The sequence below is a fragment of the Corylus avellana genome, chromosome 1 (assembly GCF_965113065.1).
Source record: "Corylus avellana chromosome 1, dhCorAvel1.hap1.2, whole genome shotgun sequence".
In the NCBI taxonomy this organism is placed as follows: Eukaryota; Viridiplantae; Streptophyta; class Magnoliopsida; order Fagales; family Betulaceae; genus Corylus; species Corylus avellana.
In genome coordinates this window covers 3614152-3730232 of record NC_142490.1, presented here as the reverse complement: position 1 = coordinate 3730232, position 116081 = coordinate 3614152, and the positions used below count along the sequence as shown (strand labels likewise).

Here is a 116081-nt window from a genome sequence, read left to right as displayed (position 1 = left end):
CTTCTAAATGCATCATTGTGCTTGTGATCGATCATTATTAAATTTTGATCAAATAGTGATTTTAAATGCCACCTCATTTGACATTCATGGAGTGATACAAGAGTGACTTCTAGAATTACCCTCGAATAAGTGGCTCAATAGCCAAAATTTATTTAGGCAACTGGGTCTCATATATATAGGCTCTTTCACAATTGTTGTCCACATTACTAGCAATTTGAACAAAAATTGCTAGAGATCCTATTTTTGTTTGATTGGCGGCCCTTACAAATAGGAAGCGACATGTCGTTGTGGTCGATAGTTGTTTTATGTGTAAGAGGAAAAGGGTATCTCTGGACCATCTTCTTCTCTATTGTGAGGTTTCTTGTCCCTTATGAAATGTATTCTTCAATTGCTTTGGCTATATTGGGTTATACCTAGAGGTGTAGTCGACTTGTTTTCTTGATGGTGGTCTATTGGTATCTCTCAAAGTACTGTTGTATGGAAGATGGTGCCCTATTGTCTCTTGTGGTGCCTTTGGAGGGAAAGAAACGAGAGACGTTTTGAGGCCTGAGAGGAAGTTGAAGGGGATTAAGTTTTTTTTATTTAATACTCTTTATCTTTGGGCATATGTAGTTGTATTTTCTTTGGTGCTTAGTTACCATGATTTTCGTGTTCTTTTTTCTTCTTCTAGGTAGGTGTTTTTCTTGTATACTCTATGGGTATCTAGGTGCGTTTTACACTTTTAATGATATTTCAATCACTTATTAAAAAAAAAATTAATTGGGTGTTGCTAAAGGGTTTAGTCGGATTCTATTCAAGCATGTTTTGTACTCCAATGAAGACAACTTTTGAAGAATAATTAAAATTTGATGATGGGGAACGAGTTATCAGTATTTTATTTTTTAAGAGTCAATGGTATTAAGTATTGCCCTAGATTATTTAGAGAAATTCGATAATGGGCATTTCCATGCGAGGTAAGTCAATAAAATTATGTCAATTAGATCAATAAAACCGCGAGGCAAGTTAATAAATGACCGTTGCCCTAGGGTTTAGTCGGAGTCGAGATAAGCATATTTGTACTCCAATGAAGACAGACTTTGATGAATTAAAATTATGAGAAAGTGATTTTCTCTCTCCTCTTTCTCTTCTCCCCTCTTCTCTTACTTCTCTTCTCTCTTTCCCAACTTGTATCTTTCTCTTTTCTCTCTCTTCTTAGCTTCTTTCTCCTCTTTGCCCTAATTTCAATATACTGTCCCGCATCAGGTATGTTAGTCAGATTTTCCCTTGTTTGATAACCTTCATGAATGTTTGATTTGGAGGGAAAAAAGACCAGCAGCAGTAAAATAGGAGAACAGAAGAAATAGACCCATTAATATGATCACATAACAGACGGATCCTATAAAATGGAAATACCAAAATCAACCAAATATCTGCTTTTGCAAGGTTTTCAAGATACCGTGAAAAGTGTAAACATGTGGTTACACACTATCAAGTTCTTGACATTAATGTGACAAACATAGCAATGAGATATTATATGTATATACTGCCCAAGTGTGAATACAGGCAATAGTGCTGCCCATTTAGGTTCCACGTTATCAGTCAAATCAACAGGAAAAACCATTTCTTTAACGAATAAATGGTACCAAAAGCTTGAGCTCAATATTAGACTCTCCACTATTCATGTGATTTTTTCAACATATTTTATAACTCTTAGAAGACCTTTAAGTGCAACCGTGGAAGTCAATGAAAAGAAAAACAATACCAGAGCGATAATCCAAGGTTTCTTTACAGAGACTATTCAGCTGTGATTCAATGCCACTCAAGAATATGGTCGCTTCATCGAACGGCTTGGATAGCTCCTCCTTGAATCGATGTAGAGCCTCACAATATGATTCCTTGAAAAACAACGGTGAACAGTTGTAGAAGATAAAAAAAAATATCTTGAGAAACAGTAACCAGATCCGAAGTTTTCTTTTCCTACTAGAACATTATTAAATACTAAAGAAACAAAATAAATAATTTTTTTAAAAAAAAAAGTGAATGGCTTGCTTTAAAAATGAAGTATACTACCATGAATTCATCAAGTTCCGGATTAGCTTCCATCTTACTGCAAGTGCTTAATACGTGGTTTTCTCTGCCGATTTCTTCAAGAAGAGAAGCCATTTCTGGGGGAGCTCCAACCTTTTAAACCCACAAAATTCAATCAAAAACATCACTTTGAGATCACTTATTCTCTTGTCTCTTTGACCAATAATAAAAGTAAGTTAAATACTTGAAAAAAAAAAAAAAAGAAAGAACCCCATATTATGGAATGAAAAAAGGTTACCTTTTGGCATTGTATGTGAGCAGAAACCAAATTAGGAAAAAGAGGGTGATTAGCAATCTGGGTCTTGATCAGATCCGTGATCTCAGCAGCTTGGAATTGGAGCATGTTATCCATAGGGGCATGATGATGAAACCCAGCTGAAGTAGTAGCACAAATGTTGTTATCTGAGCAAGATATTACAGGATTCAGCCTGTAAAACTCTTCCATATCAATGGAATTCAACTCCCAAAGAGCATTGTGGTTTTAAGAGAGAGAGAGTTTGAAGATCACTTTCTTACACTTTCTTTTCCAACAACAACCAAAAAAAAAACAGCCCAATAAAGAGAAAACAGAGACAGTTACAGAGAAAGAAAGTGAGCTAGAAGAGAGAGAGAGAGAGGGAGACTTTGGAAAGAGTGTAATTAGACTGAAACAGTAAGAGGGGTTTGACGAGGTGGGGGGCGGGGGGAGGAGGAGCCCGTATTTATAGAGATGATCTATCTGTTTAAGTCTGACATGACCTTCTGCTAGCTTTCGAGCAGTCATTGGTTGGGGTGCAGAAACTGTGGGTCCCAGAAAACAATATGGGTGGAGACCCACCTCCATCCTAGCTCTAGCTCCACCTTATCCTGTCTTTTTCACTCTCCCTAAGAAACCTCTTGGCTTCCTTTTGAGTTTTCAGTTCTCTCCTTTATTTCTGTCTCTCTCAATATGCCATGTTTCTGGAAGATAAAGCAGAGAGACACAGAGAGAGAGAGAGAGAGAGAGAGAATCTCAAGGAAATCTACCATGTTAGATTTTTAACGACAAACCAGGACCATGCACTGTAGTAAATACTTACGTTAACGATCATGCCTCCATTTATTATTATTTTTTAAAATATATATATATATATATATATATATATATATATTGTTAGGTTTTATATTGTTTGACAAATTTATTAGTGATTAAACTTGTTGCGTTATAAGTTTGAAAAAGCAAAAATAAAAGGGCAAAATAGTCTTTTCAATTAAAAAGATCATTTTGCCCTCTTATTTTAGCCTAACCGGTTCTTGTAGGTTTAGGACTTAAGAGTTTGGTTTGGTCTTAAAGCATTTTTAGTTAGGGTTTTTATTTTAACTACTTAAAATGTATATATATATATATATTTTTTCATTTTAACTACTAATTTTTCACTGCACATTTTAACAAAACATCTATTCTAACTATATATTCTAATTAAATATTATTTTTTATCATTTCCTTTTCTCCCCCCATAAAAAGAGAATGAGAAAGGAAAGATTAAAAAACATAGAAAGAAAGAAAGAAAGAAAAAGTATAATAAAATATTACTTAAAACGAGAAAAAATTATTGAAAGTTGATATGAAAGTTTGTTGTAGTAATTATTGGGAAAAATTATATTTTGCAGGGACTGTTGTTGGAGATGCTCTTAAGACGAGATTCAAAACTTCGTTCAAATTGAACAAGAACATGAAAGGCACTTCAAGACAAAGTTTCAAGACATTTACTTCAAGTTGTTCAAACCAAGACTTCAAGACATTAATTTTGAAGTTTTAGAAAGGTTGGATCGCAAGTAATATTGCATTAAGTTCGGACGAAGTTAGATTACAAGACTCACATAAAGCTCAAATCGCAATCATTGCATAATTTTCGATCGAGATTATCATTAAGTTAAATTTGAGACACTCATTGTATCCTGTTTGAACATTGCTATCTTACGTTCAAACAAGATTAAGTGTCGTTCGAACCAAAATGTGACAGATTGTTTTAAATCTTAGCTGATTTGGCAAAAAAAAATATGTTAACAGTCATAACGACCTAATATCTTTTTGGATTACAAACTTGTGATACTAATTGTAAATGCTATTCTTTTGTTGTATTAGCTCCGAGCCTCCAACACTAGTTGTTAATAATTAATAATAATTTTAAATCATCACACCCCCACGGTTGTCTCTTACTCTAGACTCTGTGTAGCATTCTGGGCCCTGGCTGTTGCTGGATGGCAACAGAAATACTCAGAGGGCTGATGGAAATATGGAAAATAGTGTCATTGTAATTAAGAGATTTTTATAGAAATTGGCAACATCAAACGACACATAAAGCATACTCTTTTTTTTTTTTTTTTGTCCGGAGTGACACATAAAACACACTTATATAATTCGTTCTCTAGCTCAGCTGTGTGAAATTACTCGAATAATGGTGGCTATTTCCCATTGATATGAAGAAAAAAAATGGTCACATTATTTGCGAATCTTCTTTAAAAACTCAAAAACCATCATAACACAATAAGAGACTTTAGGGCTTTGTTAATGCATGTGTATTATATATATATATATATATATGTGGAATTTTTATTTTTTTTCTAATAAAAAAATATTTAAAATTTAATCTGTGTTTTAAATTACTAGTCAAGTATTTACTTTTAAAAATAAAAAATAAAATAAAAAAGCTGATGATTAATATTAATTACTTGCAGAAAATTCAATGAAATTTCTGTTAATTTGTATATATTGTATAAAATTCCCCAAGCAACTAAGCCAGGTGGTGATGAAACCCAGGCATTGAATGAAGGTGCAAATTAAGGAAAGCAAGTTCCGTGTGAGACAATATTACCCCTTGACCTTTTCTGCCTTTTTCACTCCCAAGTCTCAATCGCATACAGTTGGCGCCATAATGGTGTAAATGCATGCATGAACCTCATTTCCAATTTTTAAATTATTTTTAAATTTAAACCTATATCATAGAGTATAAGAGTGAAAATGTGTGTAGTATTACTCGTATCCAACTGTTAGATGTATTAGTGGGAGAACGTAGATATTTATAAGCTACCATATATCATTCTTATTCTTGCCTAATATGATTAAACTAACGCTACGCATACTCACCTCTCAATACCTAATTCTCTACACTTATATATATCTTTTAAAATTATCATTAAATTAAAATTTAATAAAAATTCATTACAAATTCAATGGTAGCTTTAAAAGCATCTATGGGTGTGGAGAAGTAAAAGTATACATAGCATTACTCATATAATTAAACACTTATAAGTTTATCGACCTGCTATAGATCTATAGATCTAGATAATTTTAATGTACAATAGACAATTTAATGATTAGAGAAATTTAAATCCTTGACTGACTTATTTACATTTGTTGTACATGCACTTGTAAAGTTTGTGTCACACATTAAGAAGGTATAAATAAAAATACTACTTAATATGTATATAAGTGCACTCAAGCCCATTAGTTTAGGCTTTTAGGTTAGAAGTAATGCCCTAATATATAATATTTATATTAATTTACTCTTATTTGACTAGTTTGGTGTTTCTCTCCCCCAACAATATTAAAAAGAGAGTACATCTGATAAATTTTTTTTTTTTTTTTTTCGTGATTTTAAGAGTGTTTTATAATATTTTTATTTTAGGAAGAGAAAATAGATGACAGAAATATATATATATATATATATTACCTTCTTCTTTTTTTCTTTCGTCTTTAAAATTGTGGAACCCTAAAGTCAACCCAAGAAAAAGAAAGTGAATCAGAAAGGAAAGGGTTACAAGGCATGTGTATCATAATGATGAATTAGAAGGCATATTAGGGTGTAAATGTCATAATTAATTGATAAACAAATTGCATCTGGTCCTCCACAATCACCTCATTATTACTTGTTGACCATTAAAACTCCTGAAGTTACGGAGAAAGCAAATAAAACAGTATATATAGAATGCTTTAACTTTGTCTCCTACATGGGGCAATATTTCTCTATTTATTTCCCTCACAAATAATTTTTTTTTTTTTTCTTTTCTTTTTCATCAAGTGTTGTCTTTTAATAACAATATGAAATCTTTGGTAATTGATTTTATTTTTTGCTAATTTATGATTGACTTGATGTTGCTTCCTACCCACCTACCCAAATGAGAACTTTTTATCTCATTTTACACGCAACTCGTCTCTAATCATCTCCCTAGCTAGCTAGGTTGCCTTCAACTAATAACCAATATAGCTCAGTAAAAAGTTGTGATGTTTCACAATCAACTATAAGATATGCGTATTTCTTGCAGGACTTCGCGGGTTTTATTCTCCTTGCACTTTTTTTGGTGTAATCTTGTTATCCTCTTTGATGACTTGTTTAGCTCGGATACTTTAAGTGCTGTACTTTTACCGGCATCCATTACTTGCTATTTTTTTTTTTTTTTAATTGAATAAAATAGGGGTTACAGGAAATAATCATTTTCACTATTGATCCGAAAGGAATAAGGAGGGGACAATCTAAAAACAAAAAAGAGGTGGGCTCCCCAACAATAGACCCAAAACAAACTAAAGACAAAAACGACAGAGAAATCATAGTAACAGTTGAGAATGAGTCAAATAAATGACTCGGCCCATTAAGTGAACTGAAACAGCCAAAAAAGGCTGTAATAAACGGCAAAATTCTGTAAATGAAACAACACCCCAAAGGGTAGCCGACACGAACATCAGTGGTCGGAAAAGAACAACACAGCCGACCATCAGTAGTCGGAAAGGAGAGGAAGATCTCTGTCAAAAATACAAACAAAGGCCAGATTAAGGATCTAGCCCAGAAAATGAACACAGTGAACAGAAAAATACAAGGAGACAACAACATACAAGCAAATAAAAGTAGAATAAAATCTCCTAAACCAAAAATCAACAACTCCAGCGGTGGAGATGGTTGAGACACGACGGAGGGAGGAGATGAAGCCGGAGACAATGGTGGATGGGCGTGATAGGTGGCGGGGCTACCATGGGAAACGAGATCGGACTTCAAAGAAACCAAATCGTAGACCCACGACAAAACCAAACAAAAAGGCTGTAGCCGCGGCTCAAAGGAGGCGGAGGAGCGTCAGAGGAGGGGCTGGTGTTGAGATTTCAGGTGGAAATGGGATAAATCGCACAAGGCGATGGATAAAACCGAAGAAAATAAATCACCGGTGAGAGGCATAATAGAGAGAGAGAGGAAGAGGGATAGAAGATGGGAGGAGGGGGTGGGAATTAATGTATGTTTGGGAAGGGTTTTTCCTCCTCGAATTCCATAGCTTTACTTTAGTAACTCTTTTGTGCGACCCTTTTGAAACAATCAAGTCATTTATGTCCTATTTCTTACTTTTAATTGTATTTTTTGCACTACTTTTTTTTTTTTTAAAAAAAAAAAAAAAAGGTGTTCTTTTTAACGGACAGGTTGATTTGCTTTAATTGGATGATAAATTTTTGTGTGATATATATTGCAGTTGTTGATTGATGAAAAAGGAGCAAAGGGACATGGACACTGATGATTGTTTTAATGATAGTTTAATGCTGGTGAAAGTAGATTGTTGCATAAAGAAATATGGATGGGGAGTGATATTGATGATTAGTTTTGTTTATATATATAGTGCATGTTGGACTGTTGGAGATCAAAGATAGCAACGACAGCTACCCACCCTTTTAGCTTATCATTAGATGCCTCTTTTATTAAGACAGAAATGTGATTTAATCATTCAAGTCAATTGATGCCACTATGCATCAACAGCTTAATTACTACTTTACATGCATATAATCGTATATATATGGGGCATAGCCTCGTGACAAAGAAGATATGCATGCATGAGATCATCTATAAATGTGTGTTTCTTATTCATTTGCTTGTCTAAATAATGAGCATATTAGCCTTGTCACAAACAACATATGCATGAGATCATCTATCAAATGTTTGTTTCTTATTGATTTGCTTGTCTAAATGATGGGCAAGCATATTCTGCTGGTGAAAGTAACCCATGCTTATTTAGGATGTTTTCTCTATTCAAACATGAATGGAAAGCAAACAAAGAGGATCGCGGGGGATCATTTAACAAATCACAAAAAAACAATATTGGGACTAAAAAGCCTTGGTGTTTTTTCCAAGAATATATATATATATATATATATATATATATATATATATATTACCAATCAAAGACATGTGTAAGGGGTAGGCAATACTGTTTGTTAATTTTGACTAAATTGTTTCATGTTTGAGTGGTAATGCAATATTCCACGTTTACTTGCAACTAACTTCTTTTATAGTTAAGCATTAATAGTCATCTTGAGCATTTCACAAACTTTCAAGTTTACATTTTTAAAAATGTTTATTTTGTTATTGGGCGATGAAATTCACCATTGAATTACTATTAGATTTTGGATATCTAATAGTGATTTTCGTTGTCACATCAAGAAATAAGCATTTGAAAATATAAATTAAGAAGCTTGTGTAACATTTCTTACTAAAAAGGAGATAACACTTAATTATTTGCCTATGCACTAGTTGCATCTCCTTTTGGCACCATCTTGGCAACAACATTATACAAGTCAATTTGGCCTTATGATTTCACATCTTAAAAGTACGTTTTTAAATAAAATTGTGAAAGGTATCCCTCAATTACAATAACAATTGACACAAGTCAACTGCCCCAAATTAGGCCATCCTAATAGAAGAGCATTTTGCTCTCTTCTCTCTCCTCTAGAAATCCCTCAAGCCTTCCCTCGACAGCCCTTCTTTCCCTCTTCCTCCCATTTTTTCTTATATTTCCATTTTCCTCCCTCCCCTTCTTTTCTTGCCTCTGCAGAGGCCAAAAACATCTCATTGGAGACCCTATCTGCCTCCTCGAAGACCTTATCTAACGCTTTAGGCGTTTTATCTCTGTCCAATAGTTGCAACGCCCCATCGTCCATCCCAAAACCTCCGACCACCACCATCATCAGTCGCTCCATGTCTAGGTTTCGCACTTTTCTTGAAATTTCTAGATCTGTTTTTTTCAAAATCAGATATATGATTTTCAAATATCTCTGAAACACACGCGTCACTCCACTGGGTTCTTGGCCGTCTCCGCCTTCGTCTGCCACCAGCATCTCCCCCATCCGACCACCACACGCCGAAGCGTGTTCAACACGCGCTTGCGAGTAGATCTTACTCGCAGGCGCGTGTCCCCCACGCACCGACTCGTGAGACCTCTTTCTCGCTACTCCATCACTACCCTTCACCTTCGCTGGTCTTCGTGGCCCCATGCGTCTCCGGCACCTCTGACATTGCTGTTTTTCGAACATTTTACTCTGCTTTTTATCTTGTTTTTTATTTTGTTTTGCTGTTATGTTTTCTGTTTAACTCTATCCGATTAGGTTTTAGACTTTTCGTAAGTGAAGTGGATTTCTTTTTTTTCATTTTCTTTTTGAAAACCTTTTTTCCACAGTTACTTTTCATCTAAATCGCCATGGCTTTTTCGGAAGTCTGTTTGGATGTTTGAATAGGGTATTCGTACTCGATGGTAGTATCCATCAAATTGCACCGCGGCAAGGGTTTTCTCGGGCTGTATTCGTAGATGCTATCCATCTTCACCTACTTTGAGGAGTTTGTAGTCTGTCCGGATTTGGTCAAATTGACTAAGCTTGTTAGCTTTCAATGTCTGTCCTGTAACTTTTCAAGCTTTAATGGATGCTGGTTTGTTACCAAAAAAACAAAAAAAATTACAGTAACAATTATAATTTGATAATATTGGGGCCTTAAAAAATCTCAGACAAGAAATTAAGAATTTATTGACTTTAGACGTGTAGTCATTTCATTTCTCCTAATGTGTATGGTTCAAATTCATAACGAAATGAATTCTCATGGAACAATTAAGGCGTCATAAATTTTTCAAAACGTTTATAAATTCTTGAAATGCCCACTTGTTTACTTTCTCATTTTCACACTCATGAAAATCTAACGTGCATAATTTTATTAAAAGTATATAAATAAAATTACAAAAATTCAAGCTTAAGTATTTTTACAAATTTCGTTAATTAAATCGGGAGTCAGACTAACTTCTGAAAGTTTAATATCTTAAATTGAAAAGTTTTAAACTTTAATTGAGTATAATTGTAAAATTAATAAAAATTCAGAAGATTAAAATGACAATTTTCCAAACTAGAAGGAAAAAAAAAAAGTTTGGTGGGCAGCCACGTAAGATTGAATGAATGGTGTAAATGGTGTAAAGAGAACAGACATGGAGAGGATGCTCCGGCGGGTACTGTTGAGTAAATAATAAGACAAGTCGTTGATAAAGACAGAGGGTCGTCGATGATAAGGATTAAGGAACATGCATTGCCCGCATTTCATGGATCAAGAAACAGACCACTTGACCACCACCCCAACCAGACCAGAGCAGACCAGACCAGGGTTTGACCAGACAGTACACCCAGCAGGAGGTTGGCAGCCCCCCACGAGCATGCTGACACTCAACAGTACATTACTATGGTTACTTAAGGAACACCAGATGCTTTTGCCTTATAATTGGTCTTTTATATACATGAATATCATATAATGCTGGCTTTTTGCACGTGTACCTGCTTTTCTGATTTTTTTTTTTTTTTTTTTTTTTTTTTTGTAAAATATAAGGTTCTAAACATTTATAATTAATGTGATCAACCGAGAAGAGAAGCTCGGTTGGAATCTCGATCTGTTTTTAGGCGTCCGAACGAGCATGTTACAAGAATTCAAGTTTTTTTTTTTTTTTCTTCCTTTGCAGAGACACTCGGTCGATTGAATGTCTGTTCGCATATGGTTCGAATGAGCCACTTCAAAATATAGAGGGGTTAAGGAAGGAAAGGCTTCTCGAAACGCTCAGTTGAAGACTCAATCTAATATCTGTTTGAACGAGCATGTTTCATTAATCCAAAGAGGAGTTCCATAATGGATTGGTTGGAGCTCATTCAAATGAATTATAAAGCTCAAAATGACATTCAAGAAGCTCAAGTGGACTTCGTTTTGTTGACGTGGTGTGCCTCTAAACCCATTAATTGTGTGGGGTTGACGCGGTGTGCCTTTAAACCCATTAATTGTGTGGGCCAGCTATAATTCCTTTTCCTTGTGGGTTTGGGAGAAGAGAATTCCAAGTTTAACTTGGAAAGGAGATCCACGTGCAATAGGTTTATTCCACCGACTTGCTACTTCCTATATAAAGGTATGATGTAACTTTGGGTTTTTATGCATCAACAGAGCCGCAAAAGTTGTGGGCTGCTGTGCACCGTGCATCAAACAAACAGAGCCGCACAAAGGTGAAAATAAAAGGTGGGCTGCGGTGTGATCAAAGGGTGCCAACTGTTTTTTTTTTATTTATTTTAGAGGAGTCAAAATAAGAGAGAAAAAGAAAGGGTGCTATTGTAGGAGAGAAAAATAAATAGAGACCAATCGACATCATATCCCAACAAAATAAAAAAAAAATTATATTCCTGTCTTTTGTATTCTATTTGGAGAATAATATTTATTGTGTGATAGTGAGCTTTGAGTGTATCAAGGTTTTGGGTCTGAGTGATTTTCTCTCTACATTATATTTTTGTACTCTATCTTTCATAATGAATTTTTTCGTGGTCGCCTCACATTGAGGGAACCACTTAAATCTTGGTGTAGTGTTATTTTGTGTGTGATTGTTCTCGTCTTATTTAACCGTAATTGTGATCGTGTGTTTTTTGCACAACACGTTTCAATAGGTAGAAGATCGTAATTAAGCCGAGACGCTCGTGTAGATAAGTATTTTATCTACATATTTAAAACTTGAGCCCACCTCATCAATTACTTATCGTGACATCTGGACTTACCATTTTTTTTCACCTATAAAAACTCTTTTTTTTTTTTTTTCACGAAAGAGCTATAGATTGAGTGCGAGGATCAGGAAGTAGATGCTCATTTTGTTATGTCTTTAGAAGGATGCAACGTAATTCATAAATATAATGCATAGGTTATAATAATATATCTTAAACCATGATGAGCTTAATTAAAAATCATGTTTTTTCTTATCTTTCACATTCTCATCATATCTCTTTCCTTTTTTGCCCAGACCCTATTGACATCCATTTACCATTAACCTGAGCTATTATGGGTATTTATGTTAAGGTCTTTCAAGGATCTAGTATGATTTCCACACTTGGTGCCCTTTTGTGATGTATTAATTTTTGGGATAAATGTAAAATTGATCATTGTGGTTAGCCTAAATTATAAATAATTCTATGTGGTATAAAAAATAATTTATAGGTTCATGTAGTTGAAATAAATTACAAATTATTCAATGTGGTATAAAAAATAATTTATAGGTCATTAATGTATGCCAAAGTAACAGTTTACTCCCTGAAATCATTTTCCATTAAGTAACTTAACAAAATATGTCACTTTGACACGTCATACCCAATAAAAATGCGACACATGTTATTATTAATTTCTTACTTTAAAAAATGACAATTAGGATTTTTCAACATCATTTTACGTCGCCAACTAATATTACACACCAGCTTTCACTTCACGTCATACGGCTACAGTAAATTAACATAATCTATTATATCCCCAAAATTTACCTAGTACGTAACCCTCCCTCATCTTCATCTTCGTCAGCCACTTCAAAAAATACAACCGTCAATTCTCGCAAAATGCTCACAAATCGTGGCGAGAAAGATAAAAATGAGGGAAGGTTATGCACAGAGTAAAATCTTGGAGATAGAAGAGATTAGGGTAATTTACTATAACAATATGACATGACAAAGTAACAGATTCTGTTAAGTTACTTAATTAAAATTAATTTTAGGAAGTAAACTATTATTTTGGCATACCCTGAAGACCTATAAATTATTTTTTATACCACATAAAGTGATTTATAATTTCAACTAACTACATGGACTTATTGTTATACTACATTGAGTGATTTGTAATCTAAGCTAACCACATGAACCAATTTTGCATTTATCCCTTAATTTTATGAAAATTGCTATGTGCTCTCAAGCCTCTCTTAGTGTTCTCCTCGTGTTCTCTTAGTCTTAGGTAAATATTATTTTCCAAAAAAGCAAAAAAAAGAGTTATTCTTATTTCTCTCACTTAGTTTTTTTAAAAAAATATCCACCTAAAAATAGGTAACGGTCATATCCCTTGATTTATGCAATCAGCTCTTGATTTTGGTTCCCTCTTTAATTCTTCCATAGCGTAATTGTTGATCCTAATACCTAGGGCTAAGAGAACACCACAAGATCCCCTAGTTTTCCCCTAATGGCTAGTTAAGGACATGTACCAAGCTATGATGTTGACTTAGTATGAACTTATGATTTTCAGTTATGAATTTCTGTGATGACTATGAAGTTAGGTCATGGTTTTTACCTAGATGCTCTTGTTGATGTAATTTGATGTTAGATAGTTTACAATATGTATATAAACAAATCTCTCTCATCTCTCCCCATTTCCCATTCTACGGGATTAGTCATTCTCTAAAATAAATAATGAGATGTAGATCATTTTAAAAAAATTAAAGAGTAATTTTAGAAATTCTTGTGTCCCTCTAAAAAAGAGGTGATTTTTAAAATTACAATTTGATTAAATTCAATAGCGATCAATCACAAACGCAATGATGATTTTGAAAGTCACATCATTCTTGTAAGGACAAAAAAAAAAGAAAAAAAAAATTTGCAAAATGCTATTACTCTTGGGCCTATCAAGCTCGAAATGCTCTTACTCTTGGGCCTTAATTTTTAGTAATAAAAGCTGTTGGAGGCCATCCCTCTGGTAACTCTATCCAAGTGGCGGACCAGGCCTAAAGATTGCATGGAGAGAATATTTGAAGGCCCGACTCTCACAGCCTAGTGCAAGCTTCAAGCCCGAATCATGGTTCCACCTCCCTCCCTAACTACTTTCAACTTCAATTTTGTTCTTCAAGCTTCGATCAATAGAGTACATTGAAAAAAAAAAAAATTTAATTTTTTTTTTTCTAATCAACGCAGGAAAGGGAGATCAAGAGAGTAGAATTATATTGGAAGCAATCTTCCTACTAGTTACTTGGAAGAAAAAAAAAAAAAACTTCCTACTTGTTATCTTTAAGCTGTAGTCATGTCATGAAAACCAGTGAGCACCAACATAACTCAAAGATTGAGCCCCTATCATCAACAATGCATTTACTATAAACCTTCTCATTTTTGCACTCCATCACATCTTTGTTGATGTGGAAATTCACGGGTCAAACTTTTCAACATCAATCAGTTAGTTGTGTTAAATTTGTGTCATGTTTGGCGGGCAGAATCAATAGTTACCCATCCTAAATGTCACTTATAGAGCTCAAATCAGGTATAAAACTATATAAGTCAACCCTAATTTTGCTGATTTTATGTGAAGGTCATGTCAAATTCCAGGTCAGACAAAACATTGACAGTATTTGCCTAGGGAAAAAAAAAAATTAGTACAAAGATAACATGTTACAAGGATATATGTATATTTTCTCTTTCTAAAGCTGGAGCATACAAGGATTAATAAACCGGCATGAAAGCCCAGAAATAATCTTGAAGTTTGAATTAAAGGTTAAGCTACTAATTCTAGACACTGCCTAAGACTTTACAGATAGGAAACCACCAAACAGACACAATGTGGCTTCTCCTCTAACATCCAGCTGCCCTGAGGAAGTTGTCAAAAGGGCTAGCAGGAGGCAGCCTCATTGCCAACCATGGGTCATGTGGCAACACACCTACCTGAGCAGGACCACTGCTACTTGTTATCTACATGAACAGAATTTGTTAATAGTCAGAAAATTCATTGATAAAATGTACAAGAAATTTTAGATGTCATACTGTTGCAACTAATAATTCATTATGATTTCCTAGTGGAAAGTGGGAAATATGGGAAGGTAATTGCTATATTGATTAGAAGGCTGACCTTTTCGAGTGCCAAGTGTCCATCTGCAGCGAATGCCGGGAGCAATTTGTCCAGTGCCCTACTTTGGTGATGTTCATGGGCCAACCAATTGGAGAGTTTCTTCCTTGTGCCTGTGCCAAGGGCTTCACACTGGCTAGCCATGGTGTTGTATGGGAGGGGTGAAGTAGTCACAGATGTTCCTGCCACTTGCCCAGCTACCTCAAGTGCCTGAAACACCATACTTTAGTACACAAATATTTTGCATGTATAGGTGATAGATTAGGTGTAATGCACATGGATTACTAAACTGTGCATATTGTGTTTCAGACCAATAAGAACTATCTGAACTGTTCAAAAACCTCAGATATTGAAACCAGATATATAAGATAGTCGATATTCTTATCTAATTGACAAAGGCACATTTAAAAAGGAAGGTGCTTTACAACTGGAAAAATATTGTCGCCCAATATAGTATTTTAGCAGCCAGGATAGTGATGTTTACAAAAATGTTAACTACACCGTTTTAGGGTAATACAGATTAACAAACAATTTGAGCCTTCATTATGAGATCGCTCCTTTTTTTTTTTTTTTCAGATTATACCCGTCTTGGAAAAATTCTCACAGGAATTCAGAAGCTAACATTATCTTGTTTCACCATTTTCATATATATATATATATATATATATATATAGGCTCATGCTTGCTACACATGGGGAGAGAGACAGAGAGTTTACCGATTCCAGAAGCTGCCCAATGCTTATAACATGGGGCATAGATGGAGAAGAATGCATTTTCGGTACGAATCGAGAGAGATCAGCAACAGATGCTTCACTTATTGCATCATCCGCGACTAGTGAATTCATCGGAAAATCCTACAACATTAGCAACAAGTATGAGCTATTTTCTAAATAATTTCACCTTTTTGACATTTACATGGCATTTACACAAGACCACCCCCACCCAACCACACCCATCATTTTTCTCCTACTTAATGATAGTTGCCAGAAAGCAATGACCATCATCATGCAAGGTCATTGAATGGAATAGCATGGAAAAAATGCCGACAAAGAGCATACCCCATCAAAGGACAGTGATTTCTGAGAATGGGAAACCATTTGGTTGTGATCAAATTCAAGTATGGATTGTGGACCAAACATGAATGCATCAGGTGTGAATGATTCTGACAGTTGCTTAGTCAGGTCATCTGCCTCCAGCTTAACAAGCAAAAACAGACAAATCAGAGAGAGAGAGACCAGGGGCAAAAGAAGCTCCAGTCCATTGAAAAAATACCATACCTCAGTAACACTAGATAGGCTCTGAACTAAAATGTCCACTATAATATTAGCAGATTCATATATCTTGTTCCGTAACTCAAGGAGCAATGATGTAGCAAGTTGATTATCAGTAACAGATCCATATTCTCTACTATCCACCTGAGGCTTCACATATACTTGAAGATCAACACTTATACCTAGATACGGATCAACCTGAACATGCAGAAGACAAATTTTTAATAAGATAATATGTGAGCATCAGACTCTAACCTAACCTCCCCCAACCCCTACACACACAACACACACAGCAAACGAACTCACATCATATGGAACTAATGTCTTGAGCAGATCAGTCAGATCAGGAATGTAAAATATTTTAGCCGCAAACATCAACATGCCTGTTGATAAAACAAAGATAGATCTTTGACATGCTGGAGGCAAGATCCCTGCCAAACGAGAAACACTTGTCAATTGAATATTTTAACATTCTCCAAAATTTAAAGACTATTTATGAAACTCTATTCTCATACCATTGTTAGGGTCAAGGGCCATATTCCTGAGAGACAAGGGAAGCTGAAAGAATCGGACCACAAGGTTGCCATTCATGTTCTGCGGCATAGTAAGTTTAAGATATTGTAAGTGACTAAACTAAAGTCTGCATGCCAAGGCCCTCATTCAACACAAGGCTAGAGTGGTCTCTCTAGCAGGCCAGAAATATATGAACATAAGAAGCAAGAGAAATAATAGGTCAAAAAAATGAGGAAAAATTAAGAAAGTAGGTACTGTGTTTATATATGGAATTTCACCTTTAAACCTGAAGAAATAAGTGTCAAAACGAAAGAATGACCTATTGCTTCAATATTTGAAGGTAAATTATCTGGAAGACTAGCTTGCATCCAAAATGCAGACAGCAACAACGCTATTTGATCCTCATTGAACTTCATAATATGTGGTTCCTGGCCAATCATAGACCAGGTTTTATATGGATCTTGGTAAAATGAATAAGAACTACAACAGCAAACAAAAGTAAACATTAATGGGATGATAATTCCGCTTACCGCCTCAGACAAGCTGGTTGACCCAGCCGTCCTGTCAATAATAGAGCTAAATTTGTAAAAATTAGGGGAATTCTTGCGAGCACGCCCCTGTTTCCAGTCTTCTTCTACAATGTCCCTCTCTTTAAAATCATCATGAACATTATTCCCATGCTTTTCTACCTTGGTGCCATCTTTTTCTCTCCGGAGCTTTTCAAGTAGAGCTGTAACTGATGCAGATGCAGTATTTGAATGCCATCTTCTTTGTTGCTGTAGAAAACCACTTCTCAAAGAAGCAATTTCATGACGGGGATGATTAGAACTTGGAATTAGAAGCGCAGAAAATATCTGATGTGCTCCAACTCGTGCTTCAACATCCGGGTGTAACATCGCTTTCAACAGTTGGATAAGAAGGGCTTCTGGAAAGATCTGCATGAAAAAGCTAGAAATTGTTTAACAGGGTTGCCTGTATGCAGCGACGTACTTCAGTACAAAATTATAGCCGTCTTCATTCTCACACTTTCTGGATAATGTAGCCTTCTAAAACCTTCAACCATCTAACATACTAGAATTAGAATCTTCAGACAAGTTAAACAAGCATTATTTCCAAACCATAAAGGGATATTATTTTGTGGAACTTATCTAATAACTATCTCCTCAAATTATTTATCTAAAGTACAAGATTTAGAGTATGTCATCAGAAATTAGTCAACTGGACTTGTCTGCAAAAATGTCCACAATCTTAACTAACAATACCCAATGAGTACTTTCAAAGGAAAAAAAATATGATACAAGGGAGCAGTTTACAAAAAAAATCTGGAAAGGATACTAAATTATATCGAATTCTTCTCACCTGTTGAGAACGTGAAGAGGCTGATGCCACTGAGATCATATGAGCAAGAATCATCAATGATCCAATGGTTGCCCTGGCAACACCTCCAGATGGCAACCTCTCCAACGTGATTGCCATCAGGTCAAAAAGTGGCCGTGCATCAGCAATCTACGAAAGAACAGAAAACTCATTTAAACTGGAAGCACAGTAGGAAGCACCAACTATAAAACAAGTATCAAACTCACCCCTTTTGCAGTTTCAAGTAAACAGTCTTCGATTGAATTCTGCAGTAAAATATTTGAGTTTGACTCTTGCTCGCCAACTGATTCAACTGTGGCTTGAAGACTTTTCCTCAGATGCCTGCATAGGTCGCAAACAAATCCAATTTCTGCTAGCACAACTCCTGATCTAATTTGCCTAGCTAAAGTAGTAGCAACTTGAATGACATAAGACTTGAGTTGGGGATCATGTGCAACATTTTTGTGATCCAGATGACGTATTAAGGAAGCTAAAATCAGCTGCTGATTCCCTGGTATAAAAGTAAAAATTAGTAAAATATCTGCACAGGAGGGACTAAAGCGTATGGGTATAGGCACTGCACTACTAAGTAATACTTTTGGCACCCTACTCTTTGGAAGAGGGAGGGCGAGAGAAATAAGAAATCTGCAAAATGCCACTGATGTGAATTTCAAACATCTACAAGACATAAATAGCACACAATGAGGAAGAAGTCGAAGGGAGATCAAGATACCAGAACTCTCCATTAAGTACGACATATCAGACAAAACCATCATAGCCAAGCCCTGCTGAGGAATCCAGTGCCGTCCCAAATCAAAATAAACAAGCATTGGATCCAGTACCCTGCGCATTGTTGAGCTCTCCTTGGCTAATTCAGCCATTCTTTGGATACAAATTTGTGCCCATACTTTAGGAGCCTCAATCTCTTCTCTATAACAAAGGAAAGAGAGTAGTCAGAGGGAAATAAATAAAAAGGAAGTTATCAAAGTGCATTAACATGACAAGCAAATTCAAGATAGCATCTAAAAAGCTCTCCTTCAGAGGCTTCTGAACAACCACTACCTTGTCAAAAGAGAAGGATCCTTCCTTTCTGGTCGTGGCCTCATGATCATGCAACTAGGGCTGGTATCACAACTTCCAACTGCACCACCTCTGCCTTCACATCTAACTACTTCATTCACCCAATTATGATGTGGCTCCCCCCTCTCAACATCACCTTCATTATGAGCATCAGGCTCGTAGTTATCTAAAGTGCCATGCACAATCTGCAGCATGGAAATATCAATAAAACTAAAGCTAACCCCAGAATTGCAAGCACTGACATGAATGATCAAGTTAAACATAAAGAAATGTGGATGTGAAAACAAGGGAAAACTAAAGATTGCTACTAGACCAATTCCCTTATAACTTGGCCAATAACAAGAGACTTGTACCAATAACAGTGAATTATATGCACTTCATTTCATAGAGTTGATACAATAACTAGAAGACTTCTAAAACTGTCAAAAAGACAGGAGAGTTTCCGCTCAATAGTCACAACATCAAGTCATCATCCAAATATAATAACCCAAGTGAAGAACATTGCAAAACAAAAAAAAGAAGAAGAAGAAGAAGGTGAAATCGCAACTCAGTTAGCTATCGATTGTTGATTTGTTTCACATGATTCTCAATTGACCAATTGGCCTTCATTATTAGTAGGTGACAGCAGACGGAATTCAATCTAGGCTCTACTATCAACAGCACAATCCCACTGAAAAATAAAATTAAAAAGCATAGGAAAAAGGACAAACAATAATTTCCCATTCCCCACACATTTGAAAGCTCATTACAATTTCAGTTAATTTTAATGCAAAGGCACCTGGATATTCCATAGAAACAAGTTGACTAGTTCTGATCTTCCATGGAAGTTAAACAGAGTTTCTCATGTTCTAATGCAGCTTAGTTCTTTCCATTTCTTTTGAAATATATTTCTTGGAATATTAGGATTTAAAACTTTGCAATATGTCACCCAACCGCTATTTTTCTTTGGTCAATATAGCAACAGCAATCAATTCAAATACAATCCTTTGTGTTAAAACACCGCTACAAAAAATGCAGTACTTCATCTTAATAAGACACCTAACTTGCTGCAAACAGTTTGTAGAATCTTCCAGAAATTCCATAGAATCATCAAATAGCATCAAGAAAAGTAACTCCAAAGGACTAACCTCATCAAAATCATCAAAAATATGTGAGAACTGTCCCATGAACCAAACCTGCAAAGGGAGAAAACTATTAAATAACTGGTCTTTCAGCTCCAAAAACTAGTAGCAAATTAATTTTCAAATTGTCTTTCTAAATCTGGAAAATAAAAAAGAAAGATTGAACTATAAAACTACCATGGCTGAGAGGCACTGCAAGCTGGAGGCCCTTAGGCAGTGCCTTTGATGCTCGTCCCCTTTCACATGAGCCAATGCACATACTTTATGAACCAACTTTTCAATGTTATGCGTGTAAGTGCCATCTGCCTGTTCATACATCACGGCAACAGCCAAGTTACAAGAGTAACAAACAAAAATATTGCTTATTAATGTTTGATGAAGACGGAAGAAAATGTATCCAACTGCACAAAACTTAATATATGTTTTACAATCCATAGCAACCAAAATCTTCCAGTCCCTTTTAAATTTTTGCTGGCTGCATGGGCAAATGATCTATTGCCTAAAGAGAAAGGGCTGCAGGTTGGACCAACAGTTTTCAAATGAGTCATGTGAAGACCCATACGGAATCCACCGTATTAACATCTATAAAAAACATTATATGTTTCTGCTGTCCTGATTTACTTCCAAGAACATTTGAGATCACAAGCTAGATCTATTCTCTCAACAATCTTTCAATCTTCATCTCAGTCAGTCTAATTAATCTTATACTTTTTTGATAAGTGGCTAATTAATCTTATACTTAAAGCTACAAAGAATTACACATAACAGTGGGTGAGTAATAAGAACATCTTAACATGCAGAACTTATACCATATCATGACAAGGACTCTCTCTTGTTTAAGGAGTTCTTTTTCTTGATTAAGTTTTGTTTTCAGGTCATAGCTTAGGATTGTTTGGGTGTCCATGAAGCTGAAAGAGTACCATTTCTCTTAATATCCAATCTGAATTTAAACCATATTTCTCTTCAGATTTTTTATTTATTTAAAAGTATTTGGCCCTAAGGGGAGAGGGAAGGGGAAATTCAAACTAGGGACCCCCAACCGATTGAGCTACCCCAAGGGTTGCCTTTTTCTTCAGAATTTAAAAATAAAATAATCTCAATTTCTGAAAATGTATAAACAAAGCCCATCAAAGTATGGATTTTTTTCTGTTCTGTTTGGCATATTTTGATAGTATTTACAAAAGAAAGTTGGAGCTAGCTCTGAACTTACCTGACTATAGATGAACCTTGTTAATGTTTGGCATCCAATTATCAGTACTGCATCTTGCTTAGAGTTGTCCAAAAGTCCAGTAACCACATTCAGCAGACTAGCAGCAAAATATGCCCTGCACCATGAAATTTGTAGGACTATATAAAAGATGGTCATAAATGATTCATGTAGCATAAAATTCTCAGACTTTGACATTACATTTAAGAAACGCATGATAGACCCTAAACCAACTTGAAGGCTACTTGACTAAACACTGCGCACTACTTTTGACTACAATTTCATATATACATTACATACTATAAAACTTAAGTAAAATGGAATTTCCAGGTTTTAAAGACGCTTTAGAAAAGAATGTTCTATGGAATGCCATATATAAAGATTTTTCTCAACTTGCACAAAAAAATAATGGCTAGAAATGAGTAGAATTTATAATAAAGCCACCTTATAAGCTAAAAATCTACATATAATTCAGCAATAATGTGAAAAGAAAGAAAAGGGATAGGAAAAAGTTTGTGGTGTGCCGAATAGAATTGTAAAGACACAGCAAGGGCATGTACTGAGTACCAGATTAGGTGTGCAATAAATGGAACTCGGATTTATATGGGATTAAGAAGAACCATGATTATGATTAGTCCTTTTGAGCTATCACAAATATGTAGTTAGCTTCTCTACAGGTCATGACAAATAGTATTATAGCCAACCTAAAAAAATTAGCCTTAACGTGGAAATGATGGATCTCAATGGAGAGATTATTTTTTGATAAGTATCTCAATGGGGAGATTATGGTATCCCAATATGGACATATGCTCAATCCTACATTGGGTGTATATTAGGTCAACTTACATTGTGTAAATGATTACAGGGAGCCCAAATTATGAGTATGGAATGGAATTATTTCTGAAAAAATGTAATTGTTTAGGATACTAGATGGCTTGGCAAGCTCTAAAGCCTAGTTGATTTGGGACATGACATTGCACTTACATCTGCCCCTTGCATATGCAAAGCAACTTATTGTAGGCCTCCATAACAATATTGATAAACTTGATGTGCCCAGATCGCAGTTCTTTGTAGCACCTTTCTTCAAGATACTTTGCTATCTGTTAAATGAAAAGAACCACCAATATTCAACACTGAGCACACTAATTTTAATACTAATTTCACTTTTATTGACAGATATATACAAGTAGGATGATAGAGACAATACCTTAGGGATCCGAAAAGGATTTTTTGCAGCATATTCACATAACTTAACAATTTTTCTTTCATTTGTAGGACCATCCTGCAATAAGACTTTCAGCATCATTTTCTAGTTATTCATAGCTAGGAATACTAATTCAGACAATGATCCAACATGGCCAAGAAATTATTTATTAAGAAACACTTCAAGTGAATCGCTTATTACCAAAAATCATAACCCACCATGCCAGATTTAGCTGACTAATGTTTTTTGGTTGAAACTCTGATATATATGCAGAACTTGAGGTGTAATAGTTAAACCCCCATTTGATTTCCAATACAGGTAACATAGTGCAGGGTTCCAGACTTGTATGTTTTCTTTGACCCAACACAAAGGAAAATCCAGAGGATTTAGTATAAGATAATATATAGGCTCAATTTATATGACATAAAGCATAAGTCAAAGCAAAGTTTTTCCTCGATCATTAGCTTCGTTTTTAAGCATATTAACAAGTTTCAAATCCTCCCCCAAGATCTAATTGGAAGGCTAGCATTCCAACTGGACAAACAGTAGCAAGAGCAAATCCTCCGGAAATAGAAAAGCCATACCAGGGTAGAAAAGTGATGAAGACATGTATATTCTTTGCTTCAAAGCAGGGAACACAGTTTCTTTGTAATGAGAATACAATGGCACTATTATTAATAAATAAAAGCATATAACGCATTGATCACCCACATTACATAATCGAATGGTCACATTGCTAGCCACTAGCTATATTTAAGCTAGTCATAGCTTTCTAGCTTGAATATCCCTAAACTCAAACAGACGCTAAAGATGTTTCCTGATCAGTTACTAGACCATCAAGATTACAAAAAAACACTGAACAAAATCAGGCAACATAATAACAAAGGGAGGATGCTCACGAGGGATTTAGGAAAGATCTCTGCAAGCAATTTTTTGTAACGCTTAACAGGTTGCCGAGATCTTGACCTCAAAGCAGGACAGCAAACACACATACTCCCACATGCTGGGAAAAGCTTTCTAGATATGACACCCATTTCCTGCAAGTTTTCAGAAAAACAAAATCAGTGAAAACCCCACCAAAATAAGTAACAAAGTACCCAAAAGAGCAGACCCCAAACACAGCGAAGGTGAACCCACAAGTCCAGCAGAAAAGCTCAGTAGAAATAAAACCAAAAATAAATAAATAACACTTCCCCGAAACAGCAAGTTTTAAAATTGTTGAGAAAGGGCAGGATAAAAAGAGAAAGGGAAAAAAAACCAAAGAAGAAAAGAAAAGAAGTTGACACCCATTGAAAGCTGTAAAGACAAACATGAGCAACACAACCAGAGACGGTAATTGTAATCCCTCTCCCTAAGCAACGAAAGGAAAAAACCAACCAAACATTTGAAGCTACAAAAGAACAAAACATGAGCCATGCATACCCAGAGATAGCACAAACAAAAGCTTTTCAAAAGCACCCAGAACCAAATGTCAAGTACAGAAAAAAAAAAAAATATATATATATATATACACAGATTAGAAACCCAACTAGAAAAGCCCAAAAAAAGGAAGAAGAAAAAATGAGTAAAAATATAACAAAACAAACCCATAATACCCATTAGAGGAAACAACATACAGAATGCAAGAACTACACGTACCTTTGCCCTGAGGAGGCAGATCTGTAGGGCGAAACCTCAAACCTCCCCTCAGTTTTGAGTAGAGAGAGCAAGAACCTAAGAGTGAGCGTGAAAGAACATAGAAGAAGGAAAAGATGAGAGAATGAGAGAGAAAGGGCGCGTGGATTGAGAGGAATTAAAGCAACATGGGAGAGAGCATTAGCGAGATCACGTGTTGGGTGTCAGTTCTTCTTATTTTACTCTGTAAATACTGCAAAAGTAAACAGCAACAACTTCTGAAATAATGGGAGTGTCAGAGAACCTGGAAGACTAAAAAGCTCTTGGACTTTGAATTTTGAAACTCTTCTGCGGGCTTTTATAGCATTTGCTTTTATCAACTCAAATTTACAAATACTTTATACAGTAAGGACCAATGATGATCATCGGGTGGTTTTAAATTGTGAATGATTATTCTTTTTTATGGGTTTTTAATTTTGTGTTAAGAGTTTGATTCTACAACAATTAATCTATACTTAATGAGATTGAAGTTAAAGAGATTAACTTTTAATGAAACATTAATGATATCTATGAGTTCGGGAAGTAAAGGATGTATTTTAGGTTAAAATTTTGTTTTATTACACATTAATAGTATATACGGTGTTACATTATTTGAAACTTTTGAATATATGATAATATATACATTATTAAATTTACGAAATTTAATATGAACCATGAAAATGACTGCCAGAACTACAATCCGTTTAATGTAATTTGTTAATTTTCTCATGTTTTTTAAGTGAAGTTTTACCATGCAATTAACATCGAGAAACCAATGATCATAGTAGATATTGATCACAAGCCGCTTCCTCTCTCTTTCTTATAGAGAGAAGCTCTCAACCTAAATTATAAATCTCGCTTCCATGGTGAGGTTCTTCTGTCGTCATTTGCGGTTGTTCTATAGGAGAACAATGAGCTTTGACCTTTTCCTCCTCCTTTCTCTTCTCTTCTTTTACCTTCTCATTTCCTTTATTATTTTGCTATTTTGTTCCTTAGTTAGTTAGTTTTCATTTGTTTCCCTTCTAAAACAACAATCTCTTTTTCTCCACCGCACTTAAGATTCTCTCCTCTCTACTTTCTTTAAAATTCGCTCTTTACTATTGTCTATTTTCCACAAGGAGTGTTCCTCATTTGCCATTGTCGGCTATATGAAATGAACGGTTAAAATATATAAATTTAAGAGTCTCAAATTTAAAGAGAATTATAAGGGATCTCAATCCGTCTCATTCGCCATCATTGAAAAGTAGACTTAGGGTTTTCCAATTCATATATGGTTTCCTCCACCACTCACCTCCTCAAATGCGCCATTGCCGATCTCCTTGCAACTCTATTCATGCCTCTCATTCCACACGTGGGCTCCAATCACTTTTATGTCGTCCTACACATTAACAAGATTTTTGGCCCATTTATTAGCTTGTTATTAGGGAGCCCACCCCTCTTCTATAATTCGTTTCCTTGTAACTAGTTTTCCATATTTGCTTTAAAACAAAAACACTAGGTCTTGAACTTGGACAATTTTATTAATTTTTCCAAATGATTCTTCAGCATACAAAATACGAGGATGTCATTGGAATTTAAGGTAAAAATGGAATAAAAGTATAATACTTTTGTCGGTTAAATGATGGGTGATAAGAACTAAAACAAATAAATAAATAAATAAATATTACCTTCACTTCCCTGTCACACTCAAGAGAGCGAAAGATAGAGGGGGGAAACCATCATAACATTTATGGAATCTGATATTGGCAATGCCAATATTAATGGAATCCGAGTTGCATGTTACTATGTTTCAAATTATTATTATATGTTGATGGCTTTTTAGAAATCACAAGTGACAACACACAAACTTCCAAGCATTACAACAACCCAATCGTTTTTTTCCCACAAGACATGTTTCATGTTTTGGCTTTGGAGAATGTGACATAAAGCTTATCAAAAACAAAACACATCAAAAAAACAGAACAAAGTGGAAATACATATTCCCTCAAAAAAAAACAAAAAACAAAATTAAGTGAAAAATATATTTCACTTATAATAAGAAATATAAAAAGCCACTCATTTTGGCCAAATAGCTTCATGTGAAAAAACACTTGGACCTCATAACCCAGACTACCTAAACAACTGCCCAAATAAGGTAGAGCTCCGGCTATCCGAACACCTGCTCCAATTAAACAATGAAATGACCTGAAATTCAAATTATACTAAAAAAAAAAAAAAAAAAAAATCAAACTATATATATATATATATATGTGTGCTATTTTTTGACGGTTCACGTTGGAGCACATGAGAGTTGAAATAAGCAGTCAACGTCTGAGAAGCTGACCACATAATTTGGAAGCTGTTGGAATTTCATTATTCTTCTTGGACAGGCAGGCTAAGATGGAAACCCATGATGCCATGGGCCCAACGGTAATCACTGCTACAACCAAACCTTGCCCTCCAAATTATGGGTCGCACTCACACATACATCACACATGATACATAGGTGATAGATACATGATACATCAACGTTCGTGTTACGCAAGACGTTGCCATTTTTGTCTTGGGTTTGGTGGGCAATTAAGTTATAACTAACCAAACCAACCATATTTACCATCATTCAACAAATGTAAATCATTTCTATACCTTCCACCTTCTCTATTATCAATTACATTCATCATTTCTGTATTGAATAAAAAAAAAAAACTGAAATTCTCTCCCAATTATTTATTAAGCCAACCATTAGCAGGGATGATGGATGGATGGGTGGGGTATGTTTCCAGAGGTGATGCTTTAAATATTGGACATCCTTTATGAGTATAATGAAGAGCATTAATAAATGGGCCTAAGATAATTGAGGCAAAAGCAGACATAATTATTTGAATGGCTTATTTCATTAATGGGCTTGATTGGACCATGATGAGCATTTTTCTTTCTGAGATCTTTTATGCTTTCTTGAGGTTTATGGGGATGCCCTATGGTTTACCATCATTTTTGTGTTTATTAATATATTGTATATTTTAAAATGATAATTATATTTTTATTGAAGTGTGGTTTTTTATTTCATTTGCTATATTCTTTAATATCTTATTATCAATTTTTGTTCAACTATATCTTTTAATATTGGTCTTGCATGCATATGAAAGAATTTTGAGGATATTTGAGCTTTGTTTTGCAATTTTGACTTGACCTAAGGGGATCATGTAAAAGAAACAGATGTGAAAAACATCTCAAGGGATATTTTTAATTTTTTTTTAAAAAAACTTTAAATAATGGTCTACCAAGAAGATTAAGACAAACAAGTTTGTTTAAGTGATTTATGATGATGATCGATTAGGACAAGGAAAACTTGATGGCTCAAACACCATCTCTAAGATCTCCGTCACCGCTTGAGGTAGTATTTTGAACGAAGGTTATCGAGCACTTGTGCGTACTCGATTGGAGTTGCCTCACTACAAAATACTTCATCCCACAACTTGCTCAGATCTGTTCACAAAATGATTCAGTATATTAAACCAAGGAAGTGAACAAACGATCAACAATAATGTGTATTAGAAATTTATTCATGTATGCTTACCATCCCTGTCTGCAGATGTAAGGCACATGATGAGCAAGTCAAATCTTGAGACTTTGGTTAAATTATCTATATAGTTGACAGCTAGATCCATTTCTTCACTGCCAAAAGTAAAAAGTGCAAAGGCATTAAGTCCCATATGGAGTGTGAACAGAAAATTATGCAACCTCAAGAAAGAAATACAGAGATATGTACTTACATGAAAAAGGTGGCAACGCACTTGATAATGTCAATTAATAAGGAAGAAGACAAGGCGTTTTTGAATATCTGAGGTAATGCAGTTGGAGATACGGCCTAACAAAGTGGAAACCTCAATAAATTAGCTGAAATGAGTAAAATAGCATGAGTAATCCAACTAAAATTAAATGGCCAAGTGAATTTGCTGATTGATCAAGGGTAAATGAATGGAAACCCTTCAGGAATAGCCACTAGTATGAAAAGATCAGGTCAATATATCCTAACAATCCATCAATTGGTTTACTTTTGGAGACATTTAAAAAAGAAAGTCACTGTTAAGTTAGGTCTATCCATTATTTATGTAGGTCAACCAAAAATTATGTCCATAAAAAGGGATCAAGGGCTAGATAGACATGAATCTTTCAGCTTAGCAATTCATAATGCCATAGGCATACTTAAATGTGATAGCAGAAAAGTGGATCTCTCTAAATATTAAATCACAAAAAAAACACCATTGCTTACCTTTAACAAACGAGCCTGTAGTGCACGGTCACCAGAGAGTCCCCGCCAAGAAACCTCAAATTGATAAGCTGAGTTTGGTGGTGTGATGTTTTTTGCAGCTTCAGCCAAGGCTCGAGAAGCTGCCTGAGAAGCGAGCTCTTGCACTGATATCTTCAGATCTTGGTCTCTAGTTCTGTGATTTTTCTGGGAAAAAATGATAGAGAGAGCAGTGTCAAACCAAAAGAAAGGACAGGAAGAGAACAGGAATCATTGATGACATTGAAGAGAGGCTTAAAAGTAAAACTTCCACAATAAAGCAAGAACTAAAAGAACTTGTGTCTGCTTCACAGGCATCGAAAATTGGGCTGAGAATTTCACAAGCAAACAACGCCTTATGAGCTCTTTAGCTGTCTGAATATCCACTCTCAATCAAGTAAAGGACTATGAATCCTCCAAACCAGTTATGAAAATCCTAGTCAGAGATCATGAACAAAAGGCTTTTATCTCAACTAAATTAATTTCAATTTTAAAAGGGTTCTCAATATTAAGGAGTCTGAAGAATGGTACAAGAATGGAAGAGATGGTAGACCTATGGAGCAAATTAGGGAAAAAAAAGGTCAAGGTGGCCGTCCTTTTCAGGCCCTTTACCCCTTTGCTACTGGCAAAAAAGACCCCTTAAGAGCTTAATAAAAAATTGTCTAACTAGACTAATAAAAATTATCACCCGTCACAGACTGACAATAAACAGAACTGACACATGTGGTTTAGCATGTATCTAAAAGGATGTGCAGAGGGAAGCATATAGTTAAGCGGGGATTTAATGATAAACCTTAAGACTGTCTACTCTAGAACTCTGAATAGCATCTACATGTGAACCATCAACTTCTTGTCCTTCTTTTCTACTTCCAGCATTCATACTTCGGCTTTCTAATTCCTCCACAGATACAGATGCCCTCACAGGGAATAGCCCATCATTGTCCTGTCAATAGAGTTCCAAAGCACAAGAGAATAAGATCATAGAACACATATATTTTGAAAATTATGTCACATTCAGTCACATATTCTTTGCTTACTTATAATCGAGCTCATTACATATGAGCAACAGAGTTGTGAATCAAAATTGAGAGAAAGAAAAGACACAACACATGTCAGCGATCAACAAATCCTGTATAAAGAACCTTTTTTCCTTTCCTTTTATCAGTAATGCATGTGTGCCCAGGAAGGGGGGGGGGGGGGGGGGTGCCGGGGGTGCCGGGGGGGTGTTTGTTAAGAATCAGTAAGTCATATCTCTTTTACAAGCTTCATCTTTTTTTGGGTTAGTAATCCAAAAAAACAAACCAAGCCAAGACTGAAACATGTATTACACAAAAACTTATATGTAAAGGGCATAATTGTTTTACAGCAAGACCTGATGAACACGATAGACCACTTTCCTTATGTGCTTAATGGTGGTCCTCCGACTATTGCAAATTTCAGACAACTTAAGAAATAGGACACAAACATGCTATCAAACACAGTAATCAATCAAGTTGCACTGGATTTTCCTTTTGGCCTTAGGAAATGAAGCTTTTCATTCACATATTATGGCAGTTAAAAAGATAATCGACGCTCTAATTGCTTATACCTTGGTGTGAGCTTGAACAGCAGCCACTCCTGGGCGCTGAGTATTACTTAAGACAGGATGAACACTAGGTCCATTAACCTTGCTCTCTGAACTTCCTACTTTCTGCAATCCTTGCACAGGGCTTCTCAGTGGTCCAGACACCTTCTTAAGAATCTCCTGGAAAAAAATTAAGTAAAGCATTTTACAAATGATAATCAAATGTAATAAACACACCTCCAACCTATTAATATGCTAAGGAGTGAAAAACAAAAACAAATATAGAATGTAGGTGATTTTATTGGAAACTATACACTGTCAACTAAGACACCATTAGAGTAGAACAAAAGCTTAACTTCCATTTTTTATTCTATTCCCACTTCCCTATCCACTATCTTCTCCAGATTCTACAATATCTATTATGCAAACAGAAGACATCGTATCACACTATATATCCAATTTATCATACATATCTAGAAAAGTTCATGGCAAATTATGCATTTCCATCACTCGTCAGCATGTACGATCTCAGCCAATGAGTAAAGAAGCTGTTTCACTGCTGTTCTTCCAGTTGGTGAATTCAAAAAAAGTAGTTCAAGATTCCTATGAGAGCTCTACAGTAAAAAAAATAAAAAATAAAATAAAAATGCAGTCTTAAGTTACTTGTGGAAAAGAAAAATGCAATCTTAAGTTGGAGATCAATTTGCGACCATGGGTAACTCACTTGGAGAAAATAGTATCCTCCAGTAGAAAAGATGAATTCAGAAGGTTGTATCTAACCTTCAAAAACTCAATCCACTTAGATTTCCGCAATGACCTAACTTTTTCCCCTACTAGTGATGCTATTGCTATTTTAAAGTGAATTTCATTAATTTAGACTCACACCATTATCAAAATGAGAACAGATGTATGAAAAGATTACAACTCACGATAAAGTAGGAGACTAGGACCTATTGATAACAATGATACTAGATTGGTCATGAGCCTATATATCAAACTTAGTCTTACTTGTGCTCTGCTCATTTTGAAAACAAACACAAAAGTGACATTTAGATCAGTTCATTTTGTATGTAAAATACAAAATAAGCTTTGAAACAGCCTGAGTACAACTCAAGCCTAAGCTGCATAATCCGGGATTTCAAGACCTGATTAAAGTATCCTGATGCGATAAACAATCCTATGTACATTCATAACGTTCAACCTAAGAAACTCACTTAGTGTGATTATATTTTATCATAACATATTTAAGATTCTCATAGTTTTCATTCCGCATCATTTAGCAGTCTCTAATAATGATGAAGACTATGACCTCTATTGGCATGTCAGCTTTTTTGTAGCTTAGAATTTATCTCAAGATGCCACTTGTAACCAAAAAAAAAAAAAGGAATGAAAAACCAATTCGTGGCAAGAACTAGAAGCAACTAATTAGGATGCAAATGAAAAAAATGCTTACTTTGTCATACAAAGATCTGGCCTCGGTATACTGTTTCTTAATTTCTTGGTTGTGAGGCTCCAACCTCAAGGCAAACTCAGCATCTGCAAGTAGCTATATCCATTATATCAGACAGATCAGACACACAAAAATACAGCAGAAGAAAAAACATATACTTATATTCTCAATGAATCAAGATATTCTTTTGGATGTAGCATACCCTCAAAGCATTCTTTATATTTCCCGAGTTCTTTTCTAGCAGTTGCTCGACGTGAGTATGCTTTTATATAACGGTCATCTAAGTTCAAAGCCTCTGTACAATCATCCTCAGCCTCTTGGATTCTAAAGAAGGAGAAAATGACCAACAAAAAAAAAAAAAAGAAAGAGAGAGAAGGAAACAAATCAATTAAGATTCATGTAATTGTGACCATTAATAGATATATGAACACTTTCTGGTGGTCAAAGTTCAAAAATCTACATAATACAAGCACATAAAAAAAAAAGTAGTGTGTTAAGCTTGCCTTTTGATTTTGAGATAGGCCATTGCCCTATTTGCATAAGCCACTGCTGTTGGTGACAAGGCAATGCTTCTTGAATAGCATTCAATAGCTTCCTTAAACTTCTTCTGCTTAAAATATTCATTACCCTTTACGGTTGAGATAGATTCATTATCAGCATAATTAACATTAACATAGTTGCACAAACAGTCTCAATCTTCAAAATAATACAGAGAAAAGAACAACTCCTACCAGTTCTTTCTCTGAAGTAGCATCTGGAAAACTCTCTTCAGTCATGAAACTACTTGACATAGGATTAACTCCATAGTTTCTCGAGTAATCAGTTTTTCCTGTATAACTCATTGAATAATCATCTGTGGGAGTTTTCCCAGTACTCTGAGAAGAAGAAACCTGTGAAAATTCCAAACAAATTCATATATTTGTTAAAAAACCGCAAATAATATTCATCCTCAAACACATGTATGTCATAATATCATATGGGAATTAGGGTCTAACCAAGACCATTCAATTAAATTTTGCCAAATTCTTCAAATTCACTCCATCTACCCCAGAATCCACAACCACCAGAGAGTTTACTTAAATGTCCACATTTGCTCTTTATAAAGGAAAATCGATGAAGGAATATCATATCATCATACTACATTAAAACATTGTTTCCAGTAATGCATAATCAGTTTTTTAAAGATACAAGGGACACATTGCTGAACCAGGTAAATCATTTCTCATTGAACACCCACAAACTTTCCAAGTACATAGTATTAGACTATTAGTAAAAATGAACTGATAACACCTAGTTAACTCTTTGACACAAAATTCACAACCTTAACATGCTCAACCTAAGCTCCCATTCTACATGAAACCTTTAAAACTAAGAAAATCACACTTTTCTCTTGAATGATCATCCACAAATTATAAAAATCCAACATTTATTGATGCCCACTTTTGGTTTACAAGTTTAATGTCAAAAACACATTGAAAATTCTCTTTGGTTAGAATAGTTACCGATTTTTCCTTATGAGGAGCTTGAGGTTTCATTTTCTTGTCTTTGTCCTTAAGAGAAAGCTCCCAATCCTGCAAGTCATTCAAAAACCCCTGGAAATCCTATAGAAAACCGTTAGCTCTATAAGAATACTCATTAGAAATAATCGTTAAAAACCCATTTACATAATAAAAATAAAATAAAAAATAAAAAAGTACAGGAAAAAAAAAAAACAAACTAGCATGCAATAATTGAAGCACACATTTGCTTGTTCCCATATAGTAAATACTACGTTCAAAACCTAAAGCATTAAAAATAGTTTCCCTTGACTGAAATTTCCACAAATAAGCAATTAGAGAAGAGAAAATAGTATTGTATATAGATATTTATTCATTTGATAATGCACCGTTTGTTGCTTGTAATTTCGATATAACAGAAAATTGTAAGGTTTGTGCGCGGAAAAAGATGAACATACCAGAGTTTCATCACGACCGTGCTTGCTGGGAACCCTAGCCATAGAGCTCTAGCCGAAGCAGACACACAGAGAGAGAGAGAGAGAGAGAGAGAGCCCTTGTGAGCGCGTGGCTTTTCCTGAAGCTTCTGGAAGTGGAGGAACTTGTATTCTGGGTGTTACGGCAGACGGAGGAGGACGATCACCATTTGCATTTCAGTTTTTCTCTGGGCCGTATTGGGCTGATCCAGTGGGGCAAGCCCAAATAAACCCTGCCTTCCAATAGCTACCCCTCAGAGGTTTCTCCTGTTATAAAATGGACAGTGTTGATTAAAACTCACGAAACTACGTCGTCCTTTCTAAGCGAAATTAGACGAAAGAGCTATTATAAACCAAACAGGATATTATTAAGAATTTCCATAGAAATGAAGAGCATGTGTTGGAATTGTTTTTGAAAATAATACAAATTTTGAGTAAAACTCACCCTGAAAACCGACTTGTAAGAGAAAGATGCCTAAAAGCTTATATACACACAGTCAAAAGTAGACTTAACTTATATGTAAGTGTAACACTAGGATCATAATAGAAAAATAGAGCTTTTAAATTAAATTAAATTAAATTAAAAAAAAAAAAAAGCGGATTTTTTTTTTTTTTGTTACAAAAACTTCATTTTTAATATTTTGTCAAAAGTACGTTTTTAACATTTTTTTGAGTTTTTTGAAACATTAAAAGCATTTTCAATTTTTTTTTACAAAACATATACTTTTTTCTTCAAACGAACTTTTTGAGTGTTTTTTTTTTTTTTTTGACATGTCCACACAAGGGAAGGGGGAGGAGAAATTCGAACTAGTGACCTCCGCTTCATGAGGCGTGGTTCACAGCCGATTAAGCTACTTTTTGGAGATGAACTTTTTGAGTGTTAAACGCACTTTTAAGCCCTTCAAACGGACAACCAAGTTTTGAAGGAATTGAGAGAGATTCAAAGTATATTCCAAACGCTTGTCTTCTCTCTAGTACAATCTTATTGATTAAAGCAAAAGAGTCTTATTCCATGAAGAACTAAGACAAATATCCACCTAATTAACAGGCTGTTACAGGCTGCATCTTTTCCTTTATTGCCTTGTAGCATTGGAGGCTGCACAAGGGGAGCTTTGACTTGGAATCCCGGTACTTGTATGGATTTGTACAAGATGGCCCAGCACATTTCTCACGGGGAGGGGGGTAACTGCAATACCCACATACACAATCACTCAAGAAGCAGTATTTAATTCTTCAAAAATTAATAGAACAAAATAAATTCCATCGGTATTGAATGAAGGTTTAAAAACTTGAATCACTGTTTAAATACACTATAGTTCAAAAGAAGTATTTCTTTACCTGCAAGGCTTGGAATCAAATATAGTTGGCAAGCCCATTTCATTAGGGAATGTAACAACTGTTCCTGAGGGACCCATGATCCATCTAACAGAGTCCGATGGAAGTACCATATAGTTTGCAGCCTTCTCCTGCATAGAATAAGAGTTATGCTACATCATTTTTTTTTTTTTTTGGTAAGAAAAGAGATAAGAGACCAAATATAAGACTAGCATACAAAAGAAAAGAACAAATCAACACACAAGCTTAAGAGCAAGAGTTCTCATGCAGGGTTGTTACCTGTGCCAATTCTTCTTGCCGTTTCTTCATCTTATCTTCCCGCTTCTTCCTACTTGATTCTTGTCCCAGGATTTTTCTGATAGCCTCAGCCTAAAATTCAGTCAAAAAGTATAAGGGAACGCTTAAATTACTTCCAACATTCTGGCAATTCACAAGGCTGAAAAAAATATCAGAAAATGAAGGGGCTAAACCTCAGATTCCCTAGCTGCCTTCTCCACTTGCATCCTACGTCTCTGAAGAGCCTCGGCTCTTTTCAACTGCTGCTCCAATTCAGACAGTTTCTCTTTTTGCTCTGTCACCAAAATAAACATCAATACAATAAATTTACAGAAATTTTGACATTTCAGAAGGAACCTATAACAATAACAAGAAATGAAAAGCATAGGGTGAAAACTACTCACTCCTAGGTGGAGCAGGAGGCAAGCCATTTGGGAACTCAATTAGACTTGCGCCTAAGCCGGAAGAGACATCTTTGCCAGTTTGAAGGGCCCGTTGACGTGTAGTAATTGTTATTTCCTTCTTATTATCTCCCAATAAATCAACAAATTCCTTTTTTGGTTTCTTCTTGTTAGTATTGTTCTCACCATCTGAGATTGGTTCTTCCTCTTCTACATAATCAGTATCATCAAATACTCTCCCCGATCGAGACTTCTTACCCTCCTTGCCTGATCTTGATGAGAGGTGACCTTCCACATCAACATTACTCTTCAATACCCTTGATATCTTCCGTTGTTTCCTGCTTCCTCCTTCCTCATCATCATCATCCTCTACACTGTAATCAATGGTAGCCTTAGATGTTTTTAGTTTTTCAAGGTATTTAATCTCATCATCATCATCTCCATCACCAAGCACTTCATCCAACACACGTCTCTTGGAGATCCGTTTGCTTTTGCGAATAGGCTCAAATTTATCAGCTTGGTTTGTGGAAATATTTTCTTCAGGCATCCTGCTCCTTGAAGAATCAGTTTTTCTCACATTAAAACCATATTTGGAAAAATCCTTCCAAGGAACCCCCCGTAAGCCGCTCCCCTTATCTGAAATAAGGGAACGGTTGTCATCTGAATTTTCCTGCAGCACATATATACATTAGACAGATAGCCTCAATAAGACGTCTACCCAATCTCTGAATTGGACTACAAAACAAAGTTGCATAATAGGGCATCAGCAAACTGGGACTTGATGTGTCACAAAATATGCTTTGGAGGCTAAATTGGAATGAAAGAAGAAACATTCAATCCTAGATACCATCAGGAAACAACATAAGGAATTTCTAGCAGTTAAGGTTGAACAAAATCCTGTGGAACAAATTTATGTTTCACATGCACCAACATCTAGAAAAGGTTGAAATGAAAATTGAGATTTCATTTTTTTTTTTATTTTTTTTTTTTAAACTCCTTATGTAGTGCTTAAGAAAAAAATCAATTGTCACATGGCTACTGGTTTAATATGCCCACTTGCCATATCCTCAATTTTGCATCATGATGGATATGAATCACACCCTGCAACACACACTAGGTGCCAATTCGATAAATTTTGAACAATAGGCTAACGTGATACCTGACCAATCAACTTCTGCCGTGGGTGAGGGGCATCTGAAATGCGAGAAGATTTGGTAGTAGACGATCCAACACCAGATGCACCATCTGATATTGACTTGGCATGAATTGTACGTATGACACCACCAACTTTAAGCTTAACCTTTTTCACTTTGTTCTCATGTTCTAAGCCATCTGAAACAACTCCAAAATGCCCCACCTTGTTCGTGCCTTTATAATCAGCTGGCGCAAGGACACCTTCACTGTGTCTTCTGGAATCAACTACACTGTGTACCTGCTCATTACTTCCTCGGAAAGAACCATTATTGGAAGCTTCATCGGAATCTCCGAATCCTCCATCTTCATTCTTGATCATATTCTGCCCAGATTCAGCTTCAGCAACGTTAATAGATAAAGCCCTTGTGCTGCAAAGTTCCAAATTGATTTCTTTCTTTCGAGAAACTGAACCATAATCATTGTTCTCATCGCTTGATACTTTGCTTACATTATCTGAAGGTGGTGTGGATGACAAGGACGAAAAATCACGGTAATCTGAAGGCTGTGAGTCATTCCGAGGACGACGGGATGTATTACTCCTCTTCTTCTTCACGGCGCTGTTTTTATCACTGATCCCAAGACTTCTAAATCCTTCCATGGTGGCCAAAAAGGCAGGCACAAATGCCACTGTAATTTCCCAAGAAAGGAGTAAGATACATGGATAAGTAAAAACGGTACACCCGAATTGTAAGAAGCAATACACCAAGAAAGGGAAGAAAATCAAATTGAGCATTAACAACATTTGCTGGCCAGAATGCTTTCTCCACTTCACATTCGATAGCTGAGAGAAATACATGGAGAAAAGATAAATTCTAAACCTCATTTTCTATAATGCATAGTTTTCCAAAATCTGAAACACCTACCTAAACAAAGACAACAAACCCATTGTTTTTTTTTTTTTTTTTTTTTGGGGGGGGGGAGGGGGGGGGGGGGTGTGGGTGTGGCGGGGGTCTCTCTCCCCACTTCAACGTAATAAGTAAACTAAAAGAAATATATTGAACCTCTTCCTAATCCTACACTTTTTAAGAGACCATATGGAGCACCAAAAACAAAATATTTAGAGTAGCTTCGTATTAAAAAAAAAAAAAATCTTACAAAATTAATGCTAGTATAAACTAACAAAAACTGATTTGCTTATAAATTCATCAAAAGATTTCCAAATTTATCCATAAACCTGGCTGCGGAAAGCAAAAACTCAATAAATTGATCAAAATCAAGAAATACGAACTAACAACAATGGCCCAGTCGCAAAAGGACCAAATCTTAAATGAATTATCCATTAAAAAACCTAAAAATATATCTACTACATAAAATTCAATACAAAATATCAGGTTCAGGAGGGCACCCATTAACAGGCACTCCATCAACAGGTCCAAATCCATATTACCCACATAAGAAAATAATCACAAATTCAACAAATACATGGTGCAAAACGAAAACCCATTCACAAAATGACCACAAAAAGCATAACTTTGAAGCAAACCCACACGCAAACACCCTACAAAAAAACCAAAATCGAAATACCCTCCTGCGCAAACCTCGAAAAATCAACAAAAAACAAAAAAAAAAAGCACCAAGGAGAGAGCAAGAAGAAAAAAAAAAGCTTACCTTTCTGGGTCACACCAGAAGTCTCAAAACCCTAGGTCAGCATCGAGGAAAAAGCCGAGCCTGAGAGAGAAAGGGAGAGGGAGAGTGTGTGTAAAATTGAAGCTAAGGTTGGATATCTTAGCCAGGTGGTGGGGTGTGATTGGACAGAGAGAGGCGGATGCCGGAGCTAGGGTGAGGAAGTGGCTAAAAATCTTCACCATTGCACTAAGATCACTGGTCCTGTGCTTTTGCTGGGTCACCACCATGTACCCTATCCTTTTGTTGTCCCTGTTGTTGTTAGAGTCACCCATCTCTCTCTCTACTTTCTCTCTCTAACTTTCAAAGACCGAACCTTTGTTGGCGAGCTTTAGTTGATGCAGGTGAGTGCGTACGTTAGTAAAACTACGCACCCTGGTTTCAGCTCAGTAGCTTCCTCTTCTGTTTGGGTCCCTTAAAAATTTGGGTTACTATATTTAGAAGTTTCTTGATTGAGAATATTTGAAGGGAAAATGCATTTTATATTTTATTTTTATTTTGTTGTATTTAGTCGAATATGTTAATTTTACATTATTTACTTACATATACAACGTTGGACCTCTCAAAAAAAAAAAAGGTCTCTTAAACAAGAGATTCTATTAAAAATAGGTTTGATTTTACACCATGAGATTTGCCCCCAAATTATTTTGCAAAGGGATGTGTTAGTTGTTTTAGGGTGCGTTTTTTAAAAAATAATCTGCGATTTTAAACCAAATCGCAACTTTAGAGTGTTTGGGATTACGATTTTAAAAACGCAAATTTTAAAATCGCAAAAAATCTGCGATTTCCATAAGCTGATTAGATTGTGCTTATTTGAAAAAAGTGCGAATTTAAAACAAAATCACGATTTTTATTAAAAAGATATTTGACGCAATAGTTACCTTTTTTTAGAACGGGAATGAAAAAAAATACCAAGAATATCCACCTAAAATATATTAAAACCCTTATTTTCTTTTTCTTTTTTTTCTTCATCCTCTCTGTCTTGTTCATCCTTATTGGTAATTTGGTTATGAAATCGCAATTATATGTTAATGTTATCCAAACACTCAATTGATAAAAAAAAGTACTTTTAAGTATGTTTTACCAAACGCCTGTGCGATTTTAAAAACGCAATTTTTAAAATCGCACTTATAAAAATCGCACTCTCAAACGGGCCCTTAGGGGAATGTTATGGTTCCTTTGGCGTTTTCCTGATCGAACCTTGATATTATTTTTTAAAACATATATAAGCAAGACATGAATTACACTTTTTTTTTCTTTTTTTTTTTTATCATTATCTCATAAGGTTGGGGCAATAAAGTCAATTAACATTTAAATTAGTCAGTATTAGAAAAATAAATAAATTAAATATTAATTGACACTGTCACATCGATATGGTGAAAAAATAATGAAATTAAAAAATAAAAAATAAAAATATTAAAAAAGGGAAGCGAGGGATATTAATTGTAATTATTTTAGTTGGACATGACCATAATAGCATGTACGATGAGCCTAGACTATGGGAATCACATACGCCCTCTTAAGTTTAACTAAACCATAATCCAAGTCCATTAAGACATCAGTGGTACTTAACGCAACTAATACTAATATCATTTAGAAAATGATTACTCATATTGTTTATTCTTCAATTATATGTATGTTTCTTATACGAGTAATTATTTTTTGCTCCCATAAACTATAGTGTCTTGACACTTTTATTTTTATGAACTACCAACTATAACATCTGATCCCATCAAACTATTATCTTATGACAAAAAAACCTCATTCTGTTAGTCAAAAGGGTTAAAATTGACGGTCAACGATCATGTACAAGTCATGTGCCATTTTAATTTTTTCTTCTTCCACTTTTGCCCTCACTTCAAACAAATAAAGTTAATATGTTTAGAGGGTATAAGTGTCATTTTCTTGGTCTAAAGTGAAGGCAAAAGTTAAAGAAAAAAATTTAAAATGACACATGACTTGCACATGACCGTTGGCCGTTAATTTTAACCTCTTTGATGACAGAATAAGGTTTTTTGTTATAAGATGATAATTTGGTAGGGTCAAGTATCATAGTTGGTAATTTATGAATAAAAAAAAAAAAAAAGTAACAAAGCGCTGTAATTCATAAGGACAAAAGGTTATTACCACTTTCTTATATTATTAACTTGTTTCACATATTTGTTTCTTTATTGTATTGATTTCGAATTATAATATTATATTTAAAAAAGTCAAAAAAAGTCAACCAACCATTGCAAAACACGAGGACCAAAAAGCCTGTAAAAGTCCAAACATTTAGGAGCGGTCGCCAAAGGTATAAAATTAAAACGATCAATGACTAACAATTAGGAAGATCGGACGGTGGAGGAGGGAGGTAGCTTCCCATCTAGTACAAATTACAATCCATGCCATCTGGGCGGGTTTCATTTTTGTGTCATGGGCCACTTCAAAGGCCCACTATAAAGAAAAGAGCTCCTTTTGGACAGTTTGAGGGACCCTGGTAGGGAATTTGGCATTGCCCAAACAGCCCAAATTGGTTTACTAAAAATTTGCAACAAATGTGGTTTCATTGATGGCAGGGAAGGGTGGTGTTTGGTTTTGAGCACAACATTGGTGGTCTGACAGTCATAAATACTAGTGGCACCGGAAAAAGGATCGGAGAGGATGCCTGAAAAAAGTTGAGAACAATAATTCAAAACTCGTGCTTTTATACCATGTTGAGAATAAGGTTGTATATTGAATCATACTGATCAGCATATAGACCAATAATATAGATACATACATACATACATAATCCATGTAGGACAAACACTACATATAATCTCTAACAATTATGGGCTTAATTTATCAAGTACGTAACCGATAAATTTAGGGTAGATTACTAGATTAAGCATCCCTAACGTCTCCCAAAAACAATTATATGAGCTGAATAATAATGATGTTCTAATATACTCTATTAATCAATTCAACTGTTTGTAATGATGATTACATGGAAGTAATAGAAATTAAATGAAATATACGAATATAAGATAAGATAGCTGATGAAATAGAATAAATCCTAATAGAGCCACTAAATTGCTAAATCTTTTGCAGTTCATGATGTTTGTGTTGGTGTCAGTCAACATATATGATGGGCATCATGGGACTTGTAATGTTGGTTGGTGATGGTGTCTATTGCAACCAAACATATATTCATTGAGTGTTCAACTTTCAAAGGCCATGGAAGAGGACATTTGAGCCACCTTTCTCTTCAAGCAAGAACATTAACATGAATGATAGCGATTAATCATTCAAAACTACTCACACAAGCCTGACCATAAATTAAGCTGACATAACATATTGCTTATTGGACATTGTAAACTCATGCATGGTGGGAATTAAAGTACAGCCAAAGATGCTTTGTCTAAGTCGGTAGATTGTCGTGGATTAATCAATTATATTCGTGAAAATTAAAGATAGTAGATAAAATTGCCAAAAATTTCCTCCCATTGCTTCACCTTAACTGTCCCACTATTCTCGATGAAAGAATAGGCAATAAAGTAATTGTAGAAGTTTTTTTTGTTTTCTTTTAAAAATGAGATAGCTTTCAAAATTATAATTTGATCAAAATTCAATAATAATTTATTATAAGTTTAATAGTAATTTTAAGAGTAACGTTATTCTTAAAAGTACATAAGAGTGACTTGTACCATTATTCATAGGCAACACGCTCAATTTGTCGGTAAGCACGATCTCTTCCACGACTACCGACAAGAGCTGCAACGTCACAAGTAGGCGACAGAAAAGTTTAGCGCCATAATCGATTAGGGTTGTACCTTCATTCAACATGTGAGACCTAATCAAGGACATGCCATGCTAGTAGGCACTGATTGGACCCTATACCTAGTCAAGATAGCATCCTATAACTCATGTACACATGGCTAATCCTAATACGACATTTGTAGCTAGGAATATATAAGAAGGAGAATCGTACTCATGCAACTATGCAATATATAACATGTTTACTAAAATTAAATTAGATAAAAAAAAAAAAAAAACCTAATAAAACCCTCATATTTTACTCATAAAAATTTTAAGTGGCAAAGTACACATGACCTAAGTTGACGTAAAAAGGCACATGACCCAAGTTGATGGCTATAAAAACACGTAATATTATAAATATAAAAGCTGAATAATAATAATGAAATGAAATAGAATAAACACAGTGGTTCGACATATAGTCTACATCTACACATCAAAGTCTTTAATAGATTACATCTTTCCTTAATATATAATTTGAGTACACAGCTCTATTTATAGAGCTTTTAATTTAAAATATTTTAAATACAAATTTATTCCTTAAATCGAGTTAACAAATATTATTTAAATCTCTTAATTTAAAGAATACAAATATTTATCATCAAAGATTTATATCCATAACAACGGCAACCTAAAATTTTAAAATTTTGATGGATAAAAAGTAGAGGTTTTATTAAATTATAGTAAATTAAAAAAAAAAAAATTGAAATGTTGTGCTGTTTCGTTAACGGAAAGGCAGACACGTGGATGACGTGTCACACGTAGGGTGAGTGTGACCGGCCACTCGAGAAAACTCCAGAGAAGAGAAGAAATAGGAAGATGGGTGTGAGGCGTGAGGAAGCGTGAGAGAGAGAGAGAGAGAGAGAGGGTTACGTGGATGACGCAACCAACGTCAGGAGAGGAGTCTTGTCGCATTGACAAGCTGACAAGACCGCTGACGTTCGAAAGACCCGTCCGACTTAACAATCACCCCCAATCCATCTTTCACTTTTCTTTTTCTTTTTTTATTTACTTTAAAACCATTTTCTAAAATACACAATGGGCGATCACCGGCTACAGCACCGGCAAAAGAAGTTGGGAGCCTCACGTGGACTTGAATGACGTGGCAGACAGATCGGACGGCTGACAGCGACCGCTTTCGGCCTTTTAGACACCACGACAGCTCGCGCGCGATGCGCGGGAGCTGTTTCAGTGAGCCCCGCACGTCATCCCCCACAATCTTCGTACTCAACGATGGGACCCTCTGTAGTAGCAGGAATCAACTCCTACGCATGTATACGTATGCTTACAGTAACAAATATATTTAATGCCTTTTTTTTTTTTTTAATCATATTAAATTTTATTATTTAATTAATAATTTAATATCGTTATGTAAACTCAAAACTCTTACTTAATTATCCTGAAATATTCAATTAAAATAAAACGTTATTAATAACAAAAATAATATTCTAACTTCTGATTTTTGCTTTAATATCACATTAAATTAAGATTTTTTTATAAAATTAAGCTGTTTAGACAAATTATAATTTAATATAACATCAAAACCAAAATCGTATCATTTCACGTGTAATTTCAATTAAATATTTTACGTGTCATATTAGAACACTCATTAAATGATTAAATTAATTATATACATTATAATTTAACACGAACAAAGAAAGAATGGTGGAGAACTAAGATGATGTTAGAAAAATATCTATAATTCCATATTTTTGCCATGTCTCTATTGGATAAGAACTTATTACATCAGTTACTAAATAATTAAATTTATCAGCGTGGTATTTATAAAAAAATACAGTAAATAAGTTTGTAAAAGAGTAAAAACATCATTTACAAACAAGGATTGTAACAAGATTAGATTAAACTCAAGAAATGAAGTCTTAACCATTTAATATTACATTATCAAATAAACATCTAGGCCGAGGGGTTGACATTTGGCACCACCTAACTTACCTAACTCCGAAAGCCTGAAACTGAAACCATCAACAATGAAAAAGAAGATTCTATATAAAAATTTACAAAATTTTATTATAATATAAACGACCAAATGTCCATATCCTGACATGTTTATGATCTTCCATGGGCACTTCCAGGTCCTCCAAGTGTTAGAACCACACCTTGGAGGTCACTTCTGAGCTTTGGCTCTCTGGCTAGAGCCGGAGCGGCTCTGACGACCGGAAACGGTCGAGTCACCGGGGCTTGCTGGAAGCTGTGACTAGTAGACTCTGGCATGGAATATTTCATTGGCTGCTGGGAAGCCTTGGAGGGTTCCAAATGTTTTTGGTTTGGGAATGGTTGTGCAACCGCTATATGGCTTGTTTGAGGCAATGGATTTTGTGCAAGAGTTGTCCCTCTTGAAGTAACTCCAGCTGCTGCCTGGTTAATGAGTTGCATATAGAACTTAATTAAGGTACTTTGCAGTTTGCACAGATTAAATTTGGTACTTGAAATTAAAATCTCCAACGCTTACCGGTGCGAACAACACGCCTCTAAACATTTTGCCATTAATGGTTGCGGTCATCAGGAGACCAGAATCGAAGGCTCCGTCAACTTTACCTCGGACCTCAGAACCAATCTAAGGAGTAGAAAAGCACAAGTCAATGGCATGAACAAGGCAGCGCAAATTGAAAATGTGTTCCAAGAGGGTCTTTACTTACCAGGTTTGGAACAGGCCCTCCTGCCTCCAATGATTTCTGTTCTACAGCTGAGAATTGTGCTGCTTGTCTACTTGAAGGAACAAAATGAAGAAATTTTTCCAATTTTGGCTGGTTTTGATGTTCTCCTAGGAATTGAACATCCTGTCGAGTTCCTTGGGCCATATTTCTGAGCTCTTTCTCCTGACTTGCAAGGCTGTTGTTAGATTGGCAATTGCTTGGAATTCGCTTAAACAAATGAAATCCTTGAGAGACTGAGACGGAATCAGCGTGTTTCATTAGTGGGGTCTGTTCTTGATCGGATTGCGAGGGAGATGAATGCTGGGAAAGTGAAAGAGAATGCTCTTCTTGCTCCAATTCCACCTCCCATGCCTTTGAACTCGCAGTTCGTCTTCTCTTTGGATGCAAGGTATCTGAAAGATAATTTTTTTTTTTTTGATAAGTAAATCTGAAAGATAATTAATAAACTTATGAATCATGAATCTCCATTTGTACTCGAGGCAAAGATATAACCTTTTTTCAAAACCAACCTGAACTGAAGCCAAAACATTGCTTCGGTTCTGATTCCGATTCATGAGCTCCCTTTCTTGCTACTTCGACATTATTCCCCATGAGCACATTTTTCTGCTCCAAAGCATAATTGATAAGCTTTTCCACTTTTATAACAAAAATATATGAGCAAGAAGTCAAATTTTGCAAACTCATAGTAAGTTTCATACCAAGTTACTTTCTGCTTCTCTAGGGAACCGTCTCTTTTCTTGATTCCAATGGTTTCCAAAAATTTTGCACATGGAAATGTTGTACCGGCCATTCGGGTGCTCTGCTCCAAGCTGCAAGACCAACAACTCATTGAGAGGACGCTCATCCTCCCCACACCTGCAAAAGAAACACTGAATCTTGAGGATATTATGCCAAAATGTTGAGCTGAAACGAAACATTCGATGTGGGAACTTACCCTCCATAAATGGCAATGTCAGAGTCTGTAAAAACGGCTGTATGAGAAAATCGCCCTTGTGGTTGGTGGCCACATATATCAAGCTGTGTCCATGAACAAGTACTCACGTCTAGGACCCAAACATCATTGTAATAGTGTTTGTCTCCAACCCCTCCAATGATATAGACCTGCAAATCATCAATAGTGCAAGAACTTGTATCTTTTCAGAAACTATTTGGCAAGTGAGATTTCGAATACTAAATAAAATAAAACACTCACTTCCTCAACTATGTAAAACTTGATAGCAAAATTTGATTCTATGCAAGGTCTATATGCCTCCTTACTTTCTAGAGTGTACATATTAGTAAGAATGACTTGCCTTTGTCCCAACATTGACAGCAGCATGCCCTGCTCTAACACCCGGCGAAGATCCTTGAATAGCCAACTGATGAGAAAAAAGAAAAAATCATGAGCTTTTTCCATTTATTTTAAACATGTATTTTTAAAACTTGTAGTAATTTAAAGCAATTCAGCCACCACCAGAGCCAGACTGATGAAAAAATGAGACAAAGAGCAAGGGGGAGCTTATACCCTTGACCAAGTAAATGTGTCCATATCAAGCATATCAACATTGCCATGATAGCGATCGCCACGGTCCCCGCCATACACGAAAAGCTTGTCCCCAATTGCAACAGAGCTGTGACTGTCTCTAGGGACAGGTATATCACCTTTCACCTCAGGAGAAGTCCATCTCATAGTCTTGAGGTCTAGAACATGTAAATCATTCAAGTAATTTGCTTCACCTTCTCCACTACCCCCAAATATAACTATCTTATCGTCTCCAACGATTGTTGCCGTATGACTTTCGCGAGGGGACGGTGGAGTCCCTTTACATTCAGGTTGTATCCACTCTTTGGTCCCAAGATCCAACACATGAAGATCATTTACCTTCTTAGAACCATTTGTACCACCAAACACTATCATCCTGCACCCCACAAGAACAGCACTATGGCTGTCTCTTGGGCCGGGGCCTTGACCCGTTGTTACAAGAGTGTTCCAGACCATTGTATCCAGATTTAGCACAAGGACATCACTGAAATGCAAACCCCCACAACATCCCTGAAATGGTTTGTCAAAGGGAAGAAATCAAATCCTAGACACACATGGGAACAAAGATTGCCTTACAAACAAAAAAAAAGGACGTTCTAAAAGGATCCAACTCTACAAGTAGTAAAGTCCAAGCAGCAAGTCATAGATTTTCTATTTTGTAAGTAATTCCAAAGAGTATAGCAGGATGCTGAGGACATATTTTTCTTTTTTGAAAAAGAAAAATCAAATTAAACATCAGAGAGGAACTAAAACAGAAGTATTCTTCAAAACAAAGATCTAGAGGAAAGCTGAAGTGCTTTGTCCATCTCTGTCTTTTCCTCCCTTTTTCCAATAAGAGAAATTATTAATGTAATTAAACTAGTAAAACCCCTCTTATCACACCTCATAATCTTCTGAAACCGTTCTTTCCCATGTAAATTAATAGAAAGCAAAAGCAAATTGAAATATTTGGTGATTAGCTAAAAAAGTTTAATATAGGAACTCTTGCTTTGAATAAGTTGTTCAATATGGGTCATCAAACTTTTAATATGCAGACCTATCATCTAAATACCAAGAAAATTGTTAGAAAACATAAATAATCCCATTTTACGTACAAATATTACAATATTTACAAGAAAAGATGAGAAAGGAAAAAAGAAAAGAAAAGAAGTAGATGGAAGACGGTTAAAGAAATAAAAGAAATGAAACCAGTAAACATTTCTATTTAAAGAAAAAATATATATAATTGCCACCCTTCCACACTGTCCTACTAATTAGAGAAGCTAAAACCCAGACAAAGTTAAAGACAATTTGATATTCTCCAAAGAGATACAAAAGAAGATAAATTTAGGAATGAACAGAATCCAGTGAAGAAAGTGTATGTCTCATTTGCCTAAGATAACTTTGTTGCAGAATACAAGAAAAAGTGAGTACAACAAGTATACAACCAAAAACAACATTAAAATGCACAAAACACGAAAAATAAAAAAAACATTATAGGTTATAACAGAACAACTATTTCAAACGAAACGATTTTTGCATTTCGAGTCAGGATTTGAAAGAAGTAAAACTATAAGAGGCAACCCGAAAACCATAACTGAAGAAGACATAGTTAGAAACTAATTGGTGAAATATAAAAGATATTATGAAGAAAAAAAGGCCAAAAAGAGTGGAGAAAATGAAACATACCCCAAAGACATAAACAACTCCATGAGAAGAGCAAGCTGAGTGCCCCCATCTCTCAGAAGGATGGGATCCCAAAACCTTTGGATAGAGCCACATTGCCTTCTTCTTTGCAGTCTCACCTCCCAGAGACCCCATTATCAGACACTCACAAACACACTTTCTCAACTTTAGTATTGCTTCAACACAGTGCTTGAAAAAGATGAAGAAACAGAAGAAGAGAGAAGAGAAATAAAGGGTCAAAAGAGGACATGAACAAAGCCAAGTGATATATCAACTATCAGTGTCATTGGACATGAAAAGATGGGCGCTTTCAAGTCCAAATCACTGTGGCAACCAACAACAACAGCAGGTCGTGGTGAAAAGAACATTTTTTTTTTTTTTCCATATTAAATTGTTCTTATAATAATATTCATTACAAAAGGGTTCTAAGATGTTACAAATTGGATAAGCTTGAAGAATATTAACTAGTGATGTAAAATCATGGGTATGAGCTGTGTGTTTGAGTGAGTGTGTGAGAGAAAGAGAGAGAGAGAGAGAGAGAAATTTCTTTCCTTTTTTTTTTCTTTCAATTTTTTTCTTTTAAGCCTATTGTTTATTAGTAGTTTCTTTTACTTTCCACACTTGTCTTACTGAAAATGATGGAGTGTGGGGGCATTGGGTCGTGGGAAATGATGAAGAAGGTGCTTGGGGGTTTGAGGTTTTTGACAGCATGGGTTAGAGAGTGAGGTTGCTTTCCTCTTTCTCCTTTTTAAGCTCACATGGTTTTCTTTCTTTGTTAATATGGCCTTGGGATTGATGGAATGGGGGAGTGTTTTCTCTCTTTCTCTCTCTCCCAATTTTCAAGGTGGGTTATTGATGTGGATCTAGAAATGTCTCTTCTCAAGGGTCTTTGGGGAAGTGTGGGGGTTCGCGTTGTGGAAATTCTTTTTAGTTTTGGGAAATGGGATGATGTTGTTTACTTCAAAAGGTTTAGGTGTTTTTCTTGAAAGTTGTTCTCCCTTCACACCTTCTCCCCTTCTCCCCCTCATGAGAATTTGATAGTTGCAGTCTTACAGACCCAATTCCCCACCCACAGCCCACACTATTCTATTTAATTTTATCCTCTATAGCAGTCTGCATATTTTACTCTTTCCATAGACCTATAGTCGGCCAAAATGGAATCTCAAAAGCTCACTTTCTAAGTAATTAGTAAGTAAATTTATGACAATTTTGACACTGGTAAAAGCTTGAATCACACTACATTAATAAGAGTTATAGTTGGCCAAAATGGTACCTTAAATGCTCACTTTTTAAGCAATCAGCAATGAAGACAATAAATTTATGACGATCTCGACGCAGGTAAAAACTTGAACTATACTACATTAATAAGAGTTATAATTGACCAAAATGATATTTCAAAAGCTTACTTTTCTAAGTAATCAGCAATGAAGACAATAAATTTATGACGATCTTGACGCAGGTAAAAGTTTGAACTACATTGCATTAATAAGAGTTATAATTGACCAAAATGGTATTTCAAAAGCTTACTTTTCTAAGTAATTAGTAATTAAGACAGTAAATTTATAATGATCTTGACGCAGGTAAAAGTTTGAACCGCACTGTATTAATGAGAGTTATAGTTAGCCAAATGGTATCCCAAAAGCTCACTTTTTTAAGTAATTAGCAATTTAGATAGTAAATTTATGATGATCTTAACGCAGGTAAAAGCTTGAACCACACTGTATTAATAAAAGTTATAATTAGCGAAATTAGTACACCAAAAGCTTATTATGTAAGCAATTAACAATTTAGACAATAAATTCGTAGAGATTTAAATATTGATAAAAGTCGAACGGGTACATTAGTGAGTCATTTCAATCATCTTGTTGAGCTATATAGTTTGGCCAAATTAGTACCCGAAAGCTCCTCACTCTATTGAGTAATCAAAATCAAGTCATTTGATGGGACACCCCCATTTGGTGCCCTCCAAGTTTCAGCTACAACAAGTCTCGGATTAGGGTAGTGGGCAAAACTCAAGCTACAGTATATGCCCTAATTATTTATCTACCTATGTAAAAATCAATAAATAATATGGTGAGACAATGGAGGAAGCAATACAAAAATGTCAAATGGAAATTGGTAAAACAGTAAAAAGTGTGTTGGGTGGCGCTGTTGAGAAGAGACGTTGAATACACGCGACAAACACGGGAGAGTTTTTAGGCATGGCGGTAGTCCCTGGGAGGGATTGCCTTGATTCACGTGATGCTCTTTGTAACTTGAAATTCTTCTTTCTTTTTTTTTCTTTTTTTTTTTTTAATGATCAATTAATTAATTAAGTACAGGAAATAAACATTGAAAAGAAAGCCATCTATCTTATCGACAATAATGCATTGATGCATTATGCATTGCATCAATCAAGTACTTTTTTTTTCTTTTTTTTAGCAAAATAAATAAATATTTTGATGGCAATACACGGTTGGATAATTATTTCTCTTTAAATTATGGACAAACTCTTTTTTCTAATTTAATTGTTAAATCTTTTTCGTTTCATTTGAACTAAAAAATATTCAGAATAATTTTTTTTTAATTTAATTTATAAAATTAATGTGCTTAAAACATATTAAAAAAAATGTATGAGAATCATATACTTTATTAAAAATAAACATGATAATCAAATGCTCTAAAAAAACAATTTGAAACAAAACTCTTCTCAACTTTTTATTAGGAAAATGTTAGGTATTCTTATAATGTTCTCTTAGTGTTCTCTCAACTGTGATTTGACATTTAAAATTACTAATAGATTAAAAATTAATAATGATAATCTGAAATTTAACGATAATTTTAAAAACTACATCACAATTAAGAAGACACTAAAAGAACATCTAATTTTTGTTTTATAATTAAAATAGAGCGGTCAGATATAAAGATAAATAGAATTTTGAATTAGTTGTTAATATTTTGAATTAAAAAAAAGGATTAGCAAACAGGTAAATTAGTTTAGGAGTAGTGTTTAATTGAAGGGTTATATTAGTAAAGTCTGTAAAGATGAAGGAATATTCTGATTAGTATGTGTCTTGGAATATGGGGCCCAGCGTGACGGGTAGGGCACGTGGCGTTGACCGAAACGAAACCCAATACCCGATTCGGAACGGCACACACGGAACCCCATGTCGTTGCGGGTTATTAAACAAACATGCACATAAATAAATACATACCGAAAAACAAAAAAACATGCAACAATATATTTTATTTAATATTTCTTCTAGGCAAATGAGTTGTTGATTAGTGGGCTTTGCATTGATTTGAGTCAACATCTACTTGGAAGCACTAAACCAGTTACGTGTACGATTTAATCTTAAAATTTTTCTAATAATAATAATAATTAAGTTGGTGAATCCTGTTCATCATGTACGAATTTCGTTTCTCATACGCCAACCATAATGTTCAGACCATTGTGACTTTGTGACTATGTTACATTGAACATACACATGGTGGTGGTCGATGAGTTGATTTGATTACGACTGCTGGAGCAGTTGCTTGCACCCGAACACCGATCCAAGATGCAAACGCGAAAGTTATTGTCAAATATTCCGGCGGAAAATTACTCTAATTCTTAAGTCAATGAATTGGATTAAGCAAAAAAGTTTTTTATGAAACTTATGAATGGGTATTGTTAGGATTTGAGCCGACAAGCTCACACGCCTACAAAATTCATATGCGAAAAACGCCACAAAACCGATCCAAGGTGCAGTTCCATCGTTCCATGTGTAGCACGGAATTCAAGCCAAATAACCACGCTCAACCCCATTATGCAAGATACACTCATAATTGAAGGGATGTAAGATGCTTAAACCTAAGCCATCGTGGGGAACAGTCCCCATGATTAGGTTGAAACGTGGCCAATTAACGCTAATCCAACCATCAATAATATATTAAGCAGTTCGAATATTCTAAATTGTCATCTTATCAAATGATATTTTAGATCACAAATACTTTTTGAGAGGAAATTATTATATTTATCCGGACCACGTAACATGAATAGTGTTTTTTTTAATAAAAAAAGTAATAAGAAAAATTAGAACTTCACGCAAAATCTTTTAGCCAAATCATTAAGAGTCTTGAATTCATGAGGAACTTCATGATGCTCTAAAGGGTGTGACAGCAAAAAACCACCAAATCAAAGTTTTATTATTAGCAAGTAAAGAAAATCTGAATTAATCAAATGCTTTACAAATGTTTGTACAAGTGCGGCCCTACATGAATGAAAATCAAACCTTTTGAAACTTGTAATCTATTTCATATAATACAAAGGCGTGTAACAGATACACAGCTCACCGATTTGACCATGGAAACAGTGAGCAGATGATGGGCGAGTTAAGAATATATTTACCTCTGAGTCTTGTAGATTGATGAATGTGGACAATGTAAAAATGGGGTGTTTATATCTCTGGACTCCAATTTATGTCAAACCAGCCTTTGCAGAAAGGAAAGCCACAGATCAACTGCAGAGAAACAATATGAACTGAAGTCAAGTGACATAAAGTTCTTTTTCAAAATACAAAATCCTTGACTAGTCATGCTTGGCGGCTGAGCGGGTAGTACCTACAACCACATACCCTTCACCAACTATCTGCTCGTTTTGGATGGTTTTTGAAAAAAAATCCTGCCTGTCTAGGTAACTGGGGAAAAAAAATCTGCCCGTAATCCTTATGGGTGGGCGGAGCCTAGCGGTGGCGGGCATAAATAGAGTACGATGGTATTCTCAGTTTTTAGCCTATTCTTGCGGCGGTTTTAAATGGTATGCTTACAAAGTAATTAGTATGCAATTTGTAAAATCAGAGAGGGGTTCAGCTTCTTATGTACTTCTGCAAAATGAATGGACTCGTAAATGTGAGGTGGGAAATGATGCTTACTAATAAGACAATAATCTGAAACAAATAAAACCAAACACTTACCATGAAAACTAAAACCGAGGGTCAAAAGAGAAAAGTCTTCTTTGTTCATCCGTAGGATTCAACAACCATTGGCAGAACATCCATGCTGCCCCAATCACTGATAAAAGTGACAGCGTTGCAAGGAAACCAAAATGCGAAGCGTTGTTTCCGACTATCGCAACTCCTAACATCACAGACTCTGCCAAACTAGCAACTGCAACCTCTGTTGTCCCAATAATATTTGCTTTTCCTGAAGGGATCCCAGTTTGCAGAATCTGTGCCCCAACAACATCATATGACATGTGTCCTAATCTCGATAATACCTGCATATGGAAGTAGATCAACCATTTTATCAGGTATACATAAAACTTGTCTTTGTTAAGCAAGATTCAAATGGGAAAACAAGAAAAAGTCTAGTTTATATGCTTTTGCACTAGCATTACCTCTGAACTCAATCATTGAATCTAATGGGAAAACAAGAAAGTTAAAAAATGATTCTTACAATCAAAGATAAGAAGAAAAGAAGGGGACTATGCTGGGCAACAGAACCACTCCAATATGCAGCAAGAGCTATGGTGAGAAGTGAAGCCTGAAATAACAATCCAATTGCTCCAGCCTGGTGAAGGAAATCAAAAGATTTAGACCTAAACAGGAACCTTTTAGAATATCAGAAACACAAAAAGCAAACAGATGCAACCTTTAAAATGCCAAATCGCCTGACTAAGTCTGCAGATATAAATGTTGCTGCAACACCCATAAAAGCACATAATCCACTAAACATCCCTATAATTGATGGATTTAGACCTGTTAAAAAATCCCACATCATAGTTAGACAGGAACTTTGGAGAGAAATAGAGAAAAAGACATTATAAGGCACAGGTCAGAGAAATATATATTTTAAAAGGAAAAGGGCGGTGTAGTGCATACTATGAATTCCTTCTTCCTAGTATTAGATTACACAACACATATTCAAGCAATCAAGACAAACCAATATATCAAGTAAAATATCAAAGAGAGCAAGCAATAAGACAAAACCAAAAACTGAGAAAGTGCTTTCTAATTTATGAAACTCTATGTATGAATTTCTGCAATAATTACTCAAAGGGATTACCCTTGAAGTTTATGTTAATTTTAGTTTAACATCCTAAAATTCTACTCCGTGAAAAAGAAAAGAGCTCCACAGAGTTCAAGTAGTGGCATTTCATCCCCCTTATTTAGCCTATCAGTAAGTCAAATGAAAAATCTTCCATCATATAATTTATGACTCTTTGGACACCGCTAAAAAGAGTCATTTCTTCCTTTTTCTGCTTTCTTTCAAGCTAGAACTCTTCCACACTTTTTTTTTTTTTTTAAAGTCATAAAACTCATCCACACTACAAGCAGAATTAACATTTTACAAAACAATGTTATATAGAGGTGCCCAGATAACAACTAGGAGGTAAGTATCCACAAAAGCCATTCAAACAATAGCATCAGGCACACATGATTTTTTTTCATAAACCTTCCCAATGCAGACTGGCAAAGGTAGGCAAAATGCCACTATTTCAAACTATAGGGTGCTCTTAAAAGCCAAAAGGAGCAAAAAGAAAAGGGTCCATCAACTAGCGGTAGTTCCAAGCACCTCATAGTATGAGTTGTATTATACTGCTAAATATGGTCTAACATTCAACATAGATGTGAAAGTTCCTTCAGGACTTGGTACTAAATTTTTACAATTTAATCCTTTAATGAACTGTAAAAAGCAATAGCCACATCTACGCTAAAATTAATCAATTTAGAATTTCCTTAGAATCATTTATAAAGTATAATCTCACCTAGTAAGAACCAATGTGGGACATAGCATTCATGAGTGTCTTTATAAGTCAGTTACTCTATGTGGGCTACTCATCTTCCCAATGTGAGACTGGAGTGTTACAATCCCTCCTCCCCTTAAATCCTCAACGTCCTCTCCAGGGCCTCATCATACAACGCTTTAGTACCATATGGCGCTACTAGGTTGTTCTAATACCATTTGTAATGACCCAGGAAAAGCGATAACCATATTTGCACTATCACTTTAAAAGGACTAGTCAATTCGAAGAGAATCACTTGTAAAGCTCACTCTCACCTAGTAAGAAACCAACGTAAGACTTAGCACTCATGAGCGTTTTATAAACTATTCACTCTATGTGGGCTCCTCATTTTCCAATGTGGGACTGGGGTATTACAAATTCTTCAGAGATATTGCAAGTCAATAGACCAAAAAGTTTAAAGTACCACGCTGTGTTAAGAATGCTGTCATCAAACTGCCTGGAGTGAGAACAACGTTGAAGTAGAGGAGCACATAGGCCAGGCTTGCAGGAAGAACTGGCTGCTGCATATATTCCTTCCACCCATGTCTAATAGCTTCCAGACCTATATCCACTGGTTTTCCAAACGGTGGAATTAGCAGGTATAACATTAAAAAACTACCTTCTAAACATATATATAATCAACATATTTTACCTATATTGTCATCATCAGGCAAAGGTTCCCCAGTGGATGTTTTGCAATAGGTTTGTGAAGTTTTAGCGCGATCAAGAACACCGGTAGAGAGCTTGTTGGTTAACCATGTGAGAACAACCTGAGGAATGGAATCCAAAAATGAAGAAGGCTTCCAACTAAGGATCATAGATGGACAGGCAGAAAAGAAATTACCACAACAGGCAATGACCATAACATCAAACCGGCAGCAAACTTCAAGCAAGTCACCGGGTCAAACTTTGAGAGAAGAACACCAAATAGCGATGCTCCAACTATCTGCAATTATAGATAATAATGTCCCCTAATGTCAAGTTATATAAATGATATCCATAGGTTTACTGTTTGCACTTTATAATGCTCGCACTCCCTCCGCAGAATAGGGCAACTATTATACCATAACCATGCATATGTAAGTCAATTGAACAGTCATTAGAAAATTAAAAGATAATAAAATTAGCAAATACCTCACATAGAAGATCGATTCTACTTAGAACAGCATTAGCTTCCGCAAGTGCAATTGGCCTATTTATTCCAGCCAACTGTACGAACAAGAAAAATAATTAGGGGATACTCATCCCAGATGAAAAGGATAACCATCAGTACATATGAAGGAACAAGGAACGCATAGAAAGGCACTACCAGCACGACCCAATCACGCTCCATGGCAACCCCTGTTGCGACTCCAAATAGCCTTTCAACAGCCCCAGCTAATACCAGCACAATGAACCAAGGACGGAGAAGCATGGATGATGTAGAAGTATGAGGAACAGTATGGGCATATATTATCATTGATGCAGATAATAATTGTGCAGATGCCTGACAAAAAACCAGGAGAACAAGAGAACAGATTCTTAAAAGAAAGAAAGAAATAAGAAAGAGATAGTTCACCAACCTGCTTGAATATATGATAATTGAAAAAAAAAAAAAGAATACCTGCACAACATTCAGACAAATATATGCGGGTACTCTGGGAAAGTTATCCATAAGTTTTCCAACCAAAGGGCCTCCACCAATTATTGCTAGCTGTTCAACATGAAGCTCATTAGAAAATACATTCTTCCTAGCCCATTGCATATGCTTTATTTATCTTTTCAAAATTACAGCAACCTTAGCAAAGAATCCTATGACGGCCACTGGTAGAAGACTCGGATGAAGCAATGCAATAGCAGAAGGCCAAGCAAAGTTCCAAAGCTGTTCCACTACATTTCCAGCAACACAACTGGCATAAAGAGCTGCAAAATGAAACCCCCTAGGTTAGGAACTGCTTCAACAATCTAACACATTCTATAGTGTAAATGACACATCAAGGCACCACTACGCAACAATAATCTTGGCTAATCTATTGCAACTTCATCTGAAATGAATGGAAACCCCATATCCATATGAACAGACTCCATTTAGTGAAAAATGTCATCATTATAAGGTTATAGTAGTCTGAAAGTGTACAGAAGCAAGGAAAATAATGTATGTTACTAGAGGAACAGTTGACCCATGGATAATAAGCCAAGAGAAATAAACTAGCTTTCTATACTGCTACTGAGATGAACAGAGGCCAGTGCAGGAATTAGACAAGCGCTGAAAGTCTTCACAGATATAGAGAAACATCTGGCTATCTAAAACACTCATACTTCATGTCTCACATAAGCTAATCAAAATCCATGACTTGCACAGATATACTAAATAATCTTTCGAAGACTAAGAATTATTACATCAAAAATGGTTTCTAGCTTACAAATCCATAACGTTGGGCCCTAATACTTATTGCATATGGAGGGTCCCTAAATCAGACAACTTTATAGGAATGTCACATCTTTCAAGCCATCACCATGCTGCAAGGTGGAGGCTCTCACCATATAATCCTGCTGGATGGGCTGGAGTAGCTGCAAGGGCATTTTGCTCCTCCTCTGATAAAACCTACAAATTTAATAATAGATTGACGAGAGAACAATAAGTTGAGACTCAAGAATGATATAAACTTGAAAGATACTAAAAGCGGGCAAGAAAAAAATGTTAAAAGTCCGCAAGGAAACATACAGGCAATTTCGTCAATAGACTATCTACATAAGTCTCTTCGGTCAGCAAATTCAGTGATTCAGTCTCAAGAATTTCGGATTTGAGATGAAGAATCGGGACTGAACAGTTAGATTCAACTGCTGAAAAATCTTCTAGGAGCTCATCCTCAGTGGCAACCTGGTTGAACTGTACGTCCGTGTTTGTTATTGAACACCTTGAAACTAAATTGTCAAATCTGCAACCAAATGAAAAAATAAATAAAAATTGTTTTCCCATTTGTGATGTTTCCAATTCCCCTAAATAATAATTCAGCTCAACTAAGTTAATCAGTGATATTACACGCATTTATTTACAAGTCCCGAAAATCAGAAAACAACTCAAAACTTTGTTCACATTTCCAAAATTTTCTCAGCAACCAAACAGAACAGAAAAAAAGTCTGTATTGTTCTCGTTTACCATACATAATAACTCAGCTCAAGTAAAGAAGTTCTATTAGACCCATTTGAGTAAAAGTCCCAAAAATACGAAACAATAAGAAAAATCCAAACTTTGTTTCTCGTTTCACACACATTTTTCTATGCAACCAAAGAAAGCAGAAACCACATATAGGCTTAGGTTCACCTGCAGGAACTGTGAGGTTGAAAACTAAACCTCCTGCGAGAAGCGAAGCGAGTGCAGACTCGAGAAGGCGGCGCCGATAGAGAAACTTGGCGAAGCGAAAATTTGAAGAAACCGAAAGAGGGTGAGTGGGTATTGATGAACATAGCAGCCATGGTTGCTTCTTCAAGTACTCTGGCTTGAAGGAGGACCAAATGGGTTCCTTCCTCCTCATGCAGACTCAAAAAGGAAGGAATTTTGGGCAGTGGGTTTGGTCACTCAGAGTCTCATCAGAAATGGGTTCTCAGAATTCACAACCAACAACCAAATATAGAAAGATAAAAAAAAAAAAAAAAAAAAAAATCTTTCAGTTTTTGGGTTTGGTTTCAGAGGTTTATCCGTTCGCTGGTGTTTATCAGTATCGTTTTGGTGTCAGAACTGATCAGCCTGAGTTAGTGAGTCCCTACAAACAGGCGGACACTACAACTGAATGCGGAGGACTTTGTGTGGTGTTTAATTTCCAAAAAAAAAAAAAAAAAAAAAAAAAAACCTAACTTTTTTATTGTTGTTGTGATTTTAATCTTTTGTGTTTTCCTCTTCTTTTCCTTTTTTCCGTTGGGTTTGGCTAGTTGACCAATTTTGTCAGTCAGATTGTGCCAAGTTGCATTGTAGAATTCCACCAGTCTCTAAGGAAGTTCCTGTTAGGAACAGAGCCCAAACAAGTAGAGTAGGACTTTCTAGGGCACCAACCAATGGGCCATGGCCCGTCAGATTGCTAAGTATGAATTTGTTCGAAAAGGCAAAAGAAAAGAATTATATTTAGTCTTTCATAAGTTTTTGTTTCATTTTAATTTAGTAGTTGAGTTTTCAATTTTAATAATTATATCTTTAGATTTTGCTTAAATGCTAGAGAGAAATGATTCTTCATATTCTAACATTCATTATGCATACATTTTCACAAAGAACGCTTTTAATTAAAAATGACAAATAATGTAATGAGGAACGCTAATAATGTGGCGTATACGTTTGCAAAATTGGCTACCACCCATGTCACTATGTCTTCTTGGTTGAAGGATGCCCCACCAAGTGTAAGTGATATTGTACGAAAGGAGTAACATATCCCTTCTTGTGTGATCTTTTGATAGATTTTTTGAGATAATGAATATTCATAATATTCTTTCCAAAAAAAAATACTAATTGTGAGTAAAGTATATCAACTCAGCGAAAATATGTGAGATGGATGCCAGCAGATTTATTCTTGAATGGATTTAATGTAAATCCTGTTAAATTTACAAAATAGATTGATTGGAAATGAATGTGTAACATTTCCCGTTTGATTATCATGAAAAAGGTGTGGAATAAACTCAAGCAAATCTTATTAATAATTAAAAACAATTACAACATGATTGGAACTTTGGAAAACAGAAATCAAACGTTGAAAAAAGTATGTGCGATGGCTACAGCCATGTTGATGAGAGTTTTCAATGGCTTGTTCCTCTCAATCAAATAGAAATAGGGGTTTACAGGGAAGCCGAAGCCGAAGCCAGCTTCACAGAGGGATATTGCATTAAGAGCAGAGGATTCAAAAGACAGCATGCGACTGTAATCTCCTCTGTTCTGGGACTTGAAAGCCTCCTGGAAAAACTCCACCACAAGACCATAATCCTTTTCACACTCACTGAGAACTTTAGCCTCTTCTGGATAACCTGTTGCATTCTTAAGAACTCCCTGAGTAAAAGCACGTGTGTCTGTTGCTTTTACAGTGGTCTGGTTGATTGTTATTTCATTCAGATCAGAAATGCTTGCATCTGGGTTTTTCAGGTTGGAGTTGAGAGATTGTTTGCAGAAATTATAGTCCTCCACTTGGTGACAGATGGTTTCAATGTTTTGCTGGGTCTGCTCGTTACTCTGGATGGGGTGGAAGAACAAGACCATGGCTGCTAATGGCAGCAGGGAGAAGGCAACAATGGAAGCCATCTTCTGGTTCAAGTTGGATGTGAGGAAATGGGGAGGAGGAGAGGGGGTTATATAAGGGACAACATGTTGATTATTGCAGCATTTATCATGTTTCCTTAACAACATGTTTCTTATTTTGATCAAAAAATAAATGATGAAGGAGAAACTTTGATATATTATCAAATCTTTTCCTTATGAGCATCGTCACACCAGTCCAGTTAGATAGAAGTGTCATATGTCACATGCTGATACCGTGCACAATGATGAACAGTATATAATCGAAAAGAGAGAGATTAAGAGTAGAGACACAGATTTACGTGGTTCGACAATGTGCCTACGTTCACATAGAGGCGATTGTATTTTACTTTTTTTGATTCAGGGTTATATCATAACATATATGTAGGAAAAATCTTAAACCCAACTTGTACTCCGCTCCCCGTCTATTTGGCCTTCTACTAGTGTTAATATGAACTACCAGTTACAACATAACATAACTCTTTTCTTAACGAATCTATATGGCTTAAAAGATGTCTGCTCAAACTTTTTGCAACTATAAAGGGATTTTGACATCTTGCATATAAATCAGAATGAAAGAAGACTGCCTTCTAATGGTTCTGAAATCCTAGGGTAAACCTAGAATTTGATGTGCAAGAAAAGGATGATAATCCTTAGAATCTGTGTGTAACAAGGGGCTCCTGGTTTTATGATACCATTACACCGCCTAAGTGTAAACTAATGGCTAATTAATTTCACAATTAAAGCTCACAAACACTAGTCAATTGTGTAATTAATTCCATATGAATGTGTTCTTCATTTTAATTCCAATATATAGCAGCACAGGGTGCTTAAGGCAACCTTTTCCTTTCTTGGAATGAACAAGAAATCAGGCTAAAGAGGATGGAATATAAATCGATCATTGTTTCAAAAAACAATTATGGGTGTTCCTTGCCCTCTCCACTTTAGATAGGGGTTCCTTTGCAGGGTCCATCCGTGGGGTCTTTTACTCGGGCAAGAAAGCTTATCTCACAATTCTCTGTTAATATCTTTGTTCAGATCCGTTTTAAGATTCTTCTTCAAAAGATTGGTTGAAGCTGTTCAAAGATAAATCAACTCTTATCCACTATCCGTGGTGTCAAATTTCTGATGTAATGTGGATGGAGTGGTCAAGTCCAGCTTCCAGACGGGGTGCCTACATAGACTGTGCTCAAATTCAAACAACCAAAAGTCAAATATCCAATCCCATCAATTCGAATGACATGGATTAGTAGATGTTGCAATGTCAAATAATGAATTAATGGCATTGAAATATCTTAACAGAGAATATTAATACAAGAATCGGCAGAATTACGTGTAATTTGGGTGCAATGTGCAATAAAATTGATATAGCTTATCCCGATTTAGAACACATTTTTTGGCATGCACGATTTGGCCTAACTTTACTTAAAGCCTGTTTGGGATTGTGTTTAAGAAATAGAGCTTTTAAGTTAAAAAGAACTTTTAGACAAAATCTTCATTTTTAAGCTTTTGTTAAAAGTTGTTTTTTTTTTTGTTGTTGCTATTTTTAGGCTTTTTAGACCATTAAAAGCGATTTTAATTTTTTTACCAAATAAATACTTTTTTCTTCAAGCAAACTTTTTGAGTGTTAAAAACACTTTTAAGCTTTTCAAATGCAATCCTAAACGAGCCCTTAGTAGTGAGCGTTTTTTGAATCAAAATACACTTTTTCCCTTCAAATCAATGTTTTGAGTTACTTTTTGATATTTTACGAAATATTTCTTTTTTCGTTTTAATAGAGATTTTATTACCGAATTTTGCCATATTTTTTGTAGAATCTTTATAATTATTAGCAATTTGATTTTATGCAACAACTAGAGTTTTCCTGGTTTTGGCAAAATTCGGTTTTGCTAAGCTATCTAAAATAATCCTCTGTTTTCCTTGCACAGTTAGAATTTTTTCCTCTGCTCTATTCATTATTCTCTCTTCCTCATTACCTCACAACTTCAATTTTCAGATTACTAAGTTCCCACGCTGGCTGAACAAGTTTTTCATGTTCATGGCAGAAGATGTTTTTTATGACAGTTAGTCCTGGCATGGCATGCCAATTGCAAAATGTAAAAACAATTTCTTCTTCAAGAGAGAGAGAGAGAGAGAGATAACAGTGTATTGTATATATAGTAAAATCTTTGTTCCCATAAAATTGAAAATGTGAACAAACCAAAACTAAAAATGTCACTCTGAATACAATCATAATAGGTAGGTCTTTCACTTGCAACAAGAAAGACCACAACCAACCAGAGTGTAAAACCCTTGAAAAAAAGGCCTACTATTTGAATAGGAAAGTCTTCCCCTTAAAACAGAAGACTACTATATATAAGTCCTATACACATTTATTTGCATATAATCCACCGGCACTAAGCGGCGGATGGGGCGGTAATGTAGGGAACACCGCCAGCCTCCGAAAGCGCCGCCAAAAATGCCTGCAGACTCCTCTGCTCCGCCCCTGCTCCAGCCTCTGCAGAAGCCACAGTGTTGTTGTAGTCCAATGACTCATCATCATAAATGTCCCACCATTTATTCACCAGCATCTTTATATCTTCCCTCTGCATGTTCTCTTCCTCGCCAGTGTACCTCCATGGCTTAGACCCCTAAAAACCCAAATCCAAATTTACACCATTTAGATTATATTCCAAGGAAAGAAGAATTATCTCAACTTTTGGGATATATTTGTTATATATACTCACAGCAGCACAGTAGTGAACAACTTTGACCTTTTCAAGCTCAATGTTCTCTGGGTGGCGCCACAACAAGGCCAGGACAAGGTTGTAAACTGGTGGGATTGGCTTGTAAACATCCCTAAAGAACATGTTCAAAAAGTCCTGCAAGAATCATACAAAATTTCAAGTCAGCATCTTGAAAATTACATGATTATATATAGTGACCAAATTACCCATAGAAATTTGATAATTACCTGCTCAGCAAAAGGGGTTGTAGGGGCAACTTTGAGGGTCTTGAGGAGGTCATGGTATGTTGAGAGATTGGGCTCATACACAAACATGCCAGCATTGAAATAGAGGGCAGGCTTGGGACCAAAATCAGCAGGCCAGCTGACCCTGTCAGGGCACTGCTGGCAATAGCCAACCTTGTGCTGTGGAGAGTGGCTCCAGGTTTGCTCACAAAAGCAATCCATCACAGCATAGAAGTAGTTGTCTGGGAGGTCAAAGAGGTGGTCTATGTTTTCAAAAACTTGAATGTCTCCGTCTAGGTAGATCATCTTGCTATACTCCACAAACTGCAATTTCAAATATTTAGTCTATCTAAAAATGACATTATTTTGCTTGTAACACATGCAATTATGCAAACATGGATTTTCATACCTCCCAAATACGAAGCTTGGAGTAGTTGATGACGTAGTACGCCATGGCGAACTGGGTCTGATTCTCCGGCGGGTACACCGGCTCAATCTCCTTCACTATGCATCCCTGAGACACCAGAATCTCACGGTGCTCCTCGGGAACGTCGGGCAAGATTGCCACCACTAGAGGGTATTTGCTCTTGACCTTTCTCAAGCCCTTGGCTAAGCCAACCACACCTTTCACGTAGTCCCCGTTGCCAGCCAAGAAAGTAACAAATGCCCGGCTAGGCATGCTGCCGGCCTTGGCTAGCCCGGTTGGGTTGGCGGCGGTGGCGGTGGCGGTGGTGATGTCAGGAGCCATTTCAAGTGGGTTTTTCAAGAAAGCAAGAAGTGAACAAAGAGTTTAAGGTTTTGGGAGTGGAAATGAAGAGAAAGAATCTGAAGTGTTTGGTTGAGAAGAAAATATTTGTACTCAAAAGGCTTTGTGTGATCGATGATGGTGTTGGGAGGTGATGGGGTGGGGGTGTTTATATAGGAATTATGGTGATGGGGTCCGAGGGTCCCATGACAACTTCACTGACGTCGTTTAGAGGAGAATGGTGGGTCTCGTTTTGAGTCTTTGATCATTGAGATACCTTATAGAATCCCGAAGAAATCGGACGCTACTACGTGTGGGTGGGATCTGATCCAACGGTTACAGCAACGCTTCTGGACTTGGCCGGTGCACGAAAGGCAGGATATAATAAACAGAAGAGCCCTTGGTGAACCTTCCTTTAGATAAAACACCATTCGATCTTCGCATAATTACAAGGTTAGACCCATGGTCAGGGTCTCTTCTGCAAATACATTTTTCTTCTACTCCACTTTTCCATTTTTTTTTTAAATTTCCACAGCAGCCTCCAACTACCAGACACGAAAGTCACAGAAAGTTGAGGCACGTAGACCAATTCTTTTGACACAGGGCATTCATATCTGCCATTTTTCTCTTTTCTGCATGCGAAGTTGGCCACGTGGACTATTCAACAGCCACGTCCCGTTATAATGGGGGCCGTATGGGGGCCATGTCCCTAACCTAACCTAACCTGAGGGCCCCTATAAGTCTTGTCTGCGGGGAGGAGAGGTGTCGGCATCTGATTTAGAGGACGGTGTTCTACCACGTGGCACAAGTGTAGCTTCCTATGACCAACGGCTCTGACCACACGCATTTCTAGTTTTGTTAGTTGGTCCAAAACAGGACTTGTTAATTAAAATAAGATTACTTTTTGGATCACGCAATAAATTAAATAATGAAATAGATAATGTTTTATGACTAAACCGACCAATTCACATTAATGGATAATGTTTTAGATTTTGTATTAAAATTTTAAGATATGGTTGGACTTGGACTAAAACCGACTTCATATGTGCATTCATAGCTGTAACGTGACTAGAGGGTATGTGTTTGAGAATATTCCATAGGTGCTATGGGAGAATCTTCTATTCCTTACACTTTGAATGAGTTTCTTTTATATTTCTTTTGGACTTTTTTTTTTTCTTTTTGAGGAAATTGTGGATCAAGATTGTTGGAATTTCTTTCCTCTCTCTCTCTATCCTCCTTAATTTTAGCCCACAATCCATATGGTTGACCTCATAAGATTTTGTTTTCATCTCCCACTAATGCATTTAGATTAACTTAAGCACATTTACCTTAAAAAAAAAAAAAAAAGTTAACTTAAGCACACTTTCGGTGATTTAGTCCCATTATTTACTGTCACATCAGCACACTCAACTGAAAAAAATTAAAAATTAAAAAGACAAGAAAATTGAGGAAAGTGAGAGGAAGGTATGGGAAAAGCGTGTAAGCTATCAATGCAACCCCATATTGCCACATGCCTTGGAGACCTACTACAATCTACATGGTAGGTGCAACCATTAGCTCTGTTGTAATGTCATTTGAGATCCATGGCGTCATAAGAACACGTCTTTATTCCTTTATAAAGAAGAAAATTCACGACAAAGATAGATTAGGATTAGGTGGTAGATGTTTAAAAAGAAGAAAGTTCAAGACAAAGATAGATCCTGTAGATAGACATTCGGGGTACGGTACCCTCTTTACAAGCCAATTTTCACGAAAGAGTTTTACTTAAAGTTTATATTAGTTTGTATTGGAGTCAACCACAACGTCGAATATGTGCATGAGATTTGATACAACTTGTCAAGTATATGATCTAATGGGTTGCGACTTTGTGGTCGAGACATGAAAGGGGTGACTTATAGGCTGAAATAAAATATATTAGTATGATATATGAACATAATATTTAAGTTATTGAATATTGATAGATGAATGAAGCTGCTAAAAAAAAAAAAAAACTACCATCGAGTCAATGTTGATTCAACTGGCCACCGTTGATTTGTTGTGGTGTGTAGTGGTATGTTACAATCCTAAGGTCCTACATGGCTTAATTAGAATCTTAATCATGTATATATAAAGTATTAGACATCCTCTCATTTAAAGTTGATTTCCAATGGCGAGTACTATTGTAGTAGGCACCCAAGGCTTGTAACATTGAGGAACAAAGTTTTTATTTTTATTTTTTATTTATTTATTTTATTTTATTTGGGTTCAACTTACATTTCTTTTAAGAATATGTGATTCGCAAGTGTATTTATAGTATGATACAACTTTTATTAAAATGAATTATGAGAATTACTTACTCTAAAAATTAATGTCTATTTAATAGAATATGTTAGAAGAATTTGTTTTAACCCAATTGAATTAAAGAGAACAATATCCCCTTTTCTTTTCTTGATAGGAGCTGAATTTTTCTCAAGGTTGATTAATAGAGAGAAATCTCTCAAGGGGTACTCCCATTTCTCATCTTCTTTTTGCTGATGATGTCATGATCATAATGCTAATGAAGCCAATTAAGGCCATTCTAAATTATCTCAATGCCTATTCTGATTTTTCTGGTCAAAAGGTGAATATGGCTAAATCTGCCATTCACTTCAGCAGAATTACTTACAGCCCTAGAAATCAACAAGAACCAAAGCTTTGTGCTCTCAACTTGATGCCATTTTTAGAAAGTTCTGGTGGGGTTTCAAGGATAATACAAAAAATTCAATTTTATTCCACTAGCTTGGAGGAAAATCTGTGCCCTCTACAAATCTGGGAAGTTTGGGTCTTTCACTTAAAACAAGAAAGACCACAACCAACCACAAATCGAAAACCCATTAAAAAAAAAAAAGAAGAAAAAATTCCTAATATTTGAGTAGGAAAATCTTCCACTTACAACCAACAATGCAACTAAAACCAATCGTGCAGTACTAATTGATAAGCCATATATACATTTCTTTGTATATGACCCACAAGCACTAAGCGGCGGATGGGGCATTAATGTAGGGAATACCGCAAGCCTCTGCAAGCGCCGCCAAAAATGACCGCAGGTTCCTCTGCCCAGCCCCTGCTCCAGCCTCTGCAGAAGCCAGTGTGTTCTTGTAGTCCAATGACTCATCATCATATATGTCCCACCATTTCTTCACCAGCATCTTTATATCTTCCCTCTGCATGTTCTCTTCCTCGCCAGTGTACCTCCATGGCTTAGACCCCTAAAAAACCCAAATCCAAATTTACACCATTTAGATTATATTCCAAGGAAAGAAGAATTATCTCAAGTTTTGGGATTGTTATATATACTCACAGCAGCACAGTAGTGAACAACTTTGACCATGTCAAGCTCAATGTTCTCAGGGTGGCGCCACAACAAGGCCAGGACAAGGTTGTAAACTGGTGGGATTGGCTTGTAAACATCCCTAAAGAACTTGTTCAGAAAGTCCTGCAAGAGAATCATAACAAATTTCGAGTCAGAACTTGAAAATTACATTATAATGATGATCAGACTAGCAATGGAAATTTAATAATTACCTGCTCAGCAAAAGGGGTTGTAGGGGTAACTTTGAGGGTCTCGAGGAGGTCATGGTATGTTGAGAGATTGGGCTCATACACAAACATGCCAGCATTGAAGTAGAGGGCAGGCTTGGGACCAAAATCAGCAGGCCAGCTGACCCTGTCAGGGCACTGCTGGCAATAGCCAACCTTTTGTTGTGGAGAGTGGCTCCATGTTTGCTCACAAAAGCAATCCATCACAGCATAGAAGTAGTTGTCTGGGAGGTCAAAGAGGTGGTCTATGTTTTCAAAAACTTGAATGTCTCCATCTAGGTAGATCATCTTGCTGTACTCCACAAACTGCAATTTCAAATATTTAGTCTATCTAAAAATGACATTATTTTGCTTGTAACACATGCAATTATGCAAACATTGGCATTGCATTATTTACAATTTTACATACCTCCCAAATACGAAGCTTGGAGTAGTTGATGACATAGTAGGCCATGGCGAATTGGGTCTGGTTCTCCGGTGGGTACACCGGCTCAATCTCCTTCACTATGCATCCCTGAGACACCAGAATCTCACGGTGCTCTTCCGGCACGTCGGGCAGGATTGCCACCACTAGAGGGTATTTGCTCTTGACCTTTCTCAAGCCCTTGGCTAAGCCAACCACACCTTTCACGTAGTCCCCGTTGCCAGCCAAGAAAGTAACAAATGCCCGGCTAGGCATGCTACCGGCCTTGGCTAGCCCGGTTGGCTTGGCGGCCGTGACGTCGGCGGCGGTGACGTCGGCGGCGGTGATGTCAGGAGCCATTTCAAATGGGTTTTTGAAGTGAAGAAAGAGTTTAAGGTTTTGGGAGTGGAAATGAAGAGAAAGAAACTGAAGTGTTTGTTTGAGAAGAAAAGATTTGTAGTCAAAAGGTTTTGTGTGATCGATGGTTCTGGGGTTATGGGGTGGGGGTGTTTATATAGGATTTGGGTTGGATTAATTTAAGGTAAAAAAAATCGAACATTATGGTAATTAAATAAAGAAAATATTTCCTTGTCGGTTTGGTATGGAAATCTTAGCTACAAAGCTTAATGGGTCCGGAAGGTAGATGTCGTTTTATTCTACTAATGGGCTGGGCCTTTCAGGCTTTTGAGTCTTTGACCATTTAGATGCGTTGTAGAATCCCAAATAGATCGGACGCTACGCGTGGGTGTGATCTGATGATTCTGATCCAACGGCTAGGGCGACGTTTCTGGAATTGGCCGGTGCACGAAAGATCGGATAAGAAATATAGAATAAAGCAGAAGAGTCTTTGGTGAACCTTCCAGCAGATAAAACACCACTCGATTTTGTCATAATTACAAGGGTAGACCCATAATTACATTCGTGTAATCTTTGCTGAAAATGACGGATGATTTTTAAGATGGTGATATTTTCCAATTTCAGCTTGCAATACAAAATGAATGTGGTAGAATAATGTTATTTTCCACCCCCTATTTTAACACACTACACACACTTATATATTCGGATGATAGAAAACATAAAAGAAAGACGATTTATGGCTTATGTCTACATATAAAGTATTTTATGGACTACATCTTTCATTAGTTATTTGATTGTATATAAGACTCTATATATATAAAAAAAAAGTTTGAACATTTACATGTCTCTTCTATTTCAATGTTAATAATAATAGGTCACCAAGGAATAGCTTAATCAGCTGATAATTACGTCTCATAAAGCGAATGTCACTAGTTAGAATCCCTTTCTCCCATTTCTCTCCCCTTGTGTGAACATGTAAAAAAAAAAATAATAATAATAACAATAATTTTAATTTACACAATACGTTGAATGACCACTTAAATAAAAACTTTTTACCTTTATTCAACTCATGCCACGTTTATAAAAATTATATTTTTATTACGTACATTTTAAAATTGTTATTTTTTAAAAAATTACGTTTTAAACCAAATAAATACTCTTCAATTTAAGAGCCTGTTTGGAATTGCGTTTGAGAAGCCTAGAAGTGCTTTTAACATTCAAAAAGTCAGTTTGAAGAAAAACGTACTCGTTTAGTAAAAAAATTAAAAGTGCTTTTAAGGGTCTAAAAAGCCCAAAAATAGCTAAAAAAACACTTTTAGCAAAAGCTTAAAAATGAAGTTTTTGCTCAAAAACTCTTTTTGACTTAAAAATTATATTTCTCAAACGCAATTTATTTAGAGTTGCTCTTTCACTATAAGTCATTATGGTCTTTCGTTAGTTATGAATCTAGAAAACATTGAAGAATAGTCTCCATTCCCCAATCGTCTCAGCCACCCACACTAGTGCAGGAAGCTTCCTTTAGATTTTTTATTTTTTATTTTTTTTATTTTAAGAGAGGGAAAAAGTGTATATTATAGAAAAATATTTACTCAACTGTTTAAAGATCAGCACAGTACCACACACGAAAGTCACCGGAAGTCGACGCACGTACACCAATACTTTTGACACATGGCACTCCTCCTATATATGTCTGCCATTTTCTGCATGCCAACTTGGCCACGTGGACTATTCAACAGCCACGTCGCCATGTGGCACAAGTGTAGCTTCCTATGACCAACGGCTCTACCACACACATTTCTAGTTTTGTTAGTTGGCGGTCCAAAAGAGTACTTATTAATTAAAATTAGATTATTTTGGGCCACGTAATAAATTAAATAATGAAATAGATAATGTTTTATGGCTAAACCGACCAATTCACATTTGATAATGTTTTGGACTTTGTATTAAAGTTTTAAGATATGGTTGGACTTTGGGCTAAAACCGACTTCATATTTGCATTAATAGCTGTAATAAGACTAGGGGCCATGTGTTAGAGAATATTCCATTGGTGTTCTTTCTGCTTTGGGAGAATCTTCTATTCCTTAAAATGTGAATGAGTTTCTTTTATATTTCTTTTTATTTTTTAAGCACACTTTCGGTGATTTAATCCCATTATTTATTGCCACATCAGCACATCCAACTGAAAAAAAAAAAAAAAAAAAAAGCATGAAAATGGAGGAAAGTGAGAGGAAGGTAATGCATCCCCATACTGCCACATGCCTTGGAAACCTACTACAGTCTACATGGTAGGTGCAACCATTAGCTCCAAAATGTTGTAATGTCATTTGAGATTCATGGGGTCATAACAACACGTCTCTATTCCTTTTGAAGGAAGAAAATTCAAGATAAAGATATATATTAGGTTTATAGGTAGTAGATGTTTCTAAAGGAGAAAATTCAAGACAAAGATTGATTAGGATTAGTGTAATCTTAATCATGTTTGTATCAATGAGGGACATAGATTTCTTTTAATTTGGCGCCTCTTTTTACTAACGGGCCATTTCTGCTTTTTGTTGAACGAACATATATTCTTATAATATGGTACAAAGTTTTATTAAAAATGCATTATGAGAATCATGTGTTCTAAAGATATACGAGTTGAATAGACTAAAGAGTCCGTCTATGCGGCAGCTAAGCGTCGTCCAACGCGTGGCTGCCTCTAAAAAATAAAAAATAAAAAATAAAAAAAAAAGTTTGGCTTTATTAAAAATTTCATATTTTGGCAATTTTAATCATAGATAGCATGACTCATTTTCATTTTTTATTGTGGCATGGCCCATTAAAATCTATTAATTTTAAAATGGGCCATGCCACCTAGGATTAAAATGGCTAAAAGATGAATTTTTTAATTAAGCCAAGCATTTCTTAAAAAATAATAATAATAAAAAAAATGAATTTTTTTTTTTTTTTTGTTAGCTAAATTTTCATGAGCTAATATTTGGGTTCTAATACCTTAAAACTCGTTTTTGGATTCAAAATTAAAACCTGCGGGTGAAAAATTAACCCTTTAGAAAGGGTAATACCATCCCTAAAGGGATTCAGTCATCCTAAATTTGGTACTAATGCCTCAAATTCGGTCATCCATAATTTCCCTTGTAACATCTTTCCTCTTCAATTAAAAAAAAAAAAAAAAAAATCTCACTTGGCAGACGTTGGCTAACTGTTGGCAGCCGAAAATCCCTACTCTAGACTTAAAGGGTCATTCTTTTATAGAAGGGCTCGTATTCATGCAGCTTGATAAGGACCTAGAAGGGTCAGTTTCCTTGAAAGGCTTGAATTAATCTTTTGGGCTTTCTCAAAGTCACACCATATGGAACAACTTGTTGTGGATGGTTGCCTAAATTGGAGTCATGGCCCATGAAGAGCCAATGGACTATTGATTATTTGGAAATCCACTTCAACAAACTCTTGGAGCTTGTTGTGGATTAATAGCTTGGAAAATAACAAGACCCATATGCAAGCACATTTTTCTTTATAGTAACTCAATTTTCTTTCTCCTGGTGACAGGATTGTACCATTACAAAACCTGGCATTTGGTTTGTTAATCCTCCTGAACTTGAGTGGAAAGTTGGACCAAAGGAGGAAACACTAACAAAGGAATCAAAGAGAAGAATGGTCTATGTCAGAACAAGACTCTTGCCAAGAATCAAATCATCTGTCGAGAAATCAGCTTCTTTCCTGAATGTTCCCCTGCCAAAGTCTAGGTTGTAGGAGTCAGCAAGACCTTCCACTAGGTCGAATTCAGGTTTCCACCCAAGAACACTCTTTGCTTTCTCGACTGATGCAAAGAAATGCTGCATTGCATTAACAAAGTAATGGTAAGATCAGCAACTAAGTGGTAAAGAAGGAACCTCATTATCACAGGTTATTTATCTATATTCTTCATGTTTTCAGCTATGCAATTTACCTGATCCCGGAATGGGAACGCCTTCTTTTTGCCAAAATCAAACTCCTTAGGATTATAGTGAATGATCTCAGGCTCAGGAAATCCAGCAGCCTGTTGGAAGTAAAAGCAAAGAAACAATAAATTAGTGAAAACATAATTTTCCCCATATCAGAAAAATCATAGGATTCTTTTTTTTTTTTCTTTCCCATTTAGATATACATTAGGAAGCATTACCTTTGCACATGCTTTTGCTAATCCATCAAAGGTGACATATTTATCTCCAGAAATGTTGAATACTTGCTTGCTGGCCTTCTCATTACCAAGAACCTGAACAAAAGCTGTAGCCAAGTCCTGGGATTGCAAAACTATACCATATTAAAACCTCACCCTCACATTCAAATATTAGAAAACTCTAGCTGTATATATCATTACTACAAATTCTTTGTTCTGGAGTATTATGTGCAATTTGCTAAGGGTGTGACATATACGTTGTTAGAATTGGTTTGCATGCTTGAAGCAATTGCACAGACTACTGAAACTTCAACTAGAATAATTTTACTCGAGTACGAGAGTAAAAAGTCATTGCTCAGAAAGTTGCTTCCAGAATTGCCTTAATACAAATTAAGATTGCATTTTCTCTAACCTTGACATGACCAAGTTGTGTTATTTGTATTCCTGAGTTGGGAACTGGAATCGGGCGACCGGCTTTCAATCGGTGGAAGAACCACTCTTCGACAGGGTTGTAGTTCAACGGTCCATAAATGTAGACTGGCCTTACAGAAGTCCAATTGACACCCTTTGATTCCAACAAGCTCTCAGTCTCAAGCTTTCCCTTGTGCCTGCTCTTTGGATCAACTGCATCAGTCTATCACCAAGCACGACAAGTTAGAAATTTTCGGGCAAAAATACACCAGCCTCCCTCAAGGTTTAACCCTTTGAGGCAGCTATATATATGTTTGTTTATTTTTTCTCGATTTTCCTTTGTCAGCTAACCATTTTGGTAAGTAATCATTATCTAAGATTGCTTTGGATAAAAATTTTATTATGAAAAAATTATAGTTTGTTATAGTTCGTAATAACCTCTCATTACACATGAGGTTTTTGAAATGATAGAGAAATGTAAGAAAGGCCTTGTCGAAGTAAGTCAAAAGGCTTGTTCCTTTTGGTAACTAATTGCTTATAACCTTCATTGCTTTTATGGAAACAGGTAAACAGTAAGCTATGCAAATCAATCTCTAACTAACCTCAAAGTGGGGCGGTAAATCAGTTTTGAGATAAACACCAGCTGAAGAGCAGTAAATGTACCTGAGAATCAGTAAATCATAGATATTACAAAATTCAACTGTAATAGAAAAGGTTAGATATATAATTAATTAGACTATTTGAGATATCATCAAAAGCTGCTCAGAGCTTACTGTTCGAGGTTTGGTAGTGCATCCAATATGGGTTCAACTTCAACTGCCTCTCGTCCTGAAAATATGCCCAAATTTACCAATTATTTGAAGCTGAAGAGTAAGACATTGTGCTTCTGGTGAAGAAAAAGTTGTATCATAGTGGAAGGAGGAAAATTGTCAAGTACAGAAGTACAGAAATGAGATTGTTCAGACCATTTATGTCGTAAACAACATCAAAGCCTTCAGCTGAAAGGCTGGATTTCACAAATTCAAAGTCCTTCCTGTCTCCTTTCAAATGCAAGATCTAGTATTACAGACAGATTTAGTACCTATGCAGCACAGTAATATATTTATCCAAAAAGAAACAACTGAAACCAGAACAAGAAATTCAGACAGCATTTCATATCGGTTAATATAACTTCCAATCCTAAGTGACTGTGGTACCTTGGAAGAAAAATCAGCATAGTCCTTGTCAGCTTCACCTGGCAGTTGTTTGGTAATGGGTGTTTTTCCTCTGGTAAACAAAGTCACCTGCCAAAAGTTTTATGTGCCCTTAAATTTATCAAAATGCTCAAGATGTCATTGAGCATGAAAATAGCAAGTGTCTATGGATTGTTGCTATGCCAGAAGAGATGGAAACCTATCAGAAACAGAAACACTGAAGGGGATGGGAAAAAAAAAAAGGAAAAAAGAAATAACAAACCAGAGGGGGGAACTACCTGATGACCCTCTTTGACAAGGAGTCTTGACAAAAACACACCAATAAATCTGGTGCCTCCCATAATGAGAATTTTCTTGGTGCTTGATGCTGAGACATGTAATGCTCCTTTCGGCTTCCATACCTTTCTTTTCAACTGTCACCAGAATTAGAAGATTGGGAGGGGGGTTAATTAGTTTGAAACATATAAGAAACAACAATACTAATGTTTAAGTCAAACCGCTTCAATAGATGTAGCTGTTGACAGGCTTGTGCCTCCCTTATAATAAGTCTCATGTACATTGTAAAGTTACATCTTTTCCAACCTTTTTTTGTTAGTTTTTGGATGAATATATCTTTTCCTACTCATTAAGGTCGATGTGAACTAGGAAAGCATACAATTGGTTCAAGCAAATTGTGGTGAAGCAAGTATATTTATGGGGTGTTTAGAGATAGTAAGCCCAAAAGATAGTTGCTTGCTAAGTTTTCTGGTTTACACACCGAGTACCAACAATACCCGGCCAAGCTCAAAACTAAAAACAACCCCGCAATATCTATATGCCATCCATTTCTCTCCACACTTTGGAAAACAACTTATTGAGAAAGTGAAATTTTATCAAACACCCACCTAGAAAAAGTAGAAAAACAGAAAAGCTTATTAATATGTAATCAAACTAGGCATAATTTGGACATCTGGTGTAACAAATCGAGTACTTCAATTTTGCAGTAAAGAAAGACATCCCATCTTATATTATTCGCACACATGGAAACAGGGGAGGACCTGAATTTGAGTGTGGAGTCTGGCGCCATTAAAGTCAGAGAGAGAGGCAGGGAGGAGAGAAAAAGAGGGTTGTTTTTGTTGCAGCACCACCAAGTTTGCCATGCCACTCTCTCTATCTATCCACCTTCTCTTTTTCTTGGGTTCTGAAATTTAAAGAATGTTTCTTTGCCCATCACCTCTTTTCTTCCTTGGGTGTCTCTCATTCTAGCAGTTCGGATAAGACAATGACCCACCTCACTCACTTGGGTTGTATCCTCAACCTCTCATTTAAATAAACGGCCATTGCCTCCTCCTCTTCTTGACCTCTATCTCTTTCAATGGGAAAGAGCCAAACTAGAAACCAGCCTACTTGAGACAGCTGGTGACTGGTAAGCACAGATTGTATGATTCAAAACATTAAGCCCAAGAGCTTGGGCTTAAGATCAACCCAAGAGCTTGGATCAACCCAAGGGTGAGATGGCCCAGCCCACAGGAAATCATTTGGTACTACCAAATTAATAAGGGTGGTTTTTTTTTCTTTTTTTTACCCACTTTTAATTCGAAAAGAAGAAAAGACGGGGAGAGTCATTTAAAATTAAAAAAAAAAAAAAAAAAAAAAACAGAAAAGAAAAAAAAGATAAAAAGGGGAGAGTTTGTGGGAATGCTTTCATAAATATTATGGAAAACGGCATATTTAGCTACAAGGTCTACTATAGTATTAGCCCTTCTTAGAATGTGCATCAACTACCCCTAAGCTCATTTGCCACCTCCTACAAATTCTTTGAGGTGGTCGATCCACCCTTTGAGTGGTGGGGACTCACCCCCAAACAACACTTAGGGTGGTTGATCCACCCCTTAATGGGTAATTTGGTTAGGAACCTTGAATCATCATCTGAGGGTGGTCCGACCACCATTCCAACACTTGGGGTGGTTCAACTATTTCCAATAACTTTTTTTATTTTTATTTGTTTTTTGGGTCATTTGATACTATTTTTTTTTTAAAAAAAAAAATTTGTTCAAATTTAAGGGTATTTTATGTAAATTTTGTTTTTAAACTTAAGGTATTTGTGTCATTTCAAGTTTCTTTATTCGTTTGACTAATTGAAGGGAATTTTGATAAATATATGGTAGTTCAATGCTGCTAAATGCCAAGAGTGTTTGTTTATGGGGCCATGTTGAAAGTGCATATTAGTTCATTGAGTAAAAGGTAAGAGAATAACTTATATGTGAAGGTTGCACAAAAGTGACTTTTTGTGCCCACCACTCAATGAGTGACAACTAAGCTTATTTCAAATTAGAAAAAAAAGTTTGAATGCACTAGATTATACCAACCTATTGATAAACCCAAACCCTTATTTTCCCCTGTTATTCCTATTCTTTTATAAGGCAAACATCAACCACCCACTGCCGCCATACATCAGCCCACTGCCGCCACACCCAGGCAGATTTCCACCACCGGTAAGTGATATATTTTTTTTCTCTAACTCTCCATCTTTCTTCCCCTGTCTTTCCCGTTAACCTTAAGGACAACTTTTCTTGAAAATCAAAGAACTTTGCTTTCCATATGAAAAGTAGTTGCTTGCCTGTATACATTGCTTGCCTGTATTTGTGGGATTGCGGGGATCAGAGGTGGTGGTGCCAGAATCTCCTCCAACAGGGTTCATGTTCTGCCGCTTTTTTTCTTTCTTTCTTTTCTTTTCTATTCTTTTTTTTTAAAAAAATTTTTAATTGTTTTTAACCTGTGTTATGTAGACGTGTCGTATTAATCTCAGGGTTCAGAATAACTTTGGTGTCTTCCTCCTCTGCTGTTAACAATGAAAATGCACGCAGCAAGTAAATACCAGAGTGCTTCTGCAACTATTAAATTGCAAGTGCTCTGGAAGAAATAAAAATGCAGGTGAATCTAGTTGCAGACACCCTTAAATACAAAGGATATTTTAAGGGCAGATTAGAACTTCATTGAAAATGCAGGTGAATCTAGTTGCAGACACCCTTAATTAGAACTTCATTTAACAATATTTTTTGTTCCAACTTACAACAATGAAAGCAAAATGGCAGATTTATTCTACAACCAACAAGAAAATACTAGAGTGCTCTGGACCAAAAAAATTGCAAATGCTCTTGACTAAAAAAAAAATGCAGGTGAAACTTAAAATTCATCAAGCATCTGGTTGCAGAAACCCTTAAATACAAAGGATTTTTTAAGGGCCTATTTTAGAATCCCTTGTTAGTTAATTTTTTTTTTTTTTAAAAAAAAAAATCCAAAAAAAGAAAGAACTTCCATCGACTCTTGAGTGGTGCGAGTGGGCTGAGCGGCAGGGTTCGATGGGCGGTGCTGGTGTGGCGATATTGGTGCAGACGACGGCGATCTGGGCAGGTGGTCTGGGTCGCTGTGAGCTGGGCAGTGGCAGGGAATTGGGCGGCGGCAGTGAACTGGGCTGGACGGCGGCGAGACTCGATTTCTCTATTCATCTTTTCTTGGGCGGTGCGGGTGAGCTAGAAGGCGGTGGACTGGACGACGGCGAGCTGGGCGGCGGTAGGCGAAGAAAACTGAGAAAGCGGCGGTGGGCGAAGAAAACTGAGAAAACCAAGCGAGAAAGAACGAGAAAGAAAACTTACGTCTTACTGGTTTTACCATTAGAAGGGATAATCTAGTGCATCCAAAAACTTTTTATAACTTGCTCCAGGCTGACGTGTCATTCATTTAGTGGCTGGCACAAAATCCACCTTTTGAGCAACCTCAGTAGCCAAGACGCTCTCAAAAGGTAATTACCTCATAATTTATTAATTTTTTGGGAAAAGTTTATATATTTCCTTCAAACTATTATTCAATTGACAAAATCTCTCTAAACTTTCAATTTGGACAATGTCCTTCCCAAACTATTAAAAAATTGTCAAAAAAAAAAAAAAAAAATCTCATATAAATTAGAAAAACAAAAAAGAAAAAACTAGGGGCGGCTGAACCACCATTTGGGGCCATGGGATATTGACAAACTTTTGGTATTTTGGAAAGATATTGTCACTTGAGTGATAGTTTGAACTTTGAAGGGTAGCTGAACTTTTTCCAAAAATTTTATAACCGACATTGATTATAGATTATCGATACTCACAAAAAAGAAAAGAAAAGAAAAGATTATCGATATTTATCGATAATCAATAATTAATGGTATTTGATAATTTTATGAAAAGTCCAACCCTCTCTACGGGCCAAACCCAAGGCCGGTCCGGTTTTGCCCGGGTGCGATCCACCACCCACACCGCGGACTTGGGTTAGTAATTTCTTTATGTTATGGGGCTTTTCCACAAATCTATTACAGCATCGGATCTACGAACGGGAAGACCTTAGTTCTCCGAAAAACAATCCCCAAATCTTTCTGATAAATTCTTAAACCTCCCCAGCATGGATCTCAATCCGGTGAGTTGACCTTCTTCAATTTCTTTTGTGTATGTGTGTTTGCATATGTGTATGTATGTATTGTTGCAACTGTAAATATGGTGGTAATTATGGTTTTGGAAGGTTGTTAGATCTGGGTTTTGGAATTGGATTTTGGGTTGTCGTTGTTTGATGATTTTAGGCTTACCCTTTTGTTTGGTTGGCGAGAAAGTTGAGGAAAACATTTGGTTCGGATAAGATTGACAAAGAAAAGAATAGGAAAATGCTTGATATAGATATAACTATACACCACATATTGTTGTTGCTGTAATGTAAAACTAAGAAGGATCAAATTCATTTAATTTAGTAGAATGTCTGAATTGGGTTAGTTTAGTGGAGGTCTAGTTGTGTTGGGTTGAAAGTATTGATAATTGTTGCTGAGAAAATGAAGGAAAATAAGTTGAAATGTTGAATATGAAAGGCTTCAATATCAAGAAAGAAAAGAAGGGTAAAAGATGATGAAGAAGAAAGTTTTCATTGTTGAGGGCCAAAAAGAAAGCGAACCAATCAACTCTTGTTGACCTAATATAACAATTTGGTTTGGTCGAGGCAAAATTTTTGTTTTTGTAAAAGGAAAAAAAAAGAACCACAACAATCAGTATTCATTTAAGTCGGAGGGAAATTTCTAAATGGGGCTATATATTTTTAATGGTTGTTCTAAAGACATTCTTTCCTAGTTTCCTTCCCTATATAACTTTACTCTCATGTGCAGCCTGCTGGAGAAAATTATGCCAACCCGAAGACATGTCTCTTTCATGTTATTTTCAAGGTCTAGTATGCCTGGTTTTTTAAAAGAATGTTAAAACCAGTTTCAGTACATATAAAAAAGGGGGAAAACGTTTCAGTGCATAAATTTGTTCTTTTTGGATTTGGCAGGCTGCAGCATTGGCATTTTACATCCTTTCTGCGCTTTTTGTTAATAACTTTGTCATCATTTTTGTGGTGACCGTCCTTCTTGCTGCTCTTGATTTTTGGGTAGTCAAGAATGTGAGTGGGCGTATTTTAGTTGGTTTACGGTGGTGGAATGAGATAAATGATCTTGGTGAGAGTATATGGAAATTTGAATCGCTTGACCAAGAGGTTAGTATTACATTGTATGCTTTTCTGGAATCAACTTATTCTCTTCACTTGATCTCATCACCATCAATTAGTTGTGATGCGCTCAAGTTTCTAAGAATATATATGATTTGTGCTATTAGTGCTCGAGTCTCATATATGTTGGTGCTTGTTTTTGCTTTAGTCATTGGCCCGCATGAACAAGAAAGACTCATGGCTGTTCTGGTGGACCCTATACCTAGCGGTGAGCAAATATGCTTTACTATAGCATGTCACTATTGACATACTTCCTTCTAGCACATATATGGAGTATTAACCCCCTCCCCTCACCAAAAAAAAAAAACAAATTGTCTGCACAGATTGAGAAAATGCAAGAGATTTTACAGCCGAGTGTTAAATAATAAATTTACTTTTCTGAAATTTTTGTATAAATGAAGTTGAAGGTTAGAATTTAAAGATGACAAGAATTTTAGAAGTTGTTACTTCTGTGACCTCTCCTTTTGTAGTTTGGCTTTATTATGTAGTTTCTTTCAGTCTCAAAATTTGTTGTTCTCTAATTTGTAGGCAGCTGCGTGGATCCTGCTTGCAATATTTTCTCTCATAAGGCTTCAAGCTGATTATCTCCTCGTTGTAGGAGTTTGTTTAACCCTCAGTATTGCAAATATTGTTGGCTTCACCAAATGCCGCAAAGGTGTGCAAGCAGTTTATTTGATTGCCTATAATTTTATAGCCTGCTACTATTAGTTGCTGAGTGTGACCTATAAAATGTCTCTTTCCTGAAAATGATCCAATTAGGAGTTCCAATATTATGCTATCATATCTAATATATAATTATGTAGTGTTATTAATCATTATTTTTGCGGAAGATAATTATCATTAGGAAGAGATTTTTTTGGGGGTTGGGGTTGGGGTTTGGTGGTCAGATGAGACTTGGCATTTGGGAACATAAATTTCACTCATTATTCTATAAGATAGTTGTGGCCTGAGAAGAGTTTGTCTAGGTAAAACAGACTTGTGGTTTATGAATTCATGACAATTTGAGCCTAAATGTATTCTAGTAAGAAAGCAAAGGTGTCTTCTGGTCTACCTCCAAATTACCTCGACTATTCCTCAAAGCATTTTTTAATTGAAAATGTCACAGTTAAAATGGCAATTTTGATCTTGAAACTCTGCCCATTCATCTATCATCACCCATTTTTTCCTAAAAAAAGAGCATCTATTTATTAAATTCTGCTTAACAACTAACTTATTGTCATGAAGGGATAATTTTATAAAAGGATAATAATGTGTTAGAGAGCGCACACAGATTAGAATGGCATAGTAGGATCTGTGTATCCAAATTTTAGTTGGGACAACGCTGTGGTAGGTCTCTAACTGAGTTATATACTGCATAAATGTAGTTTAATGATATGTACAGTGATGTTTTATTGAAATTGATATGAAATTTAGACTTAGAATCTAGGTTTGTTATTTAACAAATCAATGGATACTCTACAAATTGGGTGCTGGTTCATGTAGCTGACACTCCACTGTTCAATGATTCCAGTTTAGCTGATCACCCACTGTGTTTTGAGTGAGTGTTCATGATAGTATGTCCTTTATGCACTTCGATTAAAAAAATTGTATGAAAGGAAAAATAATTAATTGTTATAAAGTTTAATTTGGCACAACTGTGGGCTTGTTTAAAGAATTGATCTCACCGCCTTATATTTATGCCAATTGAGCCTACTGTTAGTAGGAAAACTTCAGGAGCAGCTCACCATGGTAATTGTCACTGCTATGGGATTCTGAATTCTGCTGGAGCTTTGTGTTTGTGTTGCCTGATTTTTTTTCTCGATTGATTTTGGTTTAGACGATATTGAAGGATGTAACTGTTATAGTTTTATAGTACAAGTTCAAAATATCCCAAATTAAGATAGAAAATTTCATATTGTCAAAAATTATTAGAGTGCTTGAAATTGAAATGATGTTTGGATGCAATCATCTAGATATATCCACTTGACATCCCTTTAGTGAGTACAAAAATCACAGCTGCAACATCAAGTGTTATTGCCTCCTTTGCACCAATTGTGCAGATACTCGTCTATCTTATGATTATTCATATCATTTTTAAAATTCGACACTCACAATGAAAAACACATGATGTTCCTTTCAGATGCTAAGCAGAAGATTCAACAATTTGCTTCCCAGACCATCGCATCTCGGGTCACATCCACCATACAATCTGCATTCAGTGTTGTCTGAGTCACTCACTCATTGGGGAAGATGGAAATAAGACGGATATGCAGCTGGGAAAAAAGAGTGAAAGACTTCGAGAATTGGAAGAGGAATGTACATGCGCACTATATTGGCCATTTTGGAATAGCAGCTTAGAAATTTTGTTTACTTGTATTTTTTGCCCAAAATTTCTAATGGTTTGTACGAAGAACCTATGAAATGCAATGGTAGAAAACTCATACTATTTTGCCTGTAAACCATTCACTTAATTTTAGTAATAGCCAATAGGCAACCTAAATCAATGCTCTCTCTTCCTAGCCTTGGAAAATAGCTAAATGTATGTTTGAATGTGCGTTTGAGGAACTTAAAAGTATGTTTAACACTCAAAAAGTCTATTTAAAAAAAAATATATATGTTTGGTAAAAAGAAAATTGAAAGCGCGTGTAAAGGTTTAAAAAGCTTAAAAATTGACAAAAAATGTTTTTTTTACTTAAAAGTTATATTTTTCAAATACAATCTCAAATATGCTTTAAATTAATGGTGTTTTTATGTATTGGTTGCTAAAAAGGCCAAACAAATTACAATTTCAATATTGGTTGCTAAAAAGGGCTAAACAAATTACAACTGCATATTGAACTGCCGATGTTGTTAAAGTGTGTTGAGTGATTTTTTTTTTTTTTTAAAAAAAAAAAAATTGAAAAGATTTTTTTTTTTTTTTTTTTTTTTTTTGACATGTCCACACAAGGGAAGGGGGAGGGGGGATTCGAACTAGTGACCTCCGCTTCATGAGGCGTGGTTCACAGCCGATTGAGCTACCCCTTGGGGACAATTGAAAAGATATTTTGATATAACGTAAAGATAAAATTATATTAATGTTTTTATAAATATTTTGTATTGTGGGTTGTTTGTTAATATTAATGTTTGCTGCTTTGCCTTAACATATGAACCAAAAATGGCTAGTTTAAAACATATGATTTTTTTTTTTTTTTTTTAGATCAGCTTAAAAGAAAAAAAAATATAATAATGATGAATTAGCAATCCTACACAAATCTAATATAGTATGGTAGAAGAAAAAGAAAAGGTTAAAAAAAAGGCCAACTTCGAAATAAAACAACTTGGGCAGAGCAAAGCTATGGTTGATCCATATCACATACAATTATAATTACAAAAACAACCGAAAAAAAAAACACAAAACAAAACAAAACATATTATTGGTCATACATTCGTTCTTGAGAGAGCCAAACGAATTGTTCTCAGCTGACGACGCGCCAATCTCTACTGGGTCATTTCTTTTGGTCGATCTGAGAGAGTGTGGTTCACAGAGAGATAGAGAGAGATGTTGCAGTGTATATTTCTTCTATCAGATTCCGGGTAAGAACCATCTTTTCTTTTTCTTTGCTTTCTTTGTTGTATGCAATTTCAATTCCCACCGTTTAGATTTGTTGGCTGCGAAGACTTGCTAATCATATAAACCCCAAACTGCTTCAACCCTCAATTTCAATACCACGCTGCGATTTGGATTCATTCTTTTTATTTATTTATTTTTAACTGTGCTTTCTTCATTTAATTGATGGGTCTAAGTTGAAAAGCTGATTTTTGTGAATTTTGGGTTGGCTAGCGAGGTAATGCTAGAGAAACAGCTATCTGGGCATCGAGTGGACCGGTCCATATGTGCGTGGTTTTGGGAGCAGGTCATTGCTCAAGGTGATTCCTTCAAGGTACCTGTAACTTATTTTTTTATTTTTAGTTTCTGGGTCTTTTCTTTATCTTTTTAAATTTCAGTTCTGTGAATAAGTCAAACTAAATATATTTATCTCCTGTAAATGGTTTTCTTATCTTTTTAAATTGTATTCTTTTAATTTAAGTTTTGTGATTTGCTTCATTTTTTGATTTTAATTCCCGAGTGTCAATGTCAAATACTTTCTGTTTTAGTTTGTAAATTTAGCTGAAACACTAGTTTTTTTGTTTTTGTTTTTTGTGTTTCTTCGTTTCATCTTATGTATTGTGTTTGGAGTTTGATATCGAATTTATGTTTGTTTTATGAATCTTAGCTTTATATATAAATTTTAATTTCTGGAGCCCAATTTATTTCACTTTTGCATAATTCTAATGGACATAGTTGCTTTCGTGTGTGTCAGTTTTGTCTTTTACATTGTGTATGATTTTTGACAACTTTTGTGTATTTCATGACTAATTTAGCTTGATGCTTTATTTGAGATATTTAAGTTCTGGTTCTCATTTCCTTTCATTTTTGTATGTAATTCAAGTTGATATGACAGTTGTGTGTTTGTAGACCCATTGTTTGACAATTTGTTCACTCTGTGTATATAGCTACAACCAGTAATTGCATCCCCAACACATTACCTTTTCCAAGTTGTTCGTGAAGGGATCACTTTTTTAGCTTGCACTCAAGTTGACATGCCACCTTTGATGGGCATTGAGGTAGATGTTGTAGCCATATAAATTTTCAATTAAGGGCATGCTTTTATGCACATTGGATGAAATAGAATTTCTTGACCTTCAACCATTTACTTTTAGTTTCTTTGCAGAGTAGCTGATGTCCTCTCAGATTATCTTGGAGGGTTGAATGAAGATGTCATAAAGGATAACTTTGTTATTGTATATGAGGTACTTTACATTACTTTCCTGGCTGATTGTTATTATAGGTGATATTATTGGAGTTAATCTTTAGTAGAATTTTTTTCCTCTTGTATATCTGTTGCATGGATGAGATTATTTTCATAAGTGTAATCTATATTTGGGGTTTTCAAAAATAAATTGTATCATGGATTTAGAGTTCCCAAAACATTCAAAAAAGTTTTTAACAATAAAGTGGTGGATTTGTCTTTCTCTACATGTCCTGGTTTGTGATTAGGAACTGGACTACTGGAGGTTAACTTCTTCAGCAGCCTCTTTTCTGAGGAAATAGTATTTTCAACTTGATATTGCATATTTTCATTTTATGGTACAAAAGAAAGCCATAGAAAATGCCTTAAGTCTTCACTTTAGACTTGGTTAAGAGCATTCTCTTTCCAAAGACCACATATCCAGTCAATAGGAACTGTACTGCTGATTTGGTTAACTTCTCTGCATTCTGGATGATCAAAATGAAAAGATAATCATTTGCCTACGAATAAATGACGCTTCTTTATGATTGGATATTCTTACATAAACTTCAACGTTCCCCATTTCTCCATGATGTTAGTTTTTATCATAGGCTCTTCCTTCTTGTTTAGGTTTAATGGATTGAATACACATTATGTTTGTTCATATTTGCAGCTTCTTGATGAGATGATAGACAATGGCTTCCCTCTCACTACAGAACCTAACATATTGAGAGAGATGATAGCTCCACCAAACATTGTTAGCAAAATGTTGAGCGTTGTGACTGGTAATAGTTCCAATGTCACTGAAACACTTCCAGGTGCAACAGCATCCTGTGTTCCATGGAGAACGACAGACCCAAAATATGCAAATAATGAAGTTTATGTTGATCTTGTTGAAGAAATGGATGCAACTATTAACAGGCATGAGATCAAGTTTGCAATAAAACATTGCTTCTTCATGTGATACTTTATGCGATGATATGGATTTAGCATTGTAGGTTTTTACTATTAGAATGCTGGAAATATGAAATTTGGTGAAATTCTATCTGCATGAGATTTCAATTATAGAACAAATGTGAATGACATCTATCATTAGCTGTTTACTTCTTTATGTTTCACTACACACCCCTGCCCCCCACTACGACTTTGGGGGGGTTGGGGAGTGGTGTTTGTAAAAGAGAGCAGATGGTGGAAATATATAATATTCAAGTCTCGTGATGTACATTAATCAGCAAAAAATATGGATGATACACATGGATTTAGCTTGAGAAATATCATTAGAGTGATAGAGAGGGCAATGCCTTTTCTTGGTAACTGATGACTCTCTACATAAACCAAAAAACAAAAAGATATGGAACAGTGATGCTTATTTCTTTTTAAAGTGTATTATTTGCTATCACATGCCTTTTGTTGAACATTCTTATATTTTGTTTCTTCAAGTTCTTTTGAATGGGCTAAGAACTGACTTTTTCAAATTTGTTTATTGGCATTTGCCATTTGGTGGTTGTATTTCCTATGGGAATCCCAATTGTGTCTCGTAGAATATTTCCTGTTTAGTAGATAAACAGTATTCTGTCATATTTATGGTTTATTGTTTTGTACTTGAGGTGCTAACCAATTTTCTCTTGGCGAATTCTACTTAGGGATGGAGTCCTAGTGAAATGCGAGATTTATGGTGAAGTTCAAGTGAACTCCCATCTCTCAGGTCTTCCTGATTTGACTCTTTCATTTGCAAATCCTTCCATCTTGGATGATGTGAGATTCCATCCGTGTGTTCGGTTTCGACCTTGGGAGTCCCATCAAATTTTGTCATTTGTCCCTCCTGATGGACAGTTTAAGCTCATGAGTTACAGGTGTGTGTTGTTGAGTAGATATTAATGCATTATTTCTTAATTTTTTTAGTGGAGATCTGCTGTACTGTTTAGCTATCTGTGAGAGGTATGTTACTTGTGTACTAAGAAACAGAATATGTATATGGGTGACATTGGTGGGTTTGGAGAAACATGGACAGCTACACTTTAGAATCTGCCGGTTAGTTCCCATGGTATGTGCATTTATAATTTAAACAACCTTTTCACCTTCATACAGGGTTAAAAAGTTGAAGAGTACTCCTATATACGTAAAACCGCAGCTGACGTCAGGTGCTGGGACATGTAATGTCAGTGTGTTGGTTGGAATACGTAATGATCCTGGAAAGATAATCGACTCAATAACTGTGCAATTTCAACTGCCTGCTTGCATTCTATCAGCTGATCTGACTTCAAATCATGGAACAGTAAACATCCTTGCAAATAAGGTACCCATATGTTTTCATTGTGTTACTTAAAGGTATTTGGTGTAAAGCTTGCCCCTCCATCTATTATTTCTGAAGGGAAGAGATGATTTTGCATCTCTTCTCATGGTTTGTTCTTTGTAGAAATAGAAAGCTCACTCTTTTGGATTTGGAATATCAGAGAATGAATTTCCATTGCTGCTTAGACTACTAGTTAGATTTCTGAAATGATATGGGCTATTTGCAGTCATTAAAATTCTAAGGTCAAGAACTTAAAAATGCAGAAAATATGCTTTTACTCATGTTGGAATTGATTGTTCATTGTTGACATGTTTCTGCAGACCTGCTCGTGGTCAATTGGTCGGATCCCTAGAGACAAAGCCCCTTCAATGACTGGAACCTTGGTGCTTGAGACGGGCATAGAGCGCCTTCATGTATTTCCCGCATTTCAAGTGTCTTTTAGAATTATGGGTGTTGCCCTCTCTGGCTTGCAAATAGACAAACTGGATCTGAAGAATCTACCTAATCGGCCGTACAAAGGTTTTCGAGCTCTCACACGAGCAGGGGAATTTGAAGTAAGGTCATGAGTTCAATTTTGTCCCATTGAGATCAATTTGAAATTGTGGCGTGTTTTGGAGTTAAGATAGTTGTAATGTATCACAATGTTTTGGTTTCATTTGAATTTCAAGTAATAACTTCATTTATATATATATTTGAAAAATTGATCATGATCAATTACTCTCTCCTCAGCTTCCACTCAATTAAATTCATAAGAAAGAAGCCTTGCCTGTATGATAAGCTTTTCATGCAAAAGTTTGGAAGGGAAGCTTCCCCTTTATCATCATTGCTTGATACAAACTCACTCCAAGTAAAACCATTACCCTTAAAGGAGTAAGGGATGAAAAGATAGCAACAACAAGAATAATGATGATGCTCTGTTATCTTTTTTAATCCGTAGTAAACCAAAAAAGAAATTGGATAATACAAAAAAGAATGGGGAGAATAAGAAAAAAGTCAAAAACATTAAAAAAGAAGAGGCTAGCACCAGTCAACCAAGCACCTTGTTTACTCTGAAGGAATCCATTACTCGGCGAAGATCATTTTCCTCTTCCAAGAACACATTTTCAGGTGTTTGCAGCCTCAGCTCGTACAGCCGATTGTTTTCTACTCCAAGAACTGAAAGGTAGCGCCGGTCCCATTCCATACGAACCACACGTTCTTGTGGCATAACAGCCAGCTCATTGTTGCTTGCATATGACTTTATGTTTACCTAATACCAACACACATTACTAAGAAATCAAACAATTGTACTAAAATTAGTGACCCAAAAAAGAAAAAAGGAGTGAAAATCCAACATTGATATTATTGTAGAACAATCTAGAAGAGAATGATCAAAAACACATGTTAGATGGTTTTTGCACATGGACTATGTACACCTGATTCTGTCAAATATGATGCACCATAGCTAATCCTGAAAAGTGACGATCCAACCAGACAATCTTAATCGCTACTAAGCTCTACCATGCAAGGCAATTAACATTTGCAACACTTGAAATGCCTTACCTCGACTTGATAGTATGTCCTCCCATCGTCGGCGACATTCGAAGATGTGGAAAGAATATTTGATTCGCGCCTGACACCGAGCCTTGTAGACATGAACTCTGTCAAATACTGCTTAAGTACTTTCTGTCCAGCTTCTTGAGGGGGACCCAAGTCTTCAACACTCTTGTACTTGGAGGATGAGGGGGAGGACAACTCCACAGAGATATTTTCATCAAGAACATAAGGGTCCCTGAAGAATATGTCAGCCCCAGCACCTCGGACTTGAATCCAGTTCTGAGGGTACTTAAACGAATAGCCATCAAAAGTATCTATGTATTCTCTGAACCCAACGGATGGTTGAGCAAATGCAGCATCAGGCAAACTAACTCTTGAGAAGAAATAGCTTGACAAGATTAAGGCCACCGCATTCCTCCTGGGAACTGCAAAAGCTTTAGTCTGATTATATATTAGAAAACGCATAACCAAGCCACATTGCAGATTGCTCCATGTTGTGGAACGTAGAAACCTAAGGAAATGCATGTAGAATACCTACTTCATGAAACATGCATCAGCAAATTGTACACACAACAGCCATTTATCACCAAACAGGATGCCCAACATGAAAAAAAAACCTCATAATCAGACTGTTGGAATATTTTCTTTATTGGGTTTTACATTGATTGTGGGTTTTGGTTTGCTAAAACGGATTGGACACACAACTTATGGTTCTCAACAAGCATGTGGGGAACTAACGATTGTTAAATTGCTTAAGAAACAGAGCATGTCTTTAGCAATTCAATTCTTTCTTCCTTTCCTTCTTTGCTATTTTTGCTTTTTCATTTTCCCATACTTTCCTACAAACTTCACCCCCCACCAACACCATTTTTCAACTGGAAAAATTATAAATTGTGGGATTTTGGAACCCGACCTTGGCAAATCGACAATGTCTTATTGACCAAGTGCTTACGTTCAACCCCATGATGCAGACTTTTGGTGTCATTAATCTAACACTCTCAATCACCGCACCCACCAGTATGAAATAGAACTACTGTCGCTTTGGCCAAAATAAATAAATAAAGTTATCTTCTTTTTCACTTCTTTTAGCTTTGAAGTAAAAGTTTGGAGATATTACCGTCTGGGCTTGGCAAGAAATTGAGCGGCAGTGGGTGGAGCGGTTGATGAGGCAGGGCGTGAAGTGGCGGGGAGGAAACGGCGACGTACACCGAGTTGAACCGGCGGGTGGGTGAGTCGGAGTAGGAGGAGCGAAGGAGTCCATGATGGTCGCCATTGCAGAGAGGAGAGCGAGCGTCACTCTTTGAAAATCCAAAAGAGAAAGAATCGGATAAGGAGGGTCAGGATAAGATGGGGCGGGGATTAGTGAGCTTGCACATGTGTCCCTCTGTGATTGGCTGTCAATGAAAAGAGTTCTTTAAAACGGAAAATCGGCTAATTAGGTGGAAATTAAACGGATAGACCTCAAGGTTAAATTTAATTAATTATTTAAAAATTTTACGTAATATGATTGTCTTTCGTGTTTTTAGTTGATAACTATGAATTTTACGAAGGTGAACCCTCTTTCCTCCACGGCTATAAAATCAGCTTTGAATCGCAAACCCACATTCAGGCCAAGCATAAATCTCTCAATCCTAGAGACCCAGTTGGCCAAATGCCAAAATATCAAGCACTTGAACCAAATCCTGTCCCAGATGATCCTCACTGGCTTCATCGGCGACACCTTGGCCGCCAGCAGAGTCCTCAAATTCTCTGCTTACTCACCCTTCATTCACATCGATCACTCCCGCCGAATCTTCGACCGCATTGAGGACCCAAATGGGTTTATTTGGAACACCATGATGAGAGCATATGTACAGAGAAATTCTCCCGGAAAGGCTATATCTTTGTACAAATCGATGTTGGATGAGACTGGGGGTGGCGATCATTACACATACCCAATTCTAGTTCAAGCATGCGCTTTCCGGTTATCGGAATTTGAAGGGAAACAGATGCATGACCATGTTTTGAAATTGGGTTTTGATTCGGATGTTTATGTGCAGAACACGTTGATTAATATGTATGCGGTGTGTGGGAAGATGGGTGATGGGCGTCGCTTGTTTGATGAAAGTCCAGTATTGGATTCAGTTTCATGGAATTCGATCTTGGCAGGGTATGTTCAGATAGGGGATGTCGAGAACGCCAGGTATGTATATGATAGGATGCCGGAGAGGAACACAATTGCTTCAAATTCTATGATCGTGTTGCTCGGCAGGAGAGGTCACGTGATTGAGGCTTGTCAGTTATTTAATGAGATGCCAGAGAAAGACATGGTATCTTGGAGTGCGCTGATTTCTTGCTATGAGCAAAATGAGATGTATGAGGAGGCTTTGGCTATGTTTGTGAAAATGATGGCCAATGGAATTATGGTGGATGAGGTTGTGGTGGTTAGTATTCTTTCTGCGTGTGCGCATTTATTAGTTGTCAACACAGGAAAAATTGTCCATGGCTTGGTTGTGAAAATTGGAACTGAATCTTATGTTAACCTTCAGAATGCTTTTATTCACATGTATTCAACTTGTGGAGACATAGTGGCAGCCCAAAAACTGTTCAATGCAGGCTGCCACTTGGACCAGATATCTTGGAACTCTATGATCTCTGGGTACTTGAAATGCGGATCAGTTGAAATTGCCAAGGAGTTATTTGATTCCATGCCCAATAAGGATATCGTGTCTTGGAGTACAATGATAACGGGGTATGCTCAACATGACTGTTTCTCAGAGACTTTGGCACTGTTCCAGGAGATGCAGCTTGAGGGAATCAGCCCTGATGACACCTCTTTGGTTAGCGTGATATCAGCTTGCACTCACCTGGCTGCCCTCGACTTAGGCAAATGGATTCATGCTTATATAAGGAAGAATGCTCTAAAGGTTAATATCATTTTGGGTACAACCCTTATAAACATGTACATGAAATGTGGGTGTGTAGAAAATGCAATGGAAGTTTTCTATGGCATGGAGGAAAGGGGGGTTTCTACTTGGAATGCTCTCATTCTTGGTTTGGCAATAAATGGTTTGGTAGATAAGTCACTTGGCATGTTTTCTGAGATGAAGAAATGTGGTGTAGTGCCTAATGAGATAACATTTATGGGAGTTCTTGGGGCTTGTAGACACAAAGGTTTAGTTGATGAGGGGCGTCAGCATTTCAATTCCATAATTCAAGAACACAAGATAGAGCCCAATGTTAAGCACTATGGATGCATGGTTGATCTTTTAGGGCGCGCAGGTATGCTCAAAGAAGCAGAGGAACTCATTGAGAGTATGCCCATGGCACCAGATGTCGCTACCTGGGGTGCCTTGCTTGGGGCTTGCAAGAAACATGGTGACAATGAAATGGGGGAGAGAGTTGGAAGAAAGCTCATTGGGTTTCAACCTGACCATGATGGGTTCCATGTGTTATTGTCCAATATATATGCTTCAAAAGGTAATTGGGATGATGTTCTTGAAGTTAGGGGGATGATGATGCAACATGGGGTGATGAAGATCCCAGGTTGTAGTATGATTGAAGCAAATGGAGTAGTTCATGAATTTCTAGCGGGAGATAAGACACACCCTCGGATAAATGAGATTGAGGATAAGTTGGATGAAATGGCTAAGAAACTGAAAATGGAAGGTTATGCACCGGACACAAATGAGGTTTCCCTTGACATTGATCAAGAAGAGAAGGAAACATCTCTGTTTAGGCATAGTGAGAAGCTTGCAATCGCCTTCGGGCTTATTGCTACCAGTCCACCAACACCAATTAGGATCGTGAAGAATTTGCGAATATGTAATGATTGCCATACAGCAGCTAAGTTCATCTCTAAAGCTTTTAATCGCGAAATTGTGGTGAGGGATCGGCATCGCTTTCACCACTTCAAGCAGGGTTCTTGTTCATGTACGGACTATTGGTAGCAATGTTACACTCGAGGCAAATCCATTTTAATGTTACTCACCTGTTGCTGAGATTTTTCCCCAAGAGCTTGGCCAGTTCTGATTGTACCAAACATCTGCTTCACCTGTGCTAGAAGCTTTACAGTTCCAAGTTGCACGCCAGTGAAGCACCGTGGCAGCAATTAATGTCTTGGTGACAATGATTGATGTACCACCTCCCTCATGAGATTTGAAGGCAGTGCCTATGTCTAAGAGGGAAATTTTGCGAGGTTTATACCCATCACGAGATTTGAAGGCAGGGCCCTTATAATCGTGGCAGATTGAAAGGAAACTTTTTTGGGAGGAGGTTGGGGGTTAAAACCTATTAATGGCGGGTTTTCTGATAAGAAAACCCTCTATTTGTGGTCCTAATGCCTACAAATAGACCAATGATGGATTGATTCATTACTGCATTCAACTATATGATACTGATCGAGGCTAAGTCAGTATGGCATTCAGAAATACTATCGAATTACACCAGAGAACTAACTTTAGTAAAGATTACCTTTAGACTTGAAAGCATTGGGAAGGAGCTTTGGAGGAATCTATTTCTTTGTTGAGCTTGGACACTCTTTGGGGTGAAATGTGTATTCTGCAGGAGGAAAGTTCTTCATGGCAATTGTTTTTGTAGGATCCTGTCCAGCACAAGAGAGGCTGTTGGATTGATCTTTCACTGTCTAATGGCTTATATTACCTGCTTGCTCCTCAAACATTTATTAATGCCAAAAGTTTTAAAATGCTAAGACCAAACGTATAGAACACAGATTTCTCAATTTTTGGTTATGCTCTTCATTTTTACTCCATCTTGCAATACCAGAGGCAGATGAGAAATGGTTTGAAGAAAGTAGAAAAGTTGATGACAGTCACAGTTACCAAGAAAAGTTTTACCAGGGAACCAATTTATGTATTTTGCTGCCAAACAACACTTAAGTACATTGACAATGTCTCTCATCTTTAATTTGGCTGCAGCAAATAATGAGAGGATGCGAGTTCATTTCCTGAGTGTTTAGTGATGCCCTCCTTTGATGTTGCAAAGAGTCTGCTGGATTTCCCCTCTTTTTACTGGATTTAGATGTGCCAAAATTTAACTTCTCAATAGACCCTCATAAAGAATTCCTTCCTCTTTCCTTTCTTGTACCCAACTTAAGGTTGTATAGAACAACCGAATATTGTTCCAGAACCATAACATCTTTATCAATTTGAAGGTCTTTGAACCCCTTCAACTTCAGATTTTGTTCAAGTCCCATCTTCTAGGTCATTTATTAAGCAATCTAAATCAGGTACATATCCTGATTCCTTCATATGACAAATCAACAAATCCAAAACTCTATACACCCACTTTATGTGAGAACCCATCTTATCTCCAACAACAAAACTATAAACCTGGTCTTTTACCTCGATCCAGCTCCTCCCAGCCTCTTTCTTACTCCTCATCCCTCTCATCAACTTCCTGATATCTGCGAACTCCCCCCACTTACCTTCAGCTGCATATATATTTGACAGCATCACGTAAGTCCCCACCATATTTGGCCTCAAATCTAATACCTTTCGAGCTGCCAATTTGCTCAAATTCGTAAGCTTATGTGCTTTACAAGCACCAAGAAGTGCCCCCCAAACAGACTCATCGGGTTTAAATGGCATGCTCTCTATTAGTTGGTAAGCCTCCTTAACTCGCCCGGCACGCCCTAGCAAATCCACGACACAACCATAAATCTCCTGATTTGGCTTGATTTTATAATCACCCATCATTGATTCGAAGTACCTCAAACCTTCATCTACAAGTCCAGCATGGCTGCAAGCACTCAGAACTGCCATAAACACAATCCTATCAGGTCTAATACCGGATCTAATCATCGCATCATACAAGTCAACAGCCTCTCTTCCATATCCATGAGCCCCATATCCTATCATCATCGTAGTCCAAGAGACCAAATCTCTGCAGTTCATTTGACTAAAAACTTTGCATGAGTCAGTTATGCTTCCACACTTGGCATACATGTCAATAAGGGCATTAGCCAATGCCAAGTTACCGTCAAGGCCTCGACGAACGATTCCTCCATGAACCTGTTGTCCGCAATTCAAAACTGCTAGATTAGCGCAGGCGGCTGTAACACTGGTAAGCGTGAAGCAATTGGGACTAAAATCTTCTGACTCCATCTGTGAAAAGATACGTAAGGACTCGCTGGAATCCAACTTCTCGTGTCCAGCGATCAAAGTATTCCATGTGATCAAGTCTTTTTCATTCATTTCATGGAAGCACTGATTTGCCTCAGACAAACACCCACACCTGCAATACATGTCTAGTATAGAATTCATGACAGGAAGATTGGAATCAAACCCATGTGTAATCACTGCTCCATGTATTTGTTTGCCCGAAGTGTGAGAGCTAATTGAGGCGCAAGCTCTAACCGCAATAGAAAAACTAAATGGGTTGAGTTCTGCTTCCTCCTGTTTGCCAAAAGAATTCAAGAACTTAAATGTATACTGAGATAAATGAAGCTGATTTTTTTTGTCGAAATCTGAAACTACGAAGTGCAGATGCACAATAAGAAGTCTGCTACGTACTGAATATGCAATTCTTTTGAAACCCGAATATTTTCATAAGTTAATTGCAGCGATCCACCCTAAACTATGGAGCCATCTGCAATCTTCCCAAACTATAAACTTTTGCAAGCAACATCCTAATTCAAGACTAATTTGCAATATCCACACTAATGTTCAAAATGACCATATGTCAAGTTAAGGGACATTGCAAAATGACTTTATAGTTTAATACAATTAACCTTATTTTCATGGAATTTGAGGTTCTTTCAACTACTTACCTGCAACATTTGCCGAAAAACTCGAAGCCCACCATATCCATCACCTCTATGAGTGTACCCAGTGATCAAAGTAGTCCATGACACAGCATTCTTTGCACGTATATCCTGAAAGATCCGGCATGCCTCGTCCATGCTAACACAACAAGTAGCATACATGTCCATGAGTGCATTATCAACGTACATAGACCCCTCCACGCCATGCTTGATGGCTAATCCATGAGCCAATGCCCCACATGAAAGAGCCTTCATGCCCTTACTCGCCTTCAAAGCGCTGGACAAAGTAAAAGCATTTGGCTCCAGTCCGTTCCCCATCATCTCACCGAACACAGTCCATGCATGGCTGTAGCGGTTGCAAGCAGTGTACCCCGCAACCATGGCCGTCCATGCAACCACGTCTCTTTCAGGCATTTCATCGAACAGTACCCGAGCTTCTTTAATCAAACCCCTTTGAAAGTATGATTTGATTAGATTTGTGGCTAATACGGAGGGCCCCTTTGGTAAAAATGGTGGCTTTGATTGGGTATTGCAGTTGTGGGCCCATTGAATGGAATTTCGGATTATGGGTGGGATTGAATGGAAATTTGTGTTGGATAGTAATCTTTTTGTGCTCATTTTTATTGTTACATACACATGATCGTACCCTTACAACCCCAAAATGCGAGTTTGAGCTCAAGTTTTTATACGTGTTGTATAACAAAGTATAGTTAATGCAAGGCTTTCCTCTCAAGTGATTTGGGAAGAAGTGGACGTGGGTTCGAGTCACTATGAGTGTGATATTATTAGGGGATATAAAATTATTTATATAAATATAAAGGATTTTTTTTTTAATGGTTTAAAAAAATATAAGGAATTGAAAAGGCTACAAATTGTCATAAGTTTTAATAACCACACTACTATCTCAATAGACGGAAAAGGATCCTCTCCATTTCAAAATCCCTCCATTTCCTCCATTTAGTGTATTTTGAAGGGTAGTGTTGTCCAAAAGTTTTAATGATGGTAGTACAATAAATGCAATACCCTTCAAAATGCACTAAATGGAGGAAATGGAGGGATCTTTTAACTAATTTAATTATATAAATATTGTTATCATTATTTTTTTTAAAAAAACTAGATGTAATTTCACTGTCTTGAATTTTTTTCTTTTTACAAATATTTGTTAATTCAAATGACGAGTTGCACTGTTACATCATTCTAGTTATATGACGGTCGGGTCGGGTGAGGTCCGCTCAAAGAGTATTGAAAAGAAAAAAAAGCAGCTACATATACATGCATCTTTTCAGCGAAAATAAGTAAGATTATGTAAAATTACTATAAAGAATCCTGCTTTTATATCTTTCCCACTGCCATTGTCATGGGAGAAAAAATATGAAAACATGTTATACTTGTTAAAAATTTACATATATGAAGTATGACCACCTCAAGGTGCCATAAAATGGAGGCACTCTCAACATATAGTCATTTTAACCTCTAAAATCGATCAACAACATCAATTGATCGGATAACAAATGAGACTGCTAAGTGACTCATAAAACCAATGCTTTAGGTTACACGGTTTAGAGATCTACCCTTTACTTGTAGCTGTACAGTACAAAGGCATTGTCTTTCTCCTTCCCAAAAACTGAAGGTCTCATTACACAAGTATTTGAGACTTTGCCGCAAAGCGGGAGCATTTCTTCCGACCGCTCTTGCTAAGCGCACAAACACAGATCTCAAGAAGTTCATAATCCTCCTCCCAGAATAACAAAGAAGCCATCTCTGGATTCTCCAAGAGCATTTTAGATGCAAGGAACCCAGCAATGGTCCACGTTTGGTAAAGTCGAGCCTGCTTTCCAATAAACTTCCCTGTCCGAGTATCATAATATTCAGGCCAACGATCAAGTGGAAGCCTCTTCTCAGCTAAGGCGACAGCCTTTTGAGCTAGTTCTAATCGGCCCATCTTGATGCACGCCAACGTGAACTGAAAACAATATATGAGGCAGTATTTAGAAACTACAGACAAGCCAAATGACTCGAGGACCAAAACAAACTTGCCAATAACACAAAACAGATGCATCTAATTTGTATATCTTAATACTTCTCTTCCCACAATTGCCACCAATTCTGCCAATACACACAATAACTACAGTATCCAAAGTTTTTTTTGTCACCTTTTTCTATCATATTTTGTCCACTTTTCATGTCATTAAGCATGTAAATAAATTGGAGAGCTAAAGAAATGAAGCAGCAATAGACATCATTCAACCTCCATAATGATTCAAAACAGGCTGGGCTGGGGTGAGAGTCCAGTGGAACTCACCACCTGCCCACCAAACATTATCACTGATTCATTCTAGTGGACCCTGGAAACTACTTGCAATAGTCATAGATCCCCCAATGTAAGCCAAAGGGTGAATCAGGACGGACATAATGACATTCAATTCTCCCAAAAATCCACATTTCTTGTGCATTCCTCAAATAAATATACTGCAACCAAATCCAAGCTTACCTGCCACAGGAGTGTTGGCCAGGATCCGCCATTATGATATGACCATGGGCTGCAAGAATCAAAGAAACATTTCAGTTTTGATGGAAATATTTTATATAACACTAAACAACTAGCTATAGCTATAAAGTAAAAGAGCAAAATAAAAAATCCACACACACGCAGACATAGAGTAAAAGAAAACATGAAAAACTCACGTATTCTTCGGGTCACTGCCAGTGATTATACGCCACTCCTCATTTTCTACGGCAGGGTAACCTATCTTCAGAGGCATATGCCCCACAATATCATCCCATTTGGCTTCAATGAGATTTAATATAGCTGTATTTTGTTTTGGAGTACCCAAAGATGAAACAATGGACCAAAGATTTCCAAGTGTGAAAAACCTAAAATCCATGTGAGCAGGCTGTAGATTGCCCATCATATAGCCACCTTTCTCTGGAATCCAATCCATCAGCCAAGAAGGAATTTGTTCAGGATAGATATTGAACTTGTTGATGGCATCCATTGAGTACTCCTCCGTTTTATATCGGTAAATCTCATTTATTTTTTTCATATCCACCCAATAATATTCTCTGATGTGGAATGACAGTGCGCTGAGTCTGTTGTTGATGGCCCTCACCAAATTGTTGGATCCATCATTTACAGCTAGCATCTCACGGGAGCACCGTAGAGCTGAGTAAAATAGGGTCTGTGAAATCAAAATTGCCAACGATGAGATACACCAAAAATGGGGTAACACAAATATACTTGGCATAAGATAAAATAAAATTAATAAAAAATGGCCATGATATTATGGGACAATATCAGAAACAAATTGCATCAGACCATGGGGCATGTGCAGACAGCAGAAAGCAATGACTTTCAAATACCTTAGTTTCAAAAAAATGTTCAGGCTGTAGTCTTGTACATTAACAAATATAATCAGGGCTTACAAGTTACAACTAAGCCTGTCAACAGTTTCTAGAGAACTTAAAAACAATCCAGGTTTAAGAAACACTAAATAAAATACAAAAACCCAAGTTAATATTTCCATGGGACCATTCAATGAATTTTGGCCATTTGGTTGAGATTATCACATTCTACATGCACAGGTGACCTCCAACAACTGTATCTCAACAAGCCACATAACCGTTTATGTCACCAATGTCAAAAGTCAGAAAATAATAATGTGCATTTGAACAATATGACAACGGAATCAATAAAGTATCCTTCGTTTATTTTATAGACTTGGCAGAAATACCATGACAACACAGAGTAATCAATAAAATTAACAGCTTGAAACACACACAACAAGGACAATAGGAAGCAATTCGGAAATTATCAAACAAATTGAACTCACTTGGATCTCGAGAGGGTGACCATGAATACCCATCCGCCGGTCTATCATACAGGAGCCATCAGTGACTAACAGAGAAGGAAACATATCAAATCCATCAGTTAAACACAAGTTCAGTATCATTTTTAAGCCCGTCTGAACATCCACCCTTTCTTGTAATGCATAGTCACCAGTGAGTTTTCCATAAGCCCTCAACAGGATAATCCACCACAACCCTACGGAAAGAAGGCAATATACAACCAACAAACCAAAAGTCATACTATGCTATAAATTATAGAAAGACAACACTTTCAGTATGGAATACATAAGAAACACGAGATAGAAAATTACATCACACTGCCAAACACCTGGAGGCCAGTGATAGTGGATTCTACAACATTCTTAATTCAAAAGAACTGCAATTTCTTATAGGCAGTTTTTATAAAGTTAAATCATAGTACCATACTAACCAGAATCTACAGGTGCAACACGACCAATTGCTGATTCACCAAAATCAGGATCTAGAACTTCTTCATACTTATTTTCATCGAGAGCCACAGTTCTAACTTTAAAACTTGCAGGCATCAAGCCCTGCCCTGGGCTGTAGCAGTCCACTGTTTTCTCCCAACTCTAAGTGATAAACAAGAAAAAAATTATGAATTCATGAAACCTCAAACATTAATATCTAACCACAAAGTTGCAAACATTAGCATATACTGTCAGTACACAAAGTAAGAGCAACATATTTCCCCCCAAAAAATAACAAACTAATTAAAGACCGCACCCCTCAACCACCACAAACCCCCAAATAGCGATCCCAAAATTTCACCATGGACCATCCCTCAATCACCAGTGGGGCAGCATTTACAGGCTAGAGCAATAAAATAGGATTTCTACCGCACTTGAAAGCACAAGTTCAAAGAATTACATTAGCCTCCAACACCACCTAAAATTGACCTTGTCTTTGTCCTATATTACTCAACAGTTACACCAAAGGTATATTTAAACATTAAGATGTTGCAACTTGTAAATGAGAATTCAATCGTAAAACAAGATTGACTTCCATCATCTATTAGTCACATAACAAAACAGGTACACGCACATATATGATCAAACAATTAAAACAAAACAATACTGCTAGAAAAACGAATCACCAATTGAAATACAATAATATGAACATATAGTTGTTTATATATATATACCTGCAATTGCAACGTATGAAGGAGAAAGTTCCTCACAATCTCTCCCTCTCCCTTCAGCAAGAAGGTGAGAGCGGAGGGGACAAAGTCCCTTATAAACACTTGATCATAATTCAACGGCTGCTTATCCCCCGGGTCATTGGCCGCCACCGTCCCCACTGGAGTCCCACAATACATCACCACCGCCTCTCTCAGCAACGTCCACGCCTCCTTCTCGGCCTGACTCTCCTCCCTTGCCACCTTGGATTCACTCAAACCTTCCGAGTTCCCTACATTTGCATGCCCACCACCAACACCATCACCGTTAACCTCTATCCTAGACTCTTCTTCACCGATTATATTCTCATCATTGTCAATTCTCTCCACCACCAACGGCTTCACATTCACACCAGCACCACCTTGAACGTAGATTCTCTCGAAGCTTTTGTCATTCACTCGGGTCTCTACCGTCGTCGAATACGACACGACCCGAGAGAGAACCAAGACGACCCTACTGGGTGTCGAGCCAAAGCCATCATTAGGCCTTGTTATGACCTTGGATTGGCCAAAACCCGAGCCGGGCAATCGAAAGGCTTTGTGGGTATTGTGAATCCCGCGAAGAGAGCCCAAGACTCGAAGAGGGTCGATGTTGGATTGGTAGTTAGTATTGAAAAACAACGAGTTTCGATGAGACAGGAAGATTCTACAGGTGGGTTTCATGGTTGATTTGGTAAGGATTCTGATTATGTTCATAACAAAGTTATTGGGATTGCAAAAGCAGGAACAGTTGTGTGTTGGAATCAATTACCCATATGCATAGGAGGCTCTGTGAATATTGCCAAGTTTGATGATGGAGAATTGGGAATTTGATTTGAAACGTTGCACGCAGCAAAAACATACGGTGTGAGAGCCGGAGAACAAAGGAATGGTTGGAAAAAGTGCGACGCGGTTTTTGTATATAAGCGGTGAAGAAAAAAAGGATGCCTTGGGAAAGAAGAATTTTCCTTCTTTCTTTCTTTCTTTATTATTATTATTTTTATTTTTTTTTAAAAAAAAATCTTGGATTTTTTTTTTCTTCTATATGTTGGTACAAGAGGGGGAGAGAGATTCGAACTAGTAACCTCCGCTTCATTAGGTGTGGTCCTAGCTGACTGAGCTACTTCTTGAGGGTTTTGCTTTTTATTTAGTTATTTTCAGAAATTTTTTTTTAAAAAAAAAACAAATTTAATGGTATAAGTGAATGAATGGATTTGTTTTGTTCTCATGAGATGTTCAACACCGATTAAGATAATTTAAGATGTAAAACAAAAAATTAAGAGAATGATATATAACATGTTTAGTAAAAATCAGTTCAATTTGAATGGGTATTATCAATCAATTCATTTGTGTGGCATGGATGTTTAAATGGTATGTGAATGTTTATCTACAAATCTATAGTAGTTATAAACTTATAAGATAAAAATGGTTCGATTTTTATCATTAATTGGGTGAAAATATATATATATATATATATATATATATATATATATATATATATATATAGAGAGAGAGAGAGAGAGAGAGAGAGAGATTTGATGTACATGTTTATTCAGTTTTGATGGGTAGTTGTGATAATGAAAAGTTGAATTTAACATAACTCCATATATGTTGTTTAATCCACAATAAGTGTGTTCATTCAATTTTATGCATGATTTGTCTTCTTTTATTACTTTCCTTAACCAAAATAAATATCACGAAATAAATATTAAACTAAAATTTCAGCTTTATACAAGTTATCTCGTTTTAAATGGTTTATTACCACAAATACTACATCATTAATTATCATTAATTTAGCTATAGCACTCAAATAAGGATAAAGTGAAATGAAAAATATCTATTATATTTTATAGATTTAATAGTATATATACTTTTACATGGTGCATAATGCATATGTTGTTATATCATTCAAAAAAATAAATGAGTAATGCTAAGAATTACATTTATATTACACAATTATTGTATAATGATATGACAGTCCCAACTAACCCTTAGATTAATTATTGTTAAATATAAAATAAAACCCAATGGGTTGCAGGGATAGACTCATAATTTTTCATTTAGAAATGCCAATATTCGTATGAGGGGCCAACATTAATTTTGATAGGGGTCAAACTTGATTTTTAGGCCTACGAACATGACGTACACATAATATATATATATATATAAAATTTAAGAGAAATTCTGAAAATCGATATGGTCATGACTCTTTTAGGTTAGAATGTAGATCTGTCATAGATTAATTGAGACAGACATATTAATATTATGAGATAATTATAAAGTAAAAATATAATTTACAACATTATGCATTTTAAATACAATAACAGCACGTTAATTACAACAAAATAAAATTATGAGCTAGCTTAGAATAAATATAAATGAAATGAATGATCCTCTTCCTTCGAACAAGAAAATGACTTATGCTCCACGACAGGTTAATGGGGCTGCACATGTATTAGCTCAGCAGGCTCTACGTGGTTGTGTGGAAAATGTTTGGGGAAGTGATCCTCCAGATTGTATTCATTTGATAGTTGAGGCAGAACGCATTGTTCTAGGTCCTCAGATATGATTCAATAAAATGCCACGTTTTATCAAAAAAAAAAAAAAAAAATCTATTTAACCATTAATCAGCGAAAATAAAATGGGTTTCTATTACGCTATATTTGGAAAGTTTTGTTATGACCGTTTTGCACGTGCATAACGCGTGAGAAAAGTGGGAGATAAGACTTGGTGACGTGTAAAGGAGATTGATATAAAAAAAAAAAAAAAAAAAAAAGGGTTAAATACTTAATACCTTAGAATTTAGAAACTTTATTTTTACTCCTATGAGGTTTCATTTTTATCACAGGACCCTCTTGGGGTTTTGATAAAGGACCAAGTTAGTCAATCCGTTAGTTGATCGTTAGGACTGACACGTGGACCAATCAGATGTTGACACGTGGTACCTATTTATTTATTTTTAATTAAAAAAATGTATTTTTTTTTTAATTTTTTTTTTTTTTTTTTAAAAAAAAAGGAAAAAAATTGGGGATGGCTCTTGGACATTTGGGGGTGGCCTTTGGCCATGGGGGTGGCCTGGCCACCCCCATCTGGCCGGATGGAGAGCCACCCCCAATTTTTTTCCTTTTTTTTTAAAAAAAAATATATATATATATACATTTTTTTAATTTTTTAAAAAATTTTAAATAGGTGCCACGTGTTAACATCTGGTTGGTCCACGTGTCAGTTTTAACGATCAACTAACGGATGGACTAACTTGGTCCTTTATCAAAACCCCGAAGGGGTCCTGTAATAAAAATGAAACCTCATAGATAAAAATAAAGTTTCAAAACCCTAACCAAAAAAAAAAAAAAAAGTTTCTATCCCTGTTCCAAACATCATGTTCGTTTTCACCACTAGTAATTCGACACGTGTCAAAGCATTTCCTCCAATTGCACTTTTGTTGAAATTTTGGTCCTATCTTTTCTTTTTTTTTTTTTCTTTTTTTTTTTAAATTCAAAACAAAACTATTTTACTTATGTGGGTAAAGCTAAAAATTATATCAGCATCCCATTTTTATATTATTATACTGGAGTGACAGTATTCATAAGCCCTTGAATTAGTCAATATTAAAAAAAAAAAAAAAAAAGTTAATTAACTTTTTAGTACTTAAGTTTTTACGTTTTTATTTTTGTTACTTAAGTTTCAATTCATATCACAGATAGTATCTGACTTATGAATAAATACCAGTTTAATACCTTCATTACCGTTATGTCATCAAAACTAACGGATTACAATGAGAGTGTTTCGACCACCCCCTTTTTGGCCATTAGGGGTGGCCGAACCACCTTCCTTAGGAGTTGTTCGGTCACCTCCAAACGGGCCACAGTGGGTGGCAAAAATTATCTCCATAGCAGTTCGTTAGTTTGGCTGACTGAATGGTGACATAGATACTAAATTAGTATTTTTCTATATGTCAAATACCATTTGTGATACGAATTGACCAAAAAAAAAAAAAAACCTTGAAAACTTAGGTACTAAAACGATAATTAACAAAAAAAAAAAATCAAAAGCTAATTATAAGCACTGTCATGTCAACTCAATAAAATAAAAGTGTAATTTTTAGCACTACTCTATTTATGTAGACGAGCCCAAGATTGGCACTGCCACGTGGCAAAGTGCACAAAAAAATGACGACCGATTATGATAAAGTTCTTATCCACGGACCACATTTCAAAGAATTACAGGTCATGTTGTGAAAATGATAGGTTGACCATATCCATAAACAAAAATTGCACATGGTTTTTGACCTGGAATTGATGTGCATGCTTCATTTGACACTGGAGAGAGCCAAGTTGGATAATGGGATTAGCCCTTTGTTTTTTTGTCTCTTTTCTTTGAGGACTTTTCACTTGGTGGAGTACAACAATGGCAACTAGGGCCAAAGCAAAAAAAAAAAACAAAATACAAAAGGATTGAGATGAACCATGTTGGTCTTTTGCCCTCAATTTGAAATTTGCTCTAATCTCAGTGGCGGAGCCAGCCTTTTCATATTGAAGGGGCCGTTAAACTAAAAAAAATTTCTTAAGTTTTTTTTTTTTTTCACCGTGTAATGAATTGGTACTTTTTTTTTCTATTTTTTCTTCTTTTTCTAATCACTGGTACTTAAATACAATGATGAATTGAGCTTAGAATTGTGTCAAATTCTCCAGTTAAATGTTTAAATTCTAACAACCAATATTCTCAATAGTTAATAACAAAAATATTCAAATTACAAGACCACTTAGATTAGGAATTGAACTAGAGTACTAACCTCAAAAAGTGTGACATGCGTTAAGTTATTTTGCACCTCGTTGATTAACATCATATTTTCATATGTGATGACGCAATTCAGGATCAAACTCCAATAAATTAATATCAAATTCATTGACAATAAACTAATATCAAATTTACATACCAAAAGCCCTAATTTAATAAAGTCGAAATTGAGAGATAATCTGATTTAAGAAATTGAGAGGGACTAAACCACATAGAGAGAAGAGAAAGGGAGAGAAGAAGCCAGAAGCTTGAGAAAGGGAGGAAAAAAAAAAACAAAAGAAAGAGAGTGGATGGTGGGAGACAAAGAAATAAAGTATATATTATAAAACAAAGTGAGTGGTGGGGAAGGAGAAAATAAAAATAAAACAAAAAACAAAAAGGAGAAAGAGGAAGTTGGCGGAGAAGGTGGGAAAAGAAGAAAAATGAGAAAAAGAAAGGAAAAAGAAGGCTGAAGCGCGAGATTTGAGAAGCTAAGGAGTAATGGAGGAGTTTAAAAAATTCCACGTAGGGGCCGCTTATATATTTTTCTCTTAATAGTTTGAAGGGGCCGTGGCCACCTCTGGCCTCCATGTGGCTCCGCCACTGAGTAATCTATAGCAGCAGCTAGTAAGTGTAGCAATCAATTGATTTCGTCTACATAAATAGAGAAATGCTAATTCCCTTCATCTACATACTAGCAGTAGCATAGATGCTCTATAGTTCACTCAATTTCTTATATTTAAGAAAAATTTCAAAAAAAAAAAAAAAAAATCACAAAAACTCACATACGTCAATTTTCTTAAACTTAACCAATATCATTGGGTAGTTACAATTTCTCAATGTGTAGGGAACCAATATACATTATTTTAATATAAACATTTATTTTTTATTTTTCCTCTTTCATCTTTTTGTCTTTCATTGAATCATTGAAGATTGTGTTGGGATTTTGTAAAAAATGTGAAGGTTGGTAGGAAACTTATATTTTGTAAATAAATAATATTTTAATGGTATAGAGAAAACTGAAAAGTAAGGGAAACTATTGTGAAATACATTTCGATAGAGAAGCAAAAAGTAGTTTTGTTCTCTAAACTTAAAGAAAATCAAAGATAAGTTACTACTAGTACTCTTAGCATTTGCTAGCTTTACTCCATTTCATAACTCGAAAACTATTGTGCATGCCCGTTAGCGCAACGGTTTTTACATTAGCACGCTTGGTTGTGCACATGCACAACGGTTTTCGCACTAGCACGCTCGGTTGTTGCTTGTTTGAATTAAAAATTAAAAAAAAAAAAAAAACTTTTTAATTATTAGAAGAATGATGTTATTAATCCTCCCATGATCTAAGAAAATGCGTGCTTGTTTAGGGATGCAATATAATTGCACTAAAAAAGTCAACGTTTTACTACTGGCTGATGGGATGGGAAATCCAGCTGTTGATCATAGCACTATAATACTGCAACTATTGTCAAAGAAATACGTAGATCCACAATCACTTTTTTTTCTCTCCTTTCTGCAATGGTGCTGCAGTATTCCTTCGCTCTCACCATTTTCATTCTCTTCCTCTCTTTGGTTTGGCTGTTGAAGGCATGTAAAAGAAGATCCAAGCTCCAGAAGTTGCCCCCGGGGCCATGGAAGTTACCTCTCATAGGAAACTTGCACAACTTGGTAGGATCACTGCCACACCATGCTCTCCAAGAACTAGCAAGGAAACATGGAGATCTCATGCACCTACAACTGGGTGAAATTTCTGCAGTTGTGGCATCATCCCCTAGGATGGCCAAAGAGTTCATGAAAACACATGACCTTGCCTTTGCACAGAGGCCAGAGTTTCTTGTTCCTAAAATTATGTTCTATGGTGGCTCAGACATTGCCTTCTCTCCATACGGTAATTATTGGAGGCAAATGAGAAAAGTATGTGTATTGGAGCTCCTAAGTGCCAAGAGGGTCCAATCCTTTTCTTCTCTTAGAGAAGAAGAGGTTCATACTCTCATTGAGTCAATCCATTTATCTTCAGGATCTGCAATAGATTTTAGTCAACATATTTCCACTTTGACAAGTAACATTGTATCTAGAGCAGCATTCGGGAGCAAATGCAGAGACCAAGATGAATTTCGATCGTTGACCAGGGAATTTGTATCATTGTCAGGAGGATTTGAGTTGGCTGATTTGTTCCCTTCACAGAAATTTGTTCATGTGATTAGTGGGGTGAAAGCTAAACTAGAGAAGATCCATGGGAAGATAGACAAGATCCTGGAGAACATCATCCATGAGCATAAGGAGAACCTGATGAGTACATCAACTGAGCAGGAAGATCTTGTTGATGTCATTTTAGGCCTTCAGCAAAGTGGTACACTTGAGTTCCCAATCACAACCAACAACATCAAGGCCATCATTTTGGTTAGTATTTCACTATTTTGCTAGAATCCTAAGTCATTCTAAAAGAATTGTGGTGTTTAATAAATCCTTTGATGATGTGTTTTTTGTATTTTGATTGAAAAATGTATTTTGAAGCGACGTAAAGGTGAAAAGAGTTTTGAATTTTTTCTGATAAAAATTGTATGTTAATGTTCTAATTTTTTTGGTAGAAAGAAAAAAAAAAAAAAAAAAAAAAGAGAGAGAAGGTTATCAAACAAACCCTTAGGGACAATCACATATGCTGAAGCTTTTTCCAAGATGGCTATGATTTTTTTTTTTTTTTTTGTTTATCATTTTCCTCTGATTTATTTTCAGGTTTTTCTAATAATATTAGGACTTTTAATTTTTTGGGTTTTCTTATATATTAACTTTACTGCTTCTATAACCTTAGGATTAAAATACATAACCCATAAAGAGGCTTATATTGAATCTTGTTTTATCATTGAAATCATTAAGTTTATTATTGAGTTGTTTCATAAAAGAAAAGTTTCTTTTATTCTCCATTTCTTTTGTTGTCATTTGTCATGATCATTATTCTAAAATTTGCAACTTTATCCAGGATATATTTAGTGGTGGAGTTGACACTTCATCTACAACAATAGAGTGGGCTATGTCAGAAATGATGAGAAACCCTAGAGTGTTGAAGAAGGCACAAGCTGAGATAAGACAAGCCTTAAAAGGGAAGAAAAAAATCCATGAAAAAGACCTTCAAAATCTAAGTTACTTGACCTCAGTGATCAAAGAAACTCTAAGATTACACCCTGCTGGTGCTTTGTTACTCCCAAGAGAATGTGGAGAGGCATGCGAAATTGATGGATATAAAATACCCATCAAAACCAAAGTCATCATAAATGCATGGGCAATTGGAAGAGATCCTGCATATTGGCAAGAAGCTGAGAGCTTTATACCAGAGAGGTTTGCTAGCAATTCAATTGATTTTAAAGGGACCCACTTTGAGTATATCCCTTTCGGGGCAGGAAGGAGGATGTGCCCAGGAGTGTTATTTGCTTTAGCCAATGTTGAACTTCCTCTTGCTCAGCTCCTTTATCAATTTGACTGGAAACTCCCCGGCACGATGAAACCAGAGGATTTGGACATGATTGAAGACTTTGGTGCTGTTGTTAGAAGGAAAAACAACTTGTGTTTGATTCCTACTTCACTTGCCCTTTGAGGCATTGTAACCTGACAATTACTCTGTTTTTTTAAGAATAAGTGTTGTGAAACAATATAAAAAGTGAGAATAATTAACCAATGATAATTAGCCGTTAATCCTTTTTCTTTTGAATATGATATTGTATAATATTATAGTATTACGTTTTTTTTTTTTTTATTAAATTATTTTATGGGAAATAGTTTTACGTTTGATTACAAAGGCGTGAGCGAGTGGAGAGTGGCTTTAGCGACGTTTAAGATTCCCTTAAACCCAACCAATGGCTCCCAAGCCCACCACCGTCAGCAAGACCCGGTGGCGGTTCCAACCGGGCACCCGAGTAGAGATCAGCCCAAACGACGTCGGATTCGTGGGATCCTGGTTCACCGGCACGGTCCTCAAAGCCTACCGAAACAAATACCTCGTCCAATACGAGACCCTGGTGACGGACCTCGACCCGTCCGAGCCCGTGCGCGAGACCCTCGACGTGTCGCAGCTCCGTCCGTTCCCATCCCGGGAGACACTGCGGGAGCTCCGGGTGGGGGATGACGTGGACGCGTACTACAACGAGGGGTGGTGGGAGGGCGTGGTGACGGAGGAGTTGGCGGGTGGGAGGTTGGGGGTTTTCTTCAGGGCGTCCAGGGAGCACATTGGGTTTGAGAAGGAGGACCTGAGGCTGCACAGGGACTGGGTTCACGGGAAATGGGTTCCGCCATTTCAGCAAGACGAGGTGGGAATTTGATGGGTTTTACTGGGTTTTGTTTGGTTTGGCTGAAAATGGTTCAGCAAAGATTTAGTTGTGGGTTTTTCTTTTTAGCGTTTGTTCCTGTACTTCCTATAAGAAAAAAGACCATATTTGTGCAGTCAAAGGTTGAAGAATACAAAGCCTAAAGCTTTTAAATTTATGATTATAAAAGTATAATCATTCGTCATTATCATATTCTACTTTTATCTTGTATGCTTATGTGGTCCTGTTTCTCACACAATTCACGGGGTAAGACAATCTTAGTAGCTGATCTTTTTTGCTGGGTGTTTGTGTATAATTCATCAATCATCAGTGCTCACCTTCTTTAGGATTTGAATTGCAGAAAGTGTCAAGTACCACAGAGGTAAAAGTAAAATCTATTGAAGCAAAAACAACCCAGGAGATATTTAGCAAGGGGACACTGGTTGAGGTTGGCAGTGATGAAGATGGTTTTCATGGTGCTTGGTTTGCTGCTACCATTGTTGCAGAAGCAGTGGGAAAGGGCAAGTTTCTTGTCCAGTACCAGAGCCTGAGGACAGATGATGATTCTGGCTTTCTAAGAGAAGAGATTGATACCCTGCACATTAGGCCTTATCCGCCAGAAACTCTTGTTGTTGATCGTTTCAATCTTTATGAAGAAGTTGATGCTTGCTATAATGATGGTTGGTGGGTCGGTGTGATATCTAAGGTTCTTGTTGGCACAAAATACCGAGTCTTCTTTAGAGACACCAATGAGGAAATGGAGTTTCAACACTCTAACCTAAGGCCACACCAGGAGTGGATTGATGGCAAATGGGTTATGGCTTCCCTTGTATGTCTTCTCTATACTTTAAACAACTTTTGTTGATCTGCTTTCTTTTACTCCGCCGTTAAATCACCACTTATTTTTAATAAAAATTGATGAATTTAATCATTTAATCTATATTCTAACTTGGGCAAGCTTACTAAAGGTAAGTGGCCTAAGGGCATGGCTATTTGGTCAGCTTTAGGGTTCAGGCAGGTTGCTAAAAATTGAAATGAGGATAAACTTCAGGTATAGGTAGGGGGCTAAAAGTTGAATTGAGGATAAATTTGAAGGGAAAGTTTGGCCTTTCCCCGAGATATTAGGGGAAAAAAATAATATTGTTAGTTGAAACTTGAATTCTATTAATATTTTGATGGATTCTGCCACAAGAAATGAAGTGGAGTAAATGACCCCATGTAAATTTGCAAAAAGCCTTGGCCAGCTTGTTGCTACCTGTTTTGATATAATCAATAATTTTCTATCGATTTAAGCTTGTGGGACAAATAGTAGTTTTAACATGATATCAAAATCAGAGGACACCAGCTCAAACTCTTACTCTGTCATTCACCTCATTTTTCAATCAAATATCTCACGGTGCTAGACCTTACTAATTAAGCGGAAGTTTAAGCCAACACGAAAAAAATGAAATTTTGATTAGTTACACCCTCCACCTGTGGTAAGATGGTGACTACACCATGTGAGTGTTGGGCTGTTGGGGTGCTGATGGGAAGGAAGTTTCATAATAGGGCACAGTTTGAAACCCACACGCTTCATCTTTCTTCTAATCTTTAGTTTCTTACCTTGGCAGTATGCATCATTCAGCCCAACCAGCAATATAATTTATAATTTGTTTTTTTATACATATTTATGTATATGGTAGTGGAGTTGTTACTGATTTGACTTCATGTCAGGCTCAGGAGTTGTGATAGCTGAAGAAATCATCAAGAAAGGCATCCTTTGTGTACCTGGATTGCTTGCTTAACACACTGCTAATTTTAGTGCCCATTTGAAGCATTTCTCAACTTATTAAACCAAAGCAAAAAGCTCATGATGTAATTAATTAGAGCTGTTTTTCAGTATACTGTTGAATTATCTTAAAAGTAATTTATTAGTTCTGCAGCATATGAAAAGGGCTTCTCCCTGTACTGTCTGTTGAGTAGTCTTTTCAAATGGACCATCTTGCTGTGTATGCTTGATTGATGATGGATTACTTGCTGCTTAAGAAAAAAAAAATTGGGTTTTACAGTTTCTTCTAGGTCATCATATCTGTTCTTATAGAATTAGGACCAGGCACAAGCCATAGATGTAAAAGAAGAACTAGTCCATTTTCGGCTAGAATATCCCAAAGTAGGTTGGTTGCCTTCTTTTTAAATCAGCCATGGGTTTGGACCCATCATATATATATATATATATATATATATATATATATATATAAGCCGCCTACAGACCGAGCCTAGTAGCATGCGCAAGTTTATTGATAGTAAAGTATGTTTTTATGACATTTGGATTTTTTTAGTAACATTAAATTATATTAACATCTACTTTTATTTTTTTATATCTATTTTCTCACCCTCATAATTAGTTTTTTAAATTATAATTAGATTTATAATTAATTTTTATTGAATTTTAATATAATGTTAGTTTTAAAAACCACTTACTGGCGTGGAAAAAATAAGAGTATGTATAGCATTATTCATTGTTAAATGCAACAAAAAATCTTAGCTGCGATATTTTTTTTCATTTGAAACGGAAAGAATCATGTTCCGCTTATTACGCATGAAGAGTAGCATTGATGGAGATCAACCTCTCAAGGCTCAAACCATACAAATTTTCTCTAATTCAATTTATAAAAATAACATCGATTTTTTAAGCATATGAAAAATACATTTAAAAAAAATAAGAATAAAAAATTGAGAAACTTCCTCCTTCACCCAACCCTATCTTTTCACCCAATCCAATCTGTAAAATTATTTTATGAACAAAAATTTCCTTCGAATTTGGAAACCTAATTTATTGGAAATTAAACCAACCCAGATATTTTTGTCCAAAACTGTGTCCTTTAATTTAAAGTACTAGGAAGTTAGGAACTTGCTATTTAAATATCTAGCAAGGACAAAAACCGACACTTTCATGGTTTCATTAGAGTTATTAACTTACTCGGAACTACTTTAGACAAAAAGAACTCTGAATCGGCTCGGTGCTTCTTCCTATCCACAGCGATTTGCTCAACAAACCAAGAACATATATTGAACCCCTTTTACCAGGATTGGTCTAAGTTTCAATTTTAATTAAAATTATGCATTTTTCATTAAGAAAAAAAAGTGGGTATTGTTATTTAATTAAAAGGGTATTGTTAAACCCTAACTTTCCATGGATCTTTGAACTATAAATATTTATTGAACTTATGAGCAAACCATGATGAAATAGTAAATATAACTTCATTTTATTATGAGGAAAGCTAGAAAAAGGCTACAGATTAAGCATAACAAACAGTACCCAGATACAAAATAAAGCCTGTTTTTGATTAGAACTCAAAAGGGTCCTAAAAATCAGACCTCTCTGACTTCCACAGCTTCCTTCACATCCTTGTTTTCCTTCACTTCCTTGGCCTCCTCCTCAACTTCAAATGCTGTGACAGGAAATGACCTGAACAGCCCTGCAGGAGTTTTGAAAGTGATCTTCCCTGTAGGGGGATCATCCACATAGATTTCATTCAGAGTGACCCAGATCAAGAGCTCCTTTGTCTTCACCCCAGTGAGCTTCTTGATCCTGTGTTGCTCAACATATGCTGTCACTTCAGTGGCGTAGGTCACAAGCTTCCCAATCTTCTGAAACTTGTGGGTTGTCTCCTTTTTCTGCCTCAGCCACACAAATCCTGTCTCCCTCACATACCCACATTCCTCAATGTCTTTCAGAGGCAATAGGCCATTGGGCAACAGTATTTCCTTGAGCAACTCTTTCGACTTCTCTTGACAAATCTGATCCCCCTGGTAGAACTCTGCCTTGGCCTTGATCTCCTCTGTCACCACAGACATCTTCCTCACCCTTGATTCCCTGCTTGTTTTCTTTGTGTGTGTGTAAGTGGATTATGAGAACAATATGGGATGGTTAGATAAAAGAGATTGGGTTTATATAGTGCTGAATCTTTAGTTTTGCCCTTACTTTTTCCCAGAATTGCAATATTGCCATCAAGTTTATTAAGAAATAAACATTCATTCTGAATTTATCATCATCATCACATCTGGCTAATCTCCTTTTTTTTTCTTTTTTTTTTCTTTTTTTGTTGAACTTTATTAAATTTTTCTGAATTTTCACGTATTTTGACATTATTTTTTTCATGTAAAAAGACTTTAAATTTTCTTCAATGTTTCTTGTTCGTTAGAATTTTCAGTTAAATATTGATAAAATTCAAAAAATACTCCAATTTTTTTAAATATAAAATAAAAAATTGTAAAAATTCAGACATTAGTAAGGATTTAATGAATTTGAAAAAATACTTATACTTGAATCTTTGCAAATTTTTTTTTTCTTTTTTTTTTTAAAAAAAAAAACAGGTATTTTTTTAATTTTAACAAGATTTAATAAAAAATACTAATAGATAAGAAATATTGTAAAGCAAAAAACTGAAAGTTCGATATCATAAATTGAAAGCTTTTGAATGTTAAAAAGGTAATTTAAAAAAACGTGAAAGTCTAAGAGATTTTTGAGTTTTTTTTTTTTTTTCAACAATTAATTGGAACAATAAATTATTTAAAATTCGTTAAATCAGTCAATATAAAATAAGTTGGTTGCTTTATGACCATATGGGTATTAAGTAAAGGCAAGATGATAGGCATGGATGAAGAATAGTAGGGGCAGATGAGGGAGTACGCTGGTTGTGTAATTGCATTAATAATGTAGTTGAACATTTATGGCAGAATTAAAGGGAAAGCAGTGTGTTAGGCAGTGGCCAATTAGAGTATTCCACGTATGATGTAGTTGGGACTTGCTAACCTATTTATTGGGGGTTGACGTCTGTGATGAATATAGAAGGGAGAGTATCCGTTATCCACCAACAAACTCCCCACTTCAACGTAAATGACTTTGTTTTTTTATTTGGCCTTCGTTGCCAAAAACATCCTAATAAGACATGTTGGCTGTCATCAATGTAGTAATTTCTCTTTCGATGTGTAATATTAAAAAATCAGTCAAAATTTTATTTTTAATTTTGTTGTAAAACCTAATTTTAACAGTATTAACAGCTAAAAATATCCATTATGCAGTTGTGAGAGAAATAAGAAGAGTAAGCACAAGTACAATAGTTCGATAAACAAGTAGTAGAGACAGTTGATGTTTTGGCGCTTAGCAATCGGACACAATTCATAAATATTTGACAATTTCTAAAAGTCTAAGTGGTGAACAGTTGAACTACAGTATATTCATTGAGTCATAGTGCTAAAGGTCTATTTTCATGATCGGTAAAGTCTTGCAGATAAAACTTGTTTATTAACCGACAAATATCATCGATTCTGTTGTAAATTGAGACCAAATTCATATGGAACCATGTTTATTTTTTGGGCCATACGAGACTACGATTGTTCATGGCCTCTGCTGACCTCCTGCATTCGTCTTTGCAATGTGTAATGCATAAGACTCATTTTTAGAGATGGAATTAAATTCACGAATCTAATTTTTTGGGCAAATAAATAAATTTTTTTAAAATGTCAATATCGGAGGCCATGAGAGCATGACCCATTCGAGCTGTCCTAGTTCCAGCTGCTTTCATATCATGTGTGGAGGAACTTTCCCAATCTGTCACTCATGTCAGCAATATTGGTCACCTATTTATTGGGGTTGACGGTGGTAATCTCGGAATTTTCTCTTTTTTTAATGATTTAATCAGTTTTTTTTTTTTTTAAAAAAAAGAATTAATGATCTAATCAGGTTGAAGGAAAGAGCAGTGTCAGATGAGGAAAGTGTTAGCGAGTTGGAGGGTGTGAGATCCACGTGTTGGCTTGTGAGGGCCCGCCACATGCAGGCGTGTAAGGGTTAGGCAGAGGCGCGGAGGGTAGTGATGGTGAGCGGAGAGGTCGGGGAGGATGGTAGTGAGGCGTGTTTGAGGGTGGAATTGACAGAGGATGACTAGTTGAGTTTGAAAATCCCAAGATCTAAAAACCAAACTAGTTTTAAGAGCGGTGCGGTGGACAATTGGTTGAGAGCAACGGGTTTGTGGTAGAGGATGGGCTAACACTGCAATTTTGGGAGAAAGAGGAACCAAAAAAAAGAAGATTGTAAGAGCATGAGATGGGAATGGAGGGAGGAAAAGAGATCCATCCCTCCTCCCCTAGAAATCTAGTCGAAGGCGGATGAAGGCCTCACACGGAAGAAGAGGATATAGAGAGATGGGAGAGCTTCTCGGATTAGGATCCCTTACAATTTCTTTAAAATTGTAGATTCTCAAATTACACAATTTTGGCCATTTTTTGGTATGAAAACGCTTGAAAAATGTCACTTATTAAAAATGTGTTACGTTACAATTGAAAATTGAGTATATTTTCATCAAGTTCTTGTTCTCTATGTTATAAAAAAACTTTAAGCCAAAAATTGTCTTTTGATTTTATGAATAAGAAACGTCTATATAAAAGTGAAAAGAAAGCCTTTTAAAAAGAAAATTCTTTTTGGTTACTTCAATTAACACGCCACATTTTTAATAGGTAGCATTTTTTCAAGCATTTTGATGCTTAAAAATAACATAAATTACGTAATTTGAGAATCTATAATTTTTAAAAAATTGTAAGAAATCCTGATCCGAGCTTCTCACTCTAAAATGAAGAGAGAAGTTGGAACAAATAGTTTATTATATACCGTATGCTCGGGCTTACTTACTAAGTAAGAAAAATGCCAGATCTACTATTCATCTATAATTCTCAAACAAGGATTTTTCTTATAAGATGTCATTCTCCTAAAATTGAAGTTGAAAATTGCAGAGGTAAAAGGGAAAACAATAGACTTGACTGATTTAAGACAATTGAAAATTATGACTCTTGATATTTATTTAGTTTGTAGCATGGATTTTTCATTTATATCACAATCAATTAATTGCTCAATGTCATTTCAAAGTGATTACCTTAAGGGTTAAGTTTTAGGGCACGGGTTTTGGATATTTTCAAATGACCACGCTTTTAGTTGTGATAAAGGGGCATTGTCAACTTTTAGGATTTATTATTGTGTGTGGTACAACATATTCCCTTTGTTAGATCCCATTTCACATATGGATCACTATGAGTTTATGAGTTCATATGTTTCTCTTATTAGGGCAACAATTCGTGTTCGTGTATTGAATCAGGATTATAAGATTATATAAGTTAATCTTAACTCGATTCATTTAATTAAACGAATCAGACCTCTCAATTCTAACTGCTAAATTCATG

General features: G+C 36.1%; 19 protein-coding genes across 23 annotated transcripts in view; 5 read left to right on the top strand and 14 right to left on the bottom strand.

The window, feature by feature from the left end:
• The window catches only part of LOC132172981 (homeobox protein knotted-1-like 10), a 7465-nt gene extending 4744 nt beyond the window's left edge, over positions 1–2721 (bottom strand). The window contains exons 1-3 of the mRNA XM_059584548.2: positions 2306–2721; positions 2050–2160; positions 1742–1874 (exon numbers count right to left, since the gene is read on the bottom strand). Coding sequence (XP_059440531.1) covers positions 1742–1874; positions 2050–2160; positions 2306–2512 — 451 coding nt within the window. The 5' untranslated portion in view covers positions 2513–2721. The remainder of the gene's footprint in view (positions 1–1741; positions 1875–2049; positions 2161–2305) is intronic.
• An 11795-nt stretch (positions 2722–14516) lies between these two features.
• On the bottom strand, positions 14517–24630 carry LOC132170312 (protein SEMI-ROLLED LEAF 2). The gene is made up of 20 exons (XM_059581240.2): positions 24360–24630; positions 23621–23758; positions 22725–22799; positions 22502–22617; positions 21521–21635; positions 20488–20616; positions 20317–20364; positions 19172–19374; positions 18843–19039; positions 18337–18620; positions 18113–18259; positions 17284–17688; positions 17032–17181; positions 16756–16834; positions 16547–16671; positions 16247–16438; positions 16028–16165; positions 15686–15823; positions 14973–15179; positions 14517–14815 (listed from the first exon to the last, which is right to left on the bottom strand). Exons 2-20 carry the CDS (start codon positions 23753–23755, stop codon positions 14699–14701), a joined length of 3000 nt encoding a protein of 999 aa, XP_059437223.2. The 5' UTR covers positions 23756–23758; positions 24360–24630; the 3' UTR covers positions 14517–14698.
• A 2987-nt stretch (positions 24631–27617) lies between these two features.
• TPR5 (Tetratricopeptide repeat (TPR)-like superfamily protein) lies at positions 27618–33871 on the bottom strand. 2 transcript variants are annotated; one of them, XM_059582143.2, is made up of 12 exons: positions 33610–33871; positions 33158–33256; positions 32387–32545; positions 32159–32283; positions 31858–31979; positions 31659–31741; positions 30230–30385; positions 29435–29584; positions 28627–28809; positions 28127–28221; positions 27931–28028; positions 27618–27839 (listed from the first exon to the last, which is right to left on the bottom strand). In XM_059582143.2, exons 1-12 carry the CDS (start codon positions 33649–33651, stop codon positions 27736–27738), a joined length of 1416 nt encoding a protein of 471 aa, XP_059438126.2. In that variant the 5' UTR covers positions 33652–33871; the 3' UTR covers positions 27618–27735. The 2 variants fall into 2 exon arrangements, with proteins under 2 accessions (XP_059438126.2, XP_059438127.2); XM_059582144.2 differs by having other exon boundaries at positions 33158–33247.
• Positions 33872–34585: 714 nt separating this feature from the next.
• Positions 34586–38844, bottom strand: LOC132172151 (HIT zinc finger and PAPA-1-like domain-containing protein). Of its 2 annotated transcripts, XM_059583602.2 has the most exons (8): positions 38439–38844; positions 37571–37611; positions 36796–37457; positions 35640–36306; positions 35430–35530; positions 35239–35328; positions 34963–35090; positions 34586–34810 (listed from the first exon to the last, which is right to left on the bottom strand). In XM_059583602.2, the coding sequence occupies exons 3-8, from the start codon at positions 37426–37428 to the stop codon at positions 34666–34668; spliced, it is 1764 nt and encodes a 587-aa protein (XP_059439585.1). In that variant the 5' UTR covers positions 37429–37457; positions 37571–37611; positions 38439–38844; the 3' UTR covers positions 34586–34665. The 2 variants fall into 2 exon arrangements, with proteins under 2 accessions (XP_059439585.1, XP_059439584.1); XM_059583601.2 differs by lacking the exon at positions 37571–37611.
• Positions 38845–44059: 5215 nt separating this feature from the next.
• LOC132171093 (uncharacterized) lies at positions 44060–48536 on the bottom strand. Its single transcript, XM_059582317.2, has 9 exons — positions 48096–48536; positions 46410–46937; positions 46198–46263; positions 45840–46006; positions 45604–45760; positions 45415–45508; positions 44888–45297; positions 44701–44805; positions 44060–44606 (listed from the first exon to the last, which is right to left on the bottom strand). Exons 1-9 carry the CDS (start codon positions 48225–48227, stop codon positions 44298–44300), a joined length of 1968 nt encoding a protein of 655 aa, XP_059438300.2. The 5' UTR covers positions 48228–48536; the 3' UTR covers positions 44060–44297.
• A 3702-nt stretch (positions 48537–52238) lies between these two features.
• Positions 52239–58631, bottom strand: IREG3 (iron-regulated protein 3). 2 transcript variants are annotated; one of them, XM_059582254.2, is made up of 14 exons: positions 58142–58631; positions 57542–57755; positions 57358–57421; positions 56615–56739; positions 56441–56530; positions 56147–56323; positions 55972–56046; positions 55682–55783; positions 55490–55607; positions 55262–55408; positions 53703–53809; positions 53508–53621; positions 53027–53328; positions 52239–52573 (listed from the first exon to the last, which is right to left on the bottom strand). In XM_059582254.2, exons 1-13 carry the CDS (start codon positions 58291–58293, stop codon positions 53035–53037), a joined length of 1779 nt encoding a protein of 592 aa, XP_059438237.2. In that variant the 5' UTR covers positions 58294–58631; the 3' UTR covers positions 52239–52573; positions 53027–53034. The 2 variants fall into 2 exon arrangements, with proteins under 2 accessions (XP_059438237.2, XP_059438238.2); XM_059582255.2 differs by lacking the exon at positions 52239–52573 and adding an exon at positions 52582–52936.
• A 914-nt stretch (positions 58632–59545) lies between these two features.
• LOC132168558 (uncharacterized) lies at positions 59546–60094 on the bottom strand. Its single transcript, XM_059579556.2, has one exon. It carries the CDS (start codon positions 60092–60094, stop codon positions 59546–59548), a length of 549 nt encoding a protein of 182 aa, XP_059435539.2.
• A 2126-nt stretch (positions 60095–62220) lies between these two features.
• On the bottom strand, positions 62221–63912 carry LOC132172140 (galactinol synthase 2). Its single transcript, XM_059583590.2, has 4 exons — positions 63448–63912; positions 63042–63362; positions 62815–62949; positions 62221–62718 (listed from the first exon to the last, which is right to left on the bottom strand). Exons 1-4 carry the CDS (start codon positions 63784–63786, stop codon positions 62485–62487), a joined length of 1029 nt encoding a protein of 342 aa, XP_059439573.2. The 5' UTR covers positions 63787–63912; the 3' UTR covers positions 62221–62484.
• Positions 63913–66522: 2610 nt separating this feature from the next.
• LOC132170507 (galactinol synthase 2) lies at positions 66523–68282 on the bottom strand. The gene is made up of 4 exons (XM_059581508.2): positions 67751–68282; positions 67327–67647; positions 67103–67237; positions 66523–67010 (listed from the first exon to the last, which is right to left on the bottom strand). Exons 1-4 carry the CDS (start codon positions 68102–68104, stop codon positions 66777–66779), a joined length of 1044 nt encoding a protein of 347 aa, XP_059437491.2. The 5' UTR covers positions 68105–68282; the 3' UTR covers positions 66523–66776.
• Positions 68283–71593: 3311 nt separating this feature from the next.
• On the bottom strand, positions 71594–75130 carry CRB (chloroplast RNA binding protein). The gene is made up of 10 exons (XM_059581555.2): positions 74899–75130; positions 74140–74274; positions 73865–73951; positions 73634–73724; positions 73442–73496; positions 73271–73331; positions 72670–72891; positions 72261–72377; positions 72048–72137; positions 71594–71934 (listed from the first exon to the last, which is right to left on the bottom strand). The coding sequence occupies exons 1-10, from the start codon at positions 74998–75000 to the stop codon at positions 71758–71760; spliced, it is 1137 nt and encodes a 378-aa protein (XP_059437538.1). The 5' UTR covers positions 75001–75130; the 3' UTR covers positions 71594–71757.
• Positions 75131–78107: 2977 nt separating this feature from the next.
• LOC132170592 (golgi apparatus membrane protein-like protein ECHIDNA protein) lies at positions 78108–81885 on the top strand. The gene is made up of 6 exons (XM_059581616.2): positions 78108–78292; positions 79023–79079; positions 79187–79390; positions 79551–79610; positions 79931–80057; positions 81522–81885. Exons 1-6 carry the CDS (start codon positions 78278–78280, stop codon positions 81608–81610), a joined length of 552 nt encoding a protein of 183 aa, XP_059437599.2. The 5' UTR covers positions 78108–78277; the 3' UTR covers positions 81611–81885.
• An 894-nt stretch (positions 81886–82779) lies between these two features.
• On the top strand, positions 82780–87171 carry ZIP4 (Clathrin adaptor complexes medium subunit family protein). 2 transcript variants are annotated; one of them, XM_059579553.2, is made up of 8 exons: positions 82780–82954; positions 83202–83301; positions 83915–84025; positions 84122–84211; positions 84863–85110; positions 85833–86042; positions 86278–86485; positions 86803–87171. In XM_059579553.2, the coding sequence occupies exons 1-8, from the start codon at positions 82920–82922 to the stop codon at positions 87046–87048; spliced, it is 1248 nt and encodes a 415-aa protein (XP_059435536.2). In that variant the 5' UTR covers positions 82780–82919; the 3' UTR covers positions 87049–87171. The 2 variants fall into 2 exon arrangements, with proteins under 2 accessions (XP_059435536.2, XP_059435537.2); XM_059579554.2 differs by lacking the exon at positions 82780–82954 and having other exon boundaries at positions 83201–83287.
• Positions 87172–87309: 138 nt separating this feature from the next.
• On the bottom strand, positions 87310–89327 carry PPD1 (Photosystem II reaction center PsbP family protein). The gene is made up of 3 exons (XM_059579555.2): positions 89136–89327; positions 88025–88459; positions 87310–87731 (listed from the first exon to the last, which is right to left on the bottom strand). Exons 1-3 carry the CDS (start codon positions 89289–89291, stop codon positions 87510–87512), a joined length of 813 nt encoding a protein of 270 aa, XP_059435538.2. The 5' UTR covers positions 89292–89327; the 3' UTR covers positions 87310–87509.
• On the bottom strand, positions 88364–95497 carry PGN (Tetratricopeptide repeat (TPR)-like superfamily protein). The gene is made up of 3 exons (XM_059579552.2): positions 94788–95497; positions 92471–94413; positions 88364–88443 (listed from the first exon to the last, which is right to left on the bottom strand). The coding sequence occupies exons 1-2, from the start codon at positions 95397–95399 to the stop codon at positions 93202–93204; spliced, it is 1824 nt and encodes a 607-aa protein (XP_059435535.2). The 5' UTR covers positions 95400–95497; the 3' UTR covers positions 88364–88443; positions 92471–93201.
• On the top strand, positions 89554–92748 carry LOC132168554 (pentatricopeptide repeat-containing protein At3g62890). Its single transcript, XM_059579551.2, has one exon. It carries the CDS (start codon positions 89554–89556, stop codon positions 91945–91947), a length of 2394 nt encoding a protein of 797 aa, XP_059435534.2. The 3' UTR covers positions 91948–92748.
• Positions 95498–96092: 595 nt separating the features above from the next.
• Positions 96093–100707, bottom strand: A/N-INVA (Plant neutral invertase family protein). Its single transcript, XM_059584442.2, has 6 exons — positions 99790–100707; positions 99058–99217; positions 98612–98823; positions 97467–97960; positions 97273–97321; positions 96093–96744 (listed from the first exon to the last, which is right to left on the bottom strand). Exons 1-6 carry the CDS (start codon positions 100516–100518, stop codon positions 96418–96420), a joined length of 1971 nt encoding a protein of 656 aa, XP_059440425.2. The 5' UTR covers positions 100519–100707; the 3' UTR covers positions 96093–96417.
• A 5362-nt stretch (positions 100708–106069) lies between these two features.
• Positions 106070–108251, top strand: LOC132172881 (cytochrome P450 71D8). Its single transcript, XM_059584443.2, has 2 exons — positions 106070–106974; positions 107552–108251. Exons 1-2 carry the CDS (start codon positions 106093–106095, stop codon positions 108161–108163), a joined length of 1494 nt encoding a protein of 497 aa, XP_059440426.2. The 5' UTR covers positions 106070–106092; the 3' UTR covers positions 108164–108251.
• A 106-nt stretch (positions 108252–108357) lies between these two features.
• On the top strand, positions 108358–110848 carry LOC132171454 (agenet domain-containing protein). The gene is made up of 3 exons (XM_059582768.2): positions 108358–108872; positions 109231–109698; positions 110583–110848. The coding sequence occupies exons 1-3, from the start codon at positions 108423–108425 to the stop codon at positions 110595–110597; spliced, it is 933 nt and encodes a 310-aa protein (XP_059438751.2). The 5' UTR covers positions 108358–108422; the 3' UTR covers positions 110598–110848.
• A 1242-nt stretch (positions 110849–112090) lies between these two features.
• Positions 112091–112781, bottom strand: LOC132171637 (plant/protein (Protein of unknown function, DUF538)). Its single transcript, XM_059583008.2, has one exon. The coding sequence runs from the start codon at positions 112704–112706 to the stop codon at positions 112221–112223; it is 486 nt and encodes a 161-aa protein (XP_059438991.1). The 5' UTR covers positions 112707–112781; the 3' UTR covers positions 112091–112220.
• Positions 112782–116081: the final 3300 nt, after the last annotated feature.

What these genes read in the sequence shown, in the direction of transcription:
- LOC132170312 (XM_059581240.2), bottom strand. Translation starts at nt 23,755, where the DNA reads ATGGGTGTCATATCTAGAAAGCTTTTCCCAGCATGTGGGAGTATGTGT. An exon ending in GATCCTTCTCTTTTGACAAG is followed by an intron (nt 19,040 to 19,171) that starts GTAGTGGTTGTT and finishes CCTTTGTTATAG; the next exon opens with AGAAGAGATTGAGGCTCCTA. An exon ending in GGCCCTTGACCCTAACAATG is followed by an intron (nt 16,672 to 16,755) that starts GTATGAGAATAG and finishes CTCGTTTGGCAG; the next exon opens with GGATCTTGCCTCCAGCATGT.
- TPR5 (XM_059582143.2), bottom strand. Translation starts at nt 33,651, where the DNA reads ATGGCTAGGGTTCCCAGCAAGCACGGTCGTGATGAAACTCTG. An exon ending in ATATAAAGAATGCTTTGAGG is followed by an intron (nt 31,742 to 31,857) that starts GTATGCTACATC and finishes AGCTACTTGCAG; the next exon opens with ATGCTGAGTTTGCCTTGAGG. An exon ending in CCAGATCTTTGTATGACAAA is followed by an intron (nt 30,386 to 31,658) that starts GTAAGCATTTTT and finishes ATTTTTTTCCAG; the next exon opens with GAGATTCTTAAGAAGGTGTC.
- LOC132172151 (XM_059583602.2), bottom strand. Translation starts at nt 37,428, where the DNA reads ATGGAAGGATTTAGAAGTCTTGGGATCAGTGATAAAAACAGCGCCGTG. An exon ending in AGGCAGCTAGGGAATCTGAG is followed by an intron (nt 35,329 to 35,429) that starts GTTTAGCCCCTT and finishes ACTGAATTTTAG; the next exon opens with GCTGAGGCTATCAGAAAAAT. An exon ending in GGCAAGAAGAATTGGCACAG is followed by an intron (nt 35,091 to 35,238) that starts GTAACAACCCTG and finishes TATTCTATGCAG; the next exon opens with GAGAAGGCTGCAAACTATAT.
- LOC132171093 (XM_059582317.2), bottom strand. Translation starts at nt 48,227, where the DNA reads ATGGGGTCTCTGGGAGGTGAGACTGCAAAGAAGAAGGCAATGTGGCTC. An exon ending in ACACATTTACTTGGTCAAGG is followed by an intron (nt 46,264 to 46,409) that starts GTATAAGCTCCC and finishes TTTTCTCATCAG; the next exon opens with TTGGCTATTCAAGGATCTTC. An exon ending in GAGGGCCTGTTCCAAACCTG is followed by an intron (nt 44,806 to 44,887) that starts GTAAGTAAAGAC and finishes TCTACTCCTTAG; the next exon opens with ATTGGTTCTGAGGTCCGAGG.
- IREG3 (XM_059582254.2), bottom strand. Translation starts at nt 58,293, where the DNA reads ATGGCTGCTATGTTCATCAATACCCACTCACCCTCTTTCGGTTTCTTC. An exon ending in CCATCCAGCAGGATTATATG is followed by an intron (nt 56,740 to 57,357) that starts GTGAGAGCCTCC and finishes TTCATTTTGCAG; the next exon opens with CTCTTTATGCCAGTTGTGTT. An exon ending in TCATAGGATTCTTTGCTAAG is followed by an intron (nt 56,531 to 56,614) that starts GTTGCTGTAATT and finishes CATGTTGAACAG; the next exon opens with CTAGCAATAATTGGTGGAGG.
- LOC132168558 (XM_059579556.2), bottom strand. Translation starts at nt 60,094, where the DNA reads ATGGCTTCCATTGTTGCCTTCTCCCTGCTGCCATTAGCAGCCATGGTC.
- LOC132172140 (XM_059583590.2), bottom strand. Translation starts at nt 63,786, where the DNA reads ATGGCTCCTGACATCACCACCGCCACCGCCACCGCCGCCAACCCAACC. An exon ending in CAACCCCTTTTGCTGAGCAG is followed by an intron (nt 62,950 to 63,041) that starts GTAATTATCAAA and finishes TGATTCTTGCAG; the next exon opens with GACTTTTTGAACATGTTCTT. An exon ending in TTGTTCACTACTGTGCTGCT is followed by an intron (nt 62,719 to 62,814) that starts GTGAGTATATAT and finishes TTGGGTTTTTAG; the next exon opens with GGGTCTAAGCCATGGAGGTA.
- LOC132170507 (XM_059581508.2), bottom strand. Translation starts at nt 68,104, where the DNA reads ATGGCTCCTGACATCACCGCCGCCGACGTCACCGCCGCCGACGTCACG. An exon ending in CCAAGCTTCGTATTTGGGAG is followed by an intron (nt 67,648 to 67,750) that starts GTATGTAAAATT and finishes TTGAAATTGCAG; the next exon opens with TTTGTGGAGTACAGCAAGAT. An exon ending in TTGTTCACTACTGTGCTGCT is followed by an intron (nt 67,011 to 67,102) that starts GTGAGTATATAT and finishes TGGGTTTTTTAG; the next exon opens with GGGTCTAAGCCATGGAGGTA.
- CRB (XM_059581555.2), bottom strand. Translation starts at nt 75,000, where the DNA reads ATGGCAAACTTGGTGGTGCTGCAACAAAAACAACCCTCTTTTTCTCTC. An exon ending in ATGCTGATTTTTCTTCCAAG is followed by an intron (nt 73,725 to 73,864) that starts GTACCACAGTCA and finishes CTGTAATACTAG; the next exon opens with ATCTTGCATTTGAAAGGAGA. An exon ending in TAGCAAAAGCATGTGCAAAG is followed by an intron (nt 72,138 to 72,260) that starts GTAATGCTTCCT and finishes TACTTCCAACAG; the next exon opens with GCTGCTGGATTTCCTGAGCC.
- LOC132170592 (XM_059581616.2), top strand. An exon ending in TTGAATCGCTTGACCAAGAG is followed by an intron (nt 79,391 to 79,550) that starts GTTAGTATTACA and finishes TTTTTGCTTTAG; the next exon opens with TCATTGGCCCGCATGAACAA. An exon ending in CTTCACCAAATGCCGCAAAG is followed by an intron (nt 80,058 to 81,521) that starts GTGTGCAAGCAG and finishes TGTTCCTTTCAG; the next exon opens with ATGCTAAGCAGAAGATTCAA.
- ZIP4 (XM_059579553.2), top strand. Translation starts at nt 82,920, where the DNA reads ATGTTGCAGTGTATATTTCTTCTATCAGATTCCGG. An exon ending in ATGGATGCAACTATTAACAG is followed by an intron (nt 85,111 to 85,832) that starts GCATGAGATCAA and finishes AATTCTACTTAG; the next exon opens with GGATGGAGTCCTAGTGAAAT. An exon ending in TAAACATCCTTGCAAATAAG is followed by an intron (nt 86,486 to 86,802) that starts GTACCCATATGT and finishes ATGTTTCTGCAG; the next exon opens with ACCTGCTCGTGGTCAATTGG.
- PPD1 (XM_059579555.2), bottom strand. Translation starts at nt 89,291, where the DNA reads ATGGCGACCATCATGGACTCCTTCGCTCCTCCTACTCCGACTCACCCA. An exon ending in TTTCTTGCCAAGCCCAGACG is followed by an intron (nt 88,460 to 89,135) that starts GTAATATCTCCA and finishes ATATATAATCAG; the next exon opens with ACTAAAGCTTTTGCAGTTCC. An exon ending in GGACATACTATCAAGTCGAG is followed by an intron (nt 87,732 to 88,024) that starts GTAAGGCATTTC and finishes TGTTGGTATTAG; the next exon opens with GTAAACATAAAGTCATATGC.
- LOC132168554 (XM_059579551.2), top strand. Translation starts at nt 89,554, where the DNA reads ATGAATTTTACGAAGGTGAACCCTCTTTCCTCCACGGCTATAAAATCA.
- PGN (XM_059579552.2), bottom strand. Translation starts at nt 95,399, where the DNA reads ATGAGCACAAAAAGATTACTATCCAACACAAATTTCCATTCAATCCCA. An exon ending in TTTTTCGGCAAATGTTGCAG is followed by an intron (nt 94,414 to 94,787) that starts GTAAGTAGTTGA and finishes TTTGGCAAACAG; the next exon opens with GAGGAAGCAGAACTCAACCC.
- A/N-INVA (XM_059584442.2), bottom strand. Translation starts at nt 100,518, where the DNA reads ATGAACATAATCAGAATCCTTACCAAATCAACCATGAAACCCACCTGT. An exon ending in GGCAGTGACCCGAAGAATAC is followed by an intron (nt 97,322 to 97,466) that starts GTGAGTTTTTCA and finishes TGATTCTTGCAG; the next exon opens with CCCATGGTCATATCATAATG. An exon ending in GGCCAACACTCCTGTGGCAG is followed by an intron (nt 96,745 to 97,272) that starts GTAAGCTTGGAT and finishes TATTGTTTTCAG; the next exon opens with TTCACGTTGGCGTGCATCAA.
- LOC132172881 (XM_059584443.2), top strand. Translation starts at nt 106,093, where the DNA reads ATGGTGCTGCAGTATTCCTTCGCTCTCACCATTTTCATTCTCTTCCTC. An exon ending in ACATCAAGGCCATCATTTTG is followed by an intron (nt 106,975 to 107,551) that starts GTTAGTATTTCA and finishes AACTTTATCCAG; the next exon opens with GATATATTTAGTGGTGGAGT.
- LOC132171454 (XM_059582768.2), top strand. Translation starts at nt 108,423, where the DNA reads ATGGCTCCCAAGCCCACCACCGTCAGCAAGACCCGGTGGCGGTTCCAA. An exon ending in CGCCATTTCAGCAAGACGAG is followed by an intron (nt 108,873 to 109,230) that starts GTGGGAATTTGA and finishes TTTGAATTGCAG; the next exon opens with AAAGTGTCAAGTACCACAGA.
- LOC132171637 (XM_059583008.2), bottom strand. Translation starts at nt 112,706, where the DNA reads ATGTCTGTGGTGACAGAGGAGATCAAGGCCAAGGCAGAGTTCTACCAG.